The 121896-nt window shown below is 48.3% G+C and overlaps 1 protein-coding gene across 1 annotated transcript; it reads left to right on the plus strand.

Annotated features, from left to right (window-relative positions):
- The first annotated feature begins 60184 nt into the window (after positions 1 to 60184).
- On the plus strand, positions 60185 to 117322 carry zgc:153372 (uncharacterized protein LOC767695 homolog). The gene is made up of 10 exons (XM_038801373.1): positions 60185 to 60487; positions 67252 to 67382; positions 72264 to 72414; positions 73938 to 74074; positions 78347 to 78416; positions 93960 to 94041; positions 96441 to 96572; positions 96973 to 97115; positions 113723 to 113845; positions 117102 to 117322. The coding sequence occupies exons 1-10, from the start codon at positions 60449 to 60451 to the stop codon at positions 117171 to 117173; spliced, it is 1080 nt and encodes a 359-aa protein (XP_038657301.1). The 5' UTR covers positions 60185 to 60448; the 3' UTR covers positions 117174 to 117322.
- The last annotated feature ends 4574 nt before the right edge of the window (positions 117323 to 121896 follow it).

Below are 121896 nucleotides of genomic sequence, written 5' to 3' on the forward strand. Positions count from 1 at the left end.
CATAAAAAGTGGCAGGACCGCTTGGAGGAGCTGGACGTTCGCATGAGGCGAAAGAATCTGAGGATCCTGGGCCTGGCGGAGGGGCTGGAGGGGTCGGATCTCCTGGCGTATGTGACCACGATGCTGAGCTCGTTGATGGGGGCGGGGTCTTTCCACTTGCCCCTGGAGCTTGAGGGAGCGCACAGAGTGATGGCCAGGAGGCCCAAGGCAGGTGAGCCCCCGAGGGCGGTGCTGGTGCGGTTCCACCGATTCAGTGACCGGGAGTGTGTGCTGCGCTGGGCCAAGAAAGAGAGGAGCAGTAAATGGGAGAATTCGGTAGTGAGGATCTACCAGGACTGGAGTGCGGAGGCGCCTAAGCGGCGGGCCGGGTTCAACCGGACGAAGGCGGTGCTTCATGCCAAGCAGGTCAGGTTTGGAATGCTGCAGCCTGCGCGCCTGTGGGTGACATACAAGGACCGGCACCATTACTTCGAGTCCCTGGAGGAGGCGTGGGCATTTGTACAGGCGGAGAAGCTGGATTCGAACTAGGGCCTGGGGACATACTTTGGCCGTCGTTGTTTCTGCTGTGGCTGTTTTGTTTCAACTGTTTCAACTTTTTTAACTACGGCATGTGTGTTATGTATGCTGGTTTTCTGTTTGCTCTGTTTACGGGTGGGTTTGTTTGTTGGGCATGGTTGTGGGTTAGGTGGGGAGTGTTGGGGGTTTGTGTTTTATATGTTCTCTTCTGTACGGGGCTGGGGATTGAGGTGAAACTGGACTTTGGGGAACTGCGTCAGAAGGGTGGGGTGTGGCAGTGTGGTTTCTGGTTTCCTGCGCTGCGGGGCAGGGGGGGTGGAGCTTACGGTGGGGGTGGGGCCTCTACGGGTCTTCTTTCCCGCGCTGCAGCAATGCCAAGGAGGTGTGGCAAGAGGGGGACGACCGCATGCCGGGAAGGGATAGGTTTTGGCGGGAGCTGCCGGGGTCAGCAGAAGTCAGCTGACTCACGGAAATACCATGGAGGGTGCGTCGCAGCTAGGAGGGGTCCTAGCCTGGGGGGGGGGGGGGAGGGGGGGGGGGGATACCGGATTGCTGCTGGAACGACTAGGAAGGAGCCAATGGGGGCTGGGGGGGAAGAGGAGAGGCGTTATCGCCATGGGGAACGGGTCGAGCGGGGTGTGCTGGCCTGGGGCAAACATCTGCCAAGCTATGGCTAGTCGGCGGGGGAGGGGGGCGGGTTGCCCTCTGATCCGGCTGATTACCTGGAACGTGAGGGAGCTGAACGGGCCGGATAAGAGAACCAGGGTGTTCTCCCATCTAAGGGGGTTGAAGGCGGACGTGGCTATGCTCCAGGAGACCCACCTGAAGGTGGCGGACCAGGTCCGTCTGAGGAAGGGGTGGGTGGGGCAGGTTTATCATTCAGGATTGGACGCTAAGAACCAGGGGGGTGGCGATTCTGGTGGGGAAGAGGGTGGCGTTTGAGGCGGCTGAGGTGGTGTCGGACAAGGAGGGCAGATATATCATGGTGAAGGGTAGGCTGCAGGGAGAGAAGGTGGTGCTGGTGAACGTATATGCCCCGAATTGGGATGATGCTGGCTTCATGAGGCGATTGTTGGGCCGCATTCCGGACCTGGAGGCAGGGGGCCTGATCATGGGGGGAGATTTTAACACAGTGCTGGATCCCACACTGGACCGGTCCAGTTCAAGGACGGGTAGGAGACCGGCGGCGGCCAACGTGCTGAGGGGATACATGGACCAGATGGGAGGGGTGGATCCCTGGAGGTTTGGGAGACCGAGAGCGCGGGAGTATTCCTTTTTCTCTCACGTCCATAGGGTTTATTCCCGGATAGACTTTTTTGTCCTGAGCAGGGGATTGATTCCGAGGGTGCAGGATGCCGAGTACTCGGCCATAGCGATTTCGGACCATGCCCCGCACTGGGTTGATTTGGAGATGGGAGAGGCGCGGGACCAGCGCCCGCTCTGGCGCCTGGATGTGGGGATGCTGGCGGAGGAGGAGGTGTGTAAGAGGGTTCGGAGAAGCATTGAGGGGTATCTGGATACCAATGATACGGGGAGGTCCAGGTGGGGATGGTCTGGGAGGCTCTGAAAGCAGTGATCCGCGGGGAGCTGATCGCCATCCGGGCCCACAGGGAAAGGAGGGAGAGGAAGGAGAGGGAGAGACTGGTGGGAGAGCTCCTGGAGGTGGACAGGAGATATGCGGAGGCACCGGAGGAAGGGTTGCTGGGAGAACGGCGCAGTTTGCAGGCCAATTTTGACTTGTTGACCACCAGAAAGGCGGAGACACAGTAGAGGAGGGCGCAGGGCGCGGTATATGAGTATGGAGAGAAGGCGAGCAGGATGTTGGCGCATCAGCTCCGTAGGCGAGATGCGGCTAAGGAAATTGGTGGAGTGAAGGATGGGGGTGGAAATGTAGTGCAGAAGGGGACAGAAGTAAACGGGGTCTTTAGGGACATTTACGAGGGATTGTACCGGTCGGAACATCCGAGGGGGAGTGAGGGGATGGAGAGCTTCATGAACAGGCTATGTTTGGGGAGGGATTCATCAAATGGGTGAGGCTGCTTTACGCGGCTCCGATGGCGAGTGTAGTCACAAATGGAAGGAGATCGGAGTACTTTAGGCTCTATCGTGGGACCAGGCAGGGGTGTCCCCTGTCCCCCCTGCTCTTTGCACTGGCGATTGAACTGCTGGCCATGGCGTTGAGGGAGTCAGGGAAATGGAGGGGTCTGGTGCGGGGTGGGGAGGAACATCGTGTATCGCTGTATGCGGACGACCTGCTGTTATATGTGGCGGACCCAGAGGGGGGAATGCCGGGGGTGATGGAGCTGTTAGCGGAATTTGGGGGCTTCTCGGGCTATAAGCTAAATTTAGGAAAGAGCGAGGTATTTGTAGTGCACCCGGGAGATCAAGAGGAGGGAATTGGGAGGCTCCCTTTCAGGAGGGCAGTGAAGAGTTTCAGGTAACTGGGGGTGCAGGTGGCCAGGAGTTGGGGGGCTCTCCATAAGCTTAACTTCACCAGACTAGTGGAACAGATGAAGGAGGAATTTAAAAGGTGGGACATGGTGCCGCTATCGCTGGCGGGCAGAGTGCAATCCGTCAAAATGACAGTTCTCCCGAGGTTCTTGTTCCTCTTCCAGTGCTTGCCCATCTTTATCCCTAGGGCCTTTTTAAAAAGTGTGACCAGCAGCATCATGGGATTTGTTTGGGTGCATGGCACCCCGAGGGTGAAGAGGGTTTTCTTGGAGCGGGGTAGAGATGGGGGGGGGGGGGACTGCCGTTGCCCAACCTCTCGGGGTACTACTGGGCGGCCAACGTGTCGATGGTGCGTAAGTGGGTGATGGAGGGGGAGGGGGCAGCATGGAAACGGATGGAGAGAGCGTCTTGTGGGGATACAAGCCTGGGGGCCCTGGTAACAGCGCCGTGGCCGCTCCCTCCCACGAGGTATACCACGAGTCCGGTGGTGGCGGCTACCCTCAAGATTTGGGGGCAGTGGAGGCGACATAGGGGAGAAGTGGGGGGCTCGATGGAGGCTCCGTTAAGGGGGAACCATAGGTTCGTCCCGGGGAACATGGATGGGGGATTTCAGGGATGGTACAGAGCGGGCATTAGACAGCTGAGGGACCTCTTTATTGACGGAAGGTTTGCGGGCCTGGGGGAGTTGGAGGAGAAATTTGGGCTCCCCCCGGGGAACATGTTCAGGTATCTGCAGGTAAAGGCATTTGCTAGACGGCAGGTGGAGGGATTCCCTGCGCTCCCCGCGAGGGGGGTGAGTGACAGGGTGCTTTAAGGGGTCTGGGTCGGGGAGGGGAAGATATCCGATATCTACAAGCTTATGCAGGAGGTGGAAGAGGCGTCAGTAGAGGAGCTGAAAACGAAGTGGGAGGGGGAACTGGGGGAACAGATCGAAGACGGGACATGGGCTGATGCCCTGGAGAGGGTAAATTCTTCCTCATCGTGTGCGCGGCTTAGCCTCATCCAATTCAAGGTGCTGCATAGGGCCCACATGACTGGGACGAGGATAACTAGGTTCTTTGGGGGTGAAGATAGGTCTGTCAGGTGCTCGGGGAGTCCAGCGAACCATGCCCATATGTTCTGGGCATGCCCGGCACTGGAGGAGTTCTGGAAGGGGGTGGCGGGGACGGTGTCGAGGGTGGTGGGATCCAGAGTCAAGCCAGGATGGGGACTCGCGATCTTTGGGGTTGGGGTAGAGCCGGGAGTGCAGGAGGCGAAAGAGGCCGGTGTGCTGGCCTTTGCGTTCCTAGTAGCCCGGCGAAGGATTTTGCTACAATGGAAGGATGCGAGGCCCCCAATCGTGGAGACCTGGATCAATGACATGGCGGGCTTTATTAAGCTAGAGAAGGGCAAATTCGCCCTGAGAGGATCGGTGCAAGGGTTCTTTAAGCGGTGGCAACCGTTCCTCGACTTTCTGGCTCAATGATAGGGTACTGGGACAGTAGCAGCAGCAACCCGGGGGATGGGGGGGGACGATGACTATGTTTGTTTATTTTATTTAAATTTGATTTATTTAATTTTAATTTATGGTTAAGTTTTCTTGTTGGTGGGGGGGGGGGGGGGGGGGGTGGGGGGGAGTGTGATACATGTGATGTTACGGTTTGGGGGGATTTGTGGGTGTTATGGGGCAGTTAGTTGCATATTATTACTTGTTGTTATATTTTTATATTTTCTGTAAAAAATTCCAATAAAAATTATTTAAAAAAAAAGAGATTGACATGCTCCTGTATCCCTTAAGATCTTAATCTCCTTACCCACTCCACCACCTCCACACGAGTAAACCTTACCCCCACAAATAAAGACTTAAAACAATCTGGGATCGCTTAGTTCTGGTCGCTGCTGATCCACCAGCCTCTGAAAAGTTTGTACACGCTGTTGCACCTCTTCCAATGGCACAATGTTTTTTCCTCCCACTTTAATAAACCACACTGGCTTATTCTGTTTAACCCAGCCTGTCTTCCCAGTACTTTCCTTCAGCCACCAACTCTGCGACTTCACATGTCCAACTTTATTACAATGAAACAATTAAGTTTTCTTATCTCTCTTTCGCTGTCATAATTTTCCTTCTTACTCTCCTTAACATCACCAACTACACCTCCTCTCCATTGACCACCTTTAAATCTCTCATTGTCCCAGTTTCAATCCTTCGCAGATTGAAATTGATTTTGAAAACAAATCGTTGCTTTCTGAACCAATTCAAAATCATCTGCCATTTCTGCTGCCAATCCAGCAGTTTTAAACCATTGCTCTTCCACATGAGTTCTCACTACTATGGGAAATCAATCTCTAAATTCCTTCAAAATAATTATTTCTATATGTTTGGTATAGTTTCAATGCTCTTATCCACTGATCAATATTATTTTGTTTAATTATTTTGAATTCTACATATGTGCGATTTGTTTCTTTCCTTTGATTTCTAAACTTCTGTCTGTAGGTTTCTGGAATGAGTTCATATGCATTTAATATGATTTTCCTCATTATATTCCCTCGTACCCCCTCTGATAGTGATGCAAACACTTCACTAGCTCCACCTACCTACCAAGGTAGTTTGAATCAACACTACCCACACGATCGGTGGCCAGTTCAATTATTTAGCCACTTTCTCAAATGAGATGAAGAAGTCTTCCACATCTTCCTCATCAAAATCTTGGCACTGCTTGAACATATGTTTAAACATACCCCGACTAAGCTTTGACTAGGAAGTACTTTTTCTTCCTCTGGACTTTCCAGAGATTCTGCCTTTAACTCTAATCTTTTAAGTTGATGGTCTCCTTGCAGTGCCAGATTATGAAGTTCAAATGCTCTCTCTCTTTATCCTTGTCCCTTTCTTCCTTTGCTAATCTTTCCATTTCTACATCAATCTTCCTCCTTTCTATTTCTTTTTGAAAAACCCTCACTTTTCCCTTTCCTGGCCTCCCTTTTTCTTTCTCTCTTTCTAATTCCTATTCCTTCAGTTCTATTTCTTTCTGTTTATTTTCCCTGCATTTTTATTTGTAATTGAGTTCTAGCTAATTCTAATGATTCAGGCTGTGTCTCTGGCAAATTTAAATATTGAGCGATGGTTTGTACTATCTCTACCTTTCTCTCTCCTTTAGATAAGGTTAACGGCAGCTTCTCCACCAACCCAAAGGTTTTGCTTTAGTCTCTCCCCCCCTCCCCCCCCCACCCCCCCCCCCCCCCACCCCCACCCCCCCCCCCCCCCCCACCCCCCCACCCACCACACTGCACATAGCCCTCCAACCAGTGGTTTGCCTAGGTCCTCACCATTGCAACTTCAGGAGTGACTCAACTTCCCCCTTCCAGGGACTCCTGTACTAGCAAGACCCCCACAGGGAACAGGGACCCCTGTAATAGGGAGATCCCCCCACAGGGACCCCTATATTGAACTGCTGTGGTCTACCAAACCTTGCAAATATTTCATCAACTCCTCAATAGTTTGTTCATTTATTGTGGATTTTAAAAACTCTCCTTCCAGCCACTTAGAGTGTGCATCCATAATCACTAGGAATAATCCACTAGACCAGCGTAGTTTACGTGTACTCTCTGCCATGGCTATTATCAAGAATATGAGGGTTGCAGTAGCCGAGTGTTTCTCAGTTTTGCAGAGGACTGACATGGCTCCACTTTCTCTCCAATTTGAGAATCTAATCCTTGCCACAAAAATAACTGCGTACCAATTCCCTCATCCTCGTCACACCAGGATGTCGCTCATGCAGTTGGTCAAGGATTTAATTATGCAAGCACGGAGGAATAATCAGTCTGATTCCCCACAATAAAACTGCACAGTGGGCTGTCGAAATACTTCTTCTTATGACGTAGAGCTTGAGGTCTGGATTCCTACCATGTACATCTGTCAATTTTCCTTTTTGGGCCATGTCCATCAACTTACCCGTCACTGGTTTGGGTCTTGGGTATCTCTGTACTTGAGATGAAGTCACGGGTACATTATCCAGGTGTGAGAAATATAAGATAGTGATGAAATTATTTTCAGGTTTGTGCTTGACTTGTCACGGCAATTTCAACAAAGCATCAGTTATTGCGTATTGCTCTGATTTATGTACGTGGCGATAATACCAAAGACCGTCTCTGCAACATACTAGCTGTTAAAGAAGGAATACCTTTACACAGCCTAAAGATTTGGGGCAGCACGGTAGCATTGTGGATAGCACAATTGCTTCACAGCTCCAGGGTCCCAGGTTCGATTCCGGCTTGGGTCACTGTCTGTGCGGGGTCTGCACATCCTCCCCATGTGTGCGTGGGTTTCCTCCGGGTGCTCCGGTTTCCTCCCACAGTCCAAAGGTGTGCAGGTTATTTGGATTGGCCATGATAAATTGCCCTTAGTGTCCAAAATTGCCCTTAGTGTTGGGTGCGGTTACTGGGTTATGGGGATATGGTGGAGGTGTTGACCTTGGGTAGGGTGCTCTTTCCAGGAGCCGGTGCAGAATCGATGGGCTGAATGGCCTCCTTCTGCACTGTAAATTCTATTATAAAGATTGTCGTCAAGGGTCGGTGATTGTTCAAGAGAGTTTCAACACCCTGAGCGAGTGCACGGTCAATTCCAGACCCACAGGCCCCGGAGTCCCAAAATAAGTGAATTAACCAATAATTTGTATGTTTTCCTAAGATCTTTGACCCTTGGCTGCCCCAATGATTTACAGGCACCAGATTTGTAAGGAAACATTAAAATAAACTGATCATTTATAACAAGGTAAGAGGTAAACATGTAATGGCGATAATGGAACAATGGACTGCTAATCTAATTATTCCCCAAAGCGAGTCCCACCCTCCACCCATACACATACAAGACAGGCACACGGTGGGGAGGGGGGGTTAGGAAAAGTTTTTAAAAAATAACAAGTATTAACAGGGCATGAGATGAATCTTTACTGCTGAGGTGGTAGTCTTTGTAGTCGGTGATCATCCAAGCAGACAAAGTGTTGAAATGATCAGTTGGTTTGGATTTTCTCGTATCTATGTTCAATTAGAACTCTCAGGCAGTAAGGCTTCCTCTGGGAAGTTACCTTCACTTCCACTGTCCTGGGCTTTCACAGAGAAGATTGCCCCTCTGGACTGTGCAATCCTGGATTGCAACCACCAGATGGACCCTGAGCCTCACTGAGATCAATCTACAGTCCTCAACATGAGGGTTTTGGCTGGCAATTCAAACAGTCCCTCTCTTCACCCAGAACCCTCCGGAGGAATCCAACAGTTAAGAAAGAATTCAGAGCTTCCGGCCTTACAGTCCTCTAATCAGAGCGGACATGGCTACATGGCCACAGCTCCCAGGTTGTGCAGAAAAAGGAAGTTATTTGGTCATAATTATTTGGATATTTGGAGGTCTCCGCATCCACAGCTGTGGGAGACTATGCCCCAGTTGAAGACACTTTAACACCGAGTCAAACTGTAAACACAACGCCGACTCTTGTGAAGTCAACAACGGGCGATATATAAATGCAACTAAAAACACCAGAGGTTTGAGTCAACACAAGAACAGTACGTGGGGCAGTACGGCAGCATAGTGGTTAGCACAATTGCTTCACAGCTCCAGGGTCCCAGGTTCGATTCCCGGCTTGGGTCACTGTCTGTGTGGAGTCTGCACGTTCTCCCCGTGTCTGCGTGGGTTTCCTCCGGGTGCTCTGGTTTCCTCCCACAGGGTAAAGATGTGCAGGTTAGCTGGATTGGCCATGATAAATTGCCCTTCGTCCAAAATTGCCTTTAGTGTTGGGTGGGGTTGCTGGGTTATGGGGATAGGGTGTGGGTTTCTGAGGAATTGTTGAATATTGTGAAATCGTCAGCGAACATCCCCACTTCTGACCATATGTTGGAAGGGAGATCATTGATGAAGCAGCTGAAGATGGTTGGGCCGAAGACACTACCCTGAGGAACTCCTGCAGTGATGTCCTGGAACTGAGATGATTGACCTCCAACCACCTCAACCATCTTCCTTTGTGTGAGGTATGACTCCAACCAGCAGACAGTTTTCCCCCTGATCCCCATTGACTCCAGTTTTGTTGGGCTCCTTGATGCCATACTTAATGTCAAGGGCATACACTCTCACCTCACCTGTGGCATTCCGCTTTGTGTCCATGTTTGAGCTAAGGCTGTGATGAGGTCAGGAGCTGAGTGACCCTGACGGAAACCCAATTGAATATCCGTGAGCAGGTTATTGCCTAGTAAGTGCCACTTGTCATGTGAGAGTACCTTTAGGAAATAGGCGTTTAAGAAATGTACCTTTAAGAAATGGGTGTTTATCAGTGATGTCAGAGTGTGGGTGGAGCAGACTCGATGGGCCAAGTGGCCTAATTCTGTTCCTGTGTCTTATGGTCTTATAAGGTTGCAGATTGTGGTTTAGTACAATTCTGCTGCTGCTGATGGTCCACAGCGCCTCAAGGATGTCCAGTTTTGAGCTGCTGGATCTGTTCAAATCTACCCATTTAGCACGGTGGTAGTGCCACACAACACAATGGAGGGTACCCTCAATGTGAAGATGACACATTGTCTCCACAATCATAGAATCATAGAATTTGCAGTGCAAAAAGGGGCCGTTCGGCCCATCGCATCTGTAGCGGCCCTTGGAAAGAGCACCCCACTTAAGCCCACACCTCCACCCCGTAACAGTAACCCCACCCAACCTTTTTGGACACGAAGGGAAATTTAGCACGGCTAATCCGTGCAGACTTCGCACAGACAGTGCCCCAAGCCAGTGACACTGGAGCTGTCAAGCAACAGGGCTAACCAGGGCCGGCCCAAGGTACCGGCAACTCGGGCAGTCGCCCGGGGCGCCATGTGCTAGGGGGCGCCAGACTCGGATCCCGCGCATGCGCAGTTGGGCCGGTGCCAACCAGCGCATGCGCGGTGGCCGCCCTCCCCCAGGGCGGCCCCCTCCGCCCCCCCACCGGCCGCCCCCCCCTCCGTCCTCCCCTCCGCCCGCCCCGCCCCCGCCCCCGCCCCCGCCCCCGCCCCTGCCTCGGCCCCGCCCCCCCGCCTCGGCCCCGGCCCCCCTCCCCCCCGCCTCGGCCCTCCCCCCGCCTCGGCCCCGCCCCCCCCTCCCCCCGCCCCCCCCACGGCCCCTCGGCCCCCCTGTGCCTTGGCCCCGCCCCCCCCGCCTCGGCCCCGCCCCCCCACGCCTCGGCCCCCCCGCGCCTCGGCCCCCCCCGCGTCTCGGCCCCCCCCGCGTCTCGGCCCCCCGTCTCGGCCCCGCCCCTGCCCTCGCCCCCCCACCCCCGCCCCCCACCCCCCGCCCCGCCCCCGCCCCGCCCCCGCCCCGCCCCCCTGCCCCCCCGCCCCCCTGCCTCGGCCCCGCCCCCGCCCCCCCTGCCTTGGCCCCGCCCCCCCGCCTCGGACCCCCCCGCCTCGGCCCCGCCCCCGCCCCCCCCGCCTCGGACCCCCCGCCTCGGCCCCGCCCCCGCCCCCCGCCTCGGACCCCCCCCGCCTCGGACCCGCCTCGGCCCCGCCCCCCCAACTCGGCCCCGCTCCCCCCACCACGGCCCCACCCCTCCTGCGCCTCGGCCTCCCCCGCCCCCCCGCCTCGGCCCCGCCCCCCGCCTCAGACCCCCCCGCCTCGGCCCCCCCCGCCTCGGACCCGCCGCGGCCCCGCCCCTCCCGCGCCTCCGCCCCCCCCGCCCCCCCGCCTCGGAACCCCCCCGCCTCGGACCCCCCCGCCTCGGACCCGCCCCCCCGCCTCGGCCCCGCCCCCCCGCCGCGGCCCCGCCCCTCCTGCGCCTCGGCCCCCCCCGCCCCCCCTGCCTCGGCCCTGCCCCCCCCCCCCCCCGCCTCGGCCCCCCCCCCGCCTCGGCCCTGCCCCCGCCCCCCCGCCTCGGACCCCCCCCGCCTCAGACCCCCCCCCCGCCTTGGACCTGCCTCGGCCCCGCCCCCCCGCCTCGGCCCCGCCCCCCCCACCGCGGCCCCGCCCCTCCCGCGCCTCGGCCCCCCCCGCCCCCCCCCCCGCCTCAGCCCCCCCCCCCCGCCTCGGCCAACCCCCCCCCCCCCCCCCAAGTGCGCTGAAGTTCAGCTTGCCCGGGGCGCCAGCAACCCAAGGGCCGGCGCTGGGGTTAACCACTGTGCAATCGTGCCGCCATTGACCAATGACTGTGCAATGGTGACTCCTACCAATACGGTCACGGACAGATGCATCTGTAACTGGTATGTTGGTTAGAATGAGATCCCCCACGGTGAGGGAAAGTTCACTGAAAGATGAGAAACTGATACTAAAGAAGCGACTGACTTGTGTCAAAATGCAGAAGTTGTGAAACGTCAGCCAGAGCAAATAGCAGGCGGAGCAGACCAGGAGATACATTATGCTGAGAGATGGTGCAGGCAAAGGGCAGGATGTAAATACTGTGAAGCACAGGAAAAGAAGTGTCATAATATACACCAGTATATCATGGTGCAGACACACACAATGATGGACATACACTGGGACCAATCAACATGCACAACGCCGCAGCCAATCACCAGTTAGAGCACACTCACTATAAAAACAGAGGGCATCAGTTTTCCCGCTCATTCGGGATGCAGCCTCTCAGAAGGACAGAGCTCACAGCTTGCAGCACAGATCTTCACCATGTGCTGAGTGCATAGACTGTTTAGGATAGGCACAGGTCTTTAGTTAATCTAACATCGTGTTAACTCACAGTAAGAGTATGTTCAACAGTTTATAGTTTAATAAAATAACGTTGTACTATTTTAAGTGTTGGTGGCCTGTATGTGTTTCACGGATCCAGAGCACCCAACACATCAAGAAGGACTTTTCAACATGGGGAAAGCAAGAAGCAAAAGAAGTACACACACAAGTGTTTGACCAAGAAAAGGCAAAACAAGCCTCTATAGATAGCCATGGAGAGATTTCAGCAGGCCGGCCGGATGAAGAACTATACACCACACAACATGATGGTTCAATCAAGTCCATAGTCAGCAAACAGACTGTTATCATGAGGAGCAGAAAATATCAAGTGAACAAGAAGTGTCAGATTAACACTGGTGCGTCATGCAATATACTGACCTTCACGGACATGTGTGAAGTGGCTCAACATGGAGATCTGAAAATGAAGCCCTCAAAAGTAAGAGTGAAGCTACACGATGGCACCTGACTCGTTCCGAGAGGACAAATTAGTCTGGCAGCGCAATGCAATGGCAATGAAGGCACAGCAGCACGGTACCACAGTGGTTAGCACTGTGGCTTCACAGCGCCAGGGTCCCAGGTTCGATTCCCCGCTGGGTCACTGCCTGTGCAGAGTCTGCACGTTCTCCACGTGTCTGCGTGGGTTTCCTCCGGTTTCCTCCCACAGTTCAAAGACGTGCAGGTTAGGTGGATTGGCCATGATAGATTGCCCTTAGTGACCAAAAAAGGTTAGGAGGGGTTATTGGGTTACGGGGATGGGGTGGATGTGAGGGCTTAAGTGGGTCGGTGCAGACTTGATGGGCTGAATGGCCTCCTTCTGCACTGTATATTCTATGTTTTATGTTCTAACAGTCACCAAGGCAATACGGGTCAAAGGAACCACACTCCCCAGACAAAGAACGTGCGTGCTCGCCATAAATGAATGTCAAATTGCGCGAAACGACATTGGGCAGTTGTCTTGACGTTATTGTGCACCCGTAAAATATTGACGTTGGCGGGTGCAGATGCGATTCACGCCTGCACCCGCCCACATTTAAAGGGCCAATTAAGACCATGAACTATCGTATCTGATTTTCACGTTGCCTGAGCAATTTTCCGCAGAGGAAAAACAGGCCGGCAGCCGACACGTTTTCAACAACTTGTCCTGCCACTGTAGGATAAAATCACCCCCACCCCCCACCTCCACCCCCCTCCCCCCCCGCCCTTTCACACACCCCTCCCCCACCCACCTCTGAGCACAAACACATTCAGTTTATTTACAAGTTTGTTGCTCTCTTCGTTCAGAGTTGTGGCAAATTTCTTCATGATTTCTGTAGCTTTTCAAGACTGCCCCATCCTCTCTGGGAACTTTGCTTGAGGATATCAGCACAGTGCCCCTTAGTTACGGCGCAGTTCCCTGTGCATCTTATGCAATGGGGATCGTATACGCAGTTGTGGGACCTCTGGAGAGAAAAAGAGAGATAGGAGGGAGAGGACGCCAAGTGAGTACGGACAGCGTCCCAGGGAGAGGCCATTGAGAGGAGAGTCAAGGGCTCAGTTGGTTCAGAACCAGCAGAGAGGTCAAGGTAGTAGCACAGCAGAACACATCAATACCCAACAGCTAGAATTCTTCCAAATATCCAAGGTTCAATGCCAAAGAGGTTCCATCTAAGAATCATAGAATCATAGAATTTACAGTGCAGAAGGAGGCCATTCGGCCCATTAAGTCTGCACCGACCCTTGGAAAGAGCACCCTACTAAACCCCATACCTCCACCCTATCCCCATAACCCCACCTAACCTTTTGGACAGAAAGGACAATTTAGCACAACCAATCCACCTAACTTACACATCTTTGGACTGTAGGAGGAAATCAGAGCACCCGGAGGAAACCCACGCAGACACGGAGGGAGCGTGCAGACTTCGCACAGACAGTGTCTCCAGAGACACAATAACAGCAATGTGTCTTGGGCAGGGGTCGACTCTCGGTGGGTAGCCTGCGGCCTGACATTAGAATTTGTTTAATTTCTAACCTTTTCTGAGGAAGGTAAACAAAGGTAGTTTTAAGGGATTTACATTTGTACACAATTGAAATAAGCTATTGTTTAAAGGTGGTTCAATGTAATATCTCTGTGCCTGGAAGTTAGATTCATGCCGGACAAAGGTGTCTATGAATTGCCGGGGGTAGGCGGGGATTGCTTAAGTTCCAATTGTGTTTCTATTGTGCTTAGAGTGGGATATGGTGTGAAGAATAAATAATAGCAGCAGAGACGTTGCTTAGCAACAGGGGCCTATTTCCTAGAGAGAAGAGCTCTCCATTGTTCTTAGTTTTAAGTGGAAGTCAGGGAAGTTGGAGCCAGGTCATGGAGGAGTGAACAACTCTTAACTCTATCAAGAGAATCTGGACAGTACAAAAGAGTTGCGAAGATGCAGGATTCCTAAGGAACAAGATACAGTCCAGATAACCAGAGAATTGGAACAAAAGTGCACCTAAGAAGGGTTAAGTAAACAGAGGCCAAGTTATTCATAGAATCCTTAGAGTGCAGAATAAGGCCATTCAGCCCATCATCTCTGCATGGACCCTCTGAAGGAGCATCCCACCCAGGCCTTACACCTCCACCTTATCCCCGTAACCCCACCTAACCTTGTTGGACACTACAGGGAAATTTAGCATGGACAATTTACCTAAAATGTGCATCTTTGGACTGTGGGATGAAACCGAAGCATCCGGATGAAACCCACGCAGACACGGGGAGAAAGTGCAAACTCCACACAGACAGTCACCCAAGTTCGGAATTGAACCCGGTTCCCTGGTGCTGTGAGGCAGCAGTGCTAGCCATTGTGCTACCCCATGCCTCCGTGTTTCTCAAAAGAATTCAAAGAAGGGGAAACAAAGTGTTCTGAGTTTTAGAGACAATCGTAGTAACTAAATTTAAAATCGGACAGCAGATTTCAGAGGAAGATGAAACTTTTGATGTAATTTTAATACCATGTGGTTAAAGCAATTTTGAGTGGTTTTCGCAGCAGCTTCAAAGAAATTTTAAAGGGGCTGATGTGAAAACTGAACTGGGTTCGCTGTGAAAAGTGGAGTGGAAGCTTTCTTTGAAAATGTCATTTATAAAACCTGGTCTGGATTTCAGAATGCGAACCATTAAGAGAAAGCATTATTATAAGAGAAAATTTAAAGCGTGCTTCTGGGAGTGAGTTTTGGAAAATCTTACGTGACAATCACCTGGGGAATTCTGGAGAGAAATCTATTGACACCAACTACGGATCAGAGCGGAGTGCATGTATTTGACCACAATCACCTTGTATGCTTAAAAGGGACTTTGTGCGTTCATGCGACCATAGTAGATTAAGATGTACTTTGTAATCCATGTTCGTCTTTAAATCTGAGTATTTGTTAAACTAACAGGGAACTAAAGGATATTGTATAATAATCCAACTTTTCATGTTTAGTAAATGCTTTTTTTATTGTTGTTAAAATTAATTAACGGTCCTATGACTTCTGTTCCTCCACATTTTATTTTTAAAATTAACAGTTACGATCTTTGGAATCAGGGTTCCATTCTGCGATCTTCCCTTACAGTTATAACGGCAACTGAGATCAAAACAGTATAACACACACGGAATGGGTGGCACGGTAGCACAGTGGTTGGCACTGTTGCTTCACAGAGCCAGGGTCCCAGGTTCGACTCCCGGCTTGGGTCACAGTCTGTGCGGAGTCTGCACGTTCTCCCCGTGTCAGCGTGGGTTTCCTCCGGGTGCTCCGGTTTCCTCCTACAGGCCCCGAAAGCCGTGCTTGTTAGGTGAATTGGACATTGTGAATTCTCCCTCCGTGTACCCGAACAGGCGCCGGAATGTGGCGACTAGGGGCTTTTCACAGTAACTTCATGTTAACGTAAGCCTATTTGTGACAATTAAGATTATTATTAACCATCTCAAGTTTGCGAATAAATCGTATTTTTGCACAACTCCCGGTTCTGGGCAATTTCCCAAGGGAAGTTTGCACTTCTTAGGCAATTGCCATGCAAACCTTACCTGAAAACCACTCCCAAAGGCTAATCCCAGCACATTGTTGGACTATCCCTTCTCCCTCCCAGTATGGCCCACCGGAGCTCGGACGTTTTATGGCCCATATCTATCTGAACAGAGGAAATTTGCAGGGTCAGGGGGAAAGCATGGCAAAGTGGGGTCAGGTGATCTGCTGGTCTGGAGAGCTGGCAGAGGAGTAATAGGCCAAATACTCTTGTTCTGCGCACCAACCATTTCATTCCATAACTTTGAGTTCAATTCAATTCAAAAAAAGACATTTGTAGCAGTCGGTAAAAAGGTTAACCTGGTGCTCAATTGCTTCTGCTGCAACAGTGTTTGTGGTGGGGGGGGGGGAAGAGGGGGGGGGGGGGGGGGGGGGGGAAGAGGTGGGGGGGGGGAGAGCGAAACTCGAAATGACAGTTAATTTAAAAAGGAGAAAGGTTAAAGCTGATGAACGTTGAGCTATAACTGACCTATGTGACAGTTAGCGGTTACAAGGTTGCAGGTGCCGAATGCAGGATAAAGGTTAAGGTCATGTCACATGGTTGTTGAAGCAGAGATAAGAGTGAATGGGGGTGGGGGTGGGGGGGGTGTGCGAGGAGCTCAGAGTTAAGGGCTAGAATATGTATATTTTTTTCTCCTGATAGGATAAGTTGAGAAACAGACCTGACCCTCTGTCAGCCCCGGACCAAGGGGATTCGGAAAAGACTGGATCGGGATCAGGGGAAGGGTTTTTAGCTCATAATATGCAGTGTGTGTGCGTATTGGTGTGTGGACATCTGCACTTTGCGTGTGTGCTGCACAAAGGGTGTATGTGTATATATGCCCGGATGTCTAGGAGTGTGCTGTAGTAATGACAAGAATGCATGCAATGCTCAAAGTTTAGTTTGACCAGCTCATTGTCCAGTTTCATGAATAACATCAGTCAGTGCAGGAATTATTGGCCTCGTTCTGCATCATAAACCAGATGTCCAGCCAACAGAGCTAAACCAGACCCTTGGCGGGATTCTCCGATCCTGGGGCTAAGTGTTGAGACCGCCGTAAACGCCGGGCGTCATCTGACCCCTAGGATCAGTGATACTGCACAGCACAGGGGGCCAGCACGGCACTGGAGCGCTTCACACCGGCGTGAGTTCACGTATGCACGTCACGGTCAGCGTGAGTTTGTGCATGCTCGTGGGTTGCTGTCTCTGCGCTGGCCCCAAGACAACATGGCGGAGACCTACAGGGGCCAGGCGCAGAGGAACATGGGCCCCCACCGGGATAAACCACCCCGGTTTAGGACCACATGAGAACAACGCCGGCGGGAGACTCCGCCGAACTTGGCGGGCACTCGGCCCATCGCGTGGGGTGAATCGCTGGGGGGGGGCACGTTGAGCATCCCCGACTGGCGCCGCGCCGACTGCAGAGGAGCCATTGGCACCGATTCTCCGGTCGCCGGAGAATCGGCGGGCCGGCGCGTCGCGTCGTCGCGGGATTTGCTGCCCCCCCCCCCCCCCCCAGCGATTCTCCAATCCCCCCCTATAACCATTGCTGCATAAACATAATTTTCCACATGACGGGTGGTATTCTCCGATGGTTGACGTCGCAGTCTGGAAAGGCGATGGGGCGGAGATTCGGTTTGGGACGTTGAAATTGTGGTCGGCACCGAATCTACGCCAAATGACAATTCTCTGGAGCCTCGATAGCGGCGTCAATGTCCTCCACTCCGCACGTACAGTAAACGCCGTTGGCATATCGTTAGTGGGCCTGAGCCGGTATTCTCCGGGGCCTCCGCGATTCTCCGCCTGCACTGGGGGATATTCCCAGTGGCAGGGTTCACTTGTGCCTTCAAAAACCGTGAAACAGGTACCGTGGCTGTTGAGGGGGGGGGGGGGGGGGGAGAAGGGGTACGAGAAGTGTCCGACATTGCCACAGTAACGGGGGGGGGGGGGGGGGGGTTGGCAGGAAGTGCGTTGTGGGGTCGTGGTGGAAAGGCACGGAACACCATTGCCGCAGCCGGCAAGGCAGCAATGCAGCTGCGCATGCCGCTGACAGCCCACTGTGAACTTAGTGCCATGGGTCATATGGGTGTCCCCCCAGGCCACCCTCCTAGGTACCTTATGGCCCCAGCTGACCCATCAACGGGATGGGCGCGCTCCAATGCTGCCAGTGCCATCTTGTTGGCTGGGATGAGTGTGTGTCGGGAGTGGAGTGCTGATATGAGTCTGCAGCTGTCAGCCTCTCAAGTGCCAATCCCCACCCCGGGAATCCAACACTTTTTTCCATTGGAATTGATGGTGTTCCACGTGGCGCCGGTGCTCGCCCCTCAACGGTCGCTCAATCGACCCAGGTGCGGCGCCACTTTTTCTGTCGTAGAAGCCCAGAAATCCCGCCCGGGCGCCAACATTTAATCTCAGGAACGTAGAATCCGGCCGGACATCTTTGATCTTTTGCCAATGATCTTAAATCTGCATTTTCTGTTATTAACTCTTCCAGTAACAGACTCTCTTTCTGCTCTATTCTCTATTGTATACTCTCTATACTCTATTCTATGCTCTCGATGCTCTATTTAGACCCTTGAAGTTTATTACAGAGAAGTTGATCACAGAGAAGTGTGCATTTTGCGAAAAGAATGAGGAGAGGCAATATTAAATAAAAGCTGCAAATCTCAACGGGATTCAATAGCGGACAGACCTGGTGAAAAAATGAGTAAAAAGGCATATGTGACCCTGGGTTTTATAAATAGAGGCATTGAGCACAAAAGAAACCTTCACATTGTCCACCTTTGACATGACCCTTCCCTTCCTTGACTTCTCCATCTCCATTTCAGGGACAGACTATCAACAAATATTCATTATAAGTTCACTGACGCTTACAACCACCTTGACTAGACTTCCTCGCATTCCTCTTTCTGTGGGCAGCACGGTAGCATGGTGGTTAGCATAAATGCTTCACAGCTCCAGGGTCCCAGGTTTGATTCCCGGCTGGGTCACTGTCTGTGTGGAGTCTGCACGTCCTCCCCGTGTGTGCGTGGGTTTCCTCCGGGTGCTCCGGTTTCCTCCCACAGTCCAAAGATGTGCGGGTTAGGAGGATTGGCCATGCTAAATTGCCCGTAGTGTCCTAAAAAGTAAGGTTGGGGGGGGTTGTTGGGTTACGGGTATAGGGTGGATACGTGGGTTTGAGTAGGGTGATCATTGCTCGGCACAACATCGAGGGCCGAATGGCCTGTTCTGTGCTGTACTGTTCTATGTTCTATGTTCTATGTTCTACTGTCGATTCCCATTCCTCCAGTCTCTCTGTCTATATTTCATCTGTTTGGATGCTGCAGTTTTCCATACATAGAACCAATCAACAGTGCTGAAGGAGGCAATTCGGCCCATCAAGTCCACACCGGCCCTTGGAAAGAGCACTCTACTTAAGCCCATGCCTCGACCCCTGTCCCGTAACCCAGTAACCCCTTGTTGGACAACCCACCTAACCTGCACATCTTTGGAGTGTGGGAGGAATCCAGAGCACCCGGAGGAAACCCACGCAGACGCGGGGAGAATGTGCAGACTCCGCACAGGCAGTGACCCAAGCTGGGAATCGAACCTGGGATCCTGGAGCTGTGAAGCAACAGTGCTAACCACTGTGCTACCGTGCCACCCATAGCAACGCTGTCGACGTGCCTTCCTTTTTCCTCAATCAAGGAGTCCCTCCACTGTAGTTGCCAGGGCCCTCCACCATGCCCGATCCATTGCACACATTTCTGCTCTCGCCCTTTGCGCTCCCTGCCAGGAGATAGGGTTCCCCTCATCCCCACACTCTCCACCTCTGTCCACAACAGATTATCCTCCGCTTTTCATGTCACCTTCTAACATATCTTCCCGTCCCCTCACCTTTTCAGAGGGACCGTCCCTTCCACGACATCCTGGTCCATTCCTCAATCACCTGCCCCAGCGCCTCTTTTTTTGTTAACATCTTTTCCGGTGTTAGAGTCATAGAATCATAGAATCCTTGGTGTGCAGAAGGAGGTCCACTCCCTTGCCCTAACCCTGTAACGCCACCTCACCTGCACATCTTTAGACTGTGGGAGGAAACTGGAGCACCCGGAGGAAACCAACACAGACACGGGAAAAACATGCAAGCTCCACACAGTCACCCAAGGACGGAATCCAACCCGGGTCCCTGGCGCTGTAAGGCAACAGTGCTAACCACTGTTCCACCGTGACACAATTTTAGATGAGGTTGTTCATGGGCTGGGTTTACAGATACTTTTGATAGACTTCACCTTCTATTGGACATTATACTGACTATGTGCAGTGCAAGGGACGGGGGCAGCACGGTAGCACAGTGGATAGCATTGTGGCTTCACAGCGCCAGGGTCCCAGGTTCGATTCCCCGCTGGGTCACTGTCTGTGCGGAGTTTGCAAGTTCTCCCAGTGTCTGCGTGGGTTTCCTCCGGGTGCTCCGGTTTCTTCCCACAGTCCAAAGACGTGCAGGTTAGGTGGATTGGCCATGCTAACTTGCCCTTAGTATCCAAAATGTTTAGGAGGGGTTATGGGGATAGTGGGGAAGTGAGGGCCTAAGTGGGCTCGATGGGCTGAATGGCCTCCTTCTGCACTGTATGTCTATGTCCTAAGGCTTAGCATGAGGCTTCACATAGAACCATCTCTCACAACGCTCTGTTGTCATGTGATCTTAAATCGCTGATACTGTAAACTATCTATTTACATATTTAGCATTAACTCTTTGCACCACATTTCCTCCAAATTCTCCAGCTCCAATAAATACATTATTTATATTGTCCTACATCTCCCCAAATGTCTCCACCTTCATCCCTGGTTCACCGAGCAACGGGCTGTGGCAGTTTCACCTCGCCTCTGTCTCAGCTCTCCCCGATGTTGTATAGGATTCCCCATGTTCCCTCTGGAACTCGATAGAATGATATGTCAATCATCAGAGACTACTGGTTTCTGTTCAGATTGCCTGCCTGATGAAATGAAATGAAAATGAAAATCGCTTATTGTCACGAGTAGGCTTCAATGAAGTTACTGTGAAAAGCCCCTAGTCGCCACATTCCGGCGCCTGTCCGGGGAGGCTGGTACGGGAATCGATCATATGGGTAGTTAGAACACCCCGTCAATGGTCTTTATCTTGGAGGTACAAATGTGCTCCTGTCTCTTCTCAGTAATCCACTTTCCATCTCGACAAGGTCAGATGCTGGATCTTTGATTTTTTTCCCAATATTTGGCTCCCTCTGCTCTGGTCACGAATCCAGACTGATTCTCCTGGTTGGAGTCCTGGTAAACCATGGACCCACCACTGTTGAGTGTAGTTTCTGGTTTGATTTGAATGATGCTCATCCTCCTTCTTGCTCATTCCCATTCTTCCTGCTGCTTTGATAGATGGTTCAAATACATGTGGAAGAACAGGGAGGTGAGTCCATATTTCGGGGGCAGCACGGTAGCATTGTGGATAGCGCAATTGCTTCACAGCTCCAGGGTCCCAGGTTCGATTCCGGCTTGGGTCACTGTCTGTGCGGAGTCTGCACATCCTCCCCGTGTGTGCGTGGGTTTCCTCTGGGTGATCCGGTTTCCTCCCACAGTCCAAAGATGTGCAGGTTAGGTGGATTGGCCATGGTAAATTGCCCTTAGTGTCCAAAATTGCCCTTAGTGTTGGGTGGGGTTACTGGGTTATGGGGATAGGGTGGAGGTGTTGACCTTGAGTAGGGTGCTCTTTCAAAGAGCCGGTGCAGACTCGATGGGCTGAATGGCCTCCTTCTGCACTGTAAATTCTATGAAATATTTGCCTTCTGATGAGACGGTCTGATGGAGCCAAGCCATTCTAAAGTGAACTTAGCCCAACAGTGCGAAGTTTATGTCATCATTTTTCTTCAACATAGCTTTTAATGTCCTTACTCCTCTTTCAGCCTCCGCATTTGCTTGTGGACATCTAGCTCTGTCGACAAATGCTAGTCTTTGGTGAACTTTGCTGAAGCATTTGTTTGCAAACTGAGGGCCATTGTCTGAAGTTCGAATTTGGTGTAGGTACACCCACAGTGCTGTTAGAGAGGGTGATCCAGGGTTTTGACACAGCGACTGTGAAGGTGATATATTTCCAAGTCAGGGTGGTGAGTGACTTGGAGGAGAAATTGCAGGAGGTGGTGTTCCCAGGTATCTGCTGCCTTTGTCCTTCTCAGGGTGGCAGAGGGCATGAGTTTGGAAGGTGCTTTAAAAGGAATCTTGATGAGTTGCTGCGCTGCATCTTGTGGATGGTACACACGGCTGGCACTGTTCGTCGGTGGTGGAGGGTTTGAATGATTGTGGAAGGGGGAGCAATCAAGTGGGCTGCTTTATCCTGGATGGTGTTAGGCTTCTTGAGTGTTGTTGTAGCTGCATTCATCCAGGAAAGTGGGGAGTATTCCATCACACTCCTGACTTGTAGGTAGTGAACAGGTTTTGGGGAGTCAGGAGGTGAATTACTCGCCATGGAATTCCTAACAACTGATCTGCTCTTGTAGCCACAATATTTACATGCAGAGTTCGATTGATTAACAAAGGGGTGAAAGGTTGCGTCCAAAGGATATCACAATGTGCCGGAGTTGAGCTCAGCCTGCCTGACTTCTCTCCATAACAGAACGTCGTGTAACATCGCTGCTCAGCGCACAACTCCTGCAAAACAACTTTTATTTTCTCTTTTTCATTTGTTTCAGGACTTGGGAGTTCCTCCTTCGTTTCGAGTGGAACAGAGTGAGAGCCTTGACTCTGGCTCCTGGTTTTAAATTTGGATTTCTCGCTCTTGACGTCCTTCCCATAGTTCTTGCATCAGATCAGCCACGATGTTATTGAATGGTGGAGCAGGCTTAGTGGGCCGAGTGGCCTACTTCTGCTCCTGATTCTTATGTTTGTATGTAGTCCAGTTCAATTTCTGATTAATAATGACCCCCAGCTTGTTGATAGTGGAGGATGCAGTGATGGTAATTTTTAAAAATGTCCTTTGTGGGATATGGGTGTCGCTCGCTGGGTCACCATTTATTGCCCATCCCTCTTTTCTAATAAATGTTTTTATTGGGTTTTTGAACAAAGTATATTTACCGTTATGTACATAGAATAAGAAATATATATATTTCTCACGGGGGCCTCACGGTAGCATGGTGGTTAGCATCAATGCTTCACAGCTCCAGGGTCCCAGGTTCATTTCCCGGCTGGGTCACTGTCTGTGTGGAGTCTGCACGTCCTCCCCGTGTGTGCGTGGGTTTCCTCCGGGTGCTCCGGTTTCCCCCCACAGTCCAAAGATGTGCGGGTTAGGTGGATTGGCCATGCTAAATTGCCCGTAGTGTAAGGTTAATGGGGGGATTGTTGGGTTACGGGTATACGGGTTACGTGGGTTTAAGTAGGGTGATCATGGCTCGGCACAACATCGAGGGCCGAAGGGCCTGTTCTGTGCTGTACTGTTCTATGTACTGTTCTATGTTCTATATACATATAAAGAAGAGATCTGCACACTCAAACATACCAAAAAAAAGTAATAATAAAAAATAAAATAGAATAACTGGTACGGTATTGTACACCAGTTCAACAGCAGCAACTCTGTACAACTGGCAAAATTATTTACAACGCATAAGTTGGCGATAGTTTGGGGGGGGGGGGGGAGTGGGGTTGGAGACTGGGGAGGTAAATATACATTTGGGTGCCGGAGAAACGATTACAGTGGGCAATACTTGATTGGGTTTGGTGCTGGTGTTGTCACTTGCTTCTCCTGGACGGATCTCGCTGCCGTTGTCTTCTTGCGATCATCTCCGCTTCAACCGTTCCTCCCATCTTTCGCCTGTATTCTCCTTGTTCTCTGTGCCTGGAGATGCCAAGTTTGTTATTGCTTTTCACAGTAACTTCATTGAAGCCTACTCGTGACAATAAGCGATTTTCATTTCATTTCATTTCATGTATCCCGTGCCCTCCTTCCGGCTGTCATTTCCCGGCCTCCCCCCCCCCCCCCCCCCCCCCCCCCCCCCCCATCTCCCTGGTTCTCCTCTCTTGTTCCCAGTCCCTTCCCTTCCCCCCCCCCCCCCCCCCCCCCCCCACTTTCCCGGTCTATCTCTCCCTCTTATGCTTTGGCTACTTTCCCCTGATTCTTGGCTACCTGGCTATTCTTCCGCTTGTTCGTTGGCCACAAACAGGTCCCGGAACAATTGCATGAATGGCTCCCACGTTCTGTGGAAGCCGTCGTCCGACCCTCGGATGGCGAATTTGATTTTCTCCATTTGGAGAGATTCCGAGAGGTCGGACAGCCAGTCTGCAGCTCTGGGTGGTGCTGCTGACCGCCAGCCAAACAGGATTCTACGGCGGGCGATCGGGGAGGCAAAGGCAATGGCGTCCGCCCTCCTCCCCAGGAATAGATCTGGTTTGTCCGAAACCCTGAAGACCGCCACTTTCGGGCATGGCTCCACCCTCACCCCCACCACTTTGGACATAGCCTCAAAGAAGGCTGTCCAGTGCCCCACAAGTCTGGGGCAAGACCAGAACATGTGGGCGTGGTTGGCCGGACCTCTTTGGCACCGTTCACATCTATCCTCCACCTCCGGGAAGAACCTACTCATACGGTTTCTTGTTAAATGGGCTCTATGTACCACTTTTAGTTGCGTCAGGCTGAGCCTTGCGCACGTGGAGGTGGAGTTGACCCTGTGCAGTGCTTCGCTCCAGAGTCCCCACCCTATCTCAATCCCCAGGTCCTCCTCCTTTTTCTTTCTTGTTGCATCCAGTATGGTGTCGGCCCTTTCTATCAGTCGGTCATACATGTAGCTATAGTTCCTTTATCTAGTATGCTTGCGTCCAGTAACTCCTCCAGTAATGTCTGTCGTGGCGGTAGTAGGTATGTCCTTGTCTCCTTTTGTGGTAAGGTTTTGAGTTGTATGTACCTTAGCTCGTTCCCCCTGGCTAGCTGGAATTTCTCTGTCAGTTCGTCCAGTGTTGCGATCCTGCCGTCCGTGTATAGGTCCCTGACTGTCAGTGTCCTTCTGTCCCACCCCCACCTTTTGAGGGTGGCGTCAGTCAGTGCTGGTGTGAACTTATGGTTGTTACAGATGGGAGCTTTGTCCGACATTTTGGCCAGGCCAAATTGCTGCCAGAGTGGGTTCCAGGACTGGAGGGTGGCTATCGCCACCGGGCTGCTGGAGTGTCTTTGCGGGGGGGGTGGGAGTTCTGCCGTGGCGAGGGCCCGGAGGGAGGTCCCCATGCAGGAGGCCTCCTCCGCACGCACCCACTCGGCTTCTGGCTCCTTGATCCATCCGCTTATTCGCTCGGCCGTCGCCTCCCAGTGGTACAATTGTAGGTTTGGGAGGGCTAGCCCCCCCCCCCCCCCCCCCGGACTCTGTTTCTTTGTAAGACCTTCTTTGGGATCCTAGCATTCTTCCCCCCCCCCCCATACGAACGCCATGATTAGTTTGTCCAGCGCTTTGAAAAAGGCCTTGGGGATGTAGATCGGAATGGATCTAAGTAGGAAGAGATACCTGGGCAGCACGTTCAGTTTGATCGTCTTTACTCCCCCCGCGAGGGAGAGTGGGAGTGTGTTCCATCTTTGCAGGTCCTTTTTTACTTCCTCCGTCAGACTGCTGAGGTTCCATTTGTGGATCCCTTTCCAGTTATGGGCTATTTGGATTCCCAGGTAGCAGAATTTGTGTTGGGCTTGTTTAAACGACAGTCCCGTTAGTATTGCCCCACCTACTTGTGGGTGTACCGCGAAGATCTCGCTTTTGCTCATGTTGAGTTTGTAGCCCGAGAAGGAGCCAAACTCTTTCAGGAGCGCGATGATTCCGTCCATGCTGCTTTGTGGGTTCGAAATGTAGAGGAGCAGATCATCTGCATAGAGTGAGACTCTGTGCTATCTGCCGCCCCTTCGGATCACGTTCAGCAGGCGCCTGATGCTCGAGGTGAGCTATCTACCTTTGACAAAGCCCGTCTGGTCCTCTGCGACCATCTCTGGTACACAGTCTTCTAGCCTTTTGGCTAGGATTTTGGCCAGCATCTGCGTTCAGCAGTGAGATGGGTCAGTATGACCCACATTCCATTGGGTCTTTGTCTTTCTTAGGTATCAGCGAGATTGAGGCCTGTGCTAGCGTGGGTGGCAGTGTGCCCCGAGCTAGCGAGCCTGTGAACATCTCCCTCAGGTGCGGGGCCAGTGCTGTCGCAAATTGTTTGGACAAGTCTGCCAGGAACCTGTCTGATCCCGGCACCTTCCCCGTCTGCATGGAGCTAATGCTGTCCATGATCCCTCCCAGTGCTAGTGATGCTTCCAAGCCCCGTTTTCTGCCCTCCCCCATGAATGGTATGTCCAAGCCATCAAGGAACTGTTTCATCCCAGAGTCCCCCATTGGGGGCTCCGAAGTGTACAGCCCTTGGCAAAAGGCCCTGAAGGCTTTGTTGATCTTTTCTGGTTCTGTTTCTAATGTGCCTCTGGTATCCCTGATTTTGTGCAATTTCTCTGGTGGCTGCCTGCTTTCTCAGCTGGTGTTGTGCCAACAGGCGGCTGGCTTTGTCTCCGTGTTCGTGTAGAGTCTTACATGCCGAGCGGAGTTGGTGCACTGCTTTCCTGGTGGAGAGCAGATCAAATTTCCTTTGTAGCTCTTTCCCCTCCGCGGTTTTCTGCCCGCTCTTCCCCCATCCTACCCTGTGCTCTCCTCGCTTGCTCTCCCTTCTCCGCTACTCTCGTTCCCTCGTGCTGGGGCCTGGTCTCCCACCTGAAGCGGCCCCTCGGGCAGTGGTTTGTTCTTTGTTCAGGGTGCGCTCGCCGTGGCGGGGGTGGGGCGGGGGGCCTGCCGTTGTCTCCCCCCCCCCCCGTCGGCATGTTGTTGCCCCTTGCCAGGGGCCCCTTATTTCTACCCTGGCTGTTGGTTTTCCAGCCCGTGTTCCTCAACAAACGTGTTTGCTTCGGCGGGGGCTGTGAAGAAGTATTCTCAGTAATCTCTTTCTTGGTATGTGACCCAGAGTTTTGCTGGGTACAGCATACCAAAAGGCACTTTGTTCTTGTGAAGAGCTGCTTTTGTTCTATTGAACTCTGCCTGTCTCCTGGCTAGGTCTGCCCCAATGTTCTCGTAAATTCTAATGAAGTGTCCTTCCCATTTGCAGGTTCTGTTTTTCCTGGCCCAGCGCAGGATTGTTTCCCTGTCTTGGTACCGGTGCGGTTTAGCTATAACTGCTCTCGAGTGGTCCCCTGCCTTGGGCCTCGGGCTCAGTGACCGGTGTGCTCTGTCCATTTCTGGTGGGTTGGGGAAAGTTTTCCTCCCCACTACGTTGCCCAGCACCTCGGCCACGTGTGATGTGGTGTTTCTACCCTCGAACCCCTCTGGGAGGCCCACTATCCTGTTGAGCGGTTTTCCTGATCGTCCACTCTGCCCTTCAGGCTCCCCTGTGTTGTGCCCAGTCTCGTCACCTCCCTCTCCCGGGCCGTGATCTGGTCGCTCATATCAGTCTCGGCTTTCTCCAGCTCCTTTTTTAAAAATAAATTTAGAGTAGCCAATTATCTTTTTCCAATTAAGTGGCAATTTAGCGTGGCCAATCCACCTAACCTGCACATCTTTGGGTTGTGGGGGTGAAACCCACGCAGACATGGGGAGAATGTGCAAACTCCACACGGACAGTGACCCAGGGCCGGGATTCGAACCCGGGTCCTCAGCGCTGCAGTCCCAGTGCTAACCACTGCGCCACATGCTGCCCTTTTCTCCAGCTCCTTAATGGTCGCCTCTTAGGCTTCCAGTTTCTCCTCTTGGGCTTCCAGCTTCTCCCCTTGGGCCTCCAGTTTCTCCTCTGCTCTGCCCAGGGCGAGCTGCACCTCCGCCAGGGCCTTGGCCATTGCTGCCTGCACTGCGGCCTCTATGTCTGCTCTGGCCTCTGCCTTGTTTACCTGCTGATGTTCCCTCAGCGCCTCGGCAAAGGCTGCCTTCCAGTTCCAGTTCCCGTCTGGCCCAGGGAGAAAGTGCTCCTGTCTGCCCAGTTCTTTTTCTGGTGGCAAACCTTTCGTTCTGCCGCTTTGTGCGCTGATTAGCTCGTCTTAACGGGCTCGCTGTTGCCCCGTCTGCTTTTGTTGCCCGTTCTCCCTCTACTTTATTATCATAGAATTTACAGTGCAGAAGGAGGCCATTCGGCCCATCGAGTCTGCACCGGCTCTTGGAACGAGCACCCTACCCAAGGTCAACACCTCCACCCCATCCCCATAACCCAGTAACCCCACCCAACACTAAGGGCAATTTTGGACACTAAGGGCAATTTAGCGTGGCCAATCCACCTAACCTGCACATCTTTGGACTGTGGGAGGAAACCGGAGCACCCGGAGGAAACCCACGCACACACGGGGAGGACGTGCAGACTCCGCACAGACAGTGACCCAAGCCGGAATCAAACCTGGGACCCTGGAGCTGTGAAGCAATTGTGCTATCCACAATGCTACAGTGCAGCTTTGGCTGCCTTCTGGCATGTTTTTCCCCCTCCCTTTCTTTTCCCATTCTTTTCCCCCTTTTTTTTCCCTTTTTCTTTTTTTTAATAAAATTCTTTTTAAGAGAATTTGTTTTTTTTTCAAAAAAAAATGAAGAAAAAGTGAAAAAACAATTTTCTCTTTAAAAGTTTTCTTTTCAAAATGTTGTTTTTGCAAAAGGGGAAGTTCTTTTTTTCTTTTCCCTCACTCACCCAGGGTCAAGCGAGAGAGGCTTCTGGGCCAGGGTGCCTCTTTGTTCCTGCCTCGTGGTGGTCGCCGCTGGAGGTGGGGGGGGGGGGGCGGGGAGTCGGAGGGAGGGTCCCTGCTGATGGCTTGGTCCCCGCTTTGGTCCTTGCCTTGGTCCTTGCCGCCGCTCGTCTGCGCTCTCCTGCCGGAGGGAGGGGGGGGGGGGCGGGAGGGGGGGGGGGGGTCGTTGGTCGTTCCTGCTGGCTCTGACCCCGCTTTGGTCCGCGTCCTGCCCGGCCCTCTGCTGCCGTGCGTGGGGGGGGGGGGGGGGGGGGTGCCGCCGGATCGCTCCGCTCCCGAGCGCCCAGGTCTCCCGCTCTAGTGTGCTTTGGAGTCAGGGTTTTTCTTCGTCCCCACTCTCTTGTTGTGTGTGTGTGTGTGTGTGGGGGGGGGGGGGGGGGGGGGAACGGGTGAATTTGCGTATTTGGCTGCAATTTCTCGGCGACGAGCGGGACGCAACTTTGTTCATTGCCCATCCCTGAGGGCATTTAAGAGTCAGGCAATTTGCTGTGGGACTCGAGTCACATGTAGACCAGGCCAGGTAAAGACGACAGATTTCCTTCCCTCAGGGACATTAGCGAACCAGAGGGGTTTTCTTGACGACAATCGACAATGGTTTCATGGCCATCTTTTAATTTCACTACCTGGTGGGATTCAAACCCGTGTCCCCAGAGCTTGACTCTGGATCTCTGGGTTACTAGTTCAGCGACAATACCACTACCTCCCCAAATGCCGTTGAATGTCAAGGGGTGATGGTTAGATTATCTCTTGTTGGAGGTGATCATTGCTTGTGTGGCTTAATTGCCACTTGCTAGCTTGGGCCGGAATGTTGTCCAGGTCTTGCTACATATGGGCATGGATTGCTTCAGTATAAAGAAAGAGGTGATGGCACAGTGGCATTGTCTCTGGGCAATTCTCTGAGTGCCTGGGGTCAAACCCCACCAAGGCAGATGTTGAAATTTAAATTCAATAAAAATCTGGAATTAAAAAGTCTAATGCTGACCATGAAACCCATCTGGTTCAGTAATGTCCTTCCGGAAAGGAAATCTGCCGTCCTTACCTGGTCTGCCCTACATGTGACTCCAGACCCACACAACGATGCAGTTGACTCTTAACTTCTCCCCACTGAAATGGCCCAGCAAGCCACTCAGTTCAACGGCTATTCAGGACGGGGAACAGATGCTGGCCCAACTCAGCAGCTCCCATCTGACAAGATAAACTTTTTAAAAGTTGAGATTTTGTGTTCAATGTAATTTATCTCCTTGGAGATGTGACAAATGGTGTCTGCTGTTGTTTGTTCGTTTCCTTGCTCAGGTCTGTCTGTCAGTTTCTTGCTTTCCAAGCTGTCCTTCCGTGGAATGAACTTCTGCGGCGGGAATCTCCCGCAACTGGCCGGATGGCCCGACGCCGGCGCCAAGAACGACGCGAGCCACTCCGGCGTCAGGCCGACCGGACATTGTGGAATCCTCTGCACTTCCGGGGGCAAGGCCGGCGCCAAAGGGCTGGCGCGAGTTGGCGCATGCGCAGAACCACCGGCGTGGTTCCGCGCATGTGCAGACCGGCCACGTGTTCCTGCGCATGCGCAGGGGGGGGGGGGGTTCTTCTCCCTGCCAGCCATGGCAGAGCCCTACCGGGGCTGGCACGGAAGGAAAGAGTGCCTCCCAGATCGGTGGGTCCTGATTGCGGGCCAGGCCACCATGGGGCCCCTCCCCCAGGGCCGAAACCCCCCACATCCCCCCCTCCCTCGAGGACTCACCTATCCGGCCTACAAGCCAGGCCCCGCCATGATAGACCATGTCCATTTCACACCGGCGGGACTGGCCGATAACGTGTGGCCGCTCAGCCCATCGGGGCCCGGAGAATTGCTGGGGGGCCACTGCCAACGGCCCCCGACCGGCGGGGTGTGATCCAGCCCCCGCCTGAAAACTGGCACTGGAGAATGTGGCAGCCGGCGTCGGAGCGGCGTTGCGGTATTCACGCCGCCGCCCCCCCCCCCCCCCCCCCCCCCCCCCGGCGATGTTCTGACCCGACGGGGGTCGGAGAATCCCGCTCCTGGTTCTTTCACCTGCTATTCACCCCCTACCTGGTTTACTCAAGCTTTTCACACAGTTTGATTAGGGTCTCGTGCCCCTGCTTCATAGCTCTTGCTTCAGCCTTCCCCAGACCTCGGAATAATTTTGGAAACTCTGTCCTGAGTTCTTCCTGTTTTTCTTGGCTTTCCAATTGATTGGGGACAGGCTGGAACATGGGCGGATAATTTTGCTTTCTAACTTCGACCTGCCTTGTTAACTACACAGCCTGCAATTGGGTCAAATCTGATGAAGTTTCCTCCACTATAATGCAATCACCAAATGAATAGTAACTTCATTGAAGCCTACTCGTGACAATAAGCGATTTTCATTTTTCGTTTCATTTCAGGTCTCCTGCAAGTCTGTGCAAGATTTTCAACTTCATAGTGAACACTTGTGGTTTTGGGTCGCATACAAGGATTCTGTCATTTCTCTTCCTTTGTACTGGAGTTTAACAGTCAGTCGTCCTTTGACCTTCAGTTGAATGCCCCCTGGACCCTGTAATCATACGGTCAATAGCTGGAGGAAGTCTTGTTTTAGTGACTGTGTGTCTGAAAGCAGTGGAACTCCTAAGGCAGTGTTTAACTTGATGTTTTTTTCTGCCTATTTACCATAATCTGCGCACTGCAATACTGCCCATTAAACTCTGCAATTCTTCCAAGAATGATTCCTGTCCTTTTTGTCTTCAGCTTCCTGAATACCTCATGATTTAAGTTTTTTTCCCGTAAACTTAGGGTATCCAATTCTTGTTTTTTCCAACTGAGGGGCAATTTAGCGAGGCCAATCCACCCACCCTGCACATCATTTTGGGTTGTGGGGGTGGGACCCACGCAAACACAGGGAGAATATGCAAACTCCACACGGACAGTGATCCGGGGCCGGGATTGAACCTGAGCCCTCGGTGCCATGAGGCAGCGGTGCTAACCACTGCGCCACCGTGCCATCTGCCTCGTGATTTAAGTTGCCTCTTCTTTAATTTTTGTGTTTGGAGCTTTTTCGCAGAATCACAGAATCTTTACAGGCACAAGGAGGCCATTCAGCCCATCGAGTTTGCATTGGCTCACTGAAACATCACCCCCTCCTAATCCCACTCCCATGCCTTATCCCCGTAACCTTGCACATTCTTTCTTTTCAGACAGCAATCCGATTCCCTTTTGAATACCTCGAGCAAACCTGCTTCCACCACCCTCTCAGGAAACTCGGCCGGGATTCTCCCCTACCCGGCGGGGCGGGGGGTTCCAGCGGGACGGAGTGGCATGATCCACTCCGGCGTCGTGCCTCCCCAAAGATGCGGAATTCTCTGCACCTTTAGGGGGTAGGCCCGCGCCGGAGTGGCTCCCACTCTGCCGGCCGGCGCGAACGGCCTTTTGGCGCCCCGCCAGCCGGGGCCGAAAGGCCTTCGCCAGCCGGCGGAAGTCCGCGCATGCACTGGTACGTCAGAGGCAGCTGACGTCATACCGGCGCATGTGCAGGGGAGGGGGTCACCTCCGCCCCCGCCATGGTGAAGGCCATGGCGGGGCGGAAGAAAAAGAGTGCCCCTACGGCACAGGCTCACCCGCCGATTGGTGGGCCCCGATCGCGGGCCAGGCCACCGTGGGGGCACCCCGCCAGGGTCAGATCGCCCCGCGGCCCCTCCCCCCCCAGGACCCCGGAGCCCGCCCGCGCCACCAATCCCGCCGGCATCAGAGGTGGTTCAAACCACGCTGGCGGGAAAGGCCTGTCAGCGGCGGGACTTCGACCCATCGCAGGCCGGAGAATCGCCGCAGGGGGCCCGCCGATCGGCGCGCCGCAATTCCTGCCTCCGCCGAATCTCGGGGGGCCGAGAATTCGGAACATGGTGGGGGCGGGATTGACGTCCCTCATTCCAGACTTGAACTGCCCTCTCGGTGAAAAACATTTTCCTCACATCACTTTCACTCCTTTTGTCCATTAGTTTGAATCTGTGCTCTTGAATTTTGATGTTTGGAAGAACAGTTTCTTCCCCTGTTCATATCCCTCAAAGTCATAAATATTTCTATCAAGTCTCCTCTTAGTCTCCTTTTCTCAAAGGAAAACAGACCCAACCTCCCTAATCTATCCTCATAACTCTCTTTCTTTATACCTGCATCCTTTCTTGTGAATCTCTTCTGTACTCTCACCAATACCTTCACACCCTTCCTCAAGTATGGCGCCCAGAACTGGATGCAGTGTTCCAGATGAGGCCTAACTAGTGCTTTATGCAAGTTCAACATGACCTCCTTACTCTTATACCCAATGCTCTATTGGCACAGTATTCTGCCTCGTAGCGCCGAGGACCATGGTTCGATCCCGGCCCCGGACCACTGTCCATGTGGAGTTTGCACATTCTCCCCGTGTCTGCGTGGGTCTCACCCCCACAACCCAAAGATGTGCAGGGTAGGTGGATTGGCCACGCTAAATTGCCCCTTAATTGTAAAAAAAACAGAAATGGGTACTTTAAATTTATAGAAAAAAATAATATTCTTGTGAAGCACCTTGGAACAATTCATTACGTTAAAGGTGTGGCATAAATGCAAGTTGGCGTTGTTGAAGAGTCAGAAGGCTGTGGATTCAATTCTCACTCCAGAGATTTGAGCACAAATTCTCGGCTGACACTATGCTGCGGCATTTGACCGAGTGCTGCACTGCGGTTAGCACTGCTGCCCCACAGCGTCAGGGACCCGGCATTAATTCTGGACTTGGGTGACTGTGTGTGTGGAGTCTGCACGTCCTCCCCGTGTCTGCGCAGATTTCCTCCGGGTGCTCCGGTTTCCTCCCACAGTCCAAACATTTGGATTGGCCATGATAAATTACCCTTTAGTGTCCAAAGATGTGCAGGTTAGGTGAGGTTAAGCGGATAAGGCGGGGCTAGGTGGGGTGGGTGTTTCAGAGAGTCAATGCAGATCCGATGGGTCAAAAGGCCTTCTTCTCCATTGTCACCATTCTATGGATTGATGGAGGATGCTTTCATTCAATTGAGGTGTTAAATTAAGCCTCAGTCTGCCCTCTCGGGTAGAGATGAAAAATTCCTCGTTACAATTTTGAAGAAGAGCAGAGGGACTTTCCTTTATATCCCGACCAATATTTATCCCTCAAATAGGGACTATGTGCTCATGATCACATTTTTGCTTGTGGAAGTTTACTGTGCGTAATTTGGCCGCCAATAGATATCATAGAATTTGCAGTGCAGAAGGAGGCCATTCGGCCCATTGAGTCTGCACCGGCTCTTGGAAAGAGCACCCTACCCAAGGTCAACACCTCCACCTTATCCCCATAACCCAGTAACCCCACCCAACACTAAGGGCAATTTTGGACACTAAGGGCAATTTATCATGGCCAATCCACCTAACCTGCACATCTTTGGACTGTGGGAGGAAACCGGAGCACCCGGAGGAAACCCACGCACACACGGGGAGGATGTGCAGACTCCACACAGGCAGTGACCCAAGCTGGAATCGAACCTGGGAATCAAACCTGGGACCCTGGAGCTGTGAAGCGATTGTGCTATCCACAAGGCTACTGTGCTGCCCCACATGAGAACAGAAACTACACTTCAAAATTACATCACTGTTTATCAAGAGCATTGGGCCATCTCGAGGTTATAAAGTACATTCTATAAATACAAATTCTTTCTCATCCAAAATGAATATGGAAGATACTGGAAACACTTAGCAGGCGGGGAGCATCCGTGAAGAGAGGCAGGTCGGGTTACTGCTTCAAATCAAAACCTTTTTGTCAAAACAGTCCCAATACAGATTATTATTATCATTGTCACAATTAGGCTCACAGTAACACTGCAATGAAGTTACTGTGAAAATCTCCTATAGAATCATAGAATCTACACTGCAGAAGGAGGCCATTCGGCCCATCGTGTCTGCACCGGCCCTTCGAAAGAGCACCCTTCCCAAGCCCACACCCCCGCCCATCCCCATAACCCAGTAACCCCACCTAATCTTTTTGGATACTAAGGGCAATTTAGCATGACCCATCCACCTAACCTGCACATCTTTGGACTGTGGGAGGAAACGAGCACCCGGAGGCAACCCACACAGACACGGGGAGAACCTACAGATTCCGCACAGACAATGACCCAAGCCGGGAATCGAACCTGGTACCCTGGAGCTGTGAAGGAACTGTGCTAACAACTGTGCTACCGTGCTTCCCTAGTCGCCACACTCCGGCGCCTGTTCGGGTACATGGAGGGAGAATTCAGAATGCCCAATTCACCTAACAAGCATGTCTTTCAGGACTTGTGGGAGGAAACCGCAGTGCCCGGAGGAAACCCACGCAGACACGGCAGAGTCCACACAGACAGTGACCCAAGCCGGGAATCGAACCTGGGACCCTGGTGCTATGAAGCAACAGTGCTAACCACTGTGCTGTCCTGCCCCCCCCCCCCCCAACAATATTTTATACCAAACAGTTTTCTCATTAACAAAATCAATACAAGCCACATGTCACATTAGAGGATTTTAAGACAGGTCTCTGAATAAAGGGGTGCCAATTTAAGACTGAAACGAGAATGAATTTCTTCTCTCCGAGGGTGGTGAGCTTTTGGAAATCCTTGCCACAGGGTGCTGTGTGGGCAGTGCCCTTGTGCATATTTAAGATTGAGATAGATTCTTGATCAGGAAGGGATTCAAGGACCACAGGGAAAGGGCAGAAAAGTGGACTTGAGGAATGTCGGGTCAGCCATGATCCTATTGAATGGCGGAGCAGACTGAGGGGGCCGAATGGCCGGCTACTGTTCCTATTTCTTATGGTCTTATGGACAAAGAATCAACATGTTTGTTTTCCGAGCGCTTTTCCTTTCTATCGTTGAGAGGTTAGATAAGTATGCTCTGGTAGACATCTCTGCTCATTTAAGGATCGTTGGTGTCGGTGTTTCTGATTAGACAGCGTGCTAATTGTTTGAAGTGATGTAGTCAGAAAGCTTCATTTGCTTGGTAAACTGTGACCCTGTGCTAACTCAGTGCAGACAAATAATCAATTTATTTTTTTCGATTGTGAATAATTCTTGAGCTCATTTCCTTTGCCTTTAAAATAATTTGCTAGACAGCAGAGTGTGTGTTTGTATTATACTTCATAATCAGATCAATCAAATGTAGCTCATTGGGAGCTCCTCCAAGCACAGAATTCAAACTTCTTCTTCATTTCATTATATATTGAATTCTAATCTACCAATTTCCATCTACTTCACTCTCACCGTGTACAGTCGGAATGGACCAAACCTCATCTTGTTCGCTCCCACTGTACACAATCTTAATGCATCAAACTTCATCCTATTCACTACTATTATATTGATTGGCAATGGAGCAAAGACCATTCCATTCACACCTAATGTATAAAATGCTGAAGGAGCTAAACTCTTCCCATTCACTCCCAATATATACGATCATAGTGTACCAAAACCCTTTCCATTCGCTTCCATTAAGGAACCCAATAACACAAATTCTCCCATTGTGTCCCACTGTATAGAATTTCCTTTAATTTCAATTGCATAGCATTTCAATAGATGAAACGTTTTCTCAATTAATCCAATTGAATGCAATTGCAATGGAGACCTCCCATTTCATTCATTCCCATTATATAAACTTCCAGTGGAGAAAACTCTTGCTATTTTGCACAATTCCAATGCAATTCATTGAATAGAATCCCAATCCACCAAATCATTCCCATTCATTCCCAGTGTATAGATTCCCAATGGTACAAACTCATTCACATTCACTCCCATTGCATAGATTGCCAATGGATCAAACACATTTAGATTTAGATTTATTTTTATTGTCACACGTCGTCTGCACGTCCTCCCCGTGTCTGCGTGGGTTGCCTCCGGGGGCTCCGGTTTCCTCCCACAGTCCAAAGATGTGCAGGTTGGGTGGATTGGCCATGCTAAATTCCCCTTAGTGTCCAAAAACGTTAGGTGGGGTTACTGGGTTACGGAGATGGGGTGGGGGCATGGGCTTAAGTGGGGTGCTCTTTCCAAGGGCCGGTGCAGACTCGATGGGCCGAATGGCCTCCTTCTGCGCTGCAAATTCTGTTCTGCATGCATCGAGGTACAGGGAAAAGTTTTGTTCTGCGTCCAGTGCAAGCAGATTGTTCCATACATGGGCTGAATTCTCCACCGTCGGGATTCTCCGTTTTGTCGGCAGACCGGGTGTTTCCCGATGACATGGAGCTGCCCCACAATGGGAAACCCCATTGACCAGCCGGCAAAATGGAGAATCCCAACGGCGGCTGAACCAGAAATCTGGCGTGGCAGGATGGAGAATCCCGCCGATCGGACGTATGATAAATACACATTGTAAATACATAGACATAGATATCAGGTGAAGCATATGGAGTGTAGTGCTGCACAGGAGAGAAGATGCATAGAGAGATCAGTTCAGTCCCTCAGAGGGTCACATTCCCATTCACTCCCATTGTATAGAAACCCAATGGACCAAACCCATTCCCATTCACTCCCATTGTATAGAAACCCAATGGACCAAACCCATTCCCATTCACTCCCATTGTATAGAAACCCAATGGACCAAACCCATTCCCATTCACTCCCATGGTATAGAAACCCAATGGACCAAACCCATTCCCATTCACTCCCATGGTATAGAAACCCAATGGACCAAACCCATTCCCATTCACTCCCATGGTATAGAAATCCCTTGGTATAGACACCTTCACTTTCATTTTAAAAAATCTCTTTGGGTCTGATTGACCAGAAATGCTGCTGTAAAGAGAGAGGAAGGTGAATCTTTGCCATCACTTCCATGGTGACGCATACCCTGGGAAACATCCATTTCTGCAGGATATCTGCTTCTGCTGCACCCACGTTCCAGCAGACAAGTGGGAAAATCCCTGCAGAAAGTTACCACTTTCCCTCCCATTCCCAGCAATGGTGCCCAATGTTAAAATGATGAGAAACAGTACCTATTTCAGTATTAAGATTGGAATCTGCTCTCATTTGGCTTTGACAAGAAAGCTTCTACACGGCTAATTGCATTTAACGATCATAAAACCCCGACAGTGCCAAAGGAGGCCATTTAGCCCATCGAGTCTGCACCGGCCTTTGGAAAGAGCACCCGACTTAAGCCCGCGCCTCCACCCTATCCCCGTTACCCACCTCTGGGCATTAAGGGTAATTTAGTATAGCCAATCCACCTAACCTGTACCTGGGGCTGGTTTAGCTCACTGGGCTAAATCGCTGGCTTTATAAAGCAGACCCAGCAGCCAGCAGCACGGTTTGATTCCCGTACCAGCCTCCCTGAACAGGCGCCGGAATGTGGCGACTAGGGGCTTTTCACAGTAACTTCGTTGAAGCCTACTCGTGACAATAAGCGATTTTCATTTCATTTCATTTCATTTCATGTGGGAGGAAACCGGAGCACCCGGAGGAAACCCACACAATACGGGGAGAACGTGCAGACTCCGCACAGCCAGTGACCCAAACCGGGAATCGAACCTGGGATCCTGGAGCTGTGAGGCAGCAGTGCTAACCACGGTTCTGCCCCAGACACAAGGGACGGGATTCTCCATTGCAAAGACTAGAGTGCTGACGCCGGGACTGAATCGGTGGTGTTCTACAACAGCACAATTGGCGCCTGTCCTGGAGCAATCAACGACGGATTCTGGCAACGGCCGCCGGAGAATCCCACTTCGAGGTTCCTGGAAGCAATTAGGTACACAGTTGAATGACCGATGGGAAGTGTGGTGGATTTAAACTATTGCAATAATTTAGCCATCCTGGCTGGGTCAAAACAATTTGGTAAATTGAATAACCCCACCTCTTCCCTGATCACATGAGAAATCGGGATGAATTGGAGAGAATTATATTGGGTGCAATCTTACAGCCCCTCCCACCGGCAGAATTTTCTGGTCCGGCCGAATCCAATAGGGATTTGAACAACTTGCTGCAATTCCTGGCCCTGCCCCCATTGCAATGGGACTGGACGATTCTGCGACAGAATATACAGCACAACAGGCTCCTCAGCCCAATGGGTCTATTGTTGATCCGCACAAACATTTTCTTATCCTACTTAATCTAACCCTTCTAATGCTTTTTCCCTCGTATATATATTTAATTTCCTTGAAAATGCATCTCGTTTGTTATTTGTCTTAATTACTCCTGAAAATGAAAAAATGAAATGAAAATTGCTTATTGTCACGAGTAGGCTTCAATGAAGTTACTGTGAAAAGCCCCTAGTCGCCACATTCCGGCGCCTGTCCGGGGAGGCTGGTACGGGAATGAGTTTCAGATTCCCATCACTCCCGGGGTAAAGAAGTGTTTCCTAAAGTCCCGACTGGATGTTTTAATTATTATCTTGGATTTATGGTTCTCGGTTTTACAAACAGTCACTTTGTAGTGCAGTAAAATTCACGCCACACAAGTGCCAGGCAATGACTATCTCCATCAAGAGAACATTTGACCAGACTTTTTAATTCCAGATTTGTTTTGTGTTGAATTCAACAAGAGCGCAGGGATTGGATTGGATTGGATTGGATTTGTTTATTGTCACGTGTACCGAGGTACAGTGAAAAGTATTTTTCTGCAAGCAGCTCAACAGATCATTCAGTACGTGGAAGAAAAGGGAATGAAACAAAATTCAAGAAAATACATGAGAATACATAATAGGGCAACACAAGATATACAATGTAACTACATAAGCATTGGCATCGGTTGAAGCATACAGGGTGTAGTGTTAATGAGGTCAGTCAATAAGAGGGTCATTTAGGAGTCTGGTGACAGTGGCGAAGAAGCTGTTTTTGAGTCTGTTCGTGCGTGTTCTCAGACTTCTGTATCTTCTGCCCAATGGAAGAAGTTGGAAGAGTGAGTAAGCCGGGTGGGAGGGATCCTTGCTGCCCGCTTTCCCCCGGCAGCGGGAGGTGTAGATGGAATCAATGGATGGGAGGCAGGTTCGTGTGATGGACTGGGCAGGGTAGGCAGGGGAATGACCCTGGGTCGAGTGCCCTTACGGAGGGCCGGTGTAGACTGGACGGGCCAAATGGCCTCCTTCTGCACTGTCGGTATTTGCTGGTTCTATGATTCTAAGATGGGGATTGTGACCTCTTCTTTGAAACGGGGTCACGTTGAATGACTCATATATTCCCAACAGCATCATCTTAAAATGAAAGGCAGGCCATTCGGGGTTGGAGAGGTCTTGTGTGATGTGTTGGGTACTCTGGATCTGTGGAGACTGCGTTTACCTCAGCAGTAACACATACAGGCTACCAACACTTGAAATAGTACAACACAATTTTATTAAGCTAGGAACTGTTGAGCATACTTTCACTGTGGGTCGACAATATGTCAGATTAAACTGAAGACCTACGCCTATCCTAACCAGTCTAGACTATCAGCACATGGTGAAGATCTGTGCTACAAGCTGTGAGCTCTATCCTACTGAGAGGCTGCATCCCGAATGAGCGGGAAAACTAGTGTCCTCTGTCTTTATAGTGAGTGTGCTCTAACTGGTGATTGGCTGCTGTGTTGTGTGTGTTGATTGATCTTGCTGTGTGCCAATCAGTGCGTGTGTCTGCACCATGATATACTGGTCTGTATATTATGACATTGTGGTGCATTCCTGCCAAACAGGTTGAGTTTCACCCTTCAAATTCCTTCCATGATGCTAATGGCAGGTGGTAAGCGAGCTCTGGTGAGCTCAGTCATTCTTGATGTGAAGTGAAGCCCCTCAAGATATAAGCCTCTGATGACAGGCCAGCGACCTGCTCCAGGAAAAACCTCGCTAAGGAAACAGGTGATCATGTGCACCACTAGGTGTGGGAAGGAAAACGACAACAACATTCAGGAGTAATGCCAGAAAGTACGTGTTCACACAAAAGCCAGTGAGATCTGGAAGTCTTTCCCCAAAGACCCGTTGAGAATGAGAGGTCAATTGAAAATACCAAAATTGAGATGATAAATTTTTGTTGGATGAGGCATTTAGCGCCAAGGCAGGTAGATGAAGTTAAGATATAAATTAACCATAATCTATTTGAACAGTGGAATAGATGTGAGGGGATGAATGGCCTATTCCTGTTCATATACCCTGTAATGTCTCTGATACTGTACAAGATAGGGGAGGTTGTGAGAGGCTGTGATTCCCAATGTAGACATCCACTTGTCAGAAATATTTACCAGAGAATCAGGAAAATACAGAGCAGCACAAATTTGGCTTAATCTTCTAATTCCCACTCTTGACAGCCTGGACCCCATATTAAGAGGACAGCCTCGCAGATTACTTATCTTCATAAATATATTGCAATAGCACAATAATCACATCTACCCTGAGCTAGGGTGCAGGATATGAATAACCATTCCACAAACATTCGAACCCTCCACCACCGACGAACAATGGCAGCCATGTGAGCCATCTACAAGAAGCACTGCAGTAACTCACCAAGGTTCTTTTGACAGCACCTTCCAAACCCATGACCACTACCATCCAGAAGGACAAGAGCAGCAGATACCTGGGAACCCCACCACCTGGAGATTTCCCTCCAAGTCACTCATCACCCTGACTTGGAAATATATTGTCGTTCCTTCACTGTCGCTGGGGCAACATCCTGGAATCCCTCCCTAGCAGCACAGCGGGTGTACCTACACCTCAAGAACTGCAGCGGTTCAAGAAGGCAGCTCAGCACCACCTTCTGAAAGGCAACTAGGGATGGGCAATGAATGTCGGCCTAACCAGCGACGCCCACATCCCATAACAATGAATTTAAAAAACCTCAAAGAAAATAAGCATTTATACAGAATCCTAAATGACCTCACGACATTCCAAGGTTCTCCGGAGCCAATATGGTACTTGCACAGTGTAGTCACTGTTGAAACGTAGGAAATCCGTTTACCAATGTGTCGAGGCAAAATCTCAAAAATAGCATTGAAATATTTTTCCAGGTAATTCCTTTTATTGATGTTGGTTGTGGGGGGATAAAGAATGGCCTGGACACTGGAGCAAATGCCGCTGCTTTTCATGGGATCTTTTATGCCAGCTGGATAAAGGATGTCGTAATTAGAGCCAGACCGTTTTGAAGTTTGTTCAGAAAGCACCTTTTCAGGCAGGAGGCCAACAAAATCCCAAAAAGGCCATGAATGCCTGGGGACAATTGGAGCTTTGAAGACCGTGGCTCCGTGATTTTTGTTGGCTTAAGATTTTCAAAGGGGGCCAGCAGGAAAATGGAGTTGAGGGGCAGATCGACCACGGTTGAAGTGTATGGCAGAACAGGCTTAAGAGGCCAAATGGCCACAGGCTGCCCCTATTGTTCCTTGGAGGAGAAGGAATGGTCTTCTCATGGTAGCACAGTGGTGAGTACTGTTGCTTCACAATGCCAGGGTCCCAGGCTCGCTTCCCGGCTTGGGTCACTGTGTCACTTCTCCCCGTGTCTGAGTGGGTTTTCTCCGGTTGCTCCAATTTCCTCACACAAGTCCCGAAAGACGTGCTTGTTAGGTGAATTAGACATTCTGAATTCTCCCTCTGTGTACCCGCACAGGCTGGAATGCGGCAACTAGGGGCTTTTCACAGTAACTTCATTGCAGTGCTAATGTAAGCCTACTTGTCACACTAATAATGATTATTATTACTAGAAATTGGATTGAAAATTAATTTTGCAGGGAAGTCTCACAGCCAATATAGCGCAAATATAAATACAATTTGCATTTATCTTGCACCTTGTACAACCTCAGGATTTCCCAAAGTGCTTTCCAACCAATGAAATACTTTTGAAATGCAGTCAATGAAGAAACTTTCACCCCATCAGACCCAGACAAATACGACACAATTACTGGGTTTATGTGTTATCATTATTCTTGCTATTTTTCTCTGATTTCTCCTCTAATACTGTTCGGAGTGCTGTACGTTGTGGCGTTCTAGAACAATGGTTTTTAATCAGATGATAGGCGGGTTAGCTTATAGCAGGATATTGCGGAGATGGTGGCACAGAGGACATGGCAATCTAGAAGCACAGGCTCTAGGGACACGGCACAGTAGCTGGCGAAATGTAAATGTAATTAATACAATCTGGAATTGAGAACTAATCACAGTAATGGTGACCATCAAACTGTCATTGGTTTTCGTAAAATCCTATCTGTTCACCAATGCCCTTTTTAGGCATTTTACTGGCGCTAGAACAGTAACTTCATTGCAGTGTTAATGTAAGCCCACTTGCGACAATAATAAAGATTATTATTATCAGGAGCGGATGTTTAACCGCACTCACGCCGAGTTGATGGCGGTGGGGACTGAGCAGGTGTCAGGGAATTCCCCGCTGCGTCACATCTGCCTTCTCCTCTGAAGTTCCCCATTTCAGACCAAAGGGGCCACCCCAGGCCCCCATTCCCGGTGAGCAGGCCGCTTGGATTGACGTCGGAATTTTCCGTGTTCCCTCAGCACGGCCTCAGATCGAACTTTCTCAGAAGGAGGCCAGTGACGCTACCACCACTGCATCCCCCTCCCCCCCCCCAAATGCCCCCCCCCCCCCCCACCCCACTCCAATGATGACAACAACTAACTGGGAAAGGGAGTGGGAAGCCAGCCAGTGATTACAGTTGTGGGGAGATTTTACAATGAATAATTCAGTGTTGCAATGCTGAGAGGAATGCACTCTGGCAGGGCACAGACTGTCAGTCACGGCACTCTGATGGGAAATTGGGGCAATTTGTTCAAGCCACAAGCTACTCATCTATTGATTCTGTGCATAAATAATCCATCAAATAATTAGTGATGTTGCACTCAGGGAAATATTGTAAATTTGACTTGCCCAAGTTAAAGGGGTTGAGGGTGTGAGGGAGGGAACGGATTATTTTGTTTGTGTTCTAACGCAAAAGCTAACAGGTGCATCTTCAATTTTCTTTCAGGAAATAAACATCTTATAATAATAATAATCTTTGTAATAATAAGAATCTTTGTTGTCACAAGTAGGCTGACATTAACACTGCAATGAAGTTACTGTGAAAAGCCCCTCGTCACCACATTCCGCTGCCTGTCCGGGTACACAGAGGGAGAATTCAGAATGTCCAAATTATCCAACAAGCACGTCTTTCGGGACTTGTGGGAGGAAGCAGGAGCAGCCGGCGGAAACCCACGCAGACACGGGTAGAAAGTGCAGACTCCGCACAGACCCAAACCGAGAATCGAACCTGGTACCCTGGAGCTGTGAAGCAACAGTGCTAACCACTGTGCAACCGTGCCACCCAGCTTGTGATCATGCAGCACATTTCACCTGCTCAGGATATTCCAAAGCACTTTCTAGCCGGTAAAGTACATTTTGGAGGGAAGACCTTAAGACTATAAGACGTAGGAGTAGAAATTGGCCATTTGGCCCATTATGTCTGCTCCGCCATTCAATGAGATTGTGACTGATCTGATATGATATTCTTCAACTCCACTTTCCTGCCTTACTGATTAAAAATCTGTCCACCTCAGCCTTGAACCTAATTAACGACCCAGCCTCTACGAGAGAATTCCATAGATTCGCCAAGAGAATAAATTCTTCTTCACCTCTGTATTCAATGGATTACCCCTTACTCTGAGATTATGTCCCTTTGTCCTAGACTCTCCCACAAGGGGAAACATCTTCTCAACATCTCACCTGTCAAGCCCCCTGAGAATCCGACATTTCTCAATAAGGTCACCTCTCATTCTTCTAAACTCCGATGAGGACATGCCTTTTGGGAGCAAGCGGACTATTCAGCTGACCGATGAAGTGTGGTGATATGATTAACATAGCTGCCTGCCATTGGTGCAGAACACCGGCTTACCATTGGCCCTGGTCGGTCATGTGCCTCTCGACCGATTGGTTGAGACCAGTCATGTGACGGCTCCCCGATTGATCGAGAGGCTGAGTTAACCCCGCCTCCAGGGCGAGGTATAAATACCCAGTACGCCCGGCGGTCGTCCATTTACTGTAGTCGACCGCAGGGCTAACATCTAGCTTATTAAAGCCTAACTTTTGTACAGCAACTCGTCTCGCGTTCAATTGATGGTTCATCATGAAGTTAATCCAAAGCTCTGCTGCTCGTATCCGAAGCCGCACCAATTTCCATTCAACATTCAGCCCCTGTGCTCGCTGACTGACATTTACTCGTAATTGAACAATGCCTCGGTTTTAAAATTCTCTTTTTGTTTTCAAATCCCTCCACGCCCTCGCCCCTCCCTCTCTCTGTAATCTGCTCATGCCCTACAACCTTCCGAGGTATCTGTGTTCCTTTAATTCTGGAATCTTGGGCTTGCCGATTTTAGTCCCCTCTGCTACAGTGGCTACGCCTTCAGCAGCCAATGGCCAAAACGATGGAATTTCTTCCCTAAAACATTCCGGCTCTCTGCGTCTCCCTCCCCCTTTTAATATCTCCTGAAAACGCCTTCCGCTTTGGCCAAGCTAATGGCCAACCTGTCCTAACATCGGCTCATAGATTGAAGGATTTATAGTGCAGAAGAAGGCCATTCGGCCCATCGGGTCTCCATGGAAAGATCACCCTATCTAAGCCCACATCTCCACCCATTCCCCGCAACCCAGTAACCCCATCTAACCATTTTGGACACTAAGGGCAATTTAGCACGGCCAATCCACCTAACCTGCACAACTTTGGACTGTGGGAGGAAACCGGAGCACCCGGAGGAAACCCACGCAGGCACGGGGAGAACGTGCAGACTCCGCACAGACAGTGACCCAAGCCAGGAATCGAACCGGGCACCCTGGAGCTGTGAAGCAACTGTGCTAACCGCTGTGCTACCGTGCATCCCTGTGTGGTGGTTCATGCCCAGTTTTGCTTAGTATCACAACTGTGTAGCACCTTGGGATGTTTTACTACCATAGAGTGCTATGCAAATGCAACCTGTTGTCGAAGATTCCAAAAATCCTTCCTCACGCACTGCCCACACACGTCGACATCCCAGGAACAAACGCCTGACAATGATTAGTGGCGATATCACCTGCGTGCAATTTTCCCTTTAAGGATTCCAAGAAAAAACTAGCCCCTTGTGTCGAGATCAGGAGAACAGCCTGTTCTGCTATTCAATTAGACCATGACTGATCTGTATCTGAACTCCAACTACCCACCTTGATTCCAAGAGCCTTTGCACCCTGACTGTACAAAAACACTATCAATCTCAATTTTGAAATTTTCTATTGAGCCCCACCTTCCACAGCTCGGTGAGAGAGTTGCAAAGTTCCCACTATCCTTTGTGTGAAGAAGCACTTCCTGACATGACCCCTGAACAACTTAGCTGTAATTTTAAGATTATTACTCCTTGTTCTGAACTCCCAACACAAGAGAAATAGTTTTGCCCTGGATTTATTCTGCATCTAGCCCGTGCCGTACCTGCCCTGGGAGTGATTGATGGGACATTGTACAAGGAGCTTTCTCCTGTACCTAATGCAACTGTGATTGCCCTGGGGGTGACTGACAGGCAATGTACAGAATCGTTGAATCACAGAATGGTCACAGTACAAAAAGAGGCCATTTGACCCCTCAGAGAAGCACAAGCGGATCCCACTGTGGCTTCACAGCGTCAGAGTCCCAGGTTCGATTCCCCGCTGGGTCACTGTTTGTGTGGAGTCTGCACGTTCTACCCGTGTCTGCTTGGGTTTCCTCCGGGTGCTCCAGTTTCCTCCCACAGTCCAAAGATGCGCAGGTTAGGTGGATTGGCCATGATAAATTGCCTTAGTGACCAAAAAAGGTTAGGAGAGGTTATTGGGTTACGGAGATAGGGTGGAAGTGAGGGCTTAAGTGGGTTGATGCAGACTCGATGGGCCGAATGGCCTCCTTCTGCACTGTATGTTCTATGTATAATAACATAGCCTTAACGTCCATTCTGGTTCTCTGCATATGCGTTTCGCCCCAATACTATTTCCTTGCCCAATCCCTGCAACTCTACCAGTCATTTTACTTCAGATAATCATTCCATTTCCTTTTGCAAGGATTGATTGACTCTGCCTCTCCCACATTCTCAGGTAGCACATTCCAGATCCTAACCACTCGCTGTGTAAAAACGTCTTTCCCCATGTCGCTATTGGTTCCTTTGTCAACTGCCTTAAATCGATATCTCATGCCACCCAATCTTCTGCCATTAGGAACAGACATTCCTTTGTGCCTGCGTCCAGAACCCCCCTCAGTCAAGTCTCCTTTAAACCTTCTCCTCTCCAAGGAAAACAGCTCTATCTTCTCCAATCTACCTGCCTAACTGAAGTCTCACATCCCTGGAAACAATCTTTTCTGCACCCACTCCAATGCCTTCACATCCTGCCTAAAGTCCACGCCCAGAATTGGATGCAATACTAAACCTGAAGCCAAGTCAGTGTTCCAAGCAAATGTAATATAACTTCCGTTCTATCCTTCGATAGCTCATCTGGGGTAGAGTGGTGGACTGTAGATAGTTAAAGCTGACATCCTTAGGTTGCTGGTTCAATTCCGGCTCAAAGGAAACCTTGGGCGGGATTCTCCGAAATGGAGGCAGAGCGTCTGCGGCGTCGTGAATGCTGTTGTGTTTCACAACGGCGTAAAACGGGTGCGTGCACTACCGATTCTGGCCCCCACAGGGGGCCATTACGGCGCTGGAGCGGTTCACGCCGTCGCCAACTGGGCGCCGCACCAACCCGCGAATGCGCGGGGGACTTCCTCAACGCGCTGGCTCCGGTGGGCCCCGATCGCGGGCCACACCCCATCGGAGGCCCCCCTGGTGAAGGAGCCTCCCTCCCCCCCCCCCCCCCCCACAGGCCGCCCCCGACCCTGCACGCAGAGTTCCCGCCAGCTGCGAGCAGGTGTGGACGGCGCCGGCAGGACTCTGCCGTTTCCACGCGGCCACTCGGCCCATCAAGGCCGGAGAATTGGTGGCTCAGCCACAGACAGCGGCCCGCGACCGGTGCGCCTGCGCAAATGGCGGCGATTCTCTGCTCCTCGGAGAATCGCGTGCCGGCGCCGGGGCAGCGTGGCACGGTGGTGGCGATTCTCCGGCCTGGTGCGGGGCTTGGAGAATCCCGCCCCTTACTTCCCTTCAAGGGCAGCACGGTAGCACAGCGGTTAGCACTGTCACTTCACAGCGCCAGGGTCCCATGTTCGATTCCCGGCTTGAGTCACTGTCTGTGCGGAGTCTGCACGTTCTCCCCGTGTCTGCGTGGGTTTCCTCCGGGTGCTCCGGTTTCCTCCCACAAGTCCCGAAAATCGTGCTTGTTAGGTAATTTGGACATTCTGAATTCTCCCTCTGTGTACCTGAACAGGCGCCGGAGTGTGGCGACTAGGGGCTTTTCACAGTAACTTCATTGCAGTGTTAATGTAAGCCTACTTGTGACAATAAAGATTATTATTATTATGCTTTGTACTCTCCAACCCTATTATTAAAGTCTATGATGCGCTATTCTTTATTAAACAGCCTTTCAAACTGACCCGCACCTTTAATTATTTATGTACAAATACATCACGATCCCTTATCTGCTGACACCCTTTAGAATCATAGAATCCCTGCAGTGCAGAAGGAAGCCATTCGGCCCATCGAGTCTCCACCGACCCTCTGAACGAACACCCCACCAAGGCTCACTCCCCCATCCTATCCCTGTAACCCCATGGGATCGTAGCTTTGGCCTCCCCTTCACCTCCGTGCTGGGAAACCTTTTGGATAATCTGGGACAAAATTAACAATTAAAAAATTAATTAATTAACTCACCAAAGCCAGCATGGATCTGTTAAAGGCACACCATTTGTTAAAGCCAAACCATTTTTACATAACTTGGCAGAAGGGTGTAGAGCGAGTTTATGATTTAAGGTGTTTGGCAGAAGAAACAATGGTGACATGAGAAACTTTCAGCGAGTGGCTTGGATCTGGAATGCACTGTGTGAGGTGGAGCCACCCCATCCGACCGTTGGACACTAAGGGACAATTTAGAATTTAGAATCTTCATTTCAAACCTTTGTCCAGCCTGAAGAATCTATTAACTCTCTGTTTCCTTTCACTCAGTCAATACCATAATCCATGAGCTATAATTCTGCCCATAGACCGGTTGTGTGACACTGTATCAAACACCGTTTGGAAGTCCATGTATACCACATCAACGGCATTCTCCTCATCCACCCTCTCTGCTCGCTCTTCAAAAAACACCAGCAAGTCGAAAAAAATGCCCTCAACCAAGTACATCTTGGCTTTCCATAATTAACCTGCATTTATCCACCTGGCTATAATTTTTTTAATATTTAGAATATCCAATTATTTGTTTTCCCATTAAGGGGCGGTTTAGCATGGCCAATCCACCGACCATGCATATCTTTGGGTTGTGGGGGTGAGACCCACGCAGACACGGGGGAGAATGTGTAAACACCACACAGACAGTGACCTGGGGCCGGGATCGAACCCTGGTCCTCAGCGCCATGAGGCAGCAGTGCTAACCACTGCTCCGCCGTGCCGCCCTATACTATTAATTTTGTCCCGAATTGTCATTTTTTAAAGCTTCCCCAACTTTGAGGATCAACTGACTGAGCTGTCGTTGCTAGGCTTATTCTTAAACACTTTTATGATCAAGGGGATAACACTTGCAATCCTCCAGTCCTCCGGAACCACCTCGGAGTTGAAGGAAGGCTGAACAATTATGGCTAGTGCCTGGCAATTTCCACTCACGCTACGCTCAGTATCCTTGGATACATCTCATCTGGTCCTGGTGCTTTATCCACTTTAAGTACAGACAGCCTCTCCAATGCCACCTCCTATCAGCTCTTTGTGTGGCTCAGTGGGAAGTTTTGCCTGATTATATTCCTGGGAAATGCCTCGGGGCGATTTGCTACATTAAAGGCGCTGTTCAAATGCAAGTTCGTGTTGTTGTTCATTGTAGTCAGATCGACGGAGGGAAACGTGGCGTCTGAGCCTAAATGACATAATATAATAATAATAATTGCTTATTGTCACAAGTAGGCTTCAATGAAGTTACTGTGAAAAGCCCCTAGTCGCCACATTCCAGCGTCTATTCAGGGAGACCAGTACGGGAATTGAACCCGCGCTGCTGGCATTGTAAGGCAGCTGTTTATCCCACTGTGCTAAACCAACCCCTGGTGGCTACTTTGCTTGCATGGGAGAGCTGCTTCTTCCGGCGGGAATTATGGTCAGCAGGATCCAAGTCTGCTAGAACATGGGAACGGATGTTGAAACGGCAGCTAATCGACGTTCCACTTGGTTTCCCTGCTATCCCATTTCTACATCGCAAAGAGGACAGAGAGCATGAGAGGAGTCGCCCCCTTAGAAAACAACAAGACCTTGCTGCGTTACAGAGGAAGGGGTTTGTCACACTAACAACGTAAATAACTATGTATCTCAAGTAAGCGGTTCCGCCAGGGTGGATGGTGCTGGAAGGTTTGATCTGTGAAATCTCTCAATCAATGTCTGTAGCACAGATCCCTATGATCCCTTGCACACTGAGATGGGAGCTGTATAAGCTGGCAAAGCAGCTAAACACCAGCCTGGCAGGGGCCTCATTAAGCTGGCCACAAAGCAGTCACATTCTGGCATTGCTACCCGACCCTGATAATGCACGGAGATGGAGATTTGGATCTATTTTTCACTGGTTAATGCTCTGTGTTGTCAGCGTTCTGCATTAAGCCCCTGCAGGCCCTGTGAAGTATCACGTCCGACGGATTAAGAATGTCATTTGTAAGCGCCGCAGCTTTTAAAGCTGCGATCTTCCTGATGCGAAGAAATGCCCAGCCGAGGCAAGGTAAGCTCGATGGCGCCATCTAGTGTTCCGGGGGGCCACTCGGCGTTAATCACTCTGCTGTTCGGATCAAACTTGAGTAAAAACAAAGGCTCGCACTGCTATTCAGGCAGCACGGTAGCACAAGTGGCTAGCACTGTGGCCTCACAGCGCCAAGGTCCCAGGTTCGATTCCCCGCTGGGTCACTGTCTGTGCAGAGTCTGCACGTTCTCCCCCTGTCTGCGTGGGTTTCCTCCGGGTGCTCCGGTTTCCTCCCGCAGTCCAAAGATGGGCAGGTTAGGTGGATTGACCATACTAAATTGCTCTTTGTGCCCAAAAAAAACGTTAGGAGGGGTTATTGGGTTGCGTGCATAGGGTGGAAGTGAGGGCTTAAATGGGTCGGTGCAGACTCGATGGGCTGAATGGCCTGATTCCGCACTGTATATTCTAAGTTCTATGTTCTATAGCCCCTTTCACAGTCTCAAGATGTGCCAAAGAGCTTTACAACCATTTAAATCCTCTTTTGTAGTGCAGTCCCTGCTGCAACATCAGAAACCAGGCAGTCAAATTGTGCACAGCAAGACTCCACAAGCATCGGCAAGGAAAACAGCCAATCGGTTTTAATGATTCTGGGTGAAGGATAAATGTCGACCAGGTTGTTGGTGAGAACGTCGCCGCTCGTCTTCTGAACAGTGCTCTGGGCAGACGGGATCTCAGTTTAACACGGCACCCAAAATGACAGCACCTTCAACGGTGTAGCACTCCCTCAGTACCGACATGTCAGCCGAGATTCTGTGCTCTTGAACCCGCAGCCTCAGGGGTGAGAATTCTATCCAGTGAGCCACTGATGAACCTGATCAATATGTCCCTTTCTTGGGCAGCAGAGAGGAATTTTCACGTTTATCCCTGAATTGACCCCAGGCATTTCCTAGCAGGAGAAAGATATTTGTACAGCGGGTATTTACAATGTGGAAAGGGGAGGGGCAGCAAATTCAAGAGTAGCCTTTGAAAAGGAAGGGGAAAGATTGTCGGGTGATGGGGAAGGTGGAATGGGATTGAGCGGATAGATGTTTCAAAGAGCTGGCACAGGCGTGAGGGCCCAAATCGACTTCTCCTGTGCAATCCCACTCAATGATTAGCTGTGACTTTTGTTTGTCCCGCGCAAGGGTTTTCATGGCATGAGAAAATGGGGTTATGTGTTGGTGGCTATGACTGAACTGCTCCGTGTCCGAATGTAAAGGGTTCGTCGAACAAGCTGATCTTTTCTCCTCCTTATTTTCAAATACTTCTCTGGCCTCACCCTTTCCCATCTCTGTAACCTTCACCAACCCTACCTGCTCTGTTCCGTGATCCTGTCTTGCAATGATTTGACAGAACTGCTGGTGACTTAGCCAGGACTCTGATTTATTAATGTACACGTCGTGGTGTTCTTTGTGATTCTTATTATCAGGATGAATGTGGTAGTGTTCACAAGGACTACAGAAGCTAAGTTCAGTAACAAATCTAACATTTATTACACTACTTATCAAAGCTCCACCACTTACTCCTACAGCAAGCAATACTCTAGTAATCTACAATTTATACTCTACTAACATTCGTCTCTGCACTCTACCTATAACTGTACTCTGCACTCTCTAGACCTCTCCTCTGCAGTCATGCTAGCCCTCTCCCAGAAGCCTGAGAGTCAGTGCTTTATATAGTTCTCCATTTTGCTTCATCTAGTCATCAATTATGATATTGCATTAACCCTTTATATTCTAGACATTCTACATATGACACATGTGGTAAAGTAACAATCAGATACAGGCCAAGTTATCATAGAGTTACATTAGACTCTCTTGCCACTATCTTTATATGCGATTGTCCTCATGTATGACTTACAACCTTCTTCCCGTAACTGGATGTCACCTGACTTATATCTGACGCCACCTGCTGGTAGGAGGTCACACTGCTGAGCACATGCAACACCACCACGGGCACATCACCACACTGACAACCTCTGAGACTTTGGTGCACCTCCAATTCTAGCCTCTTTTGCGTCTTCAATTTCAGCACACCAGTCTCATCCCCATTCTCCTGACTTCTCTCCATAACGCCTGAACCCCTTATGAAATAAGTAGGGGGGCCATGAGTATAGAAGCATGTCCAACACATAACCCTCTTGGCTTCTGCAAATTCCCTTTATGGAGGGGGTCTGCGGGGCCAGGGGTTTTGGCATCAGCACTTTGTTCCTGACAATCTCAGCCATTGATTCCTGTTCTGTAAAGAATGAGCTGATTAGAGCATTTCTGGGCTTCAACTGGTGGTGATGTTGTGGTATTGTCACTGGACCAGTAATCCAGAGCCCCAGGGTATGCTCTGGGGACCCAAATTCAAATCCCGCCATGGTATATTGTTACGGGCCAGGGTTTAGAAAATTCCATAGTATATTATGGAGTTCACCTGATCTATAACTGTTTGTTGAGTTTGGCTGGGATGAGCACAAGAGCCTGCCTCTCAGGTGTTATTCAACGGACTTCTCAGACATTTTTAATTTTAAAAAATAAGCTTTGTTCCAAAAATGTAGTTAACATTTGTATAAGCACACATAGCAAGAACCTTTATCAATTACAAACACAAAGACCTCTTAAGAGTCATATGTGGCCAGATTTCCTTCACCAAAGGACATTAATGGATCAGGTAGGTTTTTAAAAGAATCATCAATGGTTGCATGATCATCATTAAACTTTTAATTCTTTATATTTGGATTTTGTTACTGAATTGGAACAGTTAAGGGGGAATTCATTAAGGGTTATACATAGATTACTGTTATACATAGCGACTGTAATCTATGTATGACCCTTAATTAATTCCCCCTTAACTGATCCAATTCAGTAACAAAATCCAAGTAAAAACAAAAACCCCTCTTCAAAGGTGTGGCCCATCCCACGGCATTCTCACTGGTATAAGGTTAGTTATTGATACTCTGATCCCCTTTTCAAACAGCAGGTTTGAATTCCTTCCAGAAAGCAATTATCTCGGTTAAGTTATAGTCTGGAAACAGCTTTTAAAATGAAGATAGAGAGACACTTCTTTCAACCTGGGCAGTTCAAACCAGTCCAAACTCAAAGCGAAAGTAAAAACTCATAGAGCCACAGCCCAGCTCCACCCACACAGTGACATCACTGAAGCCATGTGATAAGACAAAAACATTTCTTAAAGGGACACTCACATGACAATATCAAGAATTAAATGTTTAATGATGATCATGAAACCATTGTTGATTCTTTTAAAAACCTACCTGATCCATTAATGTCCTTTGGTGAAGGAAATTTGGCCACATATGACTCTTAACTGTCCTCTGAAATGGCCTTGCAAGCCACTCAGTTCAAGGGCAGTTAGGGTGAGTGCAGGTCACATGAGGGCAGAATTGGGATTATCAGTGTTGCACTTCATACTCGAATAGCTTGCGAATATTCACTGTTATTTGAAGAATGAATACTTGGATGGAATCATACTTAAACAACACTTAGTACCTACAGGTGAAGAGATACAGAGGCCACTATTGGCTAAAACTGGACTTCACTTAAACAATTTTTTAATGATCAAATGTAGAGCCAGGCGGTTGGGTGAAGGATTCTACCAGATCAACAGTTAATCATTCAGAGGAAAGATGGGGAGCAGGAAGAAAGTGTACCTTAGAGGTGAGGAGAGTCATGGGGGAAAGATGAAGGCAATGTTTGCCTGCTTTTTCACAATCAATTGAGAGAAAGAATTTGTGTCACACTCTTTATAACCCCCAGATTTCATAACCGGGGCGGCACGTTAGCACAATGGTTAGCACTGCTGCCTCACAGTGCCAGGGATCGAGGTTTAATTCCAGCCTCGGGTGACTGTCTGTGTGGAGTTTGCACTCCCTCCCTGTGTCTGCATGGGTTTCCTCCAGGTGTTCAGGGTTCCTCCCACAGTCCAAAGATGTGCAGGTTAGGTGGATTAGCCATGCTAAATTGATCTTAGTTTCCAAAAAGGTGGGTGGGGTTAAGGGATAGGGTAGGGTTCTGGCCTAGGTAGGGTGCTCTTTCTGTTTGTTGGTGCCGACTCGTTGGGCCTCCTTCTGGACTGTAGGGATTCTATTCTATTTAATTCTATTCAATTCTATTCCATTCCATTCCATTCTATTCCATTATATCTGTTCTATTCTATTAATGTCCCAAAGTGCTTTAAAGGAATACATATTGAAACGTAGTCATTAGCATAATGTAAGAAAGGTGGTTGCCAACTTGGATACAATGAGCTCCCAAAAATAGCAATGTGAACATGACCAGATAAACATCTTTAGTTGGCTAAGAAATAAAGTTTGGCCAAGGCACGATGGCGCGTTCTGCTGCTCTTTGAATAGTGCTGCATGATCCTTTATGCACACCAAAGAAAAGGGTACCGACTGTGATTAAATGCTTTGTCACTAGCCAATACATCCATCCTTGTGGCTCGCTGCCTTCCCACACCAATTGGAAAGCAGAAAAGACTCATTAGCCAATTGGATGATGCTTGGCTGAGGGTAGGGACAGGCTGAATGAGTGGGCAAGAACATGGCAGATGGAATACAATGCGGTGAAGTGTGAAGAGAGTAAAATAAAAAGAAAGAATTTTTAAATGACCAGACACTGGGAAATATTCGATGGGTTTGGCTGTCCTCGTACACTAATCACATAAAGTTAATTGTGGGCAATTAGGAGTGAGTAATGAAGCAATATTATCTTTTGTTACAAAGGGATTGGACATTAAGAGTAATGGAAATCTTACTACAATTGTGTGGGGCGTCCGTGTCTAACCCATGATCCGGGGTCCGAAGCCTCTGAACCTGACCCCCGGAACAAGTATTTAATTAAACATTCTGCAAAGAGATGCTCCTCCAATCACATGCAGGATCTCTCACACATTCGCCGCTGATAGGCTCGCTGGTGATAGTGTAAAGAATTAAGATTAGAAAATAAAATTGGGATAAAAGCAAAGAAAAGGGGAATTGATAAGGGCAGCTGTCTGAAGAGGGTTTTGATCTGCGAATTACCAGTGGGAAAAGCAAGTGTTTACCTCTGTGACCAGAGGAAAACAATGACTTAACATAAAACTGGAGAGATAAGGCAATTGGCACTTATATGCGAACAGCCAGGTCCACAGGGTGGGTAACATCAAAGGGATATAATGATATATCCACAGCATAATAACTGAAGAAAGGGACACAGTAGCAGCAGCTAGCATCACAGTTATACCCAGCTACAGAAAACAGTCTCCCCTGAAAACAAGTTATTGCCAAAAGGTCAGCCAGTTAAAATCCAGAACTCCAACCGACAAGATTACGCCTTTGCTGAAACTGAAGACAGTTTTCCCAAATGGGGACAAATAACTTGTGCACGGTAATTATATGCTGTTTTTAACTCCGAGTTATATAATATTGGATGTTGTTTGGGAACAAGGGGTGTCTCAGAGTTCAGTAAACAAAGGTAATTGGGAACAAGGGGGTAACTTCCTGAAATACTGTGTGTGTACAACTTTTGATGTTGGTTGTTGTATAATAATCCTTCTTGTTGTGTGTGTTCCTTTTAATTTATTAAATGTTCTTTATTAATTGATCACAAAAAGAATGGACTATTCCCACCTAGTTTGCATACCTTTTCTCCGAGTATACCAAATTGAACATATACACAATTAAGAACCGGTGTTCCAGGTTTCCCTTCCGGGTTTTGGGACACTCTCGCATTTAATATCAGCGGGGTTCTGAACAATAGGCTCACTGGCTAGCCTATCACAGCAAACTCAGGAGGCTAATAGTGTCTGATTGGAGGAGCAGTGAACAGTGGGAGAATGAATGGTTCTTGCGTTTCCACAGTGTGACTCTCTCCAACACTGGTTGCTCTCTTTCTCTTTCTCTCCCTTTTTCTCTCTCTTTCTCTCCAGCCCTCCTGCACCTGTCCCGAAAGGAGCACAGCAGTCAGAATATCAGAGTGGAATGGGCGGGTCCACAAGGAACAGCAGAGTCACAGTATCAGCATCCAACTCCTTGGCTAGGCCCTGGTCCCCACCCCTTTCTCTGCTGATCAGGAATTAAGGCCTCATCTGACTCTCTCGCTCTGGTTCTCATAGAGAGTTTTACAGCACAGAAAGAGGACCTTCGGCCCATCACGTCTGCACTGGCCATCAAGCACCGATCTATTCTATTCCTATTTTCCAGCTCTTGACCCATTGCCTTGTATGCTCTGGCTTTTGAAGTGCTCATCTAAATGCTTCTTAAACGTTGGGAGGGTTCCCGCCTCTCCCACCCTTTCGGGCAGCGAGTTCCAAATCCCCACGTCTGGGTGAAAAGGTTTTCCCTCACATCCCCTCTAAACCTCCTGCTCCTTACCGTAACACTATGCTCTCTGCTTATTGACCCCTCTACCAGGCGAAAAGGTTTCTTCCTATCTATCCTATCTATATCCCTCATCATTAACTGCACCTGGATGAGGGCCCTCACTGGCCTCTAATTACCTGGTATTTCCATATTTCCCTTCTTGAATAATGCTGCCTACCACATTAGTTCTCCCCCAGTCCCTCTACATGCCATCCAGCCTTGCCAAATGCCCTTCTGCCATCACATGTCTATCATCACTCTGCCTTCCAGACTGACTTAGTTTTTCTTCTGTATTTGGCTGTGCATCCGCTCCCACTGTAGCTCCATATTGTGACCCATCGCCCCGCCAAATTAGTTTGAACCCCCTCCAATAACACAAGCAAATCTCCCCGCAAGGATGTTGGTCCCATTCCGGTTCAGGTGCAACCCATCTGACAGATCCCACCTTCCCCAGAAACAGACCCAGTGATCCAGGAAACTAAAGCCCTCCCTCCTGCACCATCTCTTCAGCCACGCATTGAACTGCACTATCCTCCCATTACCACACTCACTAGCACGTGGTGTAGCCACCGAAGTTGGCCATTCCCTGAATACAAAATGGAGGAACGCAAAGCATACAGGATAAAATGGACAATGTTTGCAGCCCCAGCAGGCTGCACCTAGCAGGTGTGGATTCTGTCTGCTAAGAAAGCAGACAGCACCGAAACGAACATTCCGCATACTAATGAGGCAATCTCCGGGATAGTTTACATGTTAATGGAACGATTCCAGAGACAATGGACATTACCATGGCACCCAGGCTCATACCTCTACATGACGCCACCTCCATTCTTTTACACGCTGCCCCTCCCCCCTCCATCACCCATTTATGCACCATTGACAAATTGGCCGCCCAATAGTACCCCAAAAGGTTGGGCAGCGCCAGCCCGCCTCTATCCCTCCCTCTGCTTGACATTTTTTGATGGTCATTTTTATTAGTTACTTTCTTCTAAATGATCAATTTATTGCTTTGACATTGTTTTTTTATGTTCAATCAATGTTGCGCCAAAACTTTGCTTGCCAAATTGGGGGTGGAGTGTGGTATGCCCGTGCACCAAGATCAAAGGCCGTGACCTGGAAGTAACCGTTAAACCATAGCAAGATGACAGAAAGAGGCCATTCAGCCCATCGTGTCCATGCCAGTCAAAAAGAGAGCGAAAAATAAACTAGCCGCTCATTTGAATCCAATTTTCCAATACCTGGTGTAACCCTGGTGCTAGAATTCTGGGAAATATGGTCAAGTAACAAGTTATTCAAGAGGTTTAGAGAATTTCTGGAAATACCATTCTTCAACAGGACGAAACAGCTGGCATCAAAAGGAGATCTTTAGCAGCTACGTGATGAATCAAAAGGTGACAGCTATGTGACGAAGAATGCTGGAGGATGATTGCATCTAGATGACTGGAGACATTGAAAAATAGGCCACGTGACGGCACGGAACGGCACGGTAGCACAGTGGTTAGCATTGTTGCTTCACAGCTCCAGGGACCCAGGTTCGGTTCCCGGCTTGGGTCCCTGTCTGTGCGGAGTGTGCACGTTGTCCCCGTGTCTACGTGGGTTTCCTCCGGGTGCTCCAGTTTCCTCCCACAACTCCAAAGATGTGCAGGTTGTCCTGGAATGAAGAACTTGTCGTATGAAGAACGGTTGAGGATTCTGGATCTGTACTCGTTGGAGTTTAGAAGGATGAGGGGGGATCTTATTGAAACTTGCAAGATACTGCGAGGCCCGGATAGAGTGGACGTGGAGAGGATGTTTCCACTTGTGGGAGAAACTAGAACTAGAGGACACCATCTCAGACTAAAGGAACGATCCTTTAAAAGAGAGATGAGGAGGAATTTCTTCAGCCAGAGGGTGGGTGAATCTGTGGAACTCTTTGCTGCAGAAGGCTGTGGAGGCCAAATTACAGAGTGTCTTTAAGACAGAGTAGATAGGTTCATGACTAATAAGGGGATCAGGGGTTATGGGGAGAAGGCAGGAGAATGGGGATGAGAAAATATCAGCCATGATTGAATGGTGGAGCAGACTCGATGGGCCGAGTGGCCTAATTCTGCTCCTATGTCTGATGGGTTAGGTGGATTGGTCATGCTAAATTGCCCCGTAGTGTCCAAATGTTAGGTGGGGTTGCTGGGTTACGGGGATAGGGTGGAAGTGTGGGCTTAGGTTGGGTGCTCTTTCAAGGCCGGTGTAGTCTTGATGGGCCGAATGGCCTCCTCCAGCACTGCAAATTCTACGTGACCTTTGTAGTCACAGAAACTGGCATAACAGAACAAATGGATCTTGTTCACTGGATTTGTAAAACACAACCTCAGCAGCTAGAGGGTAATAAAACTCATCATCGAACCTTCCAGAGTTTGGAGGAAATCATATAAAGAAGCAGAGATTCAAAGTTTCATCAACAAAAACTCGGGGAACAACCCGAGTCAGTCTGTGACTAGCAAAGCATCCTTCCAGAGAGATTGGCCAGCTGTCCTGATGGAGGTGACGTTTGAGTTTGATGTGTGAGTTGAGTAACAGTTATCACTTATTGAGTTAAAGTCTGTGTGGTGATTTTACTAATGGTTAAGTATCTGTTAAGTCTGTGTGACAATAATTAACTGCATAAGAGCCCGTGTGACACATTTGCTCCGAATAAAGTAAACTTGATTCAAGAATACTTGCCTAAGTAGTTTGTGTGATATGTCAGCAGTGACCCTCATCCAGAAGAAGCGACAATGGTCCATAACCTTGCGGAATACAGCTCCTCAGGCGCAGATCCAGATACCTTTTAAATGGGTTGAGCATTTCAGCCTCCATCACCAAATTAGGCAGTGAATTCCAGTCACCCACCAACCTCCAGGCGAAAAAGGTATCCCTCGTGTCCTTATAATCCTTCCATCAATCACTTTAAATCTATGATGTGGAGATGCCAGCGTTGGACTGGGGTGAGCACAGTAAAAAGTCTTACAACACCAGGTTAAAGTCCAACATGTTCGTTTGAAACGAACATGTTGGACTTTAACCTGGTGTTGTAAGACTTCTTACTTTAAATCTAGCAATTGACCCCAAAGCTAGGGCAAACAAGTCTTTCCCGTCCACCTGTCTAGGCCCCTCATAATTTTGTATAATAATAATCTTTATTGTCACAAGTAGGCTTACATTAACACTGCAATGAAATTACTGTGAAAATCCCCCAGTCGCCACACTCCGGAGCCTGTTCGGGTACGCGGAGGGAAGAATTCAGAATGTCCAATTCACCTAACAAGCATGTCTTTCGGGACTTGTGGGAGGAAACTGGAGCACCCGGAGGAAACTCACGCAGACACGGGGAGAGCGTGCAGACTCCGCACAGACAGTGACCCAGGCCGGGAATCGAACCTGGGACTCTGGAGCTGTGAAGCTAACCACTGTGCTACCGTGCCGCCCATTGTGCTAGCGTGCGGCCCTGTGTTTCTGCCTTAATGTTGCAGCTTTGGCCTCATTCTGAAAGATTGAATTCTTATCACTTCCAGAAAGAAGGAAAATCATAAAAATTCCAAAGAAGTGACTAAGTGACGAATTGGAGGATAAAGTCTTTTATTTTGTCGGTCCTAGGAAATATAATTACAATCGCAGAACAATAGATAAAAAGCCCATCACAAAACAAACAATGCCATTCTATCACTTCGCTCACATGATTTGCACTTTCCCTGGCCAAGCTGTGGATTGGTTTAATCGACCCAGTGTTTCTGTTAAAATGAAATGATTGGCTTGCCGTCTGTTCCTGACGCCTCCTGACGTGCCAGGAGCAGTTGCACATGCCCCACTGGCAAGGCTAGCACTTGTTGCCATCTCTAATTGCTGTTACAAAACTCATTTCCTGTACAGATCGGACTTAATGTGATGCTGCTGAGCGAACGTTGCCCAGTCAAGCTGTGATTACAGAGGGAGGAAGCTGTAAATATCTTGTGTTGAACTTTGCAGTGAGGCCCTATTTAAGGCACGGATTTAGTGCCAATTCGAGGCCGCAACCCCCTCTCTCTGCACGGATATGAGCTTGAAGGACACCGCCATTCAGGATCAGGTTAAGGTAAGAGAATGTGGGCATTTCTGTGACATTATTCAAACGGTTTAGTTTCATCTGTAACACACAGCACACACTTGCAATGCAAGGGAGCAGCAACTGCATGAGAAGCTTGCAGAAATCAGTGCTAATGTAAGAGGAGAACACACTATGGAAAGAATCACATTTCTATTCAATCTGGGAAAGACAATGTTGCACATTGCTCAAATCTACTGCTCGGCTGCTTGCGTTTCTTTGGCTCCCCTAGGTCCTAACACCCACTCTGTTACACTCACACACAGATGCTCATACACAGGTACAGACGCTGACAAATGCACACACACATGGGCACTCACACAGAGACACACACACACACATGCACACCAGACACACACTCAAACACACAAGACACACAGACACACACTCAGACACACAAACACTCACACACACACGGCCACTCACACACAGGCACACATACCCACACGCACACAAACATGCACACACACACATACAAACACATGCACACACACCCGCACCCGGACACACATACAGTGAAGTACATACACACGCACACAAACATGCACACACGCACACCAGACACATACACACACAAAGACACACAGACACACACTCAGACACACAAACACTCACATACAAAGACACACACTCACAGACACACAAATGCACACAAATACACATAATTACAGACACTTATAAGCACATACACTAACACAGATAGACAGACACTCACACACGCAAACATACGCACACACACAAACACACATGTTGTAGAGTGTTGGTTGCAGTTCTGTTGGTAGGAAGAAGACTTCATAGTCACCCACAGGTTAAGTCCAAGTCTTTATCGACTCTTAGAACTATTTACAAATATAGGGTCAAGGGAACAAGCTGGGGAGCTGTCTCCGGGCTGGCTGGTACACACCGCTCTGTCCAAAACTAGGTGTGGGTCATTTGCTGTCTTACTCACTAGGCAAAGTCCCACATTAACCCTACATGGACCAGACCCATCAATAATGCACACACACCCACAATCAGAGGCTGACAGTGAATCATGCAGAGTAATTAAGGACTGACCATTGCGGGCCTGGTTAACGTGGAGCTAGAATTAGTGAGCAGGTGCTGATGGACTGGGGTGCGGATTCTGAAGTTCTGCTCAAGGTTGAACAACATTGTGATCTGCAATACTGAAGCCACCAAAACAGCCAAACACACCGGAACATAGAACATAAAACAGTACAGCACAGAACAGGCCCTTCAGCCCTCGATGTTGTGCCAAACAATGATCACCCTACTCAAACCCACGTATCCACCCTACAACCCCCCCCCCCCCCCCCCCCCCCCCAACCTTACTTTTAAGGACACTACGGGCAATTTAGCATGGCCAATCCACCTAACCCGCACATCTTTGGACTGTGGGAGGAAACTGGAGCACCCGGAGGAAACCCACGCACACACGGGGAGGACGTGCAGACTCCGCACAGACAGTGACCCAGCCGGGAACCGAACCTGGGACCCTGGAGCTGTGAAGCATTTATGCTAACCGCCATGCTACCGTGCTGCCCAAACGGACGCTGGAATCTGAAACGAAAACATAGAAAGCTGGGGAAAAAAAACTCAACAGGTCTGGCAGCGCGAGTGAGTTAACACAAGAACACAAACACTCTCTCCCCCTCCCCGCCGGCCCACTGTCACTTGTTCTTCAGTTTTGCTGCACCTTTGTTGAAATCTCTCCCTCTTCCCACTATCACTGTTCCAGCTCTGTTCTATTCCCTCTTGTGCATAATCACATTTTACCCTCTCCATAATTCTAAAGAAGTGTCATGAGGACTCAAAGCGTAAACTTTGTTTGCTCTCCATCGGGATGTTGCTGGACCTGTTGAGTTTTTCCTGATTAGCCACCCCATGCAGTTGGGAGCTGTGTTGGACGATTAACGTCTTCAACATCATTCGCACCCCAGTGTACTGTTCCGCCAGTGGTTTTAAAAGTGAAAAGTGTGTTTTGGCATCTTACAAAAAATGCATTAAGTTCTGGGAAGATTAGAATAAAATTTGCAAAGTTCTTTTTTTTTATTAACGGAGTTACTTTTTTCTCCAAACCAGTATATATTTGCGACAAGCTGAGACGCAAGTGTATAAAGGGTGCCATTCAAGTACAAAGAACAAAGAAAAGTACAGCACAGGAACAGGCCCTTCGGCCCACCAAGCCCGTGCCGACCATGCTGCCCGTCTATACTAAAATCTTCTCCACTTCTGGGGTCCATATCCCTCTATTCCCATCCTAGTCATGTATTTGTCAAGATGCCCCTTAAATGTCACTATCGTCCCTGCTTCCACCACCTCCTCCAGCAGCGAGTTCCAGGCACCCACTACCCTGTGTGTAAAAATTGCCTCATACATCTCCTCTAAACCTTGCCCCTTGCACCTTAACCTATGCCCCCTAGTAATTGACCACTCTACCCTGGGAAAAAGCCTCTGACTATCCACTCTGTCTATGCCCCTCATAATTTTGTAGACCTCAATCAGGTCGCCCCTCAACTTTCGTCGTTCCAGTGAGACCAAACCAAGTTTATTCAACCTCTCCTCATAGCTAATGCCCTCCATACCAGGCAACATCCTGGTAAATCTTTTCTGCAACCTCTCTAAAGCCTCCACATCCTACTGGTAGTGTGGCGACCAGAATTGAACACTATACTCCAAGTGCGGCCTGACTATTGTTCCATAAAGCTGCAACATAACTTGCCAATTTTTATACTCAATGCCCCGGCCAATGAAGGCAAGCATGCCGTATGCCTTCTTGACTACCTTCTCAACCTGTGTTGCCCCTTTCAGTGACCTGTGGACCTGTACACCTATATCTCTCTGTTTGTCAATACTCTTGAAGGTTCTACCATTTGGCCCATTGGATCTGCACCAACTCTCTGAAAGTAGAATGCCCAAGTCCACTCCCCCATTCACCCCACCCCCTAACCTGCACATTCCTGGACACGGAGGGGCAATTTAGCATGGGCATTCCACCTAACCCACACATATTTGATTACATTCCTTCCAAAGGCTATAAATAGAATAAGATTGAGGTGCAAGGTCCAGGGATAAAATCTGACAGTGCAGCACACAGTCAGTATGGGCCGTCTGACAGTGCCGCACTCGTTCAGTACTGACTCTCTGACAGTGCAGCGCTCCCTCAGTACTGACCCTCTGACAGTGCCGCACTCGTTCAGTACTGACCCTCTGACAGTGCAGCACTGCCTCAGTACTGACCCTCTGACAGTACAGCACTCCCTCAGTACTAGAATAGAACAGTACAGCACAGAACAGGCTCTCCGGCCCTATATGTTGTGCCGAGCAATGATCACCCTACTCAAACCCACGTATCCACCCAATATCCGTAACCAAACAACCCCCCACTAACCTTACTTTTTAGGACACTACGGGCAATTTAGCATGGCCAATCCACCTAACCCGCACATCTTTGGACTGTGGGAGGAAACCGGAGCACCCGGAGGAAACCCACGCACACACGGGGAGGACGTGCAGACTCCACACAGACAGTGACCCAGCCGGGAATCGAACCTGGGACCCTGGAGCTGTGAAGCATTTATGCTAACCACCATGCTACAGCACTGACCCACTGACAGTGCAGCACTCCCTCAGTACTGACCCTCTGACAGTGCAGCACTCCCTCAGTACTGACTCTGACAGTGCAGCACTCCCTCAGTACTGACTCTGACAGTGCAGCTCTCCCTCAGTACTGAGCCTCTGACAGTGCAGCACTCCCTCAGTACTGACCCTCTGACATTGCAGCACTCTCTCAGGACTGACTCTGACAGTGCAGCACTCCCTCAGTACTAACCTTCTGACAGTGTGGCACTCCCTCAGTACTAACCTTCTGACAGTGCAGCACTCCCTCAGTACTAACCTTCTGACAGTGCGGCACTCCCTCAGGACGGACCCTCTGACAGTGCAGCACTTCCTCAGTACTGACCCTCTGACTGTGCAGCACTCCCTCAGGACGGACCCTCTGACAGTGCAGCACTCCCTCAGTACTGACCCCCTGACAGTGCAGCACTCTCTCAGTACTAACCCTCTGACAGTGCGGCACTCCCTCAGTACTGACCCTCTGACAGTGCAGCACTCTCTCAGTACTGACCCTCTGACAATGCAGCACTCCTTCAGTACTGACCCTCTGATAGCGGTGGTATATTTTGATGGACTTGGCTGGCAGACAATTGGTTATTTTATTTTTCCGCGACTTGACTGGCACTCAATGCTGATTGGGGTGGGTTGTTCCAGAACATTCTAAAAGACACAGACAGGTATCACTATGCAGAGCTAATTTATATTTTGACTGAGAGGCTTGGAGTGACACAGTTTGCTCTCTCTCCTGATGACCTCTCTAAAGACTTGAAGGAAAGGCCTTTCTCTCTCTCGGCACCACAGCCAATTAAACCTACCGGAAGATCCAGACCAGCTGCAGAGAGACTAGATTGTTTGAAAACCTTCTTTTAAACTCTCATGCAGAGAACTCAAATCTTACAGCAGTAAGGCTGAGGGTTAATCTGGTGGAATTGGAGGCCAGTCAGCATTTAACATAACTGAGGGCGATAAGGTTAATAAAAGTGAAAGTGATTCCCCAGAGGACATCTTACAGCCTGTGAATTCTGATTGAATGCACATACCAGAGGAACCAATCCAACTGGTGGTTTTCAACACTCCTCATCCTGGGCAGATAGCTAACTACAAAGACTTCAACATCAGCAGCAAAGACCCGTCTCTCTTTCTTCTGTTTTTCATCCCTAGTATATTTTTACCAATTCCCTTCCCCTCTATGTGTGTCTGTCTTGTGTGTGTTTGGGTAGAGGGCGGGGTGGTAAAAGGGGAATTAATTAGATTAGCCAGCTATTGTTTTGGTATCACTATTATATGTTTATCTTTTCTCTTGTTATAAATAAGCAGTTATTGAATTTTACTGACACATTTGGTGGCTGAAAGTCATTGGAGCAGTCAGGGTCCAAGATCTCAGAAACTATGTACAAATTATTGGTTAATTAACTTACATTGGAACCCTGGAGCCTGGGGGGGGGGGGGGGGGGGGGGCTGGAATTGACTGCACACTAGCCCAGGGTATCGTAACAATATATATCTTGGGGCTATTGGTCGCAAACAAATTTTTTTTTTTTTTAAATAATTTTTATTGAAAAATGTTGAATTTATACAACAACATCAAACCATACTAAAATACCAACGATAACAGTAATGACAACAATCATGAACCTTCGCCCCTCCTCAATGAACAACCCAACATATTAACAACAACTTAAATTAACACAATGTTAAGTTACATAACCGTAGCGAAAAAAAATAGAACACCCCCCCCTTCCCCCCCCCACCCTCTCTCTCTCTCTCTCCCCCCCCCCCCCCCCCCCCCCCCCCCCCCCCCACCCCCTCCCGGGTTGCTGCTGCTATTGACCAAGATACCTATCTTTGAGCCAGGAAGTCCAGAAAAGGCTGCCACCGTTTATAGAACCCTTGTACTGATCCTCTCAGGGCAAATTTGACCCTCTCCAATTTTATAAATCCCGCCATGTCACTGATCCAGGTCTCCATACTTGGGGGCCTCGCATCCTTCCACTGCAGCAAGATCCTCCGCCGGGCTACTAGGGACGCAAAGGCCAGGACACCGGCCTCTTTCGCCTCCTGCACTCCCGGCTCCACCGCATCTCCGAAAATCACGAGTCCCCACCCTGGTTTGACCCTGGATCCAACCACCCTCGACACCGTCCCCGCCACCCCCTTCCAGAATTCTTCCAGTGTTGGGCATGCCCAGAACATATGGGCATGATGCATGATTCACTGGACTCCCCGAACATCTGGTGCACCTGTCCTCACCCCCAAAGAACCTAGTCATCCTAGTCCCGGACATGTGGGCCCGGTGCAGCACCTTAAATTGGATGAGACTAAGGTCGCATACAAATATTAATGTCTCCAGTTACAGCTCCTGGAAGCTCGAGTTTCAGAGCTGGAGCGGCGTATGGAGATACTGTGGAGCATCCGCGAGTCGGAGAGCATTGTGGATAGCACGTTTAGAGAGGTGATCACACCGCAGGCTCAGGATCCGCAAGCAGCAAGGGAATGGGTGACCACCAGACAGAACAAGAGAGCGAGGCAGGTAGGGCAGGAATCGCCTGTGGCCATTCCCCTGCAGAACAGATATACCGCTTTGTATACTGTTGAGGGGAATGGCCTCTCAGGGGAAAACAGCAACAGACAAACTCGTGGCACCACGGTTGGATGGTATGGTATGTTGCCTCCCTGGTACTAGGGTCAAGGCTGTCTCGGAGCGGGCACAGGACATTCTGGAGGGCGAGGGTGAATAGCCAGTGGTCGTGGTACAGATCGGTACAAACGACGTAGGTAAAAAAAGGATGAGGTCCTAAAAGCAGAATACAGGGAGCTGGGATGGAAGTTAAGAAATCGGATCTCCAAGGTAGTGATCTCAGGATTACTACTGGTGCCAGCTGCTAGTCAGAGTAGAAATGACAGGTTATATAGGATGAATACGTGGCTGAAGGGACGGTGTCAGGGGGAGGGTTTCAGATTCCTGGGGCATTGGATCCGGTTCTGGGGGAGGTGGGACCTGTACAAACTGGATTCCGCACCTTTGGGGCGGCTCGACGCTGGAGTGGTTCCCGCCAAGGTTTGCGCTGCTTTTTCCCACCCCGACTATATGCACAGAATCCCGTCCCTTATTCATTCTCTTCTCTTGTTGCTCTCAGAGTTACTATGGGAAACGGCTGAAGAGATCTGAAGACCTACAGAGCAATGTGTCCTGCTCTAAACATTGCACCCCCTTAAGTAAATCAGCTCGTGACGCCATGGCACTCATCCACCCAGAGGTTACTCAAAGGTATGATTTTACCAGGAATTGCCGAGTATTCATTCGGGGGCTGGTTTGACATGCCAATGGGAAGATGTGTGAGCGTTTAGTAGGTCACTCCACACAAAGAAACAGAAGCAAGCAGTTCAGCGCCTCACACCTGTCCTGCCATTCAGTTAGATCCAGGTTAACCTGTATCATGACTCTGGCTGTCACTTTGTGTCCTTAACCTTTTGTCTAATAAATATCTACCCAGCCCAATTTTGGAAATCACAACTGATCCCAGACTGAGCAGCCTTTTACGGAATGACAGTCCCAGGAATGTCTTACTGACTTTACTCCTTTTTAAGGTCAGGCCATCTTGTCCTGGACTCCCACCATGAAAGTAAATAATTTGATCAACCCTAAAGATTCCTCCCACCCCCCAATTAATTTCTACACTCAATTAGCCGTTGTTTGATGCTCCCTGCTAAAGGGTTTGAAAACAGGGGCATGCCTGTCTGACCATTCCAAACCCTTCTGAAATTTAACAGGGTGTGGGTGGTTAGGTGTTGAGTAATGTGGTAGTCGGTATTAGGGGTATTACGGTATACTGGACAATGCTGTAAGACCATTGGTGTGGTAGGTTACTGAGACTGCTATATCATTGGTGAAGCCTGCCTGCTGGTTCCGCCCAGTAAGGCGGAGTATAAGAGCTTGTGTCTCCCCAGCAGCTGCATTCTGTATCTGTGCTTCTGGGGGAAACACCTAGTACAATAAAGCCTTCAATTGTCATCCAATCTCGCTTCTGGAGTCCTTGATCGAGCATCAGGTAGCCCACCCACTACCTGAGCTTTGGAGTTACTAATTAATGGCCACTTAATAATAATAATCTTTATTGTCACAAGTAGGCTTACATTAACACTGCAATGACATTACTGTGAATCTCCCCTAGTCGCCACATTCCGGCGCCTGTTCAGGTACACAGAGGGAGAATTCAGAATGTCCAATTCATATCAAGCACGCCTTTAGGGACTTGTGGGAGGAAACTGGAGCACCCGGAGGAAACCCACGCAGACACGGGGAGAACGTGCAGACTCCGCACAGACAGTGATCCAAGCCAGGAATGCAACCCGGGACCCTGGCTCTGCGAAGCAACAATACTATCGCCACACCCCTCCCCAATCTGAGATGCCCAGAATCCCAGATATAACTGGGTCCCTCAGTATCTTGGGACTGCCTGTAGTTCCAGCATTGGCCACCTCTCCCACTAGCACTGTTGGGTCTAAAAGGTTGCCAGCCACTCAATTGGCTGCTCAGCTCTCCAGGCAGCCGCTTGGTCCCGAGAAAGGGGTGGGACTGCCAGCGTTAATTTTCTGCGGGGCAGTCGCCTGGTTCATGGCCCGGCTCCCTTCTGAGCTTCTGGCTGGAGGGGATGGGGCACCGCCAAGTCCAGCCCTGAGGGAACACAAGCCTAATCTAAGCAACCTGCTTTCTTCACTCTTTTAGCATCAGTGCCTTACTGGTGAATCTGTGCAGCTGCCTTTCGATTGCCAATGTGTTGTCTTTGAGGGGTGCTGCCCAAAACCGAAGATGGTTACTCCAGGAGGTCTGACAAGAGCTTTACATAATTGTAACCTCCTCACCTTTTCACCCAGCCCCTTGAGGAAAAGGCTAACATTCTATTCGCATTTTGAATCATTTTCTCATCCCTGCCCATAAACCTTCAGCAGCCTATCTCCTGCAGACACCCCACCTTGTTGAGTCACAATTCTAAGGGAGCAGACCAGCCTTTGTTTGATAATTTGCATGGCCATTCTCCAGCAATGAGCAGGGGCAGCGAGTATCAATGAACTATTTGATTGTGGAAGGCATCACACAATCCAAGCCTATCCCAGCCTTGTGTCTGAACATAACATTTCCAGTAGATAACATTTCGGATTATGACCACAAGATAGTCTTTCGTTCCCCTTAATCAGTTATTTTACTTCAGCTGGGATCAATTTAATTCACCAGATGGGAAACAAAAGTGCAACCAGCTGGATGATATCTAAATGTATAGGGAGATGGACTGTAAACGTAGATTTTAAGGAGCATGTGGCTACATAGGCCCTTTAAGGGGGCGGGCTCATGGGCCCATGCAATGAAGTCTAAGCCAATCGCGCGGGGGCTCATGAATCCCGACCAATAGTGCACCAGCGTGGGGCTAGGGAGCGAAGGAGCTGGGCAGAGTAAACGCCGGAGCTAGGGAGTGAACATCTAAACATAGTTACTCCGTGCCAACATTGCATTTGCCTTTGTCTTCCTTATAAAAACCATTTTGGTTTACACCATACGCCTCCAATGTGTAGAACTCGAGCCACCACGTTGGCGATGAGGTCAAAACTTTGTCTATAGTGAAGTGCTGCGGAATTGAGGGGTGAAGAAAAGATGGCCCAGAAAATACCTACCATAGGTAAATTGGAACGGTTTCACCATTGGGCTGAGGGTTGGAGTCAGGACACACAACGACTCCGTTACTTCTTGACTGCAGATGAAACCACTGGTGAAGATAAACAGAAGGTAATCTTTCTGACAATCTGTGGACCTATAACCTACCACTTGATTCGGAATCTGACATCCCCTGAGTCATCTGACTCGAAGTCCTTCGGCCAGATGGTCAAACTGGTGAGGGAGCATTTTAACCAATGGTTGGGGTTCCCCTTTCTCTGGCTCTGTAAAGACTTCATTACCTGCAAATGCTCGCATTCAAAGTATCATCTTGCATCCTTCTTATTTCACTCTGATGTGGTCCACTCTTTCAGTGATTCACCCGACACAGTTAATAACACTAGCCCTTTCTCCCCGACTACAAAACTATGAGTCTGTGCTCTATTATCAGCCATTGTTTTCATTCCCTGCTGTGCTATCTTCAAATACGTCCTTACCACCACACAAGCCCCATTCAGTCCCTCTGTGACCATTGGTATATTGCCCAAAAGTGTCGCCTCTCATTTTCTTTACTCAGTAACTTTTCTTGGATTAATTTAATTGGTCCTCTAATTTCATGTCCACAAACCAATTTAAAGGACTAAATCATGTGGAATCATTTGGTGCATCCCCAATGGAAAATAATAAAAAATGAATGCCTTTGATCCAATCATGAGGGTAATCTCGACTATACGCTGTCATCATTCTTTTCAAAGTTTGATGCCACCTCTCTAATGCTTCATGTGACTCTGGGTAATACGCTGATGATTTGTATTGTTTTATTTCCAAGCTATTCATGATTTTTTAAAATAATCCTGACATGAGATTGTATCTCTTGTCGTGGAATACTTGTCCGCACTTAAAGAACTTGGTTAATTCCTTTACCATCCTCTTGGCTATGATGTTTCTTATTGGTATGACTTCAGGAAATCTAGTGTATATATCCACAATAGTTAACAAGTTTTGATTTCCACTTCACATTTTTGAAACTGGTCCAACATAGTTGACTAAAACTCTTAGAAAGGGTTTTTCGATGATGACAAAAAAATAGGTAGGAAAGTTGTAGTGATATGCCTGTAAGCAATATTGTAGATAGCTGGTGGTGTGACCTCCAACCAGCAGGTGGTGTTACAGGCCCACCATGCGATCCTGAGACAGTGGTCATGTGACGAGGCCCTCAGATATAAGTACGGGCAGATCCGGTGATCAGGAGATGGTTATAAGACGTCCATGAGGAGAGTTGTGCATAGGGGTAGTTCCAGGGGAGTACAAAGAAACTCCATGATAACTTGCTCTGTAACAGATTGCTATCTTACCACGTGTGATTTAATAAAGATCCTGGTTTGGACAAGTAACAAACTATTTTGTGGATTCCTTGCAAGACATCGAACACCAAACACAACAAAAGTAAGTTGTGAAGAGGACGTTAGGAGGCTACAAAGAAATATTGAAAGGTTAAGTGAGTGGGCAAAGATCTGGCACATGGAATATCATGTGGGAAATTGCAAATTGTCTATTTTTGCTTAAGGGATAAAAAAGCATATTCTCGAAGTGGTGAGAGATTGCAAAGTTCTGAGGTGTAGAGCGATCTGGGTATCCTAGTGCATGAGTCTCAAAAGACTAGTATACAGCTACAGCAAGTAATTAGGAAAGCGAATAGAATGTCATTATTTATTGTGAGGGGAATTGAAAGAGCTCACCACTCTGGCAACGTCAGCTTTCCAGAGATCGGGGCACTGTTTTTAAAGGGTGCCCGGATTCCGAGCCCCAGCACTAAAACTAAAAACAAAGAACCAACCAATGCCCACCATTCCCAAGAGGAACTTCCACCCCATGGACCTCCCCAGAAGAAGCCCTGCCCGACAGTACCCTGGCAATGCTCCTTGGCACTACCCCCGGGACTGCCCCATGACAGTGTACCACGAAGCAGTGCCAGAATACAGCCAAGGTATTACCCAGGCATGTCCCTCTCCCCCTGGAAGCTGCACATACCCGTGGGCCCCCCAGCCTGGTCTCTTCACCTGGTTCACTTTGCTGCAGACCTGTTGTAAACCCCGTTGACGTGATGTGAGAAATCCAAATGTGGAGGAACAATTCAGCGGGGTAGCCCGTTAATGACATGGTAATGTATTTACATGAGGTTCCCGACTTTCCTGGGTGTGACGTCATTGGCAGGGGGTGGGGATTATTGTGTCGCCAGATCTCGCCTGCGAGATTCTTTATTTTGCGCCCACACCATCATTTGCGACAAACACGGGAACAAAATCCTGGCTGTCTCTTTTTCCTCTGTCTCTATCTCTTTCTCTCTTCCTTTTTCTGTCTTCCACTCTGTTTCTGTCTGTTTCTTTGTGTGTGTGCGTGCGTGTGCGTCTCTCTCTTAATCTCACTGTTTCCGTCCTGCCTTTATCAATCATTCGCTCCCTTTCTCTCCGCCCCCTATTCATTTTTCCAATTGTTTTCCAGATATTTTGGATGTGGGCTCGTAGTCCCAGAGGGATTGGAAGGATGCAATGTGTTGGATCTGGGAAGTGGTTCTGGTCGAGACAGCTATATCCTGAGCAAACTGGTGGGGCCCAGTGGTCATGTAACTGGAGTGGACATGACAGACGAGCTGGTAAGGCAATGGGAGAAGTATTCATGTTGTAATTGTTGTCCTCTCGGCTAGACCCTAGGGTAAATACTTCTTTGAATTTATTCTCCATATTTTGTGAACGTTTGTGTCGTAATTCACTTCTGGAGTCACTCTCTGGTACCATTCTTTATTTGTGAGACAAAGTAATCAGGAATATTAATTTATTTGACTGTGGATACCACCATCACCTGAACCCGGTCTTGAGATCAGTGAGGTGCTCTGCCATGCCTTCATTTACCAGCCGACTGAAGAAATCCCTTCACCCACCAACCAAACGTAGAGTGTAGAAAACAATAACAGTGTTCACCGACCCACTGTCCGGTATCTCTACCCATGGCATTATTTTGTTTTTGGGTTGGCCAAGTATGTCCTGCTGCCTCATCATAGGTCACTGCTGTGTCCAGAGTGATCAGTCCCCCTCTAATCCTCTTTCACTCCTGACAATGCTCAGATCTGTAGTCACACAATTGACTGGGTAAGGATGACAGGTTTCCTTCCCTGAAGGACTTTAGTGAACCAGATTTTTACACCAATCAATGATATCTTTGTGGCCACCAGTACTAGACCAGATTTCAATTCCAGGTTTATTAACAGAACCCAAATTCCACCAGTAGCCATGGTGGGTTTTGAACCGATGTTCCCATTAGCCTGGATCTCGGGATTACTGCTCCAGTGACATTACCACTGGACCATCATCTTTGCTGCCGTCTCCATGATGTACCTGTCCTGGGAGTGTTTGATGGGGACAGTGTAGAGGGAGCTTTACTCTGTATCTAACCCTGTGCTGTACCTGTCCTGGGAGTGTTTGATGGGGACAGTGTAGAGGGAGCTTTACTCTGTATCTAACCCTGTGCTGTCCCTGTCCTGGGAGTGTTTGATGGGGATAGTGTAGAGCAGGGGTGGGCAAACTATGGCCCGCGGGCCGCATGCGGCCCGCCAAAGGTATTTCTGCGGCCCACCAAGTCATTAAAAAAAAAAAAAAAATTTTTTTTTTTTAAATTTTTTTTTTTTTTTTTAAATTTTTTTTTAAGGTTAATGGGGGGGGGGGCTATTGGGTTACTTACTGGTATAGGGTGGATACGTTGACTTGAGTAGGGTGATCATTGCTCGGCACAACGTCGAGGGCCGAAGGGCCTGTTCTGTGCTGTACTGTTCTATGTTCTATATGAGGCGCCCAGAATCATAACCGGGTGAAGTAATTATTTTACTTAATATACTATGCGGCCCTTTGTGAATTGTGAATTTCTGAATGTGGCCCTTGCACGGAAAAGTTTGCCCACCCCTGGTGTAGAGGGAGCTTTACTCTGTATCTAACCCCGTGTTGTACCTGTCCTGGGAGTGTTTGATGGGGACAGTGTAGAGGGAGCTTTACTCTGTATCTAACCCCATGCTGTACCTGCCCTGGGAGTGTTTGATGGGGACAGCGTAGAGGGAGCTTCACTCTGTATCTAACTCATGCTGTGAATTCGAGCCTGTTTCCTTACTCCCCTCTGTTTCTGCTCCAGATCGAAGTCTCACGAAAGTACATCTTATATCATCAGGAGAAGTTTAGTTACAAGGAAGCAAACATAGAATTTATCCAGGGATACATTGAAATGCTGGGAGCTGCTGGGATTCAGAGCAACAAATTTGATGTTCTTATGTAAGTCAAGGAAAAATCCTGCTGATTTGTTTGATGTTGTTTAAAAAAATCTTGACTGATGATTACTTTGGCCAATTCTCTCAGGGCACTGACTGTTACTTTTGATGGTTTTACCAATCATGGGCAGCATCTCCTCTAACTTCCACCTGGTGACCATCATGGATATGCCTAGGCCATAAGTGCGGGCAAGTATTCCACTGCAAGAGGCGTCACAACCAAATTCAATCTTGGCACTTCATGTCCCAATGCTCATTGGAGGAAAGCAATTCCCTCCAGTCCAATGGGATCTTTACATTGAGTAATTACAGTTGATTCGTACCTTGGAGAAATGTTACATTCAGCTCTGGAGAACACACCTCAGGAAAGACCAGGGCGGAATTTTGTTCAGGTGACAAGGACTATCCCCCACCCACTTACCAGCTGGAGGACCAATGGGAACCCTGTATTTCGCCCAGGAGACAGGGTGGACCAACTCAATTAAGTTGCCTTAACCGACTCCCAATGGGATTTCAAACGCCCGGGGAAATCCTGCCGCCTGGGAGAGCTGCAGACAAATCAGAGGCCAGCAGCTTCCCATTACCAGCAGCGCCACCAAAAGCTGTGGCCGCCACTGGAATTGCTCCAAGGACGTCACCAGGGATTGGTGGAGACAGGTTAGTGCGGGTGGGACTGGGGTGGTGGGGAGGTATACACTGGATAGATGGGGTGGGGGTGGAGGCCAGAGGAGAGCCAAGCCGGCCTTCGGGAGATTGAGTGACCCACCTAAGTCCGATTAACTCCCTGAGCCACCACTGAATCCTGTGGGCTCAGGGATAATTGGTGTCAAGTCACACATTAATGAGCCGAATTGACATCCTATCCATGCCACTTTGTGCCTCTCTGCCCCCTACTTAATTTGGGTCAGCTTTCCCGATGCTTTGATGCAGATATTCCCGCACAATTCTCCCACCGTCCCCACTCGCCATCATTCTCACTCCGGCAGACTCAGTTAATCTCTGGCCATGGTCTCCTTAGAGCTGGTGCAGCACAGGTTCACCATAAGGATACGAGGGGGCGAGAGGCCGAACATAGTAAATATAACCTTGCTATTCAATAAAGGAGGGAGAGAATAAAACGGTGAGCTAAAGGCCAGTTCGCCTGACATCAGTCACTGGGAAAATGCCAGAATCCATTGCTATGGAGGTGTGATGGAACTTAGATAATCATAATCTGGTCAGGCAGAGTCAACATGATTTTATGAAAGGGAATTTGTGCTTTACAAAACTATTCATGTTTTTTGAGGATGTAACTAACAGTGTAGCTAGGGCAGCACGGTGCACAGTGGTTAGCACGGCAGCCTCACAGCACCAGGGACTCGGGATCGACTCCGATCTCGGGTGACTCTTTGCGGAGACTGCACGGTCTCCCCGTGTTTGCGCGGGTTTCCTCCGGGTGCTCCGGTTTCCTCCCACAGTCCAAAGAAATGCAGGTTTGGTGGATTGGTTATGCTGAACTGCCCCTTAGGGTGGAGTTGCAGGAACAGGACAGTGGATTGGGCCGAGGTAGGGTGGTCTTGCAAAGTGTCGGTGCAGACTCGATGGGCCAAATGGCTTCCTTCTGCACTGCAGGGATTCTATTCTATTCTCGTGGATGTGGCATATTTGGATTCTCTAAAAGCATTCTGCAATGTTGTGCATGATGGCTCTTGGACAAGACGAGGGCTCATGGAGTTGGGGTAATCTGTTAGCGTGGAGAGAGAATTGGCTAATGAACAGAAAGTTGGGAATAAGGATAAAAGAAGCATTCAAATTAGCAGACTGCCTAGTGGAGTGTTGAAACTACATTAATGACTTGCCAAAGTTTGCTGATGGTACAACGCTGGGTGAGACATCAACCTGTGAGGAGGACACAGCGAGGCTGTAATAAAAATGGGGAGAAATGTGAGGTTATTTCCCTTAGTGGAAAGAATAAAAAACCAGGGGGTGGATTCACCGTTGCCCGAAGCCGTGATCGGGATTCCCGATTGGGTGGAGAATGGAGTATTCCCCCAAAACAGGTTTGGCGCCTGTGATGCTCCGATCTACCGCGTCGGCCTCAGCGAGCTAACCACCTCGCACGGCTGGAGGAAACACATCAGTGATTTTCCTCCACTTCCATTTGATTTACAGGCTGCCAGCCCAACTCCCCACCCACCCACTATGGACCATCCTCTGCAGCAGGCAAATCCTCTGGGCGGGCAATAGTGCAAGTTTTCTAAGCTTGGCCCTGACACAGTGACCCCGAGATGGGTCAAGGGGATCAGTGCTAACTGAGATTCCATCCCCCCCCCCCCCGACACAAAGTCCATCAGAAAGCCACTTCTCCGCCCGCCAATGCAAATATTGTCCCCCCTCACTGACAATAAGGGCATCCTCCAATACAACATGGATATAAATGATCCCCCCCCCCCCCCCCCCCACAGCATGCACGACGGTGGCTAGTCCCCCTCCCCCACCAGCCTCCTTCAACCCCCCCATCAGATCCCACATAAGGGGCTGGTTTAGCACAGAGCTAAATCACTGGCTTTGAAAGCAGACCAAGGCAGGCCAGCAGCATGGTTGAATTCCCGTACCAGCCTCCCCAAACAGGCGGCAGAATGTGGCGGCTAGGGGCTTTTCACAGTAGCTTCATTTAAAGCCTACTTGTGACAATGAACGATTTTCATTTCATTTCATCAACCATCCCATCAGGGACTCCCATCAGTCACCCTGCCTGAAAGCGGAAGAGCAGTCCAGGCAGTACAGTGAAAAAACACTGCATTTTAGCTTACCCTTCCCTTACATCTGCTGCCTCAGACTTGTGTTTAGAATAGCAGCTGTTACAAGTGTCAGAGGCTTCCTCACAAGGACAATTGAAAGGGATTCAAATCCCCTGGCAGCCTTTGAAATGCAAACCTCCCAGTCAATTTCACACAGCAGTACATTGCACAAGCCAGTGATTGACAGTTTTATTGGTCCAGAGACAAGTGCCTGGTGGATAGTTTATCTGTCTTTCCCTTCATGCTTGAATGCATCTCCATTACCCTGCTTTGATGCTAACCACAATGTTTATAAACATTTTTGGTATGACTGACAGCTCCTCGCCACATCAGAAGGAGTGGAGAGGTGTGGAATCTCAGTCAGTGGGTCAACTCAAAACTGAGATTGATGTATTTTTGGACTCTTAGGGAATAAAGGGATAGGGGATAGGATGGGAAAGTGGAGTTTAGATAGCAGAATAGACATGATTGTATTGAGGCTGCATGGACTATTCCTGCTCCTATTACTCATGTATTTTGGGCGGAGAGCTTACATAAACTTAGCTTGTATTCCATTGAGTTTTTCAGATTGATGATTGAGGACATGGGCGGCACGGTAGCACAGTGGTTAGCACTGTTGCTTCACCGCATCAGTGTCCCAGGTTTGATTCCCAGCTTGGGTCACTGTCTGTGCGGCGTCTGCACGTTCTCCCCGTGTCTGCGTGGGTTTCCTCCGGGTGCTCTGGTTTCCTCCCGCAGTCCAGAAATGTGCGGGTTAGGTGGATTGGCCAGGCTAAATTGCCCTTAGTGTCCAAAAAGGTTATGTGGGGTTACTGGGTTATGGGGATAGGGTGGAGGCGTGGGCTAGAGTAGGGTGCTATTTCCAAGGGCCGGTGCAAACTCGATGGGCCGAATGGCCTCCTTCTGCACTGTGAATTCTATGATTCTATGAAAACTGAGATCAATAGATTGTTATTGAGTCTGGGCATCTATGGATAGAAGCTAAGGCAGGTAAAGTGAGTCATGATACAAATCAGCCATATATTATTCGGATGGCAGAACAGGTTCGAGGGGCTGAATGGCCTCCCCTTGATCTGATGAGCCATTACAGAGGCAAACATATGAACATATGAATTAGGAGCAGGAACAGACCACTTGGCCCAGAAAGCCTGCTTCATCATTCAATAAGGTCACGGCTGATCTATTTGTCGCCTCCCGCTTACCTCCAATAACCTTTTACCCCCTGGCTTATCAAGGATCTATCTATCTCTACCTTTGAAATATTGAAACTCAGCTTCCATTGCCTTTTGAGGAAGAGAGTTCCAAAGACTCACAATCCTCTAAGAGGAAGAATTCTCCTCATCTCTGTCTTAACTGAGCAACCCCTTATTTTTAAACAATGTCCCCTAGTTCTGGATTCTCCCACAAGAGGAAACATCCTCTCCACATCCACCCTGTCAAGACCCCCTCAGGATCTTGAAGTTTTGATCAAATATCTTTGCTTGTACTTTTTTCAGCTCAAACTGCGTCATCTGCCTGTGCCCAGACAAAAAGGCAGTCTTTGAAGAGGCCTATCGGGTCCTTAAGGTTGGTACCGCGCTGTCGCTGGAGGCGAGAATTAATAGTGTTTTTAGAATTAAATGCCTGGTGTGCTGAAGTATCAGGACATTTCGGAGGCTCAGAGATGCTGGTTTACAAAACGCTCCACTATTGAGACTATCATTCCCTTTGAGTGCCCACCTCCCTTGCAAAGTCACTCAATAGCACCTTCCAAACCTGTCACCTCTACCATCTGAAACGACAAGGGCAGCAGATACTTGGGAATACCACCGACTGCAGGTTCCCCTCCAAGTCACTCACCATCCTGACTTGGAAATATATCGCCGTTCCTTCACTGTCTCATGGGCTGGCGGCCCACTAGCATGTTCTCAAGAGCAATTAGGAATGGGCAATAAATGCTGGCCTTGCCAGCGATGCACATCCTGTGAATAAGTAAAGAAAGCTCATGTGGAGACCTCATGCAGAGAGTTGACACCATCCTAGCTTTGAACTTTGCCCTATTTCCCACTCAGTGTTTACGGCAGGTACATGGATAATCAGGTGGAGAAACCATTCTGATCTACCACCTCCTTATCCCCTGGGGACCAATGCATGGTCAAGATCAGAAGCTGAGCAAGGGAGGGATCATGAGAGGGAGATTGTGAGGTTGAGGGTGCGGAGGATGGAGGAGATTTGCCCTCAGTAGTTGTCCTGTGTTCCTCCCAACATAAATCAGGATCGACCATCTTTCCAGTGTCAATCGTGGTAGACCATCTGCCACCCTGACCACAGTTAACATGTGTAGCAAATAGAAACCCAAGGTAGAGAACAAGATTGACTGAGACCATAAGGCATAGGAGCAGAATTAGGCCACTCGGCCCATTGGGTCTGCTCCGCCATTCAATCATGGCTAATATGTTTCCCATTCCCATTCTCCTGCCTTCTGCCAATAACCCCTGATCCCCTTATTAATCAAGAACCCAGCTAAGTCTGTCTTAAAGAAACTCAGTGATTTGGCCTCCACACCCTTCTGCGGCAAAGAGTTCCACAGATTCACCATCACCTGGCTGAAGAAATTCCTCCTCATCTCTGTTTTAAAGGATCGTCCCTTTAGTCTGAGATTGTGGCCTCTGCTTCTACTTTTTCCTGCAAGTGGAAACATCCTCTCTACTTCGACTCTATCCAGGCCTCACATATTGTTCAAGTCTCTTGTGCCTCGTGGACAATTCTTCCCAGGGGGCCCTGTCCAGAGAGCAATTTGGCTCACAAAGTGAGTTGTCCACTCTGGTTGGGCATAATCCTGCAGGTTTTGTCACATGATCTCCCACCTCCAACCTGCTCACCCAGGGAAACAGCAATGTGAATATTTTATTTTCATAACTAAAAAGAAAAACATTCAAAGAGGATAGTTAGAAAGCAGTGTATTTTTGAAGGTCCAATTGATTTTCCTACCCTGAAATTGCTTGGGATAGTGCACTGGAGATTCCCGGACAAATCAGGAGGCTAGTGACCCTACACAGAACCAGCAGACTGCAGTTCTCCACAGTTGATGTGTACATCTACAAGTCTGTAACAGAGTTGTCTTGTCTCTGGATTGGTTTCTGGAACAAAAGGTTTTTTTTTGCAGAAAAGTTCTTAGCCTAACTCATTCTTCCTTCAGGTGTGTTGCCAAATAAGAACATAAGAAATGGCAGCAAGGGTAAGCCTCAAAGTCTCTCAAGCCTGCTGTGGTATTTTAGAAGAGGCGCTTGCAAATCACGAAACAAGCAAGAGCTTTATTGGGAAGTTGTTGTCACACAGGCAACGAGAGACTGACAGTTAGCTTTCTCAAACTGCTGATGATGCAATCAGTATGTCACATGATCGAACTCTTAAAGGGCCTTGTTTAAACTACGAACAACCATGAATACACAACACTTTCCTCCCCCTTTGCAGCAGAGTTTCCTGCAATGAAACACAATATAACGTCAACAATCAAAATTTACAATAACAAACGCAGCAGTCAATAAGTTAGATGTTTCGGAGGACGTTGATTTCTGTGTGGTTGTAGGTGAACATCGGGCGTCTGCTTTTTCATGTCCACTGCAACCTCTGGTGTTTTTAGTTGCATTTATATATCGCCCATTGTTGGCCAGCTGGAGTTGATGTCGTGTTTACTGTTTGACTCAGTGTTAAAGTGTCCTCAACTGGGGTACTGTCTTCCACAGTTGCTTCTGATATTGTCAGGATCCCAGGAATGTCTAGGACTTTGCACAGTTTGTTGTGGACTCTCGGTTGACTCTGTCTCTTGGCAAACTAATTCTAGTTGCTGAAAGTTGATCAATGTGTCTTCTCCACCGGTCCTCCCTGTGCCAAGACGATGGTAGGTATGCACTTCTCACTGGTGGTGTAGTTCCTTGCCAATACCTCCCGACCTTTCTTAAAAACACGGCATTTAGCCCTGTTCTCAAGTCACAAAACCTGACTTTTCTGTTTCCTGTCAACAATTTCCCTGGCCTTCGGCAGCTTCAGCTAATCAGACGCTTAACATAACTGACATTTTATCATGAGTGAAGCTGGAGAACTTTGGGTTGTCAAATGTGTTGTATTCCTGTATGTCATCAGGAATTGGCTGAGTCACATTGATAATGATCCTTGTTCACGAGTCACTTGCAATGAATGCTTCATTGTTTGAGCAAATCTTTCAAGGTAAGGAGTGGGTCGGATGTGTTGGATTCCGTTCTCCTTTCAATAATCCTTGAATTCCTGTGAGATGAACTGTGGCCCATTATCGCTAACACTTTGTTCAGGGTACCCTAATCTTGCAAAGAAATCTCACCCAGTCTTTCTATCGTTCTCTCTGAGGACTGAATCTTCATAATGGTGACTTCAGGCCATTTTGAGTGCGCGTCGACTGCCACCAGGAACATGGGCTGGCATAATCGATACAAACTCTTTACAGTGGCCCTTCTGGCCATTCCCATTGGTTTAATGGCGCTAGTGGCAGCAGGTTTCAAACTACTGCACACGGCCAACACATCCCCGCCTTCTCCTTAATTTTGCTTGAGTCCTGGTCACCAAAAACAGCTTCTGGCTATCTCCTTCATCCTTACTGTCCCACAATGACCTTCTTGAAGTGGGTTTAGGACACGTTGACAATGGCGGAATGATGACCCTCACTCCCCAGAGGAGACAGCCAGTCTGAACAGATAGTTTACTTCCCTGGTCTTGCCATGAAGTCCCACGTCCATAACTTCTGACAGAAGTGAATCATTTCTGGTCTGCTTCTTAACTCGCCCTGCCATTACTGTGATAGACTTCTACGAAATAGAAAATGTTACCATCCGAACAATGTGTTGTCCACTTGTCAGGTAAAGCTAATTTGGAATGTCCATCAATGTTCCCATGGAGATTTTGATTTACGATATTTTCTCGTACGGCGTGGGTTGACAATTTAATGCCCACTTCTGCGTCCAGCTCGCTGCCAGAGATGGAATACCGATGTGTGGTCCCAGTTTCGTTGCCAGTGGTCGAAGATCTGTTTGCGAAGTAAATTTCCATCTATATGGGTATTGGCAAAGATGTTCGATCCTGCAGATGATGCTTAAAGCTTCCTTCTCTATCTGTGCATAGCTCATTTGTGCTTTGTTGAAGGATCTTGATACAAACGCTGTAGTTTTCTCTTCCCCATTGGGCATTATGTGACAAACCACGGCTCCCGCCCCATAAGGCAATGTGTCACAAGGAAGTTGCAAAGGTAACTTCGGATCCCAGTGAGTCAGGACTTTTGACTTGAATGATGCCTCTTTAGCTGCATGACGGCTATCTCCAACTGACTCAACCAATTCCATTTCCTGTTTTAACACAACGTGTTGTGTAAAGGTTTGAGAATAGTTGCTGAATTGGGGACAAACTTTCCGCAATAGTTTAATAAGCCCAAAAACGAACAAAGTTGATTTACGTTTTGAGGTGCTGGTGCCTCAGTTAACTTTTGAAGACGACTTGTGCAGTTCCCTCTGCATCTGTGACCTGCCCCAGGTGTTCTGTAGAAGATTTGGAGAATTCACATTTATCCTTTCGTACTCGTAATCCACAAACTTCCAGCCTCTGGAATGTGGCATCTAAATTTTGAAGATGTTGTTCGCTCTTTCCAGTGACTACAATTTTATCTAAGGAGCACTGGATTCCATCTAGTCCACTGAGAATTTTATCCATGTCACATTGGAATGATGCAGGCGATGACTGAAGTGAAGGCTTTTGTATCTGAATAGCCCCTTTTGTGCCAGGATGGTCAAATATATTGTTGTGAATTTGGATCCACATTTATCTGGAGGTAAGTCTAACAAAGGTCAACTTTACTGAAATGCTGGTCTCCAGCCAACCCAGTGAATAACTAATCAATTAAAGATAGAGGGTAGTGCTCTGTAGACAGCACCGGATTGATGGTGACTTTAAAATCACCACATGTGCATACCGAACCATCTTTCTTCAAGATGGACACTATTGGTGTGGCCCAATCAGTTACATTAATGGGTTTGAGGAGCCCCATCTTAACCAGGCTCTCTGATGCCATACGACATTGACCTAGCTTTTCAGCATCTTGCTTGGCTTTCATCCTTAATCTTTAGCTTTACAGAAACAGGGCAGCATGGACAAGCTGGGCCGAAGGGCCGGTTTCCATGCTGTAAACATCTATGACTCTATGACTGAGATCTCTTTTGTGCTCCCCAGCTTTCCATTAGGGACAACGGCATGTTTCTTTAAAATCTTTGATAAACCTGCTTTGGACTTTGCCATGAGATTTACCTTGGCCCAGTTCAGCTTCATCGAATTCTAAACAATCCCTACTGTACAGAAAGAAACCATTCGAGTCGGCACTAACTGTCTGAAAGAGCATCCCCACCTAGGCTGATGCCCCAGCCTTATCCCCATAACCCCAACTAACCTTTGGGCACCAAGGGGAAATTCATCATGGCCAATCCACCTAACCTGCACAACTTTGGACTGTGGGAGGAAACCGGAGCACCCGGAGGAAACCCACGCAGACACGGGGAGAACTTGCAAACTCCACAGAGTCACCCAAGGAATCGAACCCAGATCTGGTGCTGTGAAGCAGCAGTGCTAACCACTGTGCTACTGTGTCACTCTGGCAAGGTTCTCCCCATTTGGGCTGGATAGTAACCCTTAACGATGTGCTGTCTGTCTGTTTAGCTGCACATTTACCTCTCAACCGTCCTTTTATTGAACCACTTCTCAGCTATAGGCTTTGAGTGTTATATTGAGTGTTTCAAGGTGATATGTCTTAGCTTCTCTTGGTGAACAGTTTCTGGTATCAATGAAATGGCTGTACCAGTGTCCAACTCCATTTTCACTCCATTTTACCTGGTTGTCCATCCAGTGACCCAGTGACGGTTTGTTGCGCCTACAGTGGCCAGTACATTCAACAAATGTTTGGCATCTGACTGTGACTCTGCTCCTATTTCGCACCTTTTTTGTATCACATGGATACTTTTCACTCTGCTCGATTTTTCATTTGATGTATTTAGTTCTTGCCTTTCATAATTCTTGTTTGAAACTTGTTGTTTCTTTCTCCAACACAAGTTCGATTTGCCCCTTTTCACCACAATTCTTGCATTTTGCATCTTTACTCCAGCAATCATTAGCAATTTCGAACCCGTGTTCGTGTTCATGTTCCAGCCAATATTTTATGGATTTTAGTGCTCGAGTTTAATTGCTACCCTTCCTCAGCTGTTAGTGCCATGGAGAGATTGTGACTTCTAAAGCCTTCCACAGATCTGAATTGCTCTCTGTTAGCCTTTTTCTGGGCAGCTTTGCTTCTTAGCCCACACACAAGTCTGTCTCCAATGGTGTCGTTCAACTCAGCTCCAAATTCACGGTATTCAGCTAATTATGTTGAAGTAGCTGCGAATTGTGTGTTTGATTCACCTTTTTGCTGGCTGTGTTTGTGGAACCTGACCCTCTCGGCAATGACCAAGGGTTTTGGTGAGAGGTGGCCCTGTGATGTCTCCACTATTTCACCGTAGCTTTTCGAGCCTGTTTTTTTCTGACTGCACCAGACTTTGTAGGTTGAAAGTAAACTCTACCCACACCCCCTATCGTGCTGTGGAAGGTCGGGACTGTCGTGTTCAGGACACTGAGATAATACGGGCTGCAACTGGATGCAGCTATAACCCAAAGATACTCCAGACCTTGAAGTTAGTTCAGTCTGATTTATTGAACCTCTCCCACAGTTAGCTCAGTTCTCTGTGAGTTCGACTCTCTGCTAACCTAAGTGTGATTACTCTGTCTGACTGGACCAGACTAGCTCTTAGCCACGTGCTGTAGGTGTCATGTGATATATGCACCTGACTCACTCTGTAGATGTCCCCAGTGGAAAGAGGCGGAGTGTGAGTGCCTCGTGCCTTTTATAGTGGGAAACCACCCCCAAGTGTTCTGCCTGCTGATTGGTTATGTCCTGTTCTCTGTGTTCATTAGCCGCCTGTCTGTATCTCATTATATGCACGTCTGCATTTAATGACAGGGACGACTATATCCACTGAAATGTTCACCTGGAGAAAGCATTCAAAACTTTCAGTGTCTGAGTTCCAGCGCCTGGTGCCTTCAATCAAACGGTCCCATGGTGCCAAAGACTCCGGCCATTTTTACTGTGGGAGGGACGTGCAAAACACAAATGTGCCATGAGGTTTTTAGCACTATCTTCCTTCTTTTTCTTTCAAACCAGGTAGTCCTGAGCTCAGCCTGATCCTTTTGCCTGCTCTCAACTAATTTGTTACTTTTCTTGCATCTCACAGTAGAGGGAGCACTCTACCAAAATATTCCAGCAAAGCATGTGGCAATCTCCCTTTTGATGCTGTTTGCACTGAAATCGTTCTTTGAACTTCGGTTCCTTCGATGGTTGCTGCTATTATTTGGCACCCATTTTGCCATCTTTTTTGGATGTCTGCCACATAGATGGTTAATTTTTCTTGCTCCACCGGATTTCTGCTGTTCTTTTTCGAGTGTTTGCAGTGTGAATTCCGACCTCCTTGCCACCGGTCTTCATAGAATCATAGCATTTACAGTGCAGAAGGAGGCCATTCGGCCCATCGAGCCGGCACCGGCCCTTGGTAGAGAACCCCACTTAAGCCCATGCTCCCACCCCATCCCCGTAACCCAACTTAACCTTTTGGACACAAAGGGGCAATTTAGCATGGTCAATCCATCTAACCTGCACAGTGGACTGTGGTAGGAAACCGGAGCACCCGGAGGAAACCCATGCAGACACGGGGAGAAAGTGAAGACTCCACACAGACCAGTGAGGTCGGAGCCACCTGAGGTCGGAATTGAACCCAGGACCCTGGAGTAGTGAGGCAGCAGTGCTAACCACTGTGCCGGCCCCACGGTGTTATTTCGAAAGAGAAGCTTGCAGACCATGAAGGTACAAAACAAACAAGAGCTTTATTGGGAAGGTGATGTCGCATCGACACTAGTGTATACTGACTGTTAACCCAAACTACCAACGGCGTCATCAGTACATCACATGATCAAACTTTTAATGTGACCTTGTTCCAATTGAAAACAAACATTAATACACAATACCTGCTCTCTCATTTAATAAAATCATGGCTAATCTTCTACCCCAACTCCACTTTTCCCTCTTTTTCCCATAATCAAAGACCCCTCCCACCCGGCTTACTCACTCTTCCAACTTCTTCCACTGGGCAGGAGATACAGAAGTCTGGAAACACGCTCGAACAGATTCAAAAACAGCTTCTTCCCTGCCTTTACCAGGCTCCTAAACGACCCTCTTATGGACTGAACTGATTAACCCTACACTCCTGTGTGCTTCACCCGATGCCGGTGTCGATGTATTTACATTGTGTACCTTGTGTTGCCCTATTATGTATCTAATTTTATTTTATTTTATTTTCATGTACTAAATGATCTGTTTGAACTGCTCACAGAAAAATACTTTTCACTGTACCTCGGTACACGTGACAATGAACCAATCCAATCCAATCAAGTCCAATCTCTTAGTACTCAAAGCCCTATCAACTCAATGACTGATCCAGCAGCACGGTAGCACAAGTGGATAGCACTGTGGCTTCACAGAGCCAGGGTCCCAGGTTCGATTCCCCTCTGGGTCACTGTCTGTGTGGGGTATATTCTCCCCGTGTCTGCGTGGGTTTCCTCCGGTTTCCTCCCACAGTCCAAAGACATGCAGGTTAGATGGATTGGCCATGATAGATTGCCCTTAGTGACCAAAAAAAAGGTTAGGAGGGGTTATTGGGTTACAGGGATAGGGTGGAAGTGAGGGCTTAAGTGGTCGGTGCAGACTCGATGGGCCGAATGGCCTCCTTCTGCACTGTATGTTCTATGACCCACATTTCCCTGAACCAGAAAATGGCAAAGATGCACAAACATTTGAGTGGAGAAGTCTCCTCAGCTCAGTCCCAAATGGCCGACTCCCTTTATCCTGCCTATGGTCCCTAATTCTCCAGGAGATGCAGTCCCTCAGCATCTGCTCTGTCATTTAAGACTTTTATGCGATTCAATGCGATCACCACTCATCCTTTTAATATGAGGGCCATTCCCATCAAACCCTCCTCCTCGGACTACCCTCTCATTCCAAGAGTCAATCAAATAAACCATTGTTGCATTCATTATATGAGTTTAGCTTTAACTTTCCAACCTGCCTGGCTGTAGTCACTAAGCGAGTTACACTCCCGCCAGTGTAACTCTTCCCCACCACTGTGGGGCGCTATTCCTAAGGAAGGTGAGTCAACATTAGAGAAGCAGTTATGAGTCTCCATGGTGTTGGGGTGAGGGAGGGTAAAATTCAGTGTCGCTAGTTAGGGCATGTTATTGAGGGTACCTGGCACAAAGGAAGATGGTTGTGTTGGTTGGAGGTCAATCATCTCAACTCCAGGACATCACTGCAGGAGTTCCTCGGTAGTGTCCTAGGCCCAACAATCTTCAGCTGCTCCATCAATGACCTCCTTCCAGCATAAGGTTAGAAATGGGGTTTGTTCGCAAAGTGATTGTCGGCACCGTTCGCGAATCCTCAGACAATGAAGCAGTCCATGTCCAAATGCAGAAAGAGCTGGACAATATCCAGGGTTGGGCAGACAAATGTCAAGTTACATTTGCGCCACTCAAGTGCCAGGCAATGACTATCTCCTGCAAGAGAGGATCTAACCATCACCCCTTGACATTCAATGGCATTACCATCGCTGAATCCCCCACAATCAACATCCTGGGGGGTTACCATTGATCGGAAACTGAACTGGACTAGCCATATTAATACTGTGGCTACCAGGGAAGATCGAAGGCTAGGAAGCCTACGGCGAGTAACTCAATTCCTGACGCCAACCCCCCTCCCCCCCCACTCCACCCCCGCACCCGGCAAAAACCTGTACACAAGCCACAAGTCAGGAGTGTAATGGAATTTTCTCCACTTGCCTGGATGAATGCAGCTCCAACAACACTAAAGAAGCTTGACACCATCCAGAAAGCAGCCCGCTTGATTGCGCCCCCTTCCACAAACATTCAAACACCACCACCGACGCACAGGGGCAGCCGTGTGTACCATCTACAAGATGCACTGCAGTAACTCACCAAGGTTCCTTAGACAGCACCTTCCAAACCCACGACCTCTACCATCCAGAAGGACAAGAGCAGCAGATACCTGGGGGAGCCCCACCACCTGGAGGTTTCCCTCCAAGTTACTCATCACCCTCCTGGAGGGCAACTAGGGATGGACAATAGATGCTGGCCTAACCAGCGACGCCCACATCCCGTAAATGAATTTGAAAAAAGTTCCTGTGCATTCATTTTATTCATTCATCAGATTTGCGCATTGTTTTGAAGACCAGCATTTATTGCCCAAAATACTGCAGCGCTGAAAATCTGAAATAAACCTTTCACCCCGGCAGCCTCCACATTCAAAGGATCATCCCCCAGCCATTTCTCCCAATCCAGCATAATGCCACCAGTAAACACATCCTCCCTTCAACCTTACCCACGCCCCCATCGCCCCTGTCAACATTCCACAGGGACCACTCCTTCTGTGACATCCTAATACATTAATCCATTGCTCCCAACCCCGCACCCCCCTTTCCATGGTGTCTTCCCCTGCAATCGCAGAAGATGTAACACCTGCCCCTTTACCTCCTCCCTCCTCACTATCCAAGGCCTCAAACACTCCTTTCAGATTAAGCAGCGTTTCACTTGCACCTCCTTCAACTTGGTTGACTGCATTCGCTGCTCCCAATACGGTCTACATTGGGAAGACTGGGTGACCGCTTTGCGTAACATCTTCGCTCCGCCTGGCATGACCCCAACCTTTCAGTCACTTTCCATTTCAGCTCGCAGTCCAGCTCTCATGGCCACATGTCTGTCCTTGACCGACTGCAATGTTCTAGTGAAGCCCAGCGCAAACTGGAGGAACAGCACCTCACCATCCGATTTGGCACATTACAGCCTTCTGGACTCAATACTGAGTTCAACGACTTAGACTGTGAACTTTCCACTCCATTGCGACCCCCTGCTTTTGTTTTTTTGTTTTTTGGTTTGCCCCAATTTGCCATCCCTCCTCCATAGGGTCCCTCGTTTTTCAGTTCTGCTCCCACTGAGCACTGACCATTGTTCTCCGGTTAACATATTCTGCTATCTTACCTTTCTGTCACCATTAGCACTTCCTTCACTCCGATCTATCCCTGACCCTCTATCCCTGCCCCATCTCCCTCTCCAGCTATATAATACATATATATTTCTACTCTCTTCAGTTCTACAGAAGGGTCATATGGACACAAAATGTTTCCTTCTCCAAGTTTATTTCCCAAAGCCAAGTTTTCCTAAGAAAGTGGTAATCTGCCGCATTGAATACAGCTCCATGCTGGCCCATTTTAGGGGGCAGTTAAGACTCACCTATATTGTTGTGGGACTGTCGGCCAGACCAGATAAGGACAGCAGATTTTATTCCATAAAGGAATAATAATGAATCAATTGGGAGTACACAGCAATCCAGCAGTTTAATGGTCACCAATGCTGACACTAGCAATTTAATTCCAGGCTTTTTAAATTAGCTGAATTTTAATTTCCCTGTTGCCAAAGTGGGACTTGAACCCACAGTCTGAGTAAATCGTCATGTCTTCTCGATTACTAGTGCAGTAACATGACCACTATGCTGCTGGTTTAGCTCACTAGGCTAAATCGCTGGCTTTTAAAGCAGACCAAGCAGGCCAGCAGCACGGTTCGATTCCCGTACCAGCCTCCCCGGACATGCGCCGGAATGTGGCGACTAGGGGCTTTTCACAGTAACTTCATTGAAGCCTACTCGTGACAATAAGCCATTTTCATTTCATTTTTCAACACCATAAGGGCATTCATAAGAGAGAATTACACTCAACTAGATACCTGTCTCCATCTCCATGATCAAAGAAGTTGTCAGTGTTGCCCACCGCATGTGACTAGACAAGGGTTTTAGTGGCTACAAGTGGGCTGCATGTTCATGACCAGACCTTCTTACTTACAAACTTTCAGTAATTTTTCAAGATAATAGGGCTCAAAGAGATTCATTCCTTTGAACAAGAATAGCGCCCTAGCTTTTCCCTTGGCTGAATTGCCAATTGTGTGTTTCACCTGAGGTCAGTGTTACAAAACCTTTCACAGAGGGTCACAATACAACTACCCTCAGGGGGCTAGCATGTGGAACCATAGTTTCTCAACCTGATTGGCAAAACATGTTTGTAGCAATTCCACTGTAAGAGATTTGTGAAGCTCCCAAAGCTACCCAGACAACGATGGTTTGCGGGCTCCACACAATTTCCTTATCAGATGAAGTACTATCATTAGGTTTCATTTCACTAGAAGCAAAACTGAAACTGACATTTACAGCCTCACAAAATATTATGAAGCATTTACCTCACAGAACCAGTTGGAAAATACATCACAGAAACAAGCCATTCAGCCCAATCAGTCAATGCCAGCATATAAACTCCATTTGATATTCCTTCTATGCTTCCTCATCTAACTATATGAGCAAACCCTCTTTTTGCAACTCCCTCATCTTGTATCCCCTCAATGCATCTGGAGGCTCAACTACTCCCTGAAATGAATTTTCTTCTGAATTCCCTATTCAATTTCATGGTGACTGGCTTCCACTGATGTCCTCTTTTGCTATTCTATACAAGCAAAAACAATGGGCTGGATTCTCCGTTCCTGAGACGAAGTGTTGATGCCGGGCTGGGATTCGTGGACTTCCACCACAGCAAAACTGGCGCCGAACCTGGACCGATTCAATGGCTGTGGAGGGGCTAGCATCGACGCCACGTGGAACGCAATTGATGCCAATGAAAAACGATGTGGGATTCGTTGGGTCCGTGATTGACACTCGGGAGGCTGACAAGCTGCAGCCGCACATACACATTACATTCCCCACACACACTCATCCCAGCCAACAAGATGGCACTGGTTGTGCTGGAGCGCGCCCATTCCACTGGTGGGCCGGCTGGGGCCAGAGGGTACCTAGGGGAGTGCCCTTGGGGGGGGCACCCGTACAACCGGTGGCCCAAAGTTCACAGTGGGCAGTCAGTAGCATGCACAGCTGCATGGCTGCCTTGCAGGCCGCGGCAATGGTGCTCCGTGCCCTGATCCCACAACCCACCTCCTGGCCACTCCCCGCTACTCCCCCCAGCCCTGGCAGAAGCACCCCGGCCAACGGCACAACTGTCAACACACTATGGGAATGTTGGGCACTTTCCGTGTCCCCTCTCCCTCCCTCAGCAGCCACAACACCTGTTTCGGGCTTATTAAAAGCACAAGTGAACCTCGCTGTTGGGAATTTAGCGCATCGGAGGAGGAGAATCGCGGAGGCCCCAGAGAATACCGGGTCGGCCCCTCTCATGATGTGCCAACGGAGTTTACTGTACGTGCATTCCGGAATGCATTGACACCAGTGTCGAGGCGACGGAGAATTGCAATTTGCCTTGAAATTGATGCCCTCCGTGATTTTGGCGTCGGACCAGAGTTTCCACCCATTGTCTCTTCGTATCCACTCCATCAAAATCTTTCACATTTTAAATATCTCTCTTGGACCACCTCTCTGCCTTCTCACTTTAAGAAAGAAAAGAGGCCCAACCTCCAAAGAATTGTCCCAACACATCCATGCCCAGGTTTATCTCTTACGCAAACGTCCTCCCACCCTTCTCCATCTAACCCCATTAACAGCCATCCTAGCAGAAACTCACAAAGCAGAGAATATATATCTCTGCAATTTCTTACATTTATCTGTTCATGAGATGCGGGCGTTGCTGGCTGGGCCAGCACTTGTTGCTCATCCCTACTTGCCCTTGAACTGAGTAACTTGCTGAGCCACTTCAGAGGGCATTTAAGAATCAACCATGTTATTATGGCCCTAGAGACACACCTAAGGCCAGGCTGGGTAAGGACGGCAGACATCCTTCCCCAAATGGCATTAAACTTTTACATCACTCAATGATAGCTGTCATGGTCACCATCGCTGAGACGAGCCTTTAATCCCAGATTTATTCATTCCACCAGCTGCCGTGGCGAGATTTGAACCAGCTTCCCCAGACCATTAGGCTGGGGCTCTGGGTCACCAGTCTTCTGACGCCAGTCTCACTCCATTGACACTATGCCACCATTATCCCCTATCTTGGAACTCCCTGTGGATGTACCAACACAACCCAGATTATAATTAAAGCAAAATACTGCAGATGCTGGAAATCTGAAATAAAAACAGAAAGTGCTGGGGGGTGGGGGAGGGGGGGGTGGGGGGGGGGGGGGGAAAGAACTCAGCAGGTCCAGCAGCATCTGAGGAGAGAGGACCAGAGTTAACATTTCAAATCCTTACGCCTCTTCTTCAGAACTAAAGAGATGGAGCCATGCGATGGATTATGAGGGGTTGGAACAGCTGGTCGAAGTAAAGAAGGTCAGAGTTCACTGCAACAATGCAGCTGTGAAGCCCAACGCAAACTGGAGGAGCAGCACCTCATCTTCCAATTGGGCACTTCACAGCCTTCTGGTCTTAATATTGAGTTTAACAACTTCAGACTGTGAAACCTCTCCTCCATCCTGCCCCTTATTTAAATCCATTTTTCTCCCCATATCCACCACTCCACTCGGCCATCTGTCACTTGTTCTTTGCTTTCGCTGAGCACTGACTCCTGTTCTGCTATTAACTCATTCTTCTGTCTGAGCTGTATGCCACCTTCAGTACCTTCTTTAGTCTTTAACACGACCATTAACACTTCCTTTGTCTTGTGTTCCATGACATCATTGTTGCTCGTTGTGTTCTCTCTTTAATTGGTTCTGTTTATGGAGGTTAATATGGTCGCCGTCCTTAATCCTAATTACGTTTGCTCAAGAGTCGCCAGGTATCTTTCGATACCGCCACAAGGTTCAAAACCGAATACTGATCAAAGACTCGATACACCAGTTAGTAAGTTCGAAATCAATGCTCATTTATTGACACACACAGTCAATTATACTCATGCACAAACTCTACCAACTGAACTATCACTACTACTAAAGCCTATACTTAACTTTGGGCGCCCGCTCAGTCAGAGGAACAATGGCCGTTGTCCGGTTCTGAGGCTGCTGGGGTTGAGCTGGTACGGAATAGCAGATAAGAGCGTCTATCTCGTAGCGTGCGTTGACTTTGGATTTACTTGTTCTGGTGCAGCTGCTCGGCAGGTCTCTCCTCGCTGAGAGCCAAGGCCAAGATAGCGAGTTTCTCTTGGGGGATCCTTCTTACACTCAAAAGGGGCTTCGCGCGCTTTTGAGCGGGCCTTGAACTTGGCTCCAATTAATTGGGCCGTTTCTTGATCGTTCCTATCGATTTCCTCCAATAAAGGGGTGGGTGACCTGATTGCTGGGCGGGTCCTAGGTGGCCGTTGGCCTGCTTTGTTCTAGTCTCCTCTGGCGCCTGGGTGTCTGCCTTGGTATCATTTACTTAAATGTTACCTTTTTGTCCCCGGAGAACGCTCATTAGTATGGTAATGGCTTTGCAGTATCGGTCTTATCTGGGAGCTGCAAACTCCAATCAACTGACAAACCTTACACCTGCTTGCTTTCTCAGTATTGTCTATTTTCCCTGCATTCTTTGCAAAGTGTCCATTTTGAAATCGGGACATGTCCATCCCAGATGGCTACATCATTGCCAGGTGACTCCTGTGCCCACACCTATCTTTGACCTTCTATTTCACTCCACCTCCTCCAGCCTCTCTTAAACAATATAAAATCCATCACATTTCACCCTCTCTTTAGCTCTGAAGAAAATTCGTAGGGACTCAAACTGTTTCTCCCTCCGCACATGTTTCCAGATCTTTCCAGAATTTTCTCTATTTACTACACAGCGTGCAGCCGTTCAAGAAGTTGGCAAGGAGCAATTTAACGCTGGTTTACCAGCGACACCCATGCCCCGTAAATATTTATATTTTTATCAAGCCAGAAATGAATGAACACAAAGCTAAATGAATGAATATTTACCTGCTTCTCACACTGCCAGTTCTTGTGAAATTATAATTGAACAAAGAGGAGGAGATACCTGCAAAGAATAATTATTTAGGATTATCATGTCTGTTGCAGGAAGGTGGAGAGATGTATTTCAGCGACATCTATGCCAGTGAAACCCTGGATGAAAAGCTGAAGGAGGATTCAATGCTTTGGGGTAACTGTTTTTTCTCTATCTAGATCACTTTCACCTCAAGGTGCAATGCACTGTACAGCTCACACGGCTGAGTCGCTTGTTAGACTGATCCTCAGGCAATACTGACTCCTAACCCCAGCAACATATGCAGTGTAAAGAGGAGACAACTTTAATTGGCTATTTCCTATCACCATTGCCCATAGCTCTACGAGGTTCAGAGCTTGCTGGAAAGGTGATGGAGAGTTTAATGGCATTTTCCATTCTTAACGTCTCCAGTATTGTGGGCAGGGGTGAGATAAGCTGTGAGTTACAAATCACCAGAATTTGCTGGATAATTTGCTCCTCTGCGCCAGGAGAGTGTCAGGAAACCGCTGCACTTACAAGGCGATTGTCCATTGAACACGTCACAGAAAGATAGGGCCGCTATTTAACAGCGGAAGGACCCTTTTATCATAGAATTTACAGTGCAGAAGGAGGCCATTCGGCCCATCGAGTCTGCACCGGCTCCTGGAAAGGGTACCCTACCCAAGGTTAACACCTACACCCTATCCCCATAACCCAGTAACCCCACCCGACACTAAGGGCAATTTTGGACACTAAGGGCAATTTATCATGTCCAATCCACCTAACCTGCACATCTTTGGACTGTGGGAGGAAACCGGAGCACCCGGAGGAAACCCACGCACACACAGGGAGGATGTGCAGACTCCGCACAGACAGTGACCCAAGCCGGAATCGAACCTGGGACCCTGGAGCTGTGAAGCGATTGTGCTATCCACAATGCTACCGTGCTGCCCTATGTTCCTGCAATGCCAATCAACCTCTTCAGCTCAGAAAGGGAACATAGAACATTACAGCGCAGTACAGGCCCTTCGGCCCTCGATGTTGCGCCGACCTGTGAAACCGCTCTAAAGCCCATCTACACTATTCCATTACCATCCATATGTTTATCCAATGACCATTTAAATGCCCTTAATGTTGGCGAGTCCACTACTGTTGCAGGCAGGGCATTCCACGCCCTTACTATTGTCTGAGTAAAGAACCTACCTCTGACATCTGTCCTATATCTATCTCCCCTCAATTTAAAGCTATGTCCCCTCGTGCTAGACATCACCATCCGAGGAAAAAGATTCTCACTGTCCACCCTATCTAATCCTCTGATCATTTTGTATGCCTCAATTAAGTCACCTCTTAACCTTTTCTCTAACGAAAACAGCCTCAAGTCCCTCAGCCTTTCCTCATAAGATCTTCCCTCCATACCAGGAAACATCCTGGTAAATCTCCTCTGCACCCTTTCCAATGCTTCCACATCCGTCCTATAATGCGGAACAACTGATCCTGCAGTCTCATTCCTGCAGGTAGTATAGTGTTGCTTGAGATATTTAAAATCTGAAACTTTTTAATTTTTTTCTTAACTTTTCCTTCCCATCTCTTTTGGTGGAGTTTAGTGTTGGTGATGGGGTGATGGTGATTGGGAAAGCTGTGTGGCTTTTCACCAGGAGGTCCTACACTATTTCAGTGCAATCGGGCACTTACCTGGACAGCAGCAGGCGTCCCACTTGATCCATTCCCACAGTCGGGTTGGAATCCTTTGAGAGCTGCCGATCTTTAGAGGTCACCTGCTCTCTAGTACCAACGGGCTTCCAGACTCCTGGGCAGGATGCTGGTCGCAGTGAGGGGGAAGAGGGGGCTTCGATGCAAGGGCAAAGGTGGCTCTCAGCAGTCCCCCCCCCCCCCCCCCCCCCCCCCCCTCCCACTGCTGGAGCTCTGAATTGGGCACAGCAAACCTGTGAACCAGCACCCTTCCACGCACACCCCAGCGCCCCCAGAAGACCACTGGGGTTTCCTGGGCATCATTCGGAACCTCATACGAGTCCCATTGAAGTCCTGAGCCATTAAATCCCAGCTCAGGGATATTTTCTCTCAGTTGGCTAGTTACTGAGTCCCATTGACATCCCATCAGTAGTGGATTAACGAGTCATGCTCTGCCCACCTCCTCCCCTGAAAGCAAGACCATTTTAATGCCATGAGGAATTAGACATGTGGGGATTCCTGCCTGATTCTCCCGGCACTTCCACTGTTCCAGGGGGCACCACTAAATTACACCCTATATTTCCCTTTCCCCAACTCGACTGAAATTCACCTGATTTCCTTTTCAGCCATTCTTTATTTTTGTCCTTAATGCTTATCTCGTTGGTTGAGGAGATTGTCGGTTCTCATTTGCACTCAGTTCCCACGTTGCCTGATATCGGATCACACTTCTACAAATTAGAGGTATACATTTGTCAAACTGGAGGGTGAGGGAAGAATTCTAACAAACGGTTATGTTGCAAGAATCCTTACTCCAGAAACTGTGGCCCTGGCTGAGGGACATGAGACTGGGCTGACAGTTCTCAAGGACACTATCTTGTTGTGGACAGGAGAGGGGCTGGCAGGCGCTCTCTACTGGAAAGATTTAATCGGTCTGGTGAAGGAGTGTGGTTTTAGCACACCGTATCTCGTTACGGCCAGCCACATCAAAATCCACAAGGATGAACTTCTCCAAAAGACTGGTAAGTGTCTATGTTATGGTTACTCTGCTATTACTCTGTGAGGAACTAGCTGCCAATATGTCAGTAACGCTCTCAGTTTTCTATTACACTCCAATGCTCTCAGCCCTCCATTGTGTGGTGTTCTTTGTGTTGCTTATTTCAGGATGGTTGGCGTAGTGTCAACAAAGACCACAAAATAGCTTATCTGCTCTTCCGACCTTTACTCGTTAACTCCTGCATACACTTCTCCCCTAGGGTCTAGCATCACTGCCTTATATAGTTGTAACTGTAGTTCCCTCTACTGGCTACTCTCGACATTACATTAACCTTGGCAATGCTGATAGTTACGAGAATACCACACATTGTTCTCTGGAAATCTTACCTATTGCATTGGATTGTCCTTTGACGATACTTTTCCCAGGAGTTGTGAAGTACGCATCAGGAACTTACCGCTTTTTCAAACTGCCATTTGATGGGGAAACCAAGAAAGCCTGTGTCACGTACAGAGGGACAGTGACGGATCACCAGGACGAGCTGATGTTTGATTCCAGTCACACTTTCCAGGTAAGATGGCTTCAATGAAAGCACAGATTTGTATAATGTAAATTCCGTTATCTCACAGCAGCTGGAAATATATCAAAGCTCAGAATGGACGTTGAGTTAGATTGTTTAGATAATCTGTGGGTGAGTGATCTTTCCCCCGTCCAGACATTGATTTGACCTCATCCTTCCATCTCTCCCATCCTCCAACCATTACAGGAATGCTGTGCATGACACATAATAATAATATGCAGCTCCAATCAGGATATCCCTTTCCAGCACTCAGACACATCCTCTGTGGCCCACCTAATCCATCAGTCAGCCACACTGTACTCATCCACTCTTTCCTCAGGGGGGCTGTCCTTCCTGCATTTCCCTCGTTCTTGTATATTAATAGTTGGATTAATAATTGAATGGCGGAACAGACTCAATGGGCCGAGTGGCCTAATTCTGCTTCTATGTCTTATGGAGCACCCCTTAGCAATGGTTTCACTCAACATCTCCGTATCATCCACCTCGGCGATATATCCTTGGAGCAGGCAGACCTTGCCCTTCTATATGCACATCCTTGGCCAATCCTGTTCCGATGAGTATACTCTCTCTGGGTCAGAAGGCTGTGATTTTATGACCCGGTCCCGGGATTTGAGCACGTGGATCCAGTGTGACTGCCGGAGCTGCCGTCCCTTGGGTAAACATGGCAGTACCACAAAGTCAGCGTTGGGTTTTGTGCTCAGGACTCCAGGAGTGGGTCTGTGAACCCGCAAGGATCTGGTTGAGAGGTGACTGTGCTGCCCGTTGGGTCACAGCAGGCACCATGGACAGGCTCTGGCCTTCAAACTACCACTCCTTCTGCTGTAAGACTGGAGCCCATTGCCTGCTGACTGAGATGCGCCAAGTTGCCCCAGATTGCTCCATACAAAACTACTTCCACCGTACAAAGCTATTTCCATCCCCCCACACTTTGCCCTAATCAAGGTCGACTGTCACACGACGGTCAGGCCTGGACTCTTTCAAAGAAACAGGTTTTCAGGGATTGTTTAGTTTCTTGAGGTATTTCTTTGTGAGGTTGCGCCCTGTTCTTTTGCTCCTCACAGCTTGATGGCTCCTGGCTTGGCATGGACACAGAGATTCATAGTTAGCCAATTCATTCTAGTTTCTAAATGGGGAGATGCTTATGAAATCAGAAGCACAAAGGGACGTGGGAGTCCTTGTTCACGATTCTCTTAAGGTTAATGTGCAGGTTCAGTCGGCAGTTAGGAAGGCAAATGCAATGTCAGCATTCATAGAACATAGAACTATGTGCAGAAGGAAGCCATTCGGCCCATTGAGTCTGCACCGACCCACTTAAGCCCTCACTTCAACCCGATTCCTTTCCCCCAATAACCCCTCCTAACTTTTTTTTTGGACACTAAGGGCAATTTAGCATGGCCTATTCATCTAACCTGCACATCTTTGGTCTGTGGGAGGAAACTGGAGCACCCGGAGGAAACCCACGCAGACACGGGGAGAACGTGCAGACTCCGCACAGACAGTGACCCAAGCCGGGAATTGAAACTGGGATCCTGGCGCTGTGACGCCACAATGCTAACCACTGTGCTACCCTGCTGCCCGATGTTGAGAGGGCAAGAATACAAGACCAGGGATATACTTCTGAGGCTGTATAAGACTCTGGTCAGACCACATTTGGAATATTGTGAGCAGTTTTGGGCCCCCTATCTAAGGACGGATGTGCTGGCCTTGGAAAGGGTCCAGAGGAGGTTCACAAGAATGAGGAGCTTGCCGTATGAGAAACGGTTGAGGATTCTGGTCTGTACTCATTGGAGTTTAGAAGGATGAGGGGGGATCTTATTGAAACTTGCAGGATACTGCAAGGCCTAGATAGAGTGGATGTGGAGAGAATATTTCCACTTGTGGGAAAAACTAGAAGCAGAGGACACAATCTCAGCAAAAGGGACGACCCTATAAAACAGGTGAGGAGGGATTTCTTCAGCAAGAGGGTGGTGAATCTGTGGAACTCTTTGCCGCAGAAGGCTGCGGAGGCCAAATCACTGAGTCTGGGGGTGGTACAGTTATTATGGGTTATTTTGTTGCATTTCATTGTTTGGCGTTATGTTTTATATTTCCTGTAAAAAATTCAAATAAAAATTATATTTTAAAAAAAGACAGCGATAGATAGGTTCTGGATTAATAAGGGGATCAGGGGTTATGGGGAGAAGGCAGGAGAATGGAGATGAGAAAAATATCAGCCATGATTAAATGGTGGAGCAGACTTGACGGGCCGAGTGGCCTAATTCTCCTCCTACGTCTTATGGTCTTATTCCCCAAGCCTGTGCTGTGCTTCAGCTGGCCAGCAGGTGGTGGGCAAGAGTAAACTTGGACATGGATGCCTCCAATTCTCTTTACTGATTGTCGGTCTCATGTCTTCCTGCCTTTGCTGAATTCGGGCTTTGGTCATATATGGAATCCCACAGCACAGAAACGGCCCGTTCAGCCCCTGCAGCTGGGTGTCGGTGTTTATCTTCCACATGAGCCTCCTATGTAGACAATTTACATCTCTTTCTATTCCTTTCCCTTTCATGTGCTGACAGTTAATGGGAAAATCCCCTAGTCGCCACACTCCGGCGCCTGTTCGGGTACACAGAGGGAGAATTCAGAATGTCCAATTCACCTCACAAACACGTCTTTCGGGACTTGTGCTGAGGAAACCGGAGCACCCGGAGGAAACCCATGCAGACACGGGGAGAAAGTGAAGACTCCGCACAGACATGACCCAAGCCGGGAATCGAACCCGAAACGAGGCGCTGATGGGGGGAGGGGGGGGGAAGAAGGAATAGAGGCACGACGTTACGTAAAGACAGGTGAGGGGAGGCTCGTTTGGACTGGCATGAACCTGTTGGGTTAAGTGGCCTAATTTCTGTGCTGTAAATATTATGTGTCATGTCACTGAACTGGTTTACCAGTTCCTTGCAAAAACATGTCACGCACAAATGCAGCTCCGCTTCAGACGGCTCCTGGAACAGGTTATATATGAGTCAGAGGAGGTACAGGAGAAATTCCCTCTGCACGCTAACCAAATCACACAACCTCTGCCTCTGGTCAACCGTTACCTGAGACCTCTGGGAAAAAAAACTAGGCCTAAAGGTGAAGCAAGAGGATGACAAAGTCTCAATGGGCGTGATTAGGGGTGCAGGTGGTGTAAGATTGGCGGGGGGTCTCCAACGTATAATTTTACTAGTTTGGTGGGGCAGATGAAGGCCGATTTGGCAAGGTGGGACAATCTCCCTCAGTCATTGGTGGCTCGGATGCGGGCAGTTAAAATGGGGGAGGCGATGGAAGAGGGTCTGTGGTGTGAGGTGCTATGAACAGTGACTGCCTCAACCTCATGTGCGCGGACGGGGCTGATACAATTGAAGGTCAAGTAAAGGGCACACCTCGCAAAAGCAAGGATGAGCCGGCTCTTTGAGGGGGTTGAGGATGTCTGCGAGTGGTGTGGGAGGAACCACACAAATTATATGCGTATGCTTTGGTCCTGCCCAAAGCTGGAAAGGTCTTGGAGGGAGGTATTTAACATCACCTCACAGGGGTGCTGCATATGGCCTTGGAGCCAGCTCCCCGTGAGGCCATCTTCGGGGTGTCGGATCAGCCCGTGTTGCAGGCGGGCACGGGGGCAGACGTTGTAGTCTTCGCCTCACTGATTGCTTGTAGGCGGGTCCTGTTGGGATGGAGGTCAGCTTCTCCGCCCTGTGCCTCGACGTGGCGGGGGAGGGGGGGGGGGGTCTGCTGGAAGATGAAGTTTGAGTTGGGGGGGGTGAAGAAGGGGTTCTACAATTATTGGGGTTTGTTTATCATTAACTTTCGGGAGTTGGTTGCTGTTGGACCCCCCACCAATCTTACACCACCTGCACCCCTAATCACGCCCATTGAGACTTTGTCATTCTCTTGCTTCACCTTTAGGCCTAGTTTTCTTCCCCAGAGGTCTCAGGTAACGGTTGACCAGAGGCAGAGGTTGTGTGATTTGGTTAGGTGCAGATGGAATTTCTCCTGTACCTCCTCTGACTCCTATATCACCTGTTCCAGGAGCCGTCTGAAGCGGAGCTGCATTTGTGCGTGACATGTTTTTATAAGGAACTGGTGAACCAGTTCAGTGACATGACACATAATTAAGTGGGGGTGGGAGGGAGTGGGGGTTTGGTTCGTTGTTTGCTTTTTGTGTTTGGTTGAATATTGGTGGGTCGATTCGTTGTTGTTTCTCTGGGTTTTTTTTTCTTTTCTTTCTGTTTGTCTGGTGAAAATGATGAAAATATGGCGAAACAAAAGATTTTTTTAAAAAAGAAGAATTTGCTCAAATCCAATTAAAAATGAAAGAATTGGAAATGCAGCAAGAACTGAGAGAAATGGAGATGGCAAATGAAGAAAGGGATAAAGGAAATGAGAGAGAGAGAGATTGGCACTGGCAGAAGCCAGAGAAAAAGAGAGGGTTTCTCAAAGTGAAATGGAAACGGAAAAAATAGCAAAGGAGAGAGAAGGGAGAGAATGTTAAATTCTGAACTGGCACTGCAAGAAGAGAAACAAAGTAAAGTGCTGGAGGTGGAAAGGCAGAAGCTAAGGAAGTTTTAGGGGAAGAAGAAATACCCCTAGTCTAAAGTTCAGTACATGTTTAAATATATGCAAGCGGGCCTTGCCGAAATTTGATGAGAAAGATGTGGAAGCATATTTTATATACTTTGAGAAAGTAGCTAAATAATTGAATTGGCCAAAGACCATGTGGGTGGTGTTGGTTCAAACAAATATGGTAGGTAGAGCTAGCAATCTGTTTGGATCACAATCAGAGGAGGTGCCTGGAGATTATGATGTGGTGAAGAAAGTCATACTGAGTGCCTACGGACTTGTGCTAGAAATCTACCGACAGAAGTTTAGAAATCTAGCCAGGTCAGCCCTACCTAGCATTTGAAAGAATTAAACAAGAATTAAACATTCCCGTAACAGCCTCCCCGAACAGGCACAGGAATTTGGCGACTAGGGGCTTTTCAGTAACTTTATTGAAGCCTACTCGTGACAATAAGCAATTTTCATTTCATTTCATTTCACAAGCTAATTTTAATAAGTGGACAAGAGCACTAAAGATAAACAAAATGTAAGCGATGCTTCGGGAGATAATTATTTTGGAGGAATTTGAAGATTCGCATCCAACAGTAGTCAGAACTCATATGGAAGAGCAGAGAGTTAAAACAGTGAGACAGGCCGCAAAAATGGCTGACACTTTAATTTGGTTCATAAAGCAAAGTTTGGTGTGCAACATAAATTTCAATCTGCGAAGGATAGAAACTGGGGACATGAGAAGTTCACAGGGGGTCCATGCAAAGGAGGTGTAGTTGGTGATGTTGAGGGGGGTGTGCCTCAGAGTAAAAAGGAAACAAATGATAGTGGTAGAGAGATCGAGAACTCAAGTGTTTTCATTGTAATAAAGTTGGTCATGTGAAGTTGCAGTGTTAGTGGCTTAAAGAAAGTACTGGGAAGAAAGACTGGGTAAAACACAATAAGTCAATGGAGTTGATTAAAGTGGCAGAAAAACATATTTTCCCTGTGGAAGAGATGCCACAGAGTGTGCAAACTTTTCAGAGGCTGGTGGATAAGCAGATATCAAAACTTTTAATCAATTGTTAAAAAATATATATTTCTATTGGCATTTTCAGTTTTATGTACATTGCAGTTCATCTTCATTACTGAACAGTATGAAAGATCTGCTCGTGTCTATCAATTTTAACTTCTTTTTGTGTGGGTAAAGTTTACTTGTGTATACAGTGGAGTAGGGAAGGCAATTAAGATCTTAAGGGATACAGAAGCAACTCAATTTTTAATGGTGATAGATAAGGAGATAAGAGGTTTAGAAGGCACATTGTTGGAAAAGGTAAGATGTGGGATTAATAGTGAGAGAACATAGAACAGTACAGCACAGTACAGGCCCTTCGGCCCACGATGTTGTGCCGACCATTTATCCTAATCTAAGATCAATCTAACCTGCACCCCATCAATTTACCGCTGTCCATGTGTCTGTCCAAGAGTCGCTTAAATATCCCTAATGACTCTGACTCCACCACCTCTGCTGGCAGTGCATTCCATACACCCACCACTCTCTGTGTAAAGAACCTGCCTCTGACATCTCCCCTATACCTTCCTCCAATCACCTTAAAACGATTTCCCCTCATGACAGCCATTTCTGTCCTGGGGAAAAGTCTCTGGCTATTCATTCTATCCATGCCTCTCATCACCTTCGATCAAGTCACCTCTCTTCCTTCTTTGCTCCAGTGAGAAAAGCCCTAGCTCCCTCAATCTTTCTTCATAAGATATGTCCTCCAGTCCAGGCAGAATCCTGGTAAATCTCTTCTGTACCCTTTCCAAAGCATCCACATCCTTCCTATAATGAGGCGACCAGAACTGGACACAATATTCCAAGTGTGGTCTAACTAGGGTTTTATAAAGCTGCAGCAAAACCTCGCGGCTCTTAAACTCAATCCCCCTGTTAATGAAAGCCAACACACCATACGCCTTCTTAACAACCCTATCAGCCTGGGTGGCAATTTTGAGGGGTCTATGTACGTGGACGCCAAGATCCCTCTGTTCCTCCACACTGCCAAGAATCCTGCCTTTAACCCTGAACTCAGCAGGGTTAAAGGCAGTGTGAGAAGCAGTGTGTCACTCTGGTTAGACTGCCCGCTGAAAAGTGGTGAAGTGGTAGTAGGAATAATAGAAGTAATACCATTGCCAGGGGTACAGTTTATACTGGGTAATGATATAGCAGATCACAGGTGGGAGTGCAGCCTACTGTGGTTGAAAAGCCAATGGAAAGTGAAAGAACTGAGATGTTGCAAGGAGTATATCCGGAAGTGTTTCCTGATTGTGAGGTAACCCAATCACAAAGCCACAGACTGACACAGGAGGTAAAGAACTGGAGGAATGCCGATAGATAGGCTGAGATTCAATTGTCAGAAACCATGTTTGATCAGATGATTGATCAAGACAAAGAGCAGGTGACGGATGAATTGTCAGGAACAATGTTTGATCAGATGGGTAGTAAAGAACCAGAGCAAGTGGTGGATTGGTGGATGAAGCGAATGTTACACCAGAATATTATGACATTAGAAATAATGTATTAATGAGAAAATGGAGGCCTTTGCATATTGAAGCAGATGTGAAATGGGCAAAGATACATCAAGTGGTATTGGATTGGATTTATTTATTGTCACATGTACCGAGGTACAGTGAAAAGTATTTTTCTGCGAGCAGCTTAATCAGATCATTTAATACATGAAAAGAAAAGAAAAGAAAAAAAATACATAATAAAAAGAAAAGACATAGGAGCTGGTTGAGCACAGTGGGCTAAAGAGCTGACTTGTAAAGGAGAACAAGGCCAGCAGCGTGGGTTCAATTCCCGTACCAGCCTCCCCGAACAGGCGTCAGAATGTGGCAACTAGGGGCTTTTCACAGAAACCTCATTGAAGCCTACTTATGACAATAAGCGATTATTTTATTATTATTAAGGCAACACAAGGTCCACAATGTAAATACATAGAGACCGGCATCGGGTGAAGCACACAGGAGTGTAGTATTATCAGGTCAGTCCATAAGAGGATCGTTTAGGAGTCTGGTAGCAGCGGCCTCCTAAACAACCTTCTTATGGACTGACCTGATTACCCGTGGGTTATCGATAGGAGGTTCTGCGGGTATCATATTAGGTTCCAATAGGTGGTCATTTAGTGGTGAGGAATACTAAAGCAAAAACACAAAGACATTTTTATTGGCCTTGAATGCATAAAGATGTCACAGATGTCAGATAATATAAATAAAAGTATATAAATAATCTGTATTGTCACAAGTAGGCTTACATTTACACTGCAATTAAGTTACTGTGAAAAGCCCTGAGTCACCACATTCCGGCACCTGTTCGGGTAAGCTGGTACGGGAATTGAACCCGCACTGCTGCCTTGTTCTGCATCACAAACTAGCTGTCTAGCCCACTGAGCTAAACCAGCTAGGGACTAGGGAAACATAAGGCGATAATCAAACTAGCACCTTCAATACCTATTCCCCCATTTGCACATTCGAGGAACCATTAAAAGCAAGATTTATTGGACCTTATCAGATCGAAAGGAAACTGACTGAGGTGAATTATTTGATAAGAACGCCAGACAGAAATAATAATAGCTTATTGTCACAAGTAGGCTTTAATGAAGTTTCTGTGAAAAGCCCCTAGTCGCCACATTCCGGCGCCTGTTTGGGGAGGCTGGTACGGGAATTGAACCCGCACGAATGGCATTGTTCTGCATTACAAGCCAGCTGTTTAGCCCAGTGTGCTAAACCAGAGTGTGTCATATTAAACTGCTCAAGATGTATTTTGATAAAGAAGGAAGGAAGGAGGAAGTGTCAGTTAGAACATAGAACATAGAACAGTACAGCACAGAACAGGCCCTTCGGCCCTCGATGTTGTGCCGAGCAATGATCACCCTACTCAAACCCACGTATCCACCCTATACCCGTAACCCAACAATCCCCCCCTTAACCTTACTTTCTTTTAGGACACTACGGGCAATTTAGCATGGCCAATCCACCTAACCCGCACATCTTTGGACTGTGGGAGGAAACCGGAGCACCCGGAGGAAACCCACGCACACACGGGGAGGACGTGCAGACTCCGCACAGACAGTGACCCAGCCGGGAATCGAACCTGGGACCCTGGAGCTGTGAAGCATTTATGCTAACCACCATGCTACCGTGCTGCCCAATCCACTAGTTGTTGTGACTAAGGGGGAAGAGATAAATCCGGGCAGTTCTGAATTTGGCATTCCTCAAATTAAATTGGACAGTGAGGAAGCATTCAAAGATTGGGATAAATTATTGAGTTACCTTCCAGAGGAAAATCAAAATGACCTGAAAGGGTAATTACAGTCACATTGAGCTGTGTGAGGGGAATAACTTGGGACGTATAAAAGTAATTACGCAGGATGTAGCTATCGGAAATGATGTTCCCATTAAACAACACCCATGCAAGCTCAATCCACTATCAACAGCACAGGCACAAACGGAGATGGCGGTTTATGTAAACGCAAAGTCGAACTCCTTGACACAGTGAATGGGGAACTGAATTCTAGGAAGCAGCAAGCATGGGAACTTCATCCAGCAGGAGGCATCAGTGATGGTTACACAGAAGAGAAAGCCAGTCTGGAAAGGCAGATTCGGAAGAAAGCTGAGACCCAGCATCAGAGAGCACAGGAACTCCAGCATACCAGTGATCATCTGCATGAGATCGAAGAGGAGCAATAACAACCCCAACAAGGGAGAGAGCTACTCACAAGGCGGCAGGATTTAATGAAATAAACTGCAGGAACTGTGGACCTCCAAGAGCAATACAATTCCTACCATAATAATGATACAGGAAGTGATGACAGGATAGTCAGGAGGCACAGATGAAGGATTCTCAACGTTTCACAGAGAGCATCGTCCATGGTGGAATCTGGAATCTGGGGGCTGAAGAGCTGGTACACGTGTAGCCAGAATATTTAGCCAATTGTCAACATGAAAAACTGGTGTTCGGCACTGTCCAAATGCACCAGCTGTGAGCAATTATTTTTGGCCAAGCTCCACAAGACAGCAAAAGAAGCAGGGTCCAAAACAGGTGATAAATGTGACAAACTGATGATGGATACTGCATACCCTTGAATGTGATGGTGTTTCAATAATATTAATCTTTATTATACAAGTAGGCTTACATTAACAGCAGTCCAAAGATGTGCAGGTTCGTTGGATTGTCCACGCTAAAATTGCCCTTAGTGACCAAAAAGGTTAGGAGGGGTTATTGGGTCACGGGGATAGGGTGGAAGTGAGGGCTTAAGTGGGTCGGAGCAGACTCGATGCGCCAAATGGCCTCCTTCTGCACTGCATGTTCTATGTAACATTGCAATGAAGTTAATGTGAAAATCCCCTAGTAGCCACATTCAGGTGCCTGTTCGGGTACACAGAGGCAGAATTCAGAATGTCCAATTCACCTAACAAGCACGTCTTTTGGGACTTTTGTGGGACGAAACCGGAGCACCCGGAGGAAACCCACGCAGACACGGGGAGAACGTGCAGACTCTGCACAGAGATTGACCCAGGCCGGGAATCGAACCTGGGTCCTGGCACTGTGCAGCAACAGTGCTAACCACTGTGCTACTATGCTGTCTTGGTTCGGGGTTAAACAGCCTGAGGGAAAAAAAACTGTTAGCATGGAGTCAGAGGGATAGACCCACACCTGGCCTGAGTTACATTGTCACATTCAGACTTAAACTCATGAGTGGGAATACATAGTATGTCCCTGTTCAGAACGAGTGAGTCGTTCAAGATCCGTTATTCTTCGGGACATTCCTGTCTGACCAGCCATTAGCCCATTACAGAGCCTGATGGCCTATATGTCCATCAAAGGGAGGTTAGTGGCATATCAATAGTATGGCTCTCTTCTTTTGTATAAAGGGTGGTGGGAAATCACAAACATACAAGGGTTCAAGTCCAGGCTCCCCAGGAGGGAACCTTTGTCTAAGGGGCTGGGTGGAGCTCTGAGAGACAGGGAAAGAATTCTGTTTTGAACAGTTGAAGAGGAGAATTTGAAAAACCACTGAGAGAGGTCATGAAATAACGGCCCCAGAGACAGACTTTTGAAAGGGGTTCTAAAGAACTTGGCTTTCAGCAGAAAATTACTTCATAAATACAAGGATCATCTTTGCCTGCTTAAGAAGTGGAATGAGAACAATATGTTCATTTGAAGTGGTGTTTAATGGGAACTCATGTGTTAAGGTTAAGAAAGAAACTACCTGTAATCTATTATTGTTAGGGTTGAAGTTTAAAAGTTTAAATATTGTTTTTCTTCTGTTTTAATAAAATGTGCTTCTAAAATAACCAAGCCCGAATTCTTATGGTATCACTCATGGAATGAATCAATCTTTCCGCACCGCCTTAAAACTTAAAAATGTTATGGTTCTGGTCCAGGCTCTTAGCCACTGTTGAGAGCTGACCAGGCGTCCAAAACACCCCTCCACCCACAGTCAAACGGGTCAGCAGAAAGAGTGACGCGCTCAGCCAAACACCTCTTGAGAAAATGTGCACGGGATCACGCTGATTACTGTGCTGCATTCTTTATCCCGCGCACTCTTCCGCGTCAGGGCCTGCCCTCGTCCGCATGGCAAATCCTTTTGAGGCGCACTAGGGCTGAGATTCCCACTGTCAAAACTCTGTTGCAGCCCAAACTTGAATCTAATGTACAAAGTACACTGTTGCCATGCAGACTACGCAACAAGGCGCATTACCGTTGACATGCTCACCGTCTTACCCCGAGCACCAGGCCAAACTTTCTGGATCCAGACTGCACGTGGCCATGACCAGGTGACCGTGTTCAACAGGCAGGTCCCACAACCCAGCCGCTACCTGGTAGATTCCTATGGCAACTAGTACGGATGTAATCGCCGTCACCTCTGGCAAATGGCAGGGCCATCATTGGCAGCTGACTCAACCTCTCCACACCCACGCTCGTCCAGACCCCATTGGAATTTGATGTGGTGGGACCTACGTCTGTACAACACACACATGATGTGTCCTGTGAGTCCAGCAACATGGACACAGGCCAAAGAAAAGTCTCCCCTCCACCTGCTCGTCTTATCACATGCTCTGGGCATCTGAGCAGGCCCAACACACGATATTGGAATTTTGTCACCAGATCGACTGTTTGGGCTGGCGAAGGTTGTTCTGTTTTGTCTTCTCTGTTGTTCCCTCCCACCACATGCTGCAAGAAGGGGGAGAATATGCGTCAATTTGCAAGAGCCCAATCTGTGTTTCGTTGTACACACAAACCATTCCATGCAGTTGGACAACTAATTGCTTTTGTACAGGGGAGGTGGTGGCATATTGGGATTCGAACCTGGGTCCCCAGAGCGTTATCCAGGGTCTCTGGTTTACTAGTCCAGTAACAACTCTATCTATCCCCCTCATCATCTTATAAACCTCTATTAAGTCGCCTCTCATCCTCCTCCGCTCCAAAGAGAAAAGCCCTAGCTCCCTCACCCTTTCCTCATAAGACCTATCCTGCAATCTAGGCAGCATCCTGGTAAATCTCCTTTGCACCCTTTCCAATGCTTCCACATCCTTCCTCTAGTGAGGTGACCAGAACTGCACACAATACTCCAAATGTGGTCTCACCAGGGTCATGTACAGTTGCAGCATAACCCCACGGCTCTTAAACTCAGGCCCCCTGTTAATAAATGCTAACACACTATAGGCCTTCTTCACGGCTCTATCCACTTGAGTGGCATCCTTCAGAGATCTGTGGACATGAACCCCACAATCTCTCTGTTCCTCCACATTCCTCAGAACCCTGCCGTTGACCCTGTGAGCCGCATTCAAATTTTTCCGACCAAAATGAATCATCTCACACTTATCAGGGTTAAACTCCATCTGCCATTTTACGGCCCAGCTCTGCATCCTGTCAATGTCTCTTTGCAGCCTACAACAGCCCTCCACCTCATCCACTACTCCACCAATCTTGGTGTCATCAGCAAATTTACTGACCCACTCTTCAGTCCTCTCCTCCAAGTCATTGATAAAAATCACAAATAGCAGAGGACCCACCACTGATCCCCGTGGTACACCGCTGGTAACTGGTCTCCAGTCTGAAAATTTTCCATCCACCGCCACCCTCTGTCTTCTATGTGATAGCCAATTACTTATCCAATTGGCCAAATTTCCCTCTATCCCACACCTCCTTACTTTGTTCATGAGCCGACCATGGGGAACCTTATCAAACGCCTTTCTAAAATCCATGTATATGACATTAACTGCTCTACCTTCATCTACACATTTAGTTACCGCCTCAAAGAATTCAATGAAATTTGTGAGGCAAAGCTTACCCTTCACGAATCCATGTTGACTATCCCGGATTAAGCTACATCTTTCCAAATGGTCATAAATCCTATCCTTCAGGACCTTTTCCATTAACTTACCGACCACCGAAGTAAGACTAACCGGCCTATAATTACCAGGGTCATTCCTATTCCCTTTTTTGAACAGAGGAACAACATTCGCCACTCTCCAGTCCTCTGGCACTATCCCCGTGGACAGTGAGGACCCAAAGATCAAAGCCAAAGGCTCTTCAATCTCATCCCTTGCCTCCCAAAGAATCCTTGGATATATCCCATCTGGCCCAGGGAACTTGTCGACCCTAAGGTTTTTCAAAATTGTTAATATATCCTTCCTCAGAACATCTACCTCCTCCTGCCTACCCGCCTGTATCACACTCTCATCCTCAAAAACATGGCCTCTCTCCTTGGTGAACACTGAAAAAAAGTATTAATTCAACGCCTCTCCTATTTCTTCTGACTCCATGCACAAGTTCCCACTACTGTCCTTGACTGGCCCTACCCTCACCCTGGTCATTCTTTTATTTCTCACAAAAGAGTAAAAAGCCTTGGGGTTTTCCTTGATCCGACCCGCCAAGGACTTCTCATGGCCCCTCCTAGCTCTCCTAAGCCCTTTTTTACCTCATTCCTTGCTACCTTGTAACCCTAAAGCGACCCAACTGAACCTTGTTTTCTCATCCTTACATACTCTTCCTTTTTCCTTTTGACATGACATTCAACCTCTTTTGTGAACCATGGTTCCCTCACACAGCCATTTCCTCCCTGCCTGACAGGGACATACCGTTTATACTCGCGTAACATGCGACCTTTGAAGACCTAAATTTTGACCTGAATTTGGGGGGGTTGCATGATACGCGAGATACAAAATTTTGGGTGTGAAGTACTGGTCAAGATTAGGCTGTTAGGCTGTTAAGCAGACCATATCCATTAACGGAAAGTCAAATGGACATTATTATGGACTTAAAGAAATATAGCATAAAGCATAAAGTCTAATTTTAGATCGAGGTATAATACAACCATTTTCCCGATTTTCGGACACCCACTTTGAGACGTTATCTTCTAATTGCGGCCAATGACATTTCGACCCGCGATTAGTGCATTTATAGGAAGGACTTTCCATCAATTTCTCTTTCTGTTTTCTCCAGTTGCGGACACAGCTTTCTCCGACACCAAACAGCTTTGCAGCTTTGGCGTTGTTGCTGTGTTCCGCTTCGGCAACGACTTGCAGCTTCAATTTGGCTGTATATTTCTTGGCAGATCTTTTCTCCATAGTGGCTAATGGTAGAATGTATTCGACCGTTATGTGTTACGCGTTAGTTAACTGCTTATTACCGTGATTAGAAACCGCAAAACAGCTGGTTGTTTACGGCGGTTGTTAACGGCGTAATTTGGTATCTCATTTGGTGTCTCAAAAAAGTGACTCGCATGATACATGAGTTATAGCATAAAATCATGTTTTGGGGTCTAAAATTTAGGGGTCGCATGATACGCGAGATCGCATGATACGCGAGTATATATGGTACCTATCAAGGACACGTAGTATTTGTTCCTTGAACAAGCTCCACTTTTCATTTGTGCCTTTCCCTGACAGTTTCTGTTCCCATCTTATGCTCCCTAATTCTTGCCTAATTGCATCATAATTACCCCTCCCCCAATTATAAACCTTGTCCTGCCATATGGCCCTATCCCTCTCCATTGCAATAGTAAAAGACACCGAATTGCGGTCACTATCTCCAAAGTGCTCTCCCACAAACAAATCTAACACTTGGCCTGGTTCATTACCAAGTACCAAATCCAATGTGCCCCCCCCCCCCCCCCCTCCCTCTTGTCGGCCTATCCACATATTGTGTCAGCAAACCCTCCTGCACACACTGTACAAAAACTGCCCCATCCGAACTGTTTGACCTATAGAGGTTCCAATCAATATTTGGAAAGTCAAAGTCACCCATGACAACTACCCTGAGACCTCCACACCTATCCATGATCTATTTTGCAATTTCTTCCTCCACATCTCTATTACTATTTGGGGGCCTATAGAAAACTCCTAACAATGTGACCCCTCCTTTTCTATTTCTAACTTCGGCCCATATCACCTCAGTAGGCAGATCCCCTTCGAACTGCCTTTCTGCAGCCGTTAAACTATCCTTGATAAGCAAAGCTACTCCTCCACCTCTTTTACCACCTTCCCTACTCTTACTAAAACATCTATACCCTGGAACGCCCAACAACCATTCCTGTCCCTGTTCTAACCATGTCTCCGTAATGGCCACAACATCGTAGTCCCAAGTACCAATCCACGCTCCAAGTTCACCCACTTTATTCCGCATGCTCCTTGCATTGAAGTAGACACACTTCAACCCACCTTTCTGTCTGCTGGTACACTCCTGCGACCTTGATACCCTCCTCAGTACTTCACTACTCTCAACACTGGCTTCTGGACTACAGCTCATTTTCCCAGCCCCCTAACAAATTAGTTTAAACCCTCCCCCACCACCCCCGAAGAGCCGTAGCAAATTTCCCTCACAGGATATTGGTGCCCCTCTGATTCAGGTGCAAACCGTCCTGTCTATACAGGTCCCACCTTCCCCAGAATGTGCTCCAATTATCCACGTCCCTGAAACCCTCCCTCCTACACCATCCCTGCAGCCACATGTTTATCTGCACTCTCTCCCTGTTCCTCACCTCACTAGCACGTGGCACCAGCAACAAACCAGAGATGACAACATGGTTTGTCTTGGCTCTCAGCTCCCACCCTAGCTCCCTAAATTCCTGATTTAAATCCCCATTCCTTCACTTACCTATGTCATTGGTACCGATGTGTACCACGACTTGTGACTGTTCCGCCTCCCCTTGTCACTTGACAACAGCTCCTCCACAAACCACCTTCAAGATACAGTGACCGCAAATTTTCCCCACAACAGTCAATCAGCAGCTCCGCTCTACTGCCCTCTGCTGGATGCTTGCCTTCACTTGAACACGGAGGGTGTCTTGCTCAGGTACACGTTCTGGATGCAGTCACCGCAATGCACTGATGCAAATTTTCCCCGCAACAGCCAATCAATCAGCAGCTCCGCTCTACTGCCCTCTGTTGAATTGGGTACTTTAAATTTAAAAATAAAAATCAATTTTAAAAAAACAGTCCTTTTTACAGTCAGTGTTAGAGCGAACCACAGAAAACCACAGCATGGAATTTTTTTCGGTTACCTGGGAGAGTGGATGAGGACTTAGGTTTAATATGTCATTCAAAAGACAGTACCTCTGACAGTGCAGCATTCACTCAGCACCAAACTGTCAGCCCGGGCTTTTGCAAGTGCCTAGAATGGGGCCCAAGCACACAATCGTCAAACCCTATTTCAGAGAGTACATCTCATCGATATTTTTGACAAATTCATTTGCAGGATGTGGGCATCGTTGGCAACATCCATCCCTATTCGTCCTGACTGTGGGCAGAGGTGGGGAGCTGAATTCTTGAACAGCCAATAGCGGTTCAATGCAACTAAGTGAGCATTCTGGAGGGCAGCTAAGAATCAATCGCACCAATGTGGGCCAGGACTGAGAAAAATTAAATAATGCGGCTAGGTCATCGCGAAAGAGGAGGTTCCGAATACAGAGATGAAGACAACAAATTGATCATCCGTCTTTCAGTTTTACTTGCGACCCCTCATTTTCCATTGTCTCTTTCCTTTGTTTCTACAGAAGGACAAAGCAGTGGAGGTTGATGGGGAGCTGGCCATGGTTCTGAAGATCTCCCGCTTTGCCTCTCATTTTGTTATTCAACCCTCTGAGTGTGAGGCACCAGTAAATGATGGCATTCAGCAGGTAAGGGAAAACATTTCAGTCCACATCTCTCAACAACAAATAAACTGTACACGGTTCTGAAAGTTGTCCAGAGGGCAAGCATCATTGAGAAACATCAGTCTTGGATTTGATCTTGGTCTATGAATTTAGAATTTAGAACAGTACAGTACAGAACAGGCCCTTCGTCCCTCGATGTTGTGCCGAGCAATGATCACCCCACTCAAACCCACATATTCACCCCATGCCCTTAACCCAACAACCCCCCCCCCCCCCCATTAACCTTATTCTTTAGGACACTAAGGGCAATTTATCATGGCCAATCCACCTCACCCGCACATCTTTGGACTGTGGGAGGAAACCAGAGCACCCGGAGGAAACCCACGCACACATGGGGAGGACGTGCAGACTCCACACTGACAGTGACCCAGCCGGGAATCGAACCTGGGACCCTGGAGCTGTGAAGCATTTATGCTAACCACCATGCTACCATGCTGCTAAACTAGCACCTGATCCTGCTGAGCTGCTACACTAATCACACGTCATGGTCTCAAATTGCTAGTGAACTAATTGCAAAATGTTAATTTCTGAAAAAAATCTATCCGATTAGCATTTGAATGAATCAGCACTATCTGCTTCCATCATCTCCCTAGATAACTGTTCCATAGATTGACCTCTTGCATACTCAAATTGGTTTTGGGAAGTGGGGTGGAAACTGGGGAGACTGCCAGGTGAGACCTGGTAGGCTCCCAGTGGGTTTCGGAGAGAGGAGACCTCCTTTCTGGTCAACGCCTCCGTGACACAGATCGCAACAGTTCAAGAAGTAGGGTCACCGTCAGGGGGAGGAGCAATAAATGTTGGCCTTGCCAGCAACACCCATGTCCCAAGATTAAATACAATCACCCGTAAATTCCCAAGTCTTTACTCAAGGACAAATGGTTAACTGTCTTTGAATACATTTATTTCAAGGAGGTTGCCCTTTAGAAATTACTAGATTAATTCGGAGGAGACAGGTGTAGGACTCACTCCTCCCTGTATGAATTGCAGTGGGCTGAGAGGAGCAGAGTACATTGGAGCTTTGTCATGTTTTTCTTCTCGTCCTATCAGTCAGGCTTCTCTCTTTCTGACTGCTTTTGCATTTGACACATTGGTGAAAAAAAGTCACTCTCTATCCAACTGTGTTGCCAGTTGAAACCCAAATCAGTCATTCAGCACTGACATATTACAGCATTGGTGTTGCTGTTCAAACATTTTCTGGCGGTGTGGAGGTATTATATAACTTATTATACGCAGGAAGATCATAGAAGTTACAGTGCAGAAGGAGGCCGTTCGGTCAATCGAGTCTCCACCGGCCCTTGGAAAGAGCACCCTACCCAAGGCCACCCTCCACCCTGTCCTCAAACCTCCACCCATCCCCATCCCCACCTTTTTTGGACACTGAGGGCAATTTAGCATGTCCAACCCACCTAACCTGCACATCTTTGGGCTGTGGGAGGAAACCAGGGCACCCAGAGGAAACCCACGCCGATACGGAGAGAACGTGCAGACTCCGCACAGACAGTGACCCAAGCCGGGAATCGAACCTGGGACCCTGGAGCTGTGAAGCAACTGTACTAATTACTGTGCTACCGCGCTACCCATAAAGAGCAGAAGGCTATTCGGCCCCTTGAGCTTGTTCCACCCTTCAGTTAGATCATGGCTTCTCATGGAGCTTTGACAAAGAGTCATCAGACTCGAAATGTTAGCTCTTTTCTCTCCCTACAGATGCTGCCAGGCATGCTGAGATTTTCCAGCATTTTCTCTTTCGTTTTCAGATTCCAGCATCTGCAGCAATTTGCTTTTATGGCTGCTCTGTCTCTTAACTCCATCAACTTGCCTTGTTTTCACAACCTTCAAGACTCTATCAATCTTTGTAGGTCTTCCACTGCCCTTTGTATGAAGAGGTGCTTTCTGACATCACTCAGGAATGGCCTGCTCTGATTAGAAAATTACGCCCATTTGTTCTGGACTCCTCCACCAGAGTAAATAGTTTCTCTTGACCTCCCCTAGCACATCCAATATCTATTCTCCTTCGTCCTAATTCTTGTTACTATTGCTGGAAACATTGATGAGCATATTGGAGGGTGACGTGAGCTATTCTTTCACAGCTTCGTTCTTGGTTATATACAGGGCTGCTTCATTCAGTTTATGTGGATTCATTCCAGTTCTGGTTGATAGGTATTGCAGGGGGAGAAATGAATACACATAAAACTGAAAAATGTGTTGAAAGCAGCTGATTTATTGAGAAAACCTTCTTTACTCAAAGACTGATGACTAACTATTCCGAGATGTCATTGTCAGTGTGAGGTTTATAAGATTATTACATTTTGGGATTGTAGTTTGAATTTATGCTCAATGAAGGCGGTCAATTGATGTCAGTCCAACAGGAAACCTAGGTATTTTGATTATTAGAGATCAAAGGAAGGCTTACGCTGCTTTACACAGAAGAACCTGCAGGGCACATGGAGACAATGGCAGCTGTGTCTGAGTTTGCAGTGAATAGAATTGGAGTTACTCAATGTCCCAGAAAGGTGTTAAAGTTACCAGGTTGGACACTGAGAACTGCTGTGCTGTAAACTGTCATTTTACTTTCAAGATTAAAAGGTTTCAGGATTAAAGGTAGATAATTACCATTTCTATCTGGATGCAAGATTAATATATATCATGTTGCCATGGGGAAAAGAAATCCATTTTTGAGATCAGGTTACAGGCTTCCTTACAAACCAGTGAATACCACAGACAAACAGCAGCTCTTTCTGCTCAGCTGAGAGAAGAGGAGAAGGGGCTGGTGTGGTTTTGCAAGCTACCATAACCGATACAGGAGGGGGGAGGTCTCAGGCCGAAGAGGCGGATCCTGTAGGCATCTATGGATTCTGTGATTTGTACTGGCATGGCCAGGAGGAAAAGAATAACCAGAATGGTGGTTCAGTTCAGAAACTTTCCAAAAACTGAGTAAAGTGCTGTAGATAGTCACTTGGAGTTACTAGTTGGTGAAGAAGGGATACTGAGATCCTTTGGATGCTTGGAGCAACTGTAGTCTGATTGCTAAAACGGACTGGATAATTCCATTAAAGCTGCAACTATTAACTTGATGTGAAGTGTTCAACCTTGCTGATGGATGACAAAACACAAGGGGATATTTCATCCACTAACATTAACCTCCGCCAGTGTAAAACAGAGTTCTTTATAACCAGGGTTTTGTTTTTACACAGTCTCAAACTCTTTCCTTCTGTTTCTCCAGTACTGTCACCTGAATCCATTCATGCTGGCTGATAAACAAGGATCATCCATTCGGAAATGTGCCAAAACTTAGAATGATGGTTCTTGAGCACACCAGGCCAAAGCAACGAACAAAGATGGAGGACTGAAAGAAGAGGACAAATATTTACCCCGTATCTTAAAGGAGCCATCTTAATCTGATTCACTAAGCTTGAATTTAAAAAATGCCTGATGAAAACAAAATTGTCATTGGTTTTGTTCCTTCTGTTTTAAAACCCCTCCTTCCCAGCCCTACACCGCATTGATATTTGTTGGGTGAGAGGATAGGTAGCTGAGGTGACTTCACATATTCTTATTCCCTTGCCAGGGTAAGGTTACTCTTGACTTCCTTACATTATTATCATATATTAATATAGGGAGCAAGTCAGAGAGCCAATCAAACCAGTTGAACATTATGTAAAGTGTTAGCAGGAATGAATCCAAAAGAATCACTCGATACTCAGGTCTGCTCCAATCATCAATCAGTTGATTGTAGTTACACTGGCGGGGAGCAAGTCTCTGGGCAATCCAGATGCTTCACCGAAATTCATCAATATTTATACCATTTCAAACAGTTACTCAGCCCATCCCACCTGGACACAATTCAATCATAATGATTATAGATGACATATGCCTTTAGAAACAATGAAATTGTTCATTGGGCAGCAAGGAACTGTGTGATCATCTCATGGACACTTAGGCAGGTTACTCATTGCCTTATGATATCTTCCAGACCCCCTTATTCACCATCCTTGGGTCTTTATGCATACGGAGTTCCCTTGTCTTAATCTCGGGACAGGCTGGTGCCACTGTCCCCATCCCACAAGAGCATCTGCCCGAGGACTGCTGGTGAGGAACATTCTTGCTGAGTGACTCTTGTGGCTGCTTCTGTTGAAATAGCCCATATAAGGAATGTGGTCAAGTCAGTTAGCTAACTTCCCCGATGCTATGCAAACATCTGATAGTTAGTTGTGAATATATATACTTATATAGACATAATGTTTATTGCAGGTGCCTTTGCCTCAGGAAACTAACTTCAACATAAAGGAACCATGATAGTGTACATCTAACCTGTCAGTTGTATATTGATGAATGCACATCTCTCTCACATGGTGATCTGAAATTTCTGCCGTGGATCCTCTGGGTCAGATGGCATCTCGCAGATTAGATCTCACGGGAACTGGAGGGAGCCATTCAGCCCCTCAGGCCTATTATGGCATTTAAGTAGATCATGGCAGATCAATAACCCTTATTTGGTTCCATGTCCTATAATACCGCAGCACGGTAGCATGGTGGTTAGCATAAATGCTTCACAGCTCCAGGGTCCCAGGTTCGATTCCCGGCTGGGTCACTGTCTGTGTGGAGTCTGCACGTCCTCCCCGTGTGTGCGTGGGTTTCCTCCGGGTGCTCCGGTTTCCTCCCACAGTCCAAAGATGTGCGGGTTAGGTGGATTGGCCATGCTAAATTGCCCGTAGTGTCCTAAAATGTAAGGTTAGGGGGGGGGGGGGTTGTTGGGTTACGGGTATAGGGTGGATACGTGGGTTTGAGTAGGGTGATCATGGCTCGGCACAACATCAAGGGCCGAAGGGCCTGTTCTGTGCTGTACTGTTCTATGTTCTAATACCCTTGTCTGGCAGAAAATGATCAATCTGAGTTTTGAAATTCTCAGTTGACGCACAGTCTCAGCAGCATTTTGGGTGAGAGAGCTTCATATTTCCACTATCCTTTTAATGTGAAGAACTACTTTCTACATTCCCCCCTTAAATCCTTAGCTCTAAATATAAGGTTATGTCTCCTTGTCCTTGGCTCTCTCTACCAGAGGAAATAGTCTCTTTCTATCCACCCTGTCAACTCTCATCAGCTTAAACACCCAAATTAGAGTACCCCTTATTCTTCTATACTCAAGGGTCGACAAGTCTACTTTGTGCAACCTGTGCTAGTAACACTAAGAAGGGTTCAGCTACCACATGGAAACGCAACAACAAAAAATGGCATTTATGATGAGTTTTCCTTGGAAACTAAAGTATTTTGGGGTTATTCAGACTGCTTCTGTTGGTGGAAGATGGGTTATTGGGTCCCATTCCAATTCTCATCCTGCACCTAGTTCACTAAGGCAGACTTCTGGCTGTTCCCACAGCTAGCAATTCCTGGACCAGGTCACTGGTCTGTCGCCAGGAGCTTACAGCTTGAGAAGCGCCACTCCACGTCAAGCATGGCTGAATAGAAGCCTCGCCTGCACTTACCGCCCACCATTGGTGTGTTTGGAAGGATTTGTGGGTTGACGCACTCAACCTGTTTGGCCGCGTTATGGATGCACCTTCCTTGGCCATCAGGTCCTGGGGTGGGACTCAAACCTGGAGCATCTGGCTCAGAGGCAGGGACGTTACCCATCGCGTCACAAGGCATGTTATTGGCCTAGCTGTCTATGTTACACCCTGTGTGATTATCCTTTCCATTGTCCTCGGGCTGGAGGGTAGTTCATGGGGGATAAGCTACAAACTGGAAGACCACAGTCAGCAGTTTCCTACCTGGAAAGACCATTGAGAATCGACCCCCCCTCTGTTGTTAAATTCACTGGACAGTGCAGGGTATAAGATTGCAATAACGGCAGCAGAAAGGAGCACAATGCCACTGATGTGGAGCAAGCATAATAGACGAATGATCAGTATTTGAAAATGTGAAGTTAGTGAATGAGTGACGGAATAGGTTGCTAGCTGACTACAAGCTACAAAGCAGAGAGTGAGAGCAAAGGGTATTTAGTCGGAGTGGCGGAAAGTGAGGAGTGACGTTCCACGAGAATCAGTGTTGGAATCACTGCAGTTCACAATTTATCTTGGAGCTTTGGAATCTAAAACACAGTTTCAGATGAATAGGACTGCAACAAATCGCAGAAGGACATTAATAAACTTGCAGATTGGTTGAATGCAGTGACGTGAGGTAGTAGATTTTGGTAGGAAGAATAGAGAGGTCACTAATTACTTGGAAGGTGCACGTCTAAGTGGGGTAGAGGAACAAAGGGATACCAGAGAACACATATGTTGATCATTAAGAATTGAGGCCCAGGTTTGCAAGGTCAAAAAAAGCAAATCAACCACGAGGTTTTATTTCTCGAGGTAGAGAATTGAAAGGTAGGGAAGTTATGCTCAACCTGTATCAGATCTTGCTTTGACCACACTTAAGAGTACTGTGTGCAATTCTGGTCATCATATTATACAAAGGATGAGGTGGCACTGATGAGGGAGCAATAAAAGCTTCACTAAGATGATACCAGATATGTATGGGCATACGTATCAGGAAAGGTTGACAGGCTGGTCTCTGCGGGGTGGTAGATGGGCCAACGGGTCGGGTGCCTATTTCATGCTCCATGTGATTATCCTCTCCATTGTCTTCAGGCTTGAGAGGGGGAGGGGTGGCGGGGGACAGGGCATAAGGCGTAGAATGGAAGACAGATCCACAGTTTGTGTTTCCTACCTGGAAAGCCAAGTTAGAGTTGAGACCACACTTTTGTTAATTCACTTAAAAAGGCTGCATGGTGACCCAACAGAGGTTTTTAAAATTATAGAAGGGTTTTGAGAAAGAAGGGTTTTGATTATGTAGTTACAGTGTATATCTTGTGTTGCCCTATTATGTTTTTTCTTTTATTCCCTTTTCTTCCCATGTACTTAATGATCTGTTGAGCTGCTCGCAGAAAAAATACTTTTCACTGTACCTCGGTACAGGTGAGAATAAACAAATCCAATCCAATCCAAGTGGATGCAGAGAGAATGTTTCCTCTATTGGGACGGGCATGACTAGTGACACGAATATAAAATAGTGAACATGAAATGCAATAAACATTCAGGAAAAAACTTCATCCAAAGAGCAATGTGAATGTGGAATTCATTACTACAAGGAGTGGTTTAATTATAAGGATACATTTAAGGGGAATCTAGACTAGCTCCTCCCCCTCCCTCAGTTGTGTTGCTAAAATGATATAAAGGTATCAATTATTCATCAGTGATTGTGTGAACATGTTGTGGGCTAATTTATTAAGACTAGGCACATGAGAACAGATTTACATGGACCGAAAGCTTGAAGACATCGGAATCATAGAATCCCGACAGTTCAGAAGGAGGGCATTCGGCCCATCGAGTCTGCATCGACTCTCCGAAAGAGCATTCCACCCACTCCCCCGCCCTGTCCCCATAACCCCACCTAACATTCGGACACTAAGGGGCAATTTATCATGGCCAATCCACCTAACCTGCACATCTTTGGGCTGTGGGAGGAAACCGGAGCACCCGGAGGAAACCCACGCAGACACGGGGAGAACGTGCAAACTCCATGCAGCCACCTGCGGCCGGAATTGAACCCGGGTCCCTGGCATTGCAAGGCAACAGTGTTAACCACTGTGCTATCATGCCGCCCAGTCAGCTGTGTTCTGCTCACAAACGAAAGTGACCACATGATACACTTTGCTTCTATTGATGGTGTACTGCTCTCTCTAAAAGGCAGATTACAATATCCCTCGTTCTCTACTGCCAGCCACTCTCCTCCACTTCCAGCTGCTTCTACTAACCCTCCCCTGCCCCTCCTGTTCCCTCCAGCTACTCCTCTTTTTCCGGTGCCTCCTCCCTCACCTAGCTCCTCAATGTCCAACTCGTCTTCACTCCCACTTCTCACCATCGCTTTCCGTCAGCTCCTCATTAACCCGACACTACAGTTCCACACTCTCACCCATGTTCCAGCCAATCCCCTATGTCAGCTCATCCTACCTTCCATCTCCCTCCAGCTATCTT

The sequence above is a fragment of the Scyliorhinus canicula genome, chromosome 7 (assembly GCF_902713615.1).
Source record: "Scyliorhinus canicula chromosome 7, sScyCan1.1, whole genome shotgun sequence".
Classification (NCBI taxonomy): domain Eukaryota; kingdom Metazoa; phylum Chordata; class Chondrichthyes; order Carcharhiniformes; family Scyliorhinidae; genus Scyliorhinus; species Scyliorhinus canicula.

Coding starts and splice junctions, on each gene's coding strand:
- zgc:153372 (XM_038801373.1), top strand. CDS start 60,449: ATGAGCTTGAAGGACACCGCCATTCAGGATCAGGTTAAG. Junction 96,573..96,972: donor TGAACTTCTCCAAAAGACTG/GTAAGTGTCTAT, acceptor TACTTTTCCCAG/GAGTTGTGAAGTACGCATCA. Junction 97,116..113,722: donor ATTCCAGTCACACTTTCCAG/GTAAGATGGCTT, acceptor TTGTTTCTACAG/AAGGACAAAGCAGTGGAGGT.